The following is a 144179-nucleotide window of genomic DNA, read 5'->3' as shown; positions in this document are numbered from 1 at the left end:
GTGTCCAACTACAACTAAAAGACAAATATTTTAAAAAAGATATCCAGGTGAGCCCAGGGGCAGGGAGTGAGATAGCGTACAGGGGAGGCTCATGGTTGCCGGGTCCTTTCGTTGGCATGAGATAAATGGTCACGTCCCAGAAGTTTGTTTGGATCTGAGTTCGTAACCCAGAAATAAGTGGGAAGAAGTGGTCATGTTCCCAGCAGGTTATGAAAGCCTTCCAATCTCAGGATGAAACCAAACAGAGGCACTAGTGGTATCTCTGAACCTCAAAATAGCAGAATACCCCCTGAGATTCTTTGACTCCAGCCAATTCTCCAGTCACCAGCTGGGTATCCCACAATTCCATTAAATTCTGACTAATGCAAAATTAGCACAGACTCCACAAATGAAGGGTTTAGCCCCATTCACATAAGTCTGACTTCTGATCAGCAATTTGGCTATGAATTTGGAATTTCACACAATCCCCTTTTCATCCTTGAAAATTTGCTAAAATGACTTGCAGAACTTGGGAATAGCATTATTGTAAAATGCATAACTCTGGAAAAGCCAAATGAGAGAAATAAGACAGGATGGAGGCGTGGGGAGGAGCTCCTTGTCCTCTCTGGGCAGCCCTACCTCCACCCCAGCACCACCATAAATTCAGCATCCTGGAAGCTCTCGGTTAGGAATTTTGCTGAAGGTTTATTATGGGGTTGTGATTAAACACTGGCCATTGGCAGTTGAACTCAACCTCCAACCCTGGAACCCAGTGTGGGGCTGGAAATCCCAGGTGACTAAGCTGGTTTGTTCTTTATGGTGACCAGCCCCATCCTGAAGGACTCACGGAGGTAGAAGCCAAGGCGATGAACTCTAATCCTTCCCATCTTTTTTTTTTTTTTTTTTTACATAAATATATACTTATTTAAAATTTAAAAATTTTTTTTTTGCATTTCAATTCTTAATAGACTTTACCACAATTTTTCGTATCTCTGTACACAAAGTATGTTGACACCCAATTCGTGTCTTCATACATGTACTTTTTAAAAAAAATTTATTTATTTTTTTTTGAGAGAGAGAGAGAATTTTTTTTAATATTTATTTTTCAGTTCTCGGCAGACACAACATCCCTGTTTGTATGCTGTGCTGAGGATCGAACCCGGGCCGCACGCATGCCAGGCGAGCGCACTACCACTTGAGCCACATCCCCAGCCCCCTTATATATGTACTTTGGATAATGATGTCCATCACATTCCACCATCCTTGCTAATCCTCTGCCCCCTCCCTTTCCCTGCCACCCCTCTTCCCTATCTAGAATTAATCTAATCCTCCCATGCTTCCCCTCCCTACCCCACTATGAGTCAACCTCCTTATATAAGAGAAAACATTCAACATTTGTTTTTTTGGGGATTGGCTAACTTTACTTCGCATTATCTTCTCCATTGTCTTACCTGCAAATGCCATGATTTTGTTCTTTTTTAATGCTGAGTAAAATTCCATTGTGTATATATGCCACATTTTGTAATCCATTCACCCACTGAAGGACATCTAGGTTGGCTCCACAGTTTAGCTATTGTGAATTGTGCTGCTATAAACATTGATGTGGCTGGGTCCCTGCAATATGCTGTTTTTAAGTCCTTTGGGTATAGTCTTAGGAGAGGAATAGCTGGGTCAAATGGTGGTTCCATTCCCAGATTTCCAAGGAATCTCCATACCATTTTCTATATTGGCTGTACTAATTTGCAGTCCCACCAGCAATGTATGAATGTGCCTTTTCCACCACATCCTTGCCAACACTTGTTGTTCAATCTTTCCCATCTTAAAAAGCAAAACCAGAGCTGGGATTGTGGCTCAGTGGTAGAGCACTCACCTAGCATGTGTGAGGCATTGGGTTCCATCCTCAGCAGCACATAAAAATAAATTTTAAAAAATTTGTGTCCATCTACAACTAAAAAAAAAAAAAGTAAAACCAAAAACTCTCCTTTCATCTTCAAATCTCCCTCTAGCAAAAGGTTTCTTCCCCCCCCCCAAATTAAAAATAAATTAAATTGAATATTTACAACTTAAAAAGATTTATGGGTTTCATGATTGCTTTTTCTGTTTCTATCAGGAATGTCATTGGGATTTTGATTGGGATTGCATTGAATCTGTATAGTACTTTTGGTAGTATGGCCATTTGGACAATATTAATTCTGTCATTCTGTCTATCCAAGAACAAGGTAGATTTTGCCATCTTCTAAGTTTTTCTTTAATTTCTTTTTTTAGCATGCTGTAGTTTTCATTGTAGAGGTCTTTCACCTCTTTGGTTAAGTTTAATTTTTTCTTTTTCTTTTTTTTTTTTTTTGATGGTGCTGGGGATTGAACCCAAGGCCTTTTGCATGCAAGACAAGCACTCTACCAACTGAGCTGTGTCCCCAGCCCTTCATTAAGTTTATTCCCAAGTATTTTATTTTTTTGAGGCTATTGTAAATGGGGTGGTTTTTCTAGTTTCTCTTTCAGAGGATTTTTCACTAATGTACAGAAATGTCTTTGATTTATGGATGTTGATTTTATATCCAGCTACTTTGCTGAATTCATTTATTAGTTCTAAGAGATTTCTGGTGGAATGTTTTGTGTCTTCTAGGTATAAAATCATATCATCTGCAAATAGTGATAATTTGAGTTCTTCTTTTCCTATCCATATCCCTTTAATTTCTTTCATCTGTCTGATTTTTCTGGCTAGGATTTTAAGAATTGTGTTAAATAGAAGTGGTACAAGAGGGTATCCCTGTCTTGTTCCAGTTTTTAGAGGGAATGCTTTTAATTTTTCTCCATTTAGAATGATGTTGACCTGGGGCTTTTACAATGTTGAGGTATATTCCTGATAATCCCTAGTTTTCATCTAGAAAATTAAGAGACCCAGAATAGCCAAAGCAATCCTTAGCCAGAAGAGTGAAGTTGGTGGCATTACTATTCCAGACTTTAAACTATACTACAGAGCAATAGTAACACAAACAACATGGTATGGGCACCAAAATAGCCCTGTAGACCAATGGTACAGAATAGAGGATACAGAGACTAACCCACATAACTACAGTTATCTTATATTAGACAAAGGCTCCAAAAATGTACATTGGAGAAAAGATAGCCTCTTCAACAAATGGTGCTGAGAAAACTAGAAATCCATAAGTAACAAAATGAAATTAAACCCCTATCTCTCACCATGGACAAAACTCTACTCAAAGTGGATCAAGGACTAGGAATTAAACCAGAGACTGTGTACCTAATGGAAGAAAAAGTAGGCCCAAATCATGTGGGATTAAGCCCCAACTTCCTTAATATGACTCCTAAAACATAAGAATTAAAACCAAGAATCAATAAATGGGATGGATTCAAACTAAAAAGCTTCTTAGCAAAAGAAACAATCAGTGAGGTGAATAGGGAGCCTACAGAATGGGAGCAAATCTTAACCCCTCACTCATCAGATAGAGCACTAATCTCTAGGATATTTAAAGCACTCAAAAACCTTAACACCAAAAAATGGGCCAATCAATAAATGGGCCAAGGAACTGAACAGACACTGTTCAGAAATCTCAGAAGAGGATATACAAATGTTGAAAAAATGTTCAACATCTCTGGCAATTAGAGAAATGCAAATCAAAACTACTGTAAGATTTCATCTCACTCCAGTCAGAATGGCAGCTTTCAAGAATACAGACAACAGGGGCTGGGGATGTGGCTCAAGTGGTAGCGCGCTCGCCTGGCATGCGTGCGGCCCGGGTTCGATCCTGAGCACCACATACAAACAAAGATGTTGTGCCTGCCAAAAACTAAAAAAAATAAATGTTAAAATTCTCTCTCTCTCAAAAAAAAAAAAAAAAAAAAAAAAAAAAAGAAGAAGAATACAAACAACAAGTATTGGCGAGGATGTGGGGAAAAAGGCACAGTCATACATTGCTGGTGGGACTGCAAATTGGTGCAGCCAATATGGAAAGAAGTATGGAGATTTCTTGGAAAACTGAGAATGGAACCACTATTTGACCCAGCTGTCCCTCTCCTCGGTTTATACCCAAAGGACTTAAAAACAGCTTAAAAACATATCAATGTTTTATAGCAGCACAATTTACAATAGTGAAATTGTGGAACCAACCTAGATGTCCTTCAGTAGATGGATAAAGAAAATGTGGTATATATACACAGTGGAATATTACTCAGCATTAAAAGAGAATAAAATCATGGCATTTGCAGGTAAATGGATGGAGTTGAAGAATATCATGTTAAGTGAAGTTAGCCAATCCCAAAAAACCAAAGGCTGAGTGTTTTCTTTGATATGAGGATGCTGATCCATAATGGGGATGTTGGGGAGCATGGGAGGAATGGAGGAACTTAAGATAGGGCAAAAGGAATGAAGGGGAAGGGAGGGGGACAGGGGGTAGGAATGATGGTGGAATGAGTTAGACGTCATTACCCTAAGTACACGTATGAAGACACAAATGGTGTGAAAATACATTGTGTACAATCAGTGACTCGAAAAATTGTGTTCTATATGTGTAATATGAAATAAATTGCATTCTGCCAGCATGTATTATAAATTAGAATAAATATATAATTTAATTTAAATAAAAGGGGGAAAAAGATTTATGGGTAAGGTAGAACGAATGATAATAGCATCAGGAGTGGTGGCACATGCCTATAATCCCAATAGCTTGGGAGGCTGAGGCAGGAGGATTGCAAGTTCAAGGCCAGCCTCAGTAATTTAGCAAACCCTAAGCAACCCAGGGGCTGGGGTTGTGGCTCAGTGGTAGAGTGCTCGCCTAGCATGCATGAGGCCCTGGGTTCAATCCTCAGCACCACATAAATGTAAAATAAAGATATTGTGTCCACCTCAAACTAAAAAATAAACATTAAAAAAAAAAACAAACCCAGACCTAGGCCAAGAATTAAAACATGACCACCACCACGCTCTCCCCCCTCCCTGCCCCCACCTGCCTGGCTGAGCCCCCATTGGCCTTGCCCTGAATTTTATCAATTTCAGGATTTTCTTCATAGTTTGATCACACTTGCACATGGCCCTGCATATCTGCCTACAGGGCAAGGCAGAGAAATTGGTAAAGCATAGCTTGGGATGTTGTTGAGCTTTATGTATGTGGAAATATATGGTGTGTATTCTTCCGTTTTGCCCCCAATGAACATTGAAAGATTTATCCTCATTGGGCAGCCTCATTTCCCTCTTTAGATAGTGAGAAACTGTTTCCTCTTTTTTTTTTTTTTAGTGCTGGGGATTGAACTCAGGGCCTCATGCCTGCCAGGCAAGCCCTCTACCACAGAGTCATAGCCCTGTCCTTTGTTTCCCTTTTCTCTGTTGTGTAGTATTCTGTTTTGTGAATACCCTACTATTTGCCCATTGGTAGGCATTTGTTCCCAGGTGTTTGCACCCATGCTTATCATGAGCCTGCTGGTTCCCTTCCCTTGCCTCCCTGGGGGCATTTCCCTAAGTGTGTATGCAGGAGTGGAAGGGCTTGGATAGAAGGTGTGCCCAACCTTTCCAGAAGGGTTGTATGAATGTACACCTCCACCAGCCCCACCCAAGCATCCCGGTTGTGTTATAATTTCATCAACATTTGATGATTTCACACTTGTTAATTATGTGCATCAAACATTTTTTGGGGAAAAATTAGGTCTCCACTTTCTGGCCGCCCCTACTTCATCCCCCAGTCTCTTTATTTCCTAAAGTGGTGATTCTCAAGCACATTAGAATCCTCTGGAAACCTGGTGAAAAGCAGATGTTTTGGGGCCCCACACCTAGAGCACAGTTCCCCAGAAGAGCTGTGTTTCTCTCAAGCCCTGGGAAGTGCCTGGGGCAGGTAAGGACCTGTCCCTCCTTCCCTGCATCTGTGTTCTGAAGACCTGACTCCTCTCCTCTCTGCAGGTGACAATAGTTATTAACTGGTCTCATTTTCCATCTAGATGTGTTCTCCTGGGGCCCTGCAGCCTGGGGGCTCCACGAATGCTTCCCCATGGCCAGCTGCTACTGGACATGCCCACTTAGATGTCCCTGACACATCCAATGTCCCCCATCCTCTCAGTCAGACCACCCTTTCCAGATGGGTTGTATCCAGTCAGACCCCCCACCCCACCCCGTTTGGTCTTCCTCCAAGCTCTCAGCACAAAGTGCACCATTGGTGATGGGCTCCACATCCTTGTCCCCACCCCAGCCATTTACACCGTAGGCTTCATGCTTTCCCACTCCCTGGCCCTTGCACCTGCTGGTCCCTCTTTCTGAAAGCTTCCCCCAGACTTTCTAACTCCTACCTGTCCTTCAGGTCTCAGCGGAGAGTGACAGTGGGGCAGGGAAGAGCAGGGTGCAAAGGGAATTCTTGCTTCCGCTTCAGGGTTCTCATTCCCTCTCCAAGGCTCAGCCTCAGTGTCCGGGGCTACTGCCTTTGGTACTCCCTCTCCATCCAAGCTTCTTGCTTCTCAGAACCCAAGATCTCTCTTCTTCTTTTTTTTTAATTCAACAAATGTCTACGGAGCCCTTACTTTGTGCCAAGGCACTACTACAGGCGCTGGAGATAAAGCAGTGAATAGAACAGGAAAGGTCCCTGTCCTTATATTCTAACAGGCACATCACATACAGAGTGCTTCTTGTGATAAGTGCCGTGGAGGAAAATTAGAGAGAGAGGGAGGGAGGGGATAAGGAAGGATGGGGGTGGTGTTGCAATTTGAAGGGAGGAAATCTTTCAGGTCCTTAGTGGGGTAAAGAATCCATGAGACCAAAAACACCATCTATAAGAGAAAAAATTGGCAAGTCAAGACTTCATTAAAATAAAAAACATTGGTTCTGTGAAAGACCTATTTTTTTAACATTTATTTTTTAGCTGGACACAATAGTTTTATTTCATTTATTTTTATGTGGTGCTGAGGATCAAACCCAGGTCCTCAACGTGCTAGGCGAGTGCTCTACTGCCGAGCCACAACCCCAGCCCCCCCGTGAAAGACCCATTAAATAGATGAAAAGACAAATGGCAGACTGGGAGAAAATATTGGCAAACCACATAGCCAACAAGGACTCATCTCAAAACTCAATCTTAAAAAAAGGACAAGAATCCAGCTAGAAAATGTGCAAAAGATCTGAAGACAGATGTCACTGAAGGGGTTGTATGATTTGCACAAAAGCACATGGAAAGATGTTTTAGTCAGCTTTTTTTGTTTCTGTGACCAAAATACCCAACAAGAACGGCTTAGAGGAGGAGAAGTTTATTTGAGGCTCACAGTTTCAGAGGTCTCAGTCCATAGATGGTGAGTCCATTGTTCTGGGCCAGAGGGGAGGCAGTAGGTCGTGGGGGAAGGGTGTGGAGGATGAAAGCAGCTCGGGACAGAGCAACCAGGAAGCAGGGACAGAAACAGTGCCACCAACCAGGGACAAAATATAAACCCCAGGGGCTGGGGCTGGGGCTGGGGCTCAGTGGTAGAGCACTTGCCTTGCATGTGTGAGACACTGGTTTCGATTCTCAGCACCACGTATAAACAAATAAATAAATAAAGGTCCATCAATAACTAAAAAAACTAAATATATATATATATATAAAAACCCCAAAGGCACAGCCCCAGTGACCCACCTCCTCCGGCCTACACCCCACCTGCCCACAGTTACCGCTCCGTTCAGCCACATTAGGGGTTAAGGCTCTCATAAGCAAATCATTTCACCTCTGAAGTTTCTTACATTGTCTAACACGTGGGCTTTTGGGGACAGACACCTCAGATCTAAACCATAATACTAGTCCATGGGAAATGCAAATTAAGACCATGGTGAGGGCTGGGGTGGGGCTCAGTGGCAGAGCACTTGCCTAGCATGTGTGAGGCACTGGGTTCAATCCTCAGCACCACGTAAAAATAAATAAAGGCATTGTGTCCATCCACAACTAAAAAAAATATTTTTAAAAAAAGACAGTGGTGAGATGTTAATATATTAGAAGACCTAAATCAAAATTAGTGACAATTCCAAATGATGGTAGAAACAAAGAAACTGGATTTCTCGTATATTGCCGATAGGAATGTAAAGTGAAATATGCACCAGGTGTGGTGGCACATGCCTGTAATCCTAGTGACTCAGGAGGCTGAGGCAGGAGGATCTCAAGTTTGAAGCCAGCCTTAGCAACTCAGTGAGACCCTGTCTCAAAAAATAAAAAGGACTGGGGCTGTAGCTTGGGGGTAAAGCCTCTCTGAGATCAGTCTCACTATTAAAAAAGAAAAACAGGGCTGGGGATATGGCTCAGTTGGTAGAGTGCTTGCCTCACATGCACAAGGCCCTGGGTTCAATCCCCAGCAACACACACACACACACTCAAAAAAAAAAAAAAAAAAAAAAAAAAAAAGAAGCTGCATTTTTCCAACCACTGGTTACATTCCTGGGCTTATATCCTAGAGGAATGAAAGCTTATATCTGCAGAAAAGCCTACATACACACAGTTATCCATGGAAGCTTTATTTGGGGTTTTTATTTATTCATATATGACAGCAGAATGCATTATAATTCTTACTACACACATAGAGCACGATTTTTCATATCTCTGGTTGTATGAAAAGTATATTCACAGGAATTCATGTATTCATACATGTACTTTGGAAAATAATGACCATCACATTCCACCATCGTTTATAACCCCCTGCCCCCTCCCTTCCCCTGCAACCCTCTGCCCTATCTAGAGTTTACTGATTCCTCCCATACTCCTGCTCCCTATCCCATTATGAATCAGATTTCTTATATCAAAGAAAACATTTGGCCTTTGGTTTTTTGGAATTGGCTAACTTCATTTGGCATTATCTTCTCTAACTCCATCCATTTACCTGCAAATGCCATGATTTTATTCTCCCCTTTTATTGCTGAGTAATATTCCATTGTATATATATGCCACACTTTTTTTATCTATTCATCTATTGAAGGGCATCTAGGTTGGTTCCACAGTTTAGCTATTGTGAATTGTGCTGCTATAAACATTGATATGGCTATGTCCCTATAGTATGCTGTTTTTAAGTCCTTTGGGTATATACCGAGGAGAGGAATAGCTGGGTCAAATGGTGGTTCCATTCCCAGTTTTCCAAGAAATCTCCATACTGCTTTCCATATTGGCTGCACCAATTTGCAGTCCCACCAGCAGTGCATGAGTGTACCTTTCTCCCACATCCTTGCCAACACTTATTGTTTGTATTCTTGAAAGCTGCCATTCTGACAGGAGTGAGATGAAATCTTACAGTAGTTTTGATTTGCATTTCTCTAATTGCTAGTGATGATGAACATTTTTTCATATATTTGTTGATTTATTGTACATCATCTTCTGAGAAGTGTCTATTGATTGGGTTATTTGTTGTTGTTGTTGTTTTTTGGTGCTTAGCTTTTTGAGTTCTTTATATACCCTAGAGATTAGTGCTCTATCTGTGTGTGAGGGGTAAAGATTTATTCCCATAATGGAGGCTCTTTACCTCACGGATTGGGATTGTTTCTTTTGCTGAAAAGAAACTTTTTAGTTTGAATTGATCCCATTTATTGATTCTTGATTTTAATTCTTGTGCCAGAGGAGTCTTATTAAGAAAGTTGGGGCCTAATCCCACATGATGGAGATTAGGGTCTACTTTTTCTTCTATTAGAAGCAGGGTCTCTGGTTTCATTCCTAAGTCTTTGATCCATTTTGAATTTGTTTGTTTATTTTTGTGCATGGTGAGAGATAGATGTTTAATTTCATTTTGTTGCATATGGATTTCCCATTTTCCCAGCACCAATTTGGTGAAGATGCTATCTTTTTCTCAAATGCATGTTTTTGGCACCTTTGACTCATATAAGATAATTGTAATTTTGTGGGTTAGTCTCTGTGTCCTCTCTTATGTACCATTGGTCTACAAGTCTGTTTTGGTGCCAATACCATGCTGTTTTTGTTACAATTGCTCTGTAGTATAGTTTAAGGTCTGGTATAGTGATGCCTCCTGCTTCACTCTTCCTGCTAAGAATTGCTTTAGCTATTCTGGGTCTCTTATTTTTCCAGATGAATTTTATGACTGCTTTTTCTATTTCTATGAGGAATGTCATTGGGATTTTGATCAGAATTGCATTAAATCTGTATAGTGCTTTTGGAAATATGGTCATTTTGATAATATTAATTCTGCCTATCCAAGAGCAAGGTAGATCTTTCCATTTTCTAAGGTCTTCTTTGATTTCTTTCTTTAGGGTTCTGTAGTTTTCATTATATAGATCTTTCATTAAGTTAATTCCCAAGTTTTTTTTTTTTGAGGCTATTTTAAATGGGGTAGTTTTCCTCATTTTCCTTTCTGAGGATTTGTCACTGATATACAGAAATGCCTTTGATTTATGGGTGTTGATTTTATATCCTGCTACTTTGCTGAATTCATTTACTAGTTCTAGAAGTTTTCTGGTGGAACTTTTAGGGTCTTCTAGGAATAGAATCATATTGTCAGCAAATAGTGCTAATTTAAGTTCATCTTTTCCTATACATATCTCTTTAATTTCTTTCATCTGTCTAATTGCTCTGGCCAGTGTTTCAATAACCATGTTAAATAGAAGTGGTGATAAAGGCCATCCCTGTCTTATTACAGTTTTTAGAGGAATGCTTTCAATTTTTTCTTCATTTAGGTTGATGTTGGCCTGAGACTTGACATAGATAGCCTTTATGATGTTGAGATATGTTCCTGTTGTCCCTAGTTTTTCTAGTTGTTTTGAACATAAAGGGGTGCTATATTTTGTCAAATGCTTTTTCTGCATCTACTGAGATGATCATATGATTCTTATCTTTAAGTCTATTGATGTGATGAATTACATTTATTGATTTCTGTACGTTGAACCAAGCTTGCATCCCTGGGATGAATTCCACCTGATTGTGGTGCACAATATTTTTGATATGTTTTTGTATTCAATTTGCCAGAATATTATTGAGAATTTTTGCATCTATGTTCACTAGAGATATTGGTCTGAAGTTTTCTTTTTTTGATGTGTCTTTGCCTGGTTTTGGAATCAGAGTGATACTGGCCTCACAGGATGAGTTTGGAAGTGCATAGCAGGTTTATTTGTAATAGCCCCAATCTAAAAGCAGATAAATGTGTTGAGTAGTTGAATGGCTAAACAAACCGATTTATCCATACCATGGAATACTACTCAGTAAATGTAAAGGAATGAACTACCACTACACAGAACTTGGGTAGATCTCGGGGCATTATACTGATTGAAAAAGGGTCCATTTCAAAAGGTCACATACAGTAAGATTCCATTTATACAATCTCAAAATAGTTATAGAGATGGAAAACAGATTAGTGTTTGCCAGGGGTTTGGATGGGGAAGTGGGTGACAGTGGGCCCCATGAGGCCCAGCGTTGTGGTGACAGGATGGTTCTGACCAGATAATCTGTGGGCCACAGGTGGCTATCACACAGATGTGTTCATGTGATAAAATGACACAGAGCTAAGCAGGCACATTAGACGGATACCAATTTCCTAGTTCTATGGGGCACTAGCACTGTGTGAGATGTAACCATTGAGAGACCTGGTGAGGAGCACAGGAGGCCTCTCATTATTTTGAAATAGTTCTTAATTATAAATAACTTGGAATTATTTAAGAATAAGAAGTGTATTACATATGATTATGTGATGGAGAAAAATGAAGACGGAGGGTGAGGGAAGGCAGGATGGGGGTGGTCAGTTCATCTCCTTGAGAAGGTGACATTTAAGCAGAGTCTTGAAGGAGGGAGGAGCATGAGTTCTGAGTGGCTAGGGGAAAGCTTTCTAAGCAGAGGGAAGAGTGTCTGCAAATACCCTCAGAAAGGTGTGTGCCTGGCACATCCGAGGAATAGCCAAGAGGCCATTATGGTGGGAACTGCGGGAGCAAAGCAGAAAACGGAAGGTGAAATCAAAGAAATAACGGGGAGAGAAGAGCAGATCGCATGGGACTGCATGTCACTGTGAGGGCTTTAGCTTTTGCCCTGAATGAATGGGGGCTTTTTTTTTTTTTTTTTTGGCACCAGGATTAAATCCAGGAGTGCTTAGCCACTGAGCCACACCCCCAGCCCTTTTTTTTACATTTTATTTAGAGACAGGGTATCACTGAGTTGCTTAGGGCCTCTCTAAGTTGCTGAGGGATCCTCCTGCCTCAGCCTCCCAAACCACTGGGATTATAGGCATGCACAAGAGTGCCCAGTAAAATGGGGACTCTTGAGGAGAGAAGAGACGTGTGTAACATGCCTGCTGCTCTGAAAACAGATGCAGGGGTGCAGGGATGGAAGTAGGGAGAGGAAAAGCTATTGCAGAAATCCAGTGACAGAGGATGGGGGCTTGGGAGGGGGTGGTAGAAGTGGGGGGTGGTAAGTGGCTTGATTTTTGACAGATTCTGATGGTAGATTCCACAGGATTTTCTGAAGGATTGGAAAAGGTGTGTGAGAGAGAAAGGAGTCAAGGGTTGATCTGCTGGAAAACGCAGCCAGGTGTTGACTCAGAGAGGTCTGCTAGTCATGCAGGGAGAAAAGGGAAATTGGCAGCTGGATGTGTGTCTGGACCTCAGGTGAAAGGTCTGAGCTGGAGGTGTGACCTTGACCTAAGTCACTGGCTGCACTGAATACTGAGCCTGGATGATCTCACTAAGCGGGGGACAGAGCTAGAAGAGAGGAGATGGAGCAGAAGAACTAGGAACGAAGAGTGAAATAAAGCCAGATGAAGAGAGAGTTCCAAGGAGGCAAGAGTGTTCAACTAAGTCAACTGAAGTTTGGGGTTGAAGTGGGAGAGAGAATCGACTATTTGGTTTGGCGCAGGGGTCCTGGTTGGGAGCAGTGATAAATGAAGTCGAGCTGGGGTGGCGGTGGGAGGCACCAGGTATAAGCAGATCCATTTCTTCCCTCCCATTTCAGGAACACTCCATCAAAGTGCTAGAACTGGTCTCCACCATCTGGGACTCGGAGCTTCACATTTCTGGCCTCAGACTCCTCAACAACCTTCCGCTGCCTGACTATGTGCATCCCCAGCTGCGGCGGGTGATGCCTGCCCTGATGGAAATCCTGCAGTCAGACTGTAACATGGCACAGGTGCCTGCGGATCATGACTGAGGCCCTGCCCTCTTGACCAGCACCTAGAGGGAAGAGCAGAGCTTTAGGTCTTCACTCCCGAGGCCCAGACTCATCCTCCTTCTCGTGCTTTACTCTTTTCTTTATTCAGGTACAAGCCCTGCGACTGATGAGCTACCTGGCACAGAAGAATGACCTTCTCTATGACATTCTCAACTGCCAGGTGAGAAAAGCAACTGAAGAGGGAGGGGCTGATGGATGCCAGCTTAGGTAGAAGGGAGGGAACAATTACACTCTCCAGACAAACAGCCCTGATGAATTGTCTTGTCCCTCTTCCTGCCTCTGCACCAGAGGCACTAAAAACTTGCTCCTTTTGTGTTCCCCCAATAGAATGAGAATCCATCCTATTGAGAAGGGTGTTCTCCTTTGAGGGGTTTTCTTTTCTTTTCTCTTTTTGGAACTGAGGATCAAACCTAGGGCTTTGCAAATGCGAGACAAATGCTTTGTCACTGAGCTACATCCCAGCCCCTTTGAGGGGTTTTCTAAACTCTGTGAGGAACACAGAAAACAAAAATTAATGTAGATATCTTAATATCTACATTAATTATTTATGGAAAAAAGCATCATTAAGGATAGAAAGGGGTTACTACATAATAATCAGTGGTTCAGTTCACCAGAAGGATGAAGTAATTCTAAACGTGTATGCACCTAATAACATAATCTCAAAATATATATGGCAAAACTAGATGGAATTCCAAGGAGAAGTTAATAAGTCTACCATCACAGTGAGAGATTTGGAAGATTTTAACAACTCTATCAGTAATCAGTAGATAAAAAACGAAATCAAGGTGCTGGGATTGTGGCTCAGAGAGAGAGCACTCGCCTAGCATGCGTGAGTCACTGGGTTTGATCCTCATCCCCACATAAAAATAAAATAAAGATTAAAAAAAAAACTAAAGCAAGTAAAGATATACTTATGTAAATAACACAAATAAGTTTAAGCCATTAGACACACCTAGAACTCTACAGTTATTAACTCTACACTCCTCTCAAGCATACAAAAATATTTAGGAAAATTAACCACATACTAAGCCTTAAAATTTTTCTGAACAAATTTCCTAGAATCCATATTATGATCATATCATTCATGTTTTAGGACCACAATATAGTTAAATTAGAAGATGATAATTAAGAAAAACTAAAAAATTCTTCTACAGTTGAGTCTAGGTATATTGGAGAGTTGAGATGATAGGAGGATGGAAGAATAAGAATTTTAGAATTTGCCTGAGATTTCACTCATCCTCTCTCCATTCCCATGTCACAGGTGCACTCTGACTTCCTGAACCTGTTCCAGTCCACACAGCCAGGAAATCTGCTGTTTGAGGTACTGGTGTTCGCTGAGCGGCTGAGTGAGGGCCGGAATGCTTCCCACTACCGAGCTGTGAAATGGCATTACAATGAACAGTCCCTGCATGAAGCCCTCTTTGGGGACGAGTCACGACTGGCAGACCGGCTGCTTTCCCTGGTCATCCACCCTGAGGAAGAGGTTCAGATCCAGGCCTGTAAGGTCATAGTCAGCCTACAGTGTCCCCAGGACGTGGCAGCCCGGCCCTCCTCCTTCCATCCCAGTCATTCTTTCTCTAAAAGTGGGGAATAAAGTTAAGGAGAATCAATAAATGAGTATGGGAGAGAAGCTTGGGGGCTTCTTGGAGCTTGATTTTCTGTCTGTGGACTTCCAGGGCTGGGTGGAGATTTCACTCAGTGTGACCTCTGCTCCAGAGGATGGTACGACATGGGCAAATCTCTCCAAACACAGCTCCGCCATGTTTAGGAGACTGACTCTTGCTGCTTTTCAAATCTGAATATGGAGCCAAGTACTTTCAGGAAGTTGGGAGAAGGTGGGTGCTATGATTTGGGTTCATATGTTGGAGTTGGATCCAGATTGATGGTATTGGGAGATGGTGTGGACCTTAAAGACATAGGATCTCATGGGAGGTTCTCAGGTCATTGAAGGTGTGCCCTCAGAAGGGGTTGGAGGACCCCAGTCTCTGTCTTCTTGTTTGGCAATGTGATACTTCCTTACACATGCGCTTCCGCCATGATGTGACCCCCATCTGTTGTTAGATCCTCCGCAGAGGCTGAATCAGGGGGACCTGACTTGATTTTGGGCTTCGAACCTCTAAAACTGTGAGCTAATAAATCTCTTTTCTTCATAATGGCTACCTTCAGGTATTTTATTTTGATAATGAAAATCTGACTAATACAGCAGGCTGCCGGGCTAAGACCAAAGATAATCAACAGGAGACAATCTATGGAGCTCTAAATTGGTCAAGATGGGTGAGGCTACGCCATAATAACAACCTCCAAATGTTTTTTATTCATCACAGGCTAGCTGGGGATAGAAGGGCAGGGATCTGCTCCACATCACCATTACTTAGGAATACAGGCTGAGGGAGATTCCTTTGTGTACTTCTACAAATGTTAAAGAAGGAAAAAGGAGTGTAGTGGTAGTATCTGACTCAGAAATTCCACTAGAAATGATGCTTAGCACTTCTGCTCATCTGATTGGCCAAAGTGGGCAGGGAAGATCAATCTTACCACATGCCCAAGAAAGAACTGAAAATATTTGGTGACAACATTAATAACAATGAACCTCAGGCATACTGGGTAAATGTGAGTTCTGGAATCAGACTGCTAGGTTTCCATTCGACCCTGTCCCTTACTGTGTGACCTTGGATGGGCTGTTAACCCTATTTGAACCTCATTCCCTCATCGATAAAATGAACAGGAGAACAGTGCCTATCTCATGAGGCTGTCGGGAGGAGATTATGTGAGTTACTGTAAGGCACAGTATTCTGCACACAAGTCCCAAAGACTGACTCTGAGGAGCTATGACATCATCACTGAGAAAATGAAAGATTAGCCCTGAAGCATCCTGGGTAGGTTGAGTTTCTCTCATCTCTCCAGGTTACAGGCACTGGTGGGCAAGGGGATGGGTCTCTTAGAGCTCTTCAGGAACATCCTGAAATGCCCCTGGAACTTTGCCTTGTGAACCAGAGCAGCAGTGTGAATAGTATAAAAACCATCACCAGGAAGCCTCCAGAAACAAGATCGTCCAACCAAATGTCGTCACCCGTCTTCAGGTCGCCCCATTTGTTTGTGTTTCCCACGTCTTCATTCACAGAGTTATCTGTGAGTCCTTGCTGGGTTGCTACTGTTTAAGAAACTGTTACAGGAGAAAAACCTAGAATTGAAGCTCTTCGCTGTTTGTTATTACTCAATTTAGGAAGCAGAACATGGAATCCCCCGATGTTCTGCAGAAGCAGGACTTAAAAACTACAACCTAGTCCAGGAACAACCATGGCATTTTACTGAGAGGAAAACAAATGCAAAGAGAGAGAGAGAGTGACTTGCTCTAGGTCACGTACAGGTCTGGGGCAGAAATAAGGAATGGAACCTTCTATGGGCTTCTTGCCTTCCATATTCTTTGACCTGAACCCCATGAGAGTGGATCATGGATTCTAAACCAGGAGAAGGGGGGACCTTGATATCTCTGATTTTTAGGGGTCAGTTTAAGATTGAACTATGTAAGGAAATTTGTCTCCACTTAACCCCTGACCCAGGCCCACATCCCCTGGGTGGGCGGGCTGAGGTGAGGGAGATGGTGGTGGTTGATGAGAACGGCTGGTCGGAGAGCCAGTTCCTGCAGAAGAGCCAGCCTCGTCACCATCTCCCAAAGTTTGACTTGTCCTGAGTGGAAAGTCACTAAGATCAGAATCAGCATCCCCGCGAGTTCAGGCCTGAGGCTGCAACTTCCTGCTACTAAGACACACTGTGGCCACCCCCGTGGAACTTGTCAAAACCAGCTTCATCCTAGCCACCCCTCAGCCAGCTCCCTATGTGCCCGTGTCACCAGTGAGCAATTGGGCATCATCTGCAAATTCTGCTCCCCATCTCAGCCACCCAGTTTGCTCACATCCACGCTACTGCCCTGTCCCCCACAATGGGCTCTCCTACTTCTGGTCTCTGTTCTCTCCAGCCCTCATCCTCCAGGCTGACCCTAGAATCCCATGTCTCATCCATCCTCCAAAACCTTCAGGGGCTGTTAATAGGCAGTGAATCTTTCCTTAGCCTTAATGTAATGTCACTTGATCTGATGGACATGTACTCTTTTGGGCTGCAGGTACAACTCAGTGGTAAGTGTTTGGCTAGCATGCATGAGGCCCTGGGTTGGACCCCTTTCTTATATGATAGAGTCAAATGAATTAGCTTTGCAGTTAAGGCCCTTCATGATCTGGTCCTTTTTTCCCACCCTGTACTGGGGATTGAGCCCAGGGGTATTTTAGCACTGAGCTACAGCCCCTGTCCTTTAATTTTTTTTAATATTTATTTTGAGACAAGGCGTCCTTAAGTTGCCCAGGTTGGCCTTGAATTTACAATCCTCCTGCCTCAGCCTCCTGAATGGCTGGGATTACAGGTGTGTGCCGCTGTGCCCAGCCAATCTGATCCTCTTGCCTGCCCCAGACTTCTATGTCCAATCTCTGTTCCAGCTAAACTGGAATGAACTAGTCATTGCTGTGCTACTTGTACCATATGTAGTCTTGCCTCCAAACTTCCAATGCAGCCTTCCCCCTGCCTCAAGTGACCTTCCCTCTCCTTTCCACTGGGCAGTGTCTTCTGGTTTCATCAGTTGAACCACATCCTCCTGTGCCTAGATCCTTCTTCCATTACACCAGCCTTTGGTGCTTCCTGCAGTTCTTTTCATCTCATCTCATTTGACATTTGCCAAATTAAAACTTGGACCTTATAAACCATGCTTTTTTTTTAATTTTAATATTTATTTTTTAGTTTTCGGCGGACACAACTTCTTTGTTTGTATGTGGTGCTGAGGATCGAACCCGGGCCGCACGCATGCCAGGCGAGCACGCTACCGCTTGAGCCACATCCCCAGCCCGCTTTTTTTTTAAGAAAGAAAAAGAGAGAGAGAGAGAGAGAATTTCAATATTTATTTTTCAGTTTTCGGCAGACACAACATCTTTGTTTCTATGTGGTGCTGAGGATCGAACCCGGGCCGCACGCATGCCAGGCGAGTGCGCTACCGCTTGAGCCACATCCCCAGCCCCAAAACCATGCTTTTTTCTTTCTTTTCTTTTTTTTTTTTTTTGTGACAGAGCATATGTGACTTCTTATTGAAGTCTCAAAAGAAGGGCCTGCAGTCACAACAAGATAGTAAAAAAGATAGTAAAACAGGTTACACAAGTGTATATGGTAGTGCTGCCGCCTGGGCTGTGGACATGAGGCACATACCATATAAGGTGTGTAATGCTTGATAATGATAATAAACAACTACTTATTGTTATGTATTAACTATACTATTTTTTTTTGTACTAGAGATTAAGCCCAGGGGCACTTTACCACTGAGCCACATCCCCAGATATTTTTTATATTTTAGAGACAGGGTCTCACTAAGTTGCTTAGGGCCTCACTAAGTTGCTGAGGCTGGCTTTGAACTTTCCATCCTCCTGCTTCAGCCTCCCCAAGCCACTGAGATTACAGGTGTACACCACCCCCCACAGCTTATTCTATGGTTTTTATCGTTATTTTAAAGTGTACTCCTTCCAAAGTTAACTATAGAAGAGCCTTGGCAGGTCCTTCAGGAGGGATTCCGGAGGCCTTGTTATCAGAGTTATGTCAGCTCCATGCACATCATTGCCCTGAAGGCCTTCCAGTGGGACAAGATGTGGGGATGGAACAGTGATCCTGGTAATCCTGACCCTGTGTGGGCCTAAGCCAATGTCTGGGTTTGAGACTGTTTTTAACAAAAAATGTTAAAAAAGAAAATTTAATTATAAAACATAGAAAAGTTGAAAGAATAAGGATATAAAAAGTAAAATATTTTTATAGCTATACAATGTCTTTGTTTTATGCTAAAAGTTATTATAAAAGTAAAAAAAATTAAAAATATAAACATTTGTAAAGTAAAAAATTTTAGTCAGCTAAGGTGAATTAATTAATGAAGAAAGAAAAAGATACTTTATAAATGTAGTGTAGCCTATGGGTATCAAATCTTTTTGAAGTATATTTTTAAGTTGTTGATGGACCTTGTAATTTATTTATTTGTTTGTTTGTTTGTTTATATGCTGCTGGGAGCCATTAGCCAAGTAGGTATGACAATTTCCTTGCCAGCGTACCCCATGTTGCTGACATGTTGCAGTGACATTGAATGTAGGTGACCTTGCTCAAGGACCAAGGCAGATTAGGGTGTTCCCGGTTTTAAGATAATCGTGTTTAGGGCGTTCCCAGTTTAGGTTCCAGGTTTAAGGTTTAAGATTATTCCTGCTGGGAATAGGGCGTATCCTGCTGCCTGAGTTCCCCTTGAGTTCTCACGGGATTCAGACAGTATATTTTGGAGATAGAAGCCCAGTGGAGGTGAATTTGGGCAGAGAGGTGGATTTGGGCAGAGAACGTGGATTTGGGCAGAGAACGTGGATTTCCCCAGAACGTGATTGTAGACGGCTGGTGTGAGTTCGGGAATAAAGAGTTGCTGTTTGAATCTACAAGCTGTGTGGTGGCTCGTGATTGTGTGCCCAGCCAGACTGCGGCATTTGTGCCCAGCCAGACTGTGGCAATATGCAGTGCTGAGATTTGAACCCAGTGCCTCACACATGCTAGCTAGGCCAAGTACTCTACCACTGAGCCACACCCCTAGCCCCATGTGTACCATATTTATAAAGTCTCTGGTAGTGGGCAGTCATGCCCTAGGCCTGTGCATTCACTCACTGACTCACCCCAAGAAATTTCCAAACCTGCACACTCCATTCCTGGTAAGTGCTTGATTTAGTCAGCTTTTTCATTGCTGTGACTAAAGGACCCAACCAGAACAACTGTAGAGGAGGAAAAGTTTGTTTTGCTATCTTGTTGTGACTGCAGGCCCTTCCTTTGAGACTTCAATAAGCAGTCACATATGCCCTGTCGCAAAAAAAAAAGAGCATGGTTTATAAGATCCAAGCTTTAATTTGTCAGATGTCAAATGAATTATGAATTGAGATGAAAAGAACTGCAGGAAGCACCAAAGGCTGGTGTAATGGAAGAAGGATCTAGGCACAGGAGGACGGGTTCAACTGATGAAACCAGAAGACACTGTCCAGTGGAAAGGAGAGGGGAGGTCACTTGAGGCAGGGGAAAGGCTGCATTGGAAGTTTGGAGGCAAGATTACATATGGTACAAGTAGCAGAGCAATGACTAGTTCATTCCAGTTTAGCTGGAGCAGAGATTGGACATAGATGGCTGGGGCAGGCAAGAGGGGTGGTGATATACACCTGTAATCTAGTGGCTTGGGAGGTGGAGACAGGAGGATCAAAAGTTCAAAGCCAGCCTCAGCAGCTCAGTGAGGCCCTAAATAACTCATGGTTTCAGGGTCTTAGTCCTTGCAATCTTCCTGCCTCAGCCTTCTAAGTCTCTGGTATTATAGGCATGCACCCCATTTCTCTGCATTTTAAGGGTGCCACCAAATACACATGTAAAGAGAATGAGAAAGGTGTTCACTGAATTCATGGTTGGTGGTTAGACGATAAAGAGGACTATTGAGTCAGAAGGAGAAAGGCCACAGGCTGGACCAGGAGGACTTGGTAGGTACTGACAATGCAGTACATGGCCTAGTTCTCCCATGACACAGATCACACCTGGGCTTCCAGATGTGGCTTGGTTTTGCTGATCATCTTCACTGCCTAAGACCTAATCTGAATGGACTTATGGGAGGGCAGAAATATTTGTGGGAGATTTACTTTTTTATTGGCCAGGGATACCAGAGAGAGCAGACACAAGCAATCATTTTGGTGGCAGCTTCCAGATCCCAAGATCACAGCCCAGGTTTATGTTCCTGGAACCAATGGGTACAGTGACAGCTCCTGACTTCACGCCTTCCTGATGGTAGCAGAGATGGTGGCTCCCCTGGCAGCCAGTTTCGGAAGTCATTCCTGGAGGAGTCTGGATTCCACCCCTCTAGCCTTGCTAGTGACGTCATAAGCCCCTGTTATGGACATTGCATCCCTTTCTGCTTAAAATAGGTCTGTACCTGAAAACGAACTTGGATAACATGTCTGACAAAGGGCTGGGGCGCTAAATTTGTTAAGTTAAAGACTGATGAATGAATAGCAGGACTCAATAGTGCAGGACTCAATAGTACAGTACTGATGGACTGTAAAGGGGCAGCAACATCAATTTGGGGGATCCTAACCAGCTTTTGAAAAAGATGAAAGAGGACAGAAGAGGAAATCCCAGGCAGATCACACATGGTAAATCTAAATATTGCTCAGTGAAACTTAAGTTCCACACATCTATGTGCACATTCTATGTGTATCCATGCACACACATGCATGCACGAGTTAACAGTGGCGATAATCAAAATATTCAACTAGTGAGCCACGAGCACCAATGGACTGAAATCAAGGTCAACAATAAGTACTGATACAATATATCTTTTGCTGTTGGTTGTTGTCAAAAAGTGACTGAGTTAACAGCCTTACTATAAACAGAGCTGTTCTAAAGCAGCAAGAAATTGTTACATATTTATATAAACATGAGACACGTCTTTAGAATTGTTTAATCTTATTAATTGCCTCTCCTTAAATTGCACATTAAAAATGTTGTGACTAGAGTAACATTTCTAAGCTTATCAATGTGCTTTTTTTGCTTAATGGTTCTGTTCTTAATTACCTCTGACATTATCTTAATCTGCCTATGAAATCCATCTGTGGTGGCTAAAGGGGAAGGAGGGAGAGCCCATAGAGTGGTGTGGGAGGGGGTCATGTGGGCAGATAGACTTTTTACTGTAAGGATTTAATATTTTACTTCTGGTATCCAAAATAGAGTTTTATAGCATCTCTATCTCTTTCATGAGTTTTATATTTTCTATTATATATTTCTATATTTTCCAAATGTTTCCTATAAAAAGCATATAAACTAAAATTACCTTTTTTATAAAAGCATGCATAGCTTTGAAATAAAAAAAATATATATTTTTTTTAAAAGTGACTGAAGTCCATTGGCCTGCGGAATGCAGCAAGTTTCCAAGGTCGTCCCTAGGACCCCTGGCTAAGGGATCACATCCATGGCATGCTTTTGCCCTAGGAAACTGTTCTGATTAGTTTTTTTTTTTTCTGCTGAGATCAAAAGATCTGACAAGAACAATTTTAGAGGAGGGAAAGTTTATTTGAGACTCATGGTTTCAGAGGTCTCCATGGGACAGCTGGCTCCATTGCTCTGAGCCCAAGGTGAGGCAGGACATCAGGGCAGAGGGTGTGACAGAGGAAAGCAACTCAGAACATGGCAGTCAGGAAATAGAGACTCCACTCACCAGGGACAAAATATAAACCCTGAGGGCATGCCCCCAATGACCCAGCTCTACCAGTCACATCTTACCTGCCTACAGTCACCACCCGGTTAATCCTTCAAATGGATGAATGCATTGATTATGTTAAAGCTTCTATAACCCAGTCATTTCACCTCTAACCTTCCTTGCATTATCTTACACATGAGCTTTTGGGGGACATTTCATTCCTAAACCATAATAGGAACTGTTCCTGAATCCAGGTGCTATTAGACAGAACAATCCTCAGGGTACGATGACTTGGGATGTTATGGACACCTGTAATTCTGCCACTTCTCAGTCCTCAGGAGCCTGTGATCCCTATCTCCTCTACCTTTGGGAACCTGCCCTGTGCAAGCTCCATAAAGTTCTGCCAATAAAAGTCCCAGGACCCCATGTTCTTGTAGGGTTTTCTATAGTGCTGAAGGATAGGGATGCTTGCAGCTCTATGCAACTTTAGCCCCACCTCTGTCCCATTCACAGAAAACCAGTCTCCCTGCCAGAGAGGAAAGGAGGCCTCCAGGAAGGCCAAAGTTGAGGAGAAAGACCCCCCAATGTCAGCGTGTCCGTGTTAGGGTCCCTGGCCTCACATAGCTACTGACACAGTATTGTTCCTTTTAGGGATTTATATATTTATTGTGGTGCTGGGGATTGAACCTAGGGCTTCACTAGGTAAGCCTAGGGCTTGCTAGGTAAGTGCTCTACCACTGACATTCCTGGTCCCTTGGGTTTCAATTTTTTTTTTTTTAAATAAATCAGTTTGGGTTGGTTTCTTTCACTTGCAGCTATAGAAGTAGAGATTATCTCACAGCTCCTTGAGGTGAGCAAGAGGCCTTCATTGCCAAAGTGACTGGGTGCCAATGTGGCTCAGACTCATTGACTGGGAGAAGCTGAGGCTCAGGTCACAGGTACAAGAAAATCTGTGCCTCCACCCTCCAGGTTGATGCTCCAGGTCTAAAGGCCAGCCTGGTCTGGGAAGAGGCTGCCACCAGCACTCTCCTTTCCCTCCAGGCAGGCCTCCTCCTGAACTGAGCTGAGAGCCTCTCACCAGAGCCATCCCACTCTGGGAGGAGGTGAGGTGAGCCTCGTCCCCAGATCAGGTGTCTGTGGGAGGGTGGGTGAGGGTGACTGAAAGTTGGCATGCTCTCCCTAATCAGGACAGTCTTGTCCTCAAGACAGAGCAAGGCAACTCCATCCTCACCCTGGACCCCTGACTCAGCACTGCCACTGCCAGCCTTCCCTTGAGGAGTCATCTCAACTGGGGATCCTCTCATGGCCCCCCAAGTTCCCCAGAGCAATAACTGCCCTGGGTCCCCATTCACCATCCCTGTGAGCAGACACCTCACCTTGCTCTTCTGTCCACATGCTCTGCCCATTTCTACCCCAAGCCTTTGCTCATCCTGCTTTGTGCCCTGCCTGGAAGCCTTGGTCTCTACTTCTCCAGATTCCAGGTCCCTTCAAGGACTGGCAAGAGGGCACCACCACTCCTGCTGGGACCTGAGACTGTAGTGAGCACACTACCCAGAGGATCGGTGCCTCCACCCTTCACCTCCAAGCACTTCCCATCACGGGTCCTTTCCACTAGGTCAGTTTTCCCCAGAAGTTTATTTTGGGTTTTGTAGACTGAGAAAACTTCCCAAACATTTTGAACTGACCAAATTCACATAAAAAAAATACTTACATTGAAACAAAACTGCTGTATTATTTCACAAGAACTCATTATAAATAACACTGAAAAAGTAGGACAGGTGATTTCAGTTAAATACATTTATCTTTAGCAAAATAAAGTATATTAACCCTATATTTTTCATCTTGCCATAGACCATTTGTTATGCTTTGCATGTGAGGTGAGACATGTGTGAGACAATGTAAGAAAGGTTAGAGGTGAATGATTGGCTCATGACAGCCTTAATTCGATCAGCAAATCGACTGCCCGATGGGATTAGCTGGGTGGGGCTGAAGGCAGGTAGGATGTGGCTGGAGGAGGAGGGTCCTTGAGGACACACATTTGAAATATACATTTTGTATCTGGAGAGTAGAGTCTCGCTCTCTGCTTTCTGATCATCATGTGAGCTGCTTCCCTCCCCTACACTCTTCTGCCATGATGTTCAGCCTCACCTTGAGCCCTGGAGCCTGCTGTCTCTGGATTGAGACCTCTGAAACTGTAAGCCCCCAAATAAACTCTTCCTCCCCTAAAAAAGTTCTTGTCCAGGAGCTGGGGATATAGCTCAGTTGGTAGAGTGCTTGCCTTGTATACATAAGGCCCTGGGTTCAATCCCCAGCACCACAAAAAAGAAAGAAAGAAAGAAAGAAAAAGCTTAAATCCTCAGGCTGGGGTTAGACTCAGTGGTAAAGTGCTTGCTTAGCATGCATGAGGCACTGGGTTCGATCCTCAGCACCACATAAAAATAAATAAAGATATTGTGTCCATCTACAACTAAAAAAATGTTTAAAAAAAGATACAAAATAAAGATATTGTGTCCACCCCAAACTAAAAAATATTTTTTTAAGAAAAGTTCTTGTCCAGTCTTTTAGTCTCAGCAGCAAACTAAATACCACCGACTAAACACCACTGATAACACTGTCATGTAAGGTACTGCTTATGCCCCCAGAAAGATGTAGGAAAGCAGAAGAGAGATGCTAGAGGACATCGGAGGAGGGAAGTGAGGGGCAGGGAAGGAGAAGGGGTCGAATGTTGGTGGAGGCTGAGTCAACTGTGGAGTGGTCCTCAGCCCTTGGATGTCATGACTAAGATCTGAGCGATTTCCCCTGTGCAGGAACAGAGGTACAGCAAGACAGGGACGGTAATTATAGCAAGAGAAAGAGAGATACACCTCAGAGAGAGGGGCAAGAAAATCAGCCAGGGGGACAAAATGCTTAGGCTCTACAGCGGCGTTAGGCAGGGGTAGGAGCTTCCAGTGGCAGGTGGCCACACCTCTTCAGGCCTGGAGTTTGAACAGCTGCTGCCTGTTTGGGGAAGTCAGATTCCTCCATAGCCTGAAAACTGAGGGCGTGTGCCTGCATGCTTGGGTCACTTTGTCCTCTCTTGCCTAGTGCCACTCTTGGAAGGTCATATAACAGTAAACTGACCCTCAGAGAAGCTTGTGGGAGTGTGTGAACATAATACGGGCTCATAAATCTATGGGAGAGCATGCTGGGCCTCCCGTGACTGGCGGTGTCATTTGATGGCTCCGAGTAGTGTGTCCACCTTCCTAAGATGGGCAGAGCCCCACCCACACACGGGATGGGGGATTCATGCTCCTATGGTGATGGCTGTGAGTCCTCTGGGACAGTTGCTGGTCAAAGGCCCTTTCACAGCTGCCACCTCCCTTGTTTTCCTCTTCTCCCATTCCTGCTCACCCCTAGCTACCTACCTAACACAAAGATCATCAGCTCGGTGCTCCCCTGCTTGGAACTGACCCCTATCTTCCTTTTGGAAGTCCAAGGGGGCCAATTTTGGGCCTTGGACAAAGAGCAGAACTGTGGTCACATTCATAGGTTAGGTGGTCTGGGATCCCCTGGCCCTGGAGACCCTGGTGATCTAGTTCCCACCCCCCCACCAGACCCTGTACAGACCTCCTCCCAGGGACCTGTGACCAGTGCTGATGGGATTCTGGAGACAGGACACTGGTTCAGGAGAATGAATACAGGACTTGAATTGTGAGTTTGGAGTCTAGGCCTGGCCCTGCTACTGACTGGCTGAGTCACCTGTGGTAGTCCCTTCCCTTTCCTCTCTGGACCTCAGTTCCTCCCCATAAGATGAAGGCTCTGAACTAGTAATTTCTAAGGAAAAGTTCAGCTCTCTGGCTTAGAGAGAGAGAGAGAGAGAGAGAGAGAGAGCTTTGCTGGACTTCCCAGGGTCCCTGGTTCCCACAGCAAGAACTCTAACTGCCAATCCCGCCACACAGCTGCTGGCTCACACTCACATCTGTCACTTTCTAAGCAGCCAATGATTTCCCCAACTCCGTGGCTTGGGCCAGGGAAAGGGGCAAAACAATTTAGAGAATGATGAACCCCAGGGTTCCTCTCCAGTTCACAGGGGAGCAGGGAGACAGGCTGGGCTGCTTAGACAGGAAAGTAGCCAAGAAGGGGACAGGGCACTTACCTAGAGAGTTTAGACCATGACCTCAGGAAGCAGGGACTACAGTAATGATAGCACTCCCTTTACTGGGACAAATGCTTAGGCTTCTGACCGCCCATGGCAGTATAGAACAGTGGTAGGAGCTTGGATTCAGCAGCTAGAATGCTCTGGATTTACATCTGACTACTGTTTAATCACGTTACTTGGGCAAAATACCCTGTGTCTTCAGGTTTCTCATCTGTGGAATGGAGATAAGAGTTACACAGCAGAAACAGTGATACACAATAAATATTCTAAGATTCCCTTGAATTTCCTAGCCTCCCTGGCAGAAGTCTGGGGTCACTTCTGTCCAATGGTCCACGAGTGGACAAGGTAGATGTCACACCTGGCCGCAGAGATAGTAATGTGTCTAGGTGCTTCCTCCATACAGCAATCTCTCTCTCTCTCTCTCTCTCTCTCTCTCTCTCTCTCTCTCTCTCTCACTAGAGATTTACCCCAGGCACTTTACCACAGAGCTATATCCCCAGCCTTTTCCGGGTTTTGCTTTTATTTAGAGACAGGGTCTCACTAAGTTGCTGAGGCTGGCTTTTGAACTTGTGATCCTCCTGCCTCAGCCTCCCAAGTTGCTGGGATGACAGGTGTGCTCCCATCTCCTTTAGTGATCTTCGGCCAGTCCTCCAGGTGTCCTGGCTACAGGGTGGGAGAAGGGTCTACTGCCCCCAAACAGACTTTATACAAGTGGTATATAAATCATTGTTGTGCCAAGTCATTGTGTAATTTTTTTTTTTTAATAAAGTTTTATTTTGCCATTTAAAGTCTTGTTTGGGTACAGTGCGACAGAGGCCCTACTCTGCAGTCCCGCCTGTCCAGGGCTGGCTCCTTCTCCCCTCCATGCCTTCCACCAGCTTCTAGCAGCCAGACAGGACTGAGAGGGGAGGCCAGCGTCGCCTCCGGTGGGACAGCCTGTGACCATTACCGCCCCGCCCCCTCGGCTACGGCGCGCACCCGGCGCCGGTCACGCGGTGGCTTGATCCCCGGGCCCCGGGGTCCCGCCCACTCCGCCGCCACCGGGCCATGGCCGCCGCCGTCGCGCTCCTGGTGGCCCTTCTGCTTTGTTGCTGGGGCAGGTTCCACGGGCATAAAAAGGTGAGCCCAGCGAGCGTCCCCAACCTGCCGCTGTGACGTGGGGAAGTGGGGTCAGTGGACCCGATGACCAGCGTCCCCGAGGCCCCTCGGGCTGTCTCAGCCCTGGTCTCACTTCCCCTCCCCAACAAGCCCCAGTCGAACCCTCCCTACCTGGCTTCTCCCTCTCTCCGATGCTTAGTGGCCCTTCTAGGCACAGTGGCTTTTCCCCCTGCCGCCTCCTCCTCTCCCCTGTGCCTCCCCCTACTAAAATGTCATCTGGGAGTGTCCGTCCCTCCCCAGCACACAGCGCCTTTGGGAGCCACGGAAATGTGGGGGAGGGGTCAGGGAAGGAGAGGAGGGAAACTCCCACCCCCCCTCCATCTCCCCCTCCCCTGAGTTCTGCAGGGGAGCTGGTGCCTTGGGGCGTGAGACCTGGGGGTGACCACCTCATCGCTTCTCCTCATGCATCCCTGGGTTCTTTGACAGTGTGGGGGACTCTCCCTGATTCTTCCACATAGCCAAAGAGCTAGTGGCTAAGGGAGTGTCCCCAGCCTGGCAGACCTCCTGCCTGTCCCCACAGATCAGCGGGGACAGGTGTTCTCATCATTCTGAATGCTTCAGTGACTGCTGCCTGATGGATTTAACCGCTGGAGGAGCCTTCTGTGCTCCCAAGGCCAGAAAAGCCATGGCGTGCCTGCCCCAGGTGAGGCTCTGGGTTGAGGCAGCTCCTTTTGGCAAGTAGGGAAAGGGATGGACCCTCTTCTTGGAGCACCCTTCTTTCTTCTCCACTTGACACACTCCCACTCATCCTGCAAAACAAGGTTCTGAGAAGCTGTCCCTTTTCCGAGCACCCATGCCCTGGACTCATATCCTGGGCACAGCAGGCATCTCCCTGATTTGCCCTGGCTTCAATGGTGAGAGCACATAAGGGCAAAGATTGTGTCATTCTTCTTAGGAGCCATAACTCTGAGCTTAGTGCCTTTCCATAGTAGATGCTCAATAAACATTTGTTGGATGAATGAATATCTCTGCCCTAGCATCTCTGAAGCAAGGTGGGCAGGAAAAGTCCTCCCCTGACCTATCCCCATCTCCCTGCCACAGTGACCTAGTTTCTAGAGACATGCAGGTTGCTACAGGGGCTGGACTTCAGCTTTAGAGTTGAACCCAAATTTAAATTGTAACTTTTCCAGTCTTGTTTTTGTGACCTCAAACAGGTTACCTCTGCTTTCTGAGGCCCAGTGTCTTCTTTTCCGGAATCCCTGAGTTCTTTGATAATTCTGGGACCTCTTCCCAATCCTCACCATAGCCAAAGAGCTAGTGACTAAAGTCCCTTCCCCATGCGGTTGTTGGGAAGAGTCCTGGCTAGAGCAGTGCGTAGTCAAGCATGGTTGTCATTTGCTAGTGGAAACGTAGGCAGCAGAGTGCCTTGTTCCTGGTCATCTGGCCCCAGGCCCAAACCTCTCTAGGGAGGATGGGCCTGGCCTCCATGAAGCCATCTGGGAAGCTACCAGTGCTGACCAGGCCTCTACTGTGGCCTGACCTTAGAGCTGAAGGGGCCAGAGGGTCTTTTTATTAGGGTCACCTGATAGATTTTATGTCCCTTAATTCTTACAATGACCCTATCAGATGGGCTGCTCTTATTTTCCCCACTTGACAGATGAAGAAACTGAGCCACAGGGGCTCCTTAACTTGTCTCGGGTGGCACAGTCATCAGCTGTGCCATCTCAGTCCTGCCATCTCAGTCCTGCCCCCAGGCCCTCTCAGTCCTGCCCTTGTGCCCTTGCTCCTGAGAGTTTAAGCACCTTCCTTCCTGCATCCCAGCGACTGCAGCTCTCCTACCTGCTCCCCACAGACCAAGGGAGCCATGAACATCATCTGCCCCTGCAAAAGGGGCTTGAGTTGCTCATCCAAGGATGTGATGTGTCCCCGCCGGTGCCACTTGATTTAGAGGAGGATACAGGCTGGTCAATTTCTTGGGGCCAGAGGCCCTGGCCACCCCCAACTTGCTCCAAATCCAGCTCCTGAGACATTAAAGTCACTTTCTGGCTCTGGCCTCTGTCTGCACTTTTTGGGGGAGGGCCCCTATGGGGACAGTCCCAGTCTGGGGGAGGCAAAAGGAGACTCTGTGGCCATGAAAGAACATTTACTGGGGCTCGGGGACAGGGAGACTGGGATGGGAGAGGGACTGCATTCAGTAAACGACAAACTCTTGGGATGAAGAGCTTAATGGGGGGGGCAGGTTGAAGGATGTGCCTAGAGAGCATATCCTGGGGTACCTCTGGATGGAGGTGTGTGGGGAGGGATGGAGAGGGAGTGCCTGCATATTCTGTAGAGAGTAGCAACAGGGTGGAGGTCATTGAGAAAATGCCTGTGAGAAATACAAATGCAAAACTGTGCATGCCTGGGAGGCTGAGGAGCCTGGTGCATTGATGTCTCCACGCTGTCAGATATTATCAGTTCCATGGTGTGGAGAAAGAAATTGAGACTGGGGGGGGGGCGCTATATGAATTGCTTGAGGTCACATCATTAGGATGTCAAGGTGGATTTTTTTCTGCTGCAAGTATGTCATTTGAAAAACCAACCCAAATTGGTTCTGATGATGAGGGTTTATTGGTGGTCAGAAATGGAAGTCCCATGTTAATGTAGGCCTCAGGTCAGGCTGAATCCAGCAGCTCCATCCCCAGTAGCCTAGCAATGGCAGAGGTTCCAGGTTTCACCTTACTATGTTCCCAACCACTGTACCTTTTTTTTTTTTTTTTTGTATAGGGGATTGAACCCAGAGGAACTTAAGCACTGAGCCACTTCCCTAGCCCTTTTTAATATTTTATTTATAGACAGGCTGTTGCTAAATTGCTTAGAACCTCGCCAAGTTGCTGAGGCTGGCTGTGAACTTGGTGATCTTCCTGCTTCAGCCTCCTGAGCCACTGGGATTACGGGTGTGCACCACTGCACCCTTGCCTGCTGTACTTTGTTAACTATATTAACTCATCTTATTGTCACAACAAGGTTATATGTAGTAAATACTATAATTATCTCTATTTTATAGATAGGGTATTGAGTCTCCCAAAGTAAAGGGTAGAGCTGGGTCTTGAACCCAGACAGTTTTGCTCTAGAGACCAGGCTCCTAACCCCATTTCCACCTCATACATCCATACCATGCCTTTCAGAGAAAGAAAACATCTGTTTCCCAATTCTTTGCAACTGTCCTAAGATTGATCCTGATTATACTGACTTAGTCCACTTGGACCACTCATTGTCTTGGCATTTGCTGATTGGCTTAGCCTGGGTTATATGCAGGATGGGTGGATGCAGGTTTTACCTGGTGTTTCCATAGCCAGGAAGGCACCAACCTGGTCAGGACTCAGTCCTCCATCTGTTTTCATGGCCAGATCCTGATGAAGAGCCCTTCCCCTAGTGCTCATGTCTGTACTCACTCTCCTGGGCCAGAGAGGTGCCCCTACTTTACCCTAAACTCTGTCTGCTCTGGGAGCACTGTGCTCTGGACCCACTTGCCACCTTGGTCTGTTCTGTTTTTGTATAACAGAATACCACACACTGGGTAATTTACAAGGAAAGAGATTTACCTGGTTTGCCAAGCACAAGGGCACACAACTATAATCCAGCGACTTGGGAGGACTGCAAGTGCAAAGCCAGCTTCAGCAATTTAGTGGGGCCCTAAGCAACTTAGGGAGACCCTGTCTCAAAACAAAAAAATAAAAAGTGCTTGTATGTTGATTAATGGTTAAATACCCCTGGGTTCAATCCTCAGTACCAAAGGGGGAAAAAAAGAAGATGGAGAAAGAAAGAAAGAAAAGAGGTTTACCTGATTCATGGTTCTGGAGCCTGGGAAGTCCAAGAGCATGGTCCTGAAATTTTCCTGGCATCTGGTGAGGCCTCTTTCCTGTGTCATCCCATGGTGGAAGGCAGAAGGGCAAGAGAGTTCCTGTGAGGATGGGAGCAAGAGGGTTGAACCCACTTCACCTGAGTTTCTTCCATACAAGCTAAACAATTCTCAATCTTTACAACAAGCCCACTCTCAATAACTAATCCACTCCCAACACTGTTGCATTAGTATATTAGTCAGGTTTCTCCAGGGGATCAGAATCAATAGGAGGTATGATTATAAAAAGGGGATTTATTAGATTGGCTTACATGATCAGAAGCTGGATAGTCCACAATGGCTGTCTGCAGGCTGGAGAGCTGGAGGAACCAGTAGCTGCATAGTCCAAGAGGCCAAAGCCTCAGAACAAGAGGGATCAATGATACTACCCTAGTCTGAGACCAAAGGCTTCTGGAAACTCCCTGGAGAATCACTGGCATAGTCCGCTTTGGAAGAGTGAAGACTCTAGAGTCTGATATTCACAGGAGCAGCAATCAGGAACTCATTTGAGAAGAGTGGAGATTGCATCTGCTGCTGCTTCCTTGTTCTTCCAACTTTTATTCCATCTAAACTGCCCATGCTTGGGGAGGGTCTCCACTTCAGTTCACTCTCCCACATGCCAGTCATTCCTAGACACACCTTCACTGAACACCCAGAAGCCTCTTTAATCATTGGCATCTCTCTCTCTCTTTTTTTTAAAGACACATTTTTCTATACCTTTATTTTCTTTTTTCATTTTTACGTGGCGCCAAGGATCTAACCTAGTGCCTTGCATATGCTACGGAAGCACTGTACCACTGAGCCACGACCGCAGCCCCTCATTGGCATCTCTTAATCCAATCAAGTCGACAATTCAAGTTAATCATTACAATTAGGGAGTAAGTTTCCAACACACTTTGGGGGTTCCATTCAAAGGCTAGCACCACCCTCATTTGATATAATTGTAGAGTAGCACAAAGATCCTTTGCCTCACAAAGAAATGAGGACTTGCTTTTTCTCCTGTTATTGTATCTTTTTTAATATCTATTTTTTAATTATAATTGGACACAATATCTTTATCTCACTTACTTTTTTATTTATTATGTGGTGCTGAGGATCGAACCCAGGGCCTTGCATGTGCGAGGTGATCGCTCTACCGCTGAGCCATAAACCCAACTCCTATTGTATCTTTTTTTTTTTTTTTTTTAATTGTAGTTCTTTTGTGTGTGTGTGTGTGTGTGTGTGGTGCTGGGGATTAAACCCAGGGTCTTTTTTTTTTTTTTAAAGAGAGAGAGAGAGAATTTTTAATATTTATTTATTTTTTTTAGTTTTGGGTGGACACAACATCTTTGTATGTGGTGCTGAGGATCGAACCCGGGCTGCACGCATGCCAGGCAAGCGCGCTACTGCTTGAGCCACATCCCCAGCCCCAAACCCAGGGTCTTATACATATAAGGCAAGTACTCTACCAACTGAGCTATATCCCTAGCCCTGTAGTCTATTTTTTAATATGTACATATTTTATTTTATTTATTTTTTTAAAGAGAGAGAGACAGAGAGAGAGGGAGAGAGAGAAAGAATTTTTAATATTTATTTTTCTTAGTTTTCGGCGGACACGACATCTTCATTTGTATGTGGTGCTAAGGATCGAATCTGGGCCGCATGCATGCCAGGCGAGCGCGCTACCGCTTGAGCCACATCCCTAGCCCAATATATACATATTTTAGATAGTAGAATGAAACAGACGTTAGTACTTTATGTATGTATGTGACTGTATGATCAATGTGATTCTACAATGTGTATACTTAGAAAAATGAGAAATTATATCCCATCTATGTATGATATATCAAAGTACATAAGTGCATTCTACTGTCATGCATAACTAATTAAAACAAAAAAAAATTTTTAAGTATATATTTTTAGTTGTTGATGGACCTTTATTTCAATTATTTATTTTTATGTGTTGCTGAGAGTCAAACCCAGTGCCTCACATGTGCTAGGCACGTGCTCTGCCACTGAGCTACCACTCCCACCTGCTGTTATATCTTGATCATTTTCCCCATGGTATCAGAGTCTTTTCAAAAACATTAATTACTGCCTTAAATTTTTTTATCCAGATTGACTACATTTTACTTCACTATTTCCCTGTGGATAGACATGAAGATCATTTCCAAACCCAAATCTATGTGTTTCAGGATACAAATTTATAGCTGCAGAAACAAACACACACTCAAATGAGGGCTGAAGTGAGTTCAAGGACTGTCTGGAGGAGGCTCTGCAGAGTCAGCGTGGCTCTTCTTCCACCTCCTTCCATTGTCATGCTTGGCCCCCTGCTGCACCCCCTCCCCACACACATGATGATATAGATGCTCCTTGAGGTATGTTGAGGTCACATCCCAATAAATCCATTGTACATAGAAAATCTCATAAGTTGAAAATTCACTTATTACACTTAACCTAGAGAACATTCTAGCTTATTCTACTTTAAATGTGCTCAGAATACTGGTACTGACCTACAGTTCTGCACAAAATCATCTCCTTTTTTTCCTTTTGTTTTTGTGGTACTGAGTGTAAAATATGGAAAACGACAAACCCCAGAATAGTGTGGCCTGTCTGTTCCTGTTCTCAAGATAACCTCTTCCAGTGACAGGACATTCCCTGGGAAGGTGATACCCATCAAGCCTAGAGTGGCAATTTCTTGGAGGAAGCCAAAGCATTGATCCTTCTCCAGATAGATCTTTATCAGGGGACAGTACAATGGGACCCTGAAAGGAAAGAGATATACACCGAATACTGACCCCCAGACCCCCTGTTCTTTCCCAAGTAAAAACATTGCCCAGTCAAAACAAATTTCAAATTCTCACCTGTTTCCTGAGTGTCCAAACTGACACACTCTTTCAATAATTAAGTCACCTCTCAGTGTAACGTGTATAAGCACAGATTCCTCCTTTGGCCAGTTGCTCATTTTCCAGCAAGAAAGTGTGTCCACCAGATGCATGACTCCACTGCTGAATAAAGGCTTGCTGATCCGTGTAGTCTGCACCCAGCTCAGTCATTTTGTGCTAACCCTGAGGATTGAACCCTGGGCCTAGGCAAGCACTCTACCACTGAGCTATATCTGTGCAAGTTGTCGGTACCAAAATGGAGTAACTTATGTCAAACTCTAACAAAATGGGGCTGGGGGGCCATGAAGGCCTCACACAGGTATGCCTATAATAGGAACTGCCATGAAAGTCTTTCCGAAGACAGAAATTTCTAGTTAAGCCTCTTTTAGCAAAAGATAGTACCACCAATGAACAAAAGCCACCTTCTGTGATAAGCTCCCACAACCAGTGGTTTTTGTTTCAGCTTGTGTCTCATTTCTGCCCGTAAAAACTTCCCACTGTTGCGGCTCACATATCCTGAATTGATTCCTTGTGATTCCTGAATACACTCTTTGGAGAGTTGCTCTGTCATTCATTTTAGATTGACATCCCAAACCCCCTACAAAAAAAAAAAAAAAAAAAGCAAACACACACACACACACACACACACACCCCCCACCCTGAGAGGCAGACTTACTCAGTGGGAGAAGGTCAGAAGCTGGATGAGATGGAACACTGGCAACTCCTGGCCTATGGGGGTGGGAAGGAAGGTATGCTGAGCGACTGCCTCTTCACTGCCTCTTCATCCTCTGCCTGCTCTGCCTTTTTCTTTTTTTTGGTTGGTGATAGTGGGGATCAAACCCAGGGCCATGTCCATGCCCGGTGAGTGCTCTACCACTGCGCTACACCCCAGCCCTTTTTATTTTTTATTTTGAGACGGGATCTGGCTAAGTCACCAAGGCCAGTTTTGAACTTGCTCTCCTCCTGCCCCAGCCTCTCAGTAGCTGGGATTACAGGCTTGTACACACACCGGCTCTCTACTCTGCTCTTTCCCCTCAGGAACTACATTTCCCAGTCTTCTTTGCACCTGGGCTTCTAGGACTGGCTGAGGATCAAAGGCACAAGGGGTGACTGTGGGATAGTTCTCCTCCTCCCTGCCCCCATACTTCAAGTGATGTCACTGGCCTTGAGCTCCTTGGCATAGTCCCTCCTCTATCCACCACCTGACTCCATTCATGTTGCCTACCACAGGGTTCCCCATCACAGGGCCTCTGGTGTCTTCCTGCTGTTGTTCACCTTCAAGTTGCTTCACCATCCTGCTTGGTTTCTCAGTGACTCACTCCATCACCAGTGCGGCCATTTCCTTATGTTAAATTTTCTTTGCTTCAAACACCTAGAGTACTTTCTGTTTTCCTGACTGGACATTGACTGGTAGAAAAGGAAACCTTCAAAGTGTAGGCAAAACTGATTCTAAAACACTGAGCCCTCCTTGAGTGGATAGAATTCATTCAAAACATAGTTGCATTGGAAAGAGAGCTAAAGTAGGTAGTGAATTATAAAAGATCTTACCCATACATTTGTAAAATTTAAAATCAATGAAGATTGAAGCTGGGTGCTGTGGCTCATGCCTGTAATCCCAGTGGCTTGGGAGGCTGAGGCAGGAGGATCGTGAGTTCAAAGCCAGCCTCAGCAACTTGGCAAAGCTCTAAGCAACTCAGTGAGACCCTGTCTCTAAATAAAATACAAAAACAGGCTGAGGATGTGGCTCAGTGGTAGAATGCTTCTGGGTTCAATCCCCAGTACAAAAGAAAAAAGACTGAAAACATGAAGTAGAAGTTGTTCTGTGAACATTTTTCATTGCTTTAAATTAGATACAGTGCTTATTTCCCTATAAATTCCCATTTGCCATATCATCTAATGATTTTGCATCCCCAAGATCCATCATTGCTCCCTTCCTCTTCAGGATACTGATTTTTTTTTTTAAAGGAAACCTCTCTCTCTCTCTTTTTTTTTTTTTAAAGAGAGAGTGAGAGACAGAGAGAGAGAGAGAGAGAGAGAGAGAGAGAATTTTTTAACATTTATTTTTTAGTTCTCGGCGGACACAACATCTTTGTTTGTATGTGGTGCTGAGGATCGAACCCGGGTCACACGCATGCCAGGCGAGCGCGCTACCGCTTGAGCCACATACCCAGCCCCTCTTTTTTTTTTAATTTAGGTAAAAACATTTTTTAAATAAAAACGTAGAGATATTTTGATTTACGTATTCCAGTAAATCAATGTGAAGTCAGAATTCACAATTACACAATCCTAAAAATCCCAAACATCTTCCCCAGAAAAATTGGTTTCTGTACAGATTCAGATTCTGTGCAATGCAGGTAGTTTTCCCTGTGTGTGCTACACAGGTTAGAGGTTAGAGGTTTTGCTGGAATGTTCCCCAAGTCAAGTGCAGAATCTGTCTCTTCATCGATTTCTCCAGTGACTGTAACATTGCACCTCTTACAATGTCAAGCCCGAGTACTGCTTGTTCTACTCCCTGTGAAGAGCTGAACACTCCTTCCTGGCTTTCATCCAGAATCGAATTAATGGTCTGGTCAAAACCTTTCAGTGTTCCCACAATCATTCTCCCATCAGAAGTAATAACAGCGACAGTTGAGTTGATGGAGTTCTCCAAGGTGGAGTCAGGCTCCCTCCCTAGAGGTTCTGGGCAACAAAGCGGTGCAGGTGACTGAAACCACTCTCTTGACTGAGCCGAGCTTCACCCACATCCCAGCACAGAATCCTCTAGACAGAAGTTGGTTCTGTGGGTAGCCATAGGTTCAGTGGGGACACATAGCCCAGTTTGTTCAATCAAAACAAAGCTTAGGACTTTTTTTTTTTTTAAATAAGAGTTACAAAGATAATATACTCTCTCTTCCACTAGACTTGAACGTGGGAGAACATGGGTCTATGGTTATTGGTAGCCATTTTTTTTTCACCATTTGGATTCAGGAGGAAGCTAAAAAAGAGCAGAGGAGAAGCAGGTTCTAGTATCTTTCTCTCAATCTTCTGGAACAAGCCATGCCTTAAACCAGATAGCTTGACCCTTGGACTTTTTAAAGTTACATGAGCCAATAAATTTCATGTTTTTCCTCAACCAGTTTGGGTTGGGGTTCTATGACCTGCAAACAACGAAGTTCTCATTGATTCTCAGTCCCTTGATGGTTGATTTCACCCTCAGCCAGGAACCCAGAAAATTTGTGATTTTCCAATTTTCTCCCCTTACCATGGCCAGGGAACTAGAAGGTGAGAGGCCTGGATTATGGAACAGCTTCCCTGGACTCACAGCAGGCATTTTTTGTGTGCTTAGCCTGTGCAATTTTTGGGTAGTTTGTCACTGCAGCATTATCTCACTTGCCCTGACTAATGTACATCAAATGTCTCTTGTTGTTCCTCCCTTGGAATCATTGATCTGTTCTTGTTCCCAAGACTTAGTGCACTTTGTCCTGATCAGCTGCCAGCACAACCCACTCATTGTGCATTCTGGGTGTATAATTCTTGTGCTGGTCACAAAGACCTACAGAAGTACCTCTGGGCACACTGGATTTTCTGCAGAGAGGGAGTTCCTGAAATTCTTTTTTTTTTTTAATTTTTATTTTTTTCAGTTGTTGATGGACTTTATTGTCTTTATTTTTAAGTGGTGGTGAGAATCAAACCCAGTGCCTCATGCATGCTAGGTGAGCACACTACCACTGAGCCACAACCTCAGCCCCAAGTTCCTGAAATTCTAACTGAGGGATCTAGGGGAAGGGAACAGAAAGATGAAAGATAGAATCTAATCTTCTGTAACTTAATAATAGTTTTGTGGCTTTGATGAATGTCTTGCAACTTTTCTTGAGCAGCTGCACAGCCAGTGAGCAGCTGAGATAGGATTTGAACTCATAACCTGCTAGCGCTAAAGCCCAAGTGCACAGATTAGATGACTCTTTTGGCAGCTAGGCGAGCACAGCAAAAGGTCCAGAAAGCCATTGCCAATCTAGGGGAGCTGCCATCTCATGCCCATTGCTTGTTCCTCATTGGTTTGGGCTGGGGGCCAGAGCTTCTTTCTCTCCCGTTAATCTTAGGACGGGGCATTCACCCCTCAGGCCCTGAGGGCTGTCATACAACAGGTATTTAGCTGGGCTTTAGAAAAACCACTATTACCTCCAGGTTGTGATGCCACTGCCACAGCTGCTATTCTTCCTCTCCTTCCTCCTCCTTGTCAACAGGAGCTCATTTTTCCTGGCACCAAAAAGACTTCTGGTAAGAAAGCTGGAGGGCGCCACTCCTCTGCCATTGTCCTAAGGCCTGGGAGGCTTGTGTTTGAGAAGCGGGGAGGGGTGTCCTGGAGGAAAAAGAAAACACCCCCGTCCTAGGAGCTGAGCTGTGGTGGTGCCTGGGAGCTGCCACCTCAGAGGTAGATGTGATGCAGTGCCCTGCCCCTTGTTCAGGTGACCCAACACATTTTATTGAATACCTACTAGAAGTTAAAAAAAAAAAAATTAGGAGAGAGCTGTGAACAAGACAGATGAACACTTTACTCTTGTGGAGCTGTGCAGGGAATACTTTCCTAATGAAGTGGAATTTAAGCAAAGACGGATAGGAAGTACAGGTTTCCAAGGCAGGAGCAAGGCAGGCGATCTGCAGCATTCCAGGTGGGGGGAATATGCCTCTGCATTCAAGGAATTGCCAAAGGTGGCAGTGGACACCATCAATGAAAGCAGAGAAATAGAAAGACCAAAGAAGCAGTGTCCTCCTGTGTCCTCAGCTATTGTGTGTTCAACACCTGCAGTGTGTGAGGAGTTTAGTCCTAGGGGGGAAGAGCAGAGAACAGGAAGCTAAAAGAGTGGGACCCCTCTCTCCTGGAGCTGAGGTTCTATCAGAAGATGAGAGTTTTGATTTGTTTGTACTAGGGATTTAACCCAGGGGTGTTCTACCACTGGGCCACATCCCCAGCCCTTTTTATATTTTATTTTGAGTCAGGTTCTTGCTGAGTTGCTTAGGACCTTACAAAATTGCTGAAGCTGGCTTCAAACTTTCACTCCTCCTGCCTCAGCCTCCTGAGTTGCTGGGATTACAGGATTACAGGTGTGCATCATGGGTGCCTGGCTTAATTTGCTTTTTTTTTTTTTTTTTTGGTACTGGAGATTGAACCCAGGGGTGTTTGATCACTGAGTCACATCACCACCCCTTTTTATGTTTTTATTTAGAGACAGGGTCTCACTAAGTTGCTGAGGCTGGCTTTGAACTTGTGATCCTCCTCCTCAGCCTCCTGAGCTGCTGGGATGACAGGCGTGCACCACGGTGTCTGACTAATGTTTGCTCTCTGAATGACCACTGAAATTTTCCAACAGAGAGATGAAGGGTGGTGATGATAGATGATGTCATGTGCTAAGCCCCAGCACTGGGGGTCACTAATGTTGGGAGGGGGTGTGAAGGTGACAGTCAAGCTCAGATGGAAGGGTAAGTAGTTCACAGGACAGAAGGCTCCTGCCTCATCAGGGCCTGAGCAGAGGCGGGAAAGTCTGATTCCCATGGTATGTGTGTGTGTGTGTGTGTGTGTGTGTGATAGAGAGAGAGAGAGAGAGAGAGAGAAGCAAACTATTTTGAATATTTAAATATTTTAAAACCTGTGTAGTCCCCTCCAGGGACAGGCCTGGCCTGCAGTGTCCTTCTGTTCCCAGCTAGATAGACATCCCCCTCCCCTCTGACCCAGCGAGACCCCAAGGTGCCTGGCGCAGTGGGCGGTGGGGGAGCCGGGGGAAGCTGGGCTGGGCTGTGGGGAGCAGCTCGTGGGCCGGGACCCAGGCGGGCTGGTCTCCCCGCAGGAGAACGGAAACATCTGCTTTCGGAACCAGGGCTGTAAGAGCGGGTGCTGCCGCAAGGCAGATGACAACTGCGAGTCGCACTGCACCATGATGGGGTCTGAGGGCAGCAAGTGTCAAACGCAGGTGGGTGTCGACCCCTAGAGGGCATGGGGAGGGGTGCCGAGGAGGGAACCCGGGAGGACCAGATTCCTGGGAAGGGGGCAGAAGAGGTGGCAGCAATGACCCGGGCCAGGAATTCTCCTCATGGGCCATAAGTACAAGCTGTCGGGGGGCCTGTGGACCCACCCGAGGTGGAAGCTCACCCCAGAGGCTGGGGTCCTGGATGCGGTAGGGGAAGGCATGCCTTAGTCTCCAGCTGTGTTCCTGTCCCCAAGGGTAGTGCAATAGAGGCGGGCCATTGGTGGGTCTTGTGCCCTGATCCCCTCCCGGGTCCAGGACCTGCTCTGGCCCCAGGTGTTCCTGACTGGAGATGGGCTGAGGCGGCCTCCCAGCTGGGTGTGCAGAGAGGGGTTGATTTGTCCATGAAGGGACTTAAGAAGACATGAGGGCCTCACTTGGGGTTCATGGACTTAGGAAGATGAGTTGACAACAAGGTTGTGCCTGGGTCCAGCTGGTGGGCCCTGGGTGATTCCAGGATCACCCCGGAGAGGACAACTTAGGACTCTGAACAGCGGGGTGAGGAGCCCTAGGGGTCCTTTATCCCCAGGTTTCTTGCCCTGGGCAAGCAGTTGGAGCTGGGAGCAGAGCTGGAGTGGGCTAGGGGATCCCCCTCCCCAGGAATGAGAGGAGAAGCAATGTCAAGGTTAAGGTCAAAATCTTGCTTTTTCCAGATTTTCTTCGGCCTGTATAAGGAGTGTCCCTGCCATTCAAACCTGACTTGTATATTCCCGAAGAATCAGAAAACATGTAAACTCATTTACGACAGTTGTGAGAAATATGTAAATCAGAAGACACTTGAGAAGACATGGTTTTAATGCTGTCCTCCTCTGCGGCCCACCCTCCTGCCTACTTAGAACTCTGTGTTCCTGCCTCCGGCCCTAGAGCCTTGCTGGCAGGGGACAGGAGGGACAATGATGTCCCTCTGCTGAAATAAGGAATGTTCAGTGTTGGCTGTCTGTTGAGCTGGGCAGGGGTGGTACAGGTTGTTGGGGCGTTAGAAGAGGATGAGGAGGCGAAGCAAGAAGAAATACTCTTGGGCTTGGGGTCTTTCTCCAGTTGGAGCATGAATCAAAGTCCCCCAGAGGACAGCTAAGATCTCCTCCAACCCCAACCCCATCCCATAATCTAGCTTCTGAAAACCCAGGTTATACTTGGTCTCTTGGTTCCCTTGACTTGAAATTTCAAAAATGTGAAAGACAGGAATGAAATATACACATGTACAAAGACCTGCCACGGTTTACTGAGTACTTGGGCTGTGGGGCAGGTCTCGGTGCCTTACAACACACGAGCTCTTCTAACCCTACCACACACCTCTGAGGAGGCTGTGCTCCACCACCCCTCTTTGACCTGTGGGGAAACCCACATGCTCAGGGTCACACAATTTGAAACTCATGAATCTGAACCTTCTGGGAGGCAGGATGAGAAAGGAGAGCCAAGAAAAGAGAATGAGAAAAGAAAGATTGGCACACCAACTGCAGAGCATGGGGTGGGACAGAAGGGGCTCAGGAAGTTTTGCTGGGTGTTCAGAGGCTTTTAGAGTCCTGTGAGAGCTTGCTTATTTATGCCAAGTGCATCCTCAGTGGAGATAGGCCTCCAGGCAGCCCCGATATATTGGGGTTACATTTTGGAGATGACAACTTCAGATAAGGTTCCATAGACAGACACACCTGATTAAATATACCCCAGAGCTGAGCCCGGCGTCCTGTCTGGGATGTGGTGCTTAAGATAAGGGCTCAGAAGTTGAAGTACAAGCTGTGGTTGTACCTAGAGCACCCCTTTAAATCGTGCTGTCATCGACTATGAGAGCCTTATGGAATGTACCAGATGGCCTGTGGACTGTCCCAGTGCTATGTGACTCTGCCCTCCGAGGAAGTCTATGAAACAATTTGGAAGGAGAAGTGGCCAGCTAGGTACCTAGCCTCCAAGAACATCCAAAGTCTTAACGAGTAAGAGAACCCACAAAAATGCCCAAGCCTAGAGGGCCCACTTCCATTAAATTCCCACAGGGGACAGACACATAAGATACCAAGGGGCATCATTACTCCATACATGGTGCTGGGAAAACCGGACACTTACATGCAAAAGAATGAAAGTGGAATCTTGTCTCACACCACACACAAAATCAACTACAAGTAAGACCCGAAACCCTAAAGCTGCTGGAGGAAAGCATATGGGGGAGACTACAGAATATGGGTCTTGGCAAGGATTTTTTTGGATAGGACACCAAAAGCATGGGCAACAAAAGCCAAAATAAACAAGTGGGACGTCATCAAACTAAAACATCTGTGCACAACAAAGGAAGCAATCAACAAAGTAACAAAGTAGGCGCCATAGAGATTAGGAGAAAATATGTGGGCACTGTGTGTCTGATAAGGGGTTAACATGCAACTTATAGGAGCTCACCCAACTCAGCAGAAAAAAAATTATATATATATATTGGAGCTCACACAATTCAACAGAAAAAAATGAATTAATGGGCAAAGGATCTGAATAGATATTTCTCCATAGAAGACATAAAAATGACAACAGGTACATAAAGAGGTGCTCGATATCATTAATGATCTGTGAAAGGCAAATTCAAACTATATTGAAGACTAGGGCTGTGGCTTAGCAATAGAGCACTCCTAGAATGTGTGAGGCCCATCCTTAGCACCACATAAGAATAAATAAATAAAGTAAAAGTATTGTGTCCATCTGCAATTTAAAAAATATTTTAAAAAGCTATAGAGATATCACCTCACTTTAGTAAGAATGGCTTTTATCAGAATAACAGGATTTGAGAGGGTGAAGAGAAAAGGGAATATTTGGAAACAGTTGGTGGCATGTAAATTGGTGTAGCCACTATGGAAAACAGTAAGGAGGTCCCTAAAGAAATTAAAAATGAAACTACCATGTGATCCAGCAATTCCACTTCTGGGTATATATCCAAAGGAAAAGCCATTACTTCTATGGGTAGTCATATTCCCAAGGTTCATTGCAGTACTTCTCACAATAGCCAAGCTATAGAAACAACTGATGGACAATGGATAAAGAAACCATGGTATACATATACAATGGAATATTATTCAGCCCTACAAAAAATATTATTCAGCCCTACCATTTGCAACAGTATGGATGAAACTGGAGGATATTATGTTTATGATTATAAGGAGAGTGGTGGTGTGTGAGGGGAAATGGGAAGATGGAGGCCAGAGTGTACAAAGTTGCAGCTACACAGAGTGAATAAATCCAGGAGTACTCGGGTACAACATGAGGACTGCAGTTAATGATATTGTACTATATATGGGTAATTTGCTAAGAAAGCAGGTTTTAGGTACTCTTACTGTAAAATAAAAAAGAAAGGAAGAAAGAAAGAAAAGTAGGTAGGGAGGAAACTATTTAGGATGATGGCTGGGTATGTTAATTTGTTTGGCAGTAGTAATCACATCCGAGTTTGTGTATAGCAGGATAAGTATATCCAATCAACATGTGGTACATCTTAAGTATATACAGCTTTTTAAAAAAATTAACTTGCCCTGGTGCAGCAGTGCACACCTATAATCTCAGTAACTTGGGAGGCTGAGGCAGGAGGATCACAAGTTCAAGGCCAGCCTCAGCAATTTAGGGAGGCCCTAAGCAACTCAAGGAGACCCTGTCTCCAAATAAAATGTATTTTAAAAGGACTGGGGATGTGGCTCAGGTTTAAGTGCCCCTGGGTTTGATCCTGCATACCAAAATAAATAAATACATATAAAAAGGACTACACATGTAGCTCAATGGTTACACTGGGTTTAATCCTCAATAAACCTGCTCCCCCAAAAAATCAATTTGGGGAAATTTTAGATTTTTGCAATATTGAATATTTTCATCCAGGGACATAGTATGCCTTTTAAAAACCCTCAAGTCGTACATGTTCTTTAAAAAACGTTGTTAACTTCAGATGACATTTTTTAAATAGGGAAAAAGGGAAAGGCATGTTTCTGACACAATGAACCCATTTCCATGTGTCGCTAAGAAAAAACTACTCTCAGCTTCAGAGAATGGGGCCTTGACAATTAAAAAAACAGAAGATACACTTGCAAGAGATACGGCAGGTTTTTATTCAGAATGTTCATAGAAAAATGTGGCTTTAGGAGGCGGGTGGGATTTGGCTTATAGACATCTACTCGGTGATGCCCACTTCTCTGTGGTGAGAAGAAAACCTGCCCTGGTTTCCAGGAGGACCTGGGGTGGGATTGATGAGCATCCATTTCTTCGGGAGGCTCTGCTTTAGGTCAATGAGGAAGTTCAGAAAAGAGCCTACTGCCAAAAGCCTTGAGCTCAAAATATTCATGCCACTGTGGTGAATTTGGGACCCCTTCACAAACCGTGGAGATTCTGCTGCCCCCGTGGGAAGAGTGGTCCCTGGGAGAGGCCGAAGTCCAGGGACAGTTGTGGGGGGAGCTCTCTGAGCCGCGGCTGTGCCTCTCCTGGGCTGAGAAGCCGCAGCTCTGGGACTCTCTGCAGCATTGCCCAGTGGAATAAAAAGCAGGCTATAATTTAAATTTTCTAATAGCTACATTCAAAAAATAAAAAGAAGCAAGAGAGGGCTTGGGTGTGGCTCATCTGGTAGCATGCTCGCCTAGCATGTGTGAGGCACTGGGTTCGATCCTCAGCACCACATAAAAATAAAATAGAGGTATTATATCCACCTAAAACTAAAAAATAAATATTAAAAAAAGATTTAGTATTAAAAAAAGCAAGTGGAATCAATTTTGATACTCTATTTTTGTTTCTAAGCTAATATAAAATGTCATAATTTCAACATGATTTGAGATGTTTTACATTCTTCTTCTTTTTTTTTTTTTTTGTAATAAGTCCTCCTCATCAAGTTTGTATCTTATACTTATCTCCATTCAGATGAGCCACATCTCAAGTGCTCAACAGCCACATGTGGCTGGCCCAGTGTGGGACCACAGGATCAGGGATTTTCTTTTCTTTTCTTTTTTTATGAGCTCAAGGCTACACACATCCCTGCTTCCATAGTGAATATCTCATAGATCTAGAAAAAAGGTAACCACAAGATGAGGAGTTCCTGGGGTTAGGATAGGTAGATGGAAAGTGTCAGTGAAAGGCTGTAGCCTGTGTGACATCTTCATGTGAATTAGAAAAGGTGGCACCTCTGGGCTCCAGGCTTGGTGAGAGGCAAGTGTGGTCAGGTGTCAGCCACCATGACAAAATTCTCCCTCTCTGCCAGGCACAGCCACGGCTCAGAGAGCTTCCCCCACAAATGTCTGCTTCAGGGCAGTTAAATAAGAACCACTCCAGGTATTTCAAGTAGAAGGGATTTAACAGAGGGAAACTGGGGGCAGGGTGGCGGGTGGGGGTGGGGCAGCTTGGCCACTTGCTTCTGCAGAGCCCAATTCTCTAGTGACTCCTGGAAATCAGGGACATTTTTCTCATGTCCTCTATAGTCTAATTCACTGCTGGGCCCAGTGGTCACTCTGTAGATCTAGGAAGAAGACATGACTGTGGTTCTCTCCCAGAGCTGAGTCTGCGCACCAAGGAGTGTGACCTGACCTTCCCCTCCTTCTAGGCCTGAGACGACCCGTGGAGTAAGATGGTGGAAGCCCTATTCACTTCTCAGCCTTTGGGGCACCTAGAGGCGGTCAGGTGCCCCAGTTCTAACCTTTGCCCCATGGAGGAAAGTCTGCCTGAGGCTTTGGGGAAAGACAAGAAGAAGGGACACCCTGAGAACCGTCCCACTCCTCAGCCCCCACCGCACCCTCCCTCTGCTGCACGCTTCCTGCCTTTGGCTATGGTGAAGGCGCACTGCCACCAAGTAGTTGGCAACTGTAAAGGGAGGGTCAAGACCTGCCAGCCACCAAACACACACCCACATTGTCACTAGACTTCTTGGTTCGTGAGATATATGTCCTTGTCTATTTAAGTTATAATTACTTGGGTTTTTTACTACTTACAGCTTAATACAGCCCTACCTCATAAATTCACGGTTAATGAAGGAAAATAACAACCCCCAAGGAGAGAGGGAGAATATTGGGCTCTGAACTTGTTGACTTTCCCTATCTACAGCCGTCCTCCTGCCTGCCCAAGGTCTCCCTCCAGCTGTAACCAACACACTTCCTGCCAGGACTCAGCCCCTCTAAACCCTGTGAAACTCAGACCCTTATTATTGCCTGTCACCATTTTCCCTCTTGAAAATGTGTCCCTCTGCTGCTTTTAATAAGGCATCGCTGATCCGTTGAAGTCTGTCTCCATTTCTTTTTCTTTCTGTATTCCTTTTCATTTGCTTTCAGTTACTAGGAGATTCACTGATCACAGAACTACAGAATCCTGGGACTGTGGGGGCATCTAAACTTTATTTTGTCCCTTATCCACTATTCGTTGTGTGAATCTCCTCTCCAGTGTCCCCACCACCCGCCGATCCTTGAACTTCTGCTTGCACACTGTGGTGATGGCAACTCATTTTTGATGGCTCTGGGGGGGCTACAATTTGTGGTGTGTGTGTGTGTGTGTGTGTGTGTGTGGTGCTGGTGATTGAACCCAGGGCCTTGTGCCTGTTAGGCAAGGACTCTACCCCTGAGCCACATCCCCAGCCCTACTATTTTTGAATTGACCAAAAATTAAATCTGCTACAATTTCTGTTCATTTTTCTCATTTTGTGTGTTGAGAAAGAATGGGGAGGGCTGGGGTTGTGGCTCAGTGGTAGAGCGCTTGCCTAGCATGTGTGAGGCACTGGGATCGATCTTCAGCACCACATAAAAATAAAATAAAGGTTATTGTGTCCATCTACAACTAAAACAAAATATTTTTTTTTTAAAAAGAATAGGGAATCATAGAAAGGGTCGGGGTGGAGCTGGGTGGGTAGAGTGCACCTTTGTCTAGTTATGTTATATTGGGCAATATCCTTAACCTCTCTGAAACTCAGTCTCTTCATCTGTGAAATAGAGATGGTAAAACCTCCCTCCCAGGATCATTGTGAGGACTTTCTAGGACAGAGAGTGAGCCCAGAGCAATTGGGATCTGACCCCTGTGCTGGAGGTCTGATACGTGGTTGTGTCAGCTGTCACATCGGAAAGCCGGGCCTGTAGGAGGCGAGAACCAGGACAGGGACTGGAGAGTTCTGATGTAGGGAGGAAATATGGGCCATGGGAACTCCACGCCCAAGGGGGTGTGTGTGCGCACATGTTCTTGCTGCCTATCTCTCTGGGAATTGCAGGGACATCCAGGTGCATCCCAGAGCGGAGTAATTGCTCCCAGAAATGAATAAGTTCCTGGCCCGCCGGGGCCTTGTCTCTAGTCCCCAATCTGTTCAAGCACATCCTTCCTGGTCCTGGACCCATTCCTCCATCTTTGGCCTGCTGGACACCTGCCCTGGTGGGCAAAGGCTTGATGCAGTATCAAGGGAGACCCTGACCCAGCAAGGACACACAGGAGCAGGGAAGGTTTGCAGGCAGGTTTTATTGCCAAGAACCCAATCAGGTGACAGAGGTGCTGGTCAAGGAGGTGGCCAGCCAAAGATAAGAGATGGAAGACAAGAGAAGGGTCCTGCGCAGCCTGCCGGGCTAGGTGCAGGAGTCAGGGGTGGTCTTACTCCTTGGAGCGTCCAGCATCAAGGCAGATACCATAGTTGGTGTTGGTGATGGCGCCAATAATGGTCCTGTCCGACTCACAGGTCAGGCCCCGCTCGCAGGGACACTTGTAGTAAATCCCATAGACTGTCTGCAGAGCCAGAGCCAGTGGAGTCACAGACTGTGGGGGGCTGCTTTGGGCATCATTTGCCCCCTGCCTGGAGGGAGAACCAGCAGCCCCCTCCCTTTTCAGAGGGTGTTTCTCCCAATGGCTTCCCTAGGGAGTGCTGTGGGCCCGAGAGGTTCAGGTCTGGTCTCCACTGTGACTCACTTACTCTTACTTTTTTTTTTTTTTTTTGATTCTGGGGATTGAACTCAGGGGCACTTGACCACCGAGCCACATCCCCAGCCCTATTTTGTATTTTATTTAGAGACAGGGTCTCACTGAGTTGCTTAGTACCTTGCTTTTGCTGAGGCTGGCTTTGAACTCATATCCTCCTGTCTCAGCCTCCCAAACCGCTGGGATTACAGGCGTGGGCCACCACACCTGGCATTCTTACTAACTTGATTTCTCTGGGGAGTCTTTATTTACCCACCCATGAAATGGGAATAACGATTCCCTGCCCCACCCATCTCCGTGGCCAGTTAGGAGGGTTGAGGTGTGGCAGATGGGACTGTGTTTTGACACCTGTTGACCTCTCTCTGCTCACACCCTCAGTATTCAAGGTCCTTGACCCCATTCCAAGCCTCAAGGACCATCCTCCGTCCTCTCTTCCCAACTCCCCAGTCCCCACCTTGGGTGAGCACTCGCTGTTCTCGCTGGCCATGTGTGTGCAGCGGGCCACGCCCAGGGGGCTGAAGTGTTGGCAGCAGCTGCTCTTGCACTGGGCACTGTTCATGCAGATCTCGCCATCTTCCTGCAGTGACAGACAGTGAGCCCAGCGCCCTTCCCCATGCCCTTCGCCACCAGCCCCATCCCACTCACCCCTGACACTACCTCCCTCAGTAAGAGTGTGTGTGAAGGAGTTCAGCCCTGGGTCCGGTGGCCTCTCTGCACTCCACCCACGTGAGGAGTGGGCAGTGTGGTGGCAGAGAGGCAGCCCTGGGCTGGGTCGGAATCCAAGGCTTCTAGTATTGGCTGTAACTACCAACTCCCTGGGCCTCAGTGATCCCCTCTGGAGATTGCACAGATGACTCCAAGACAGGGTTTCCCAGTGGCTCCAGCTCCCACATTCCTTTGAGGAGTCTGAAAATTGAAGTCCATCACCCCTTAAGACTCCCCCTCCCCCCACAGTTTTTTGCCTAGCATCACAGGGGTATCCTGGACCCTCCAAGCCTATCCCTGCCAGGAGCGAAAGAACCTTGGCACTGAGTGGCTGCCATGCGGGACTTGCCCTGTGTGACCTGTGGAGGTGAGGCAACCTGGGGCTCGCCCGCCCTAGCGCCAATTCCAATGCCACCCCTTTCCAGCTGTGTGACTCAGGCTGGTGCTTAACTTCTCTCCATGTGAGGGTGGTGGATAAGAATAGTCTCCTGGTGTTATTGTGAGGCATTCAGAACTGTATTTGGCGCATAGGAGTGAGCCACTGTAAGTCAGAAGCCAGGATTGCGGGTGAAGCTTCCTCTCTGTTTCTCTCTCTCTCTCTCTCTCTCTTGTTTTCTCTCTCTCTCTTCTTTTTGGTACCCGGAGTTGAACCTAGGGTGCTTAACCACTGAGCCACATCCCAACCATTTTTATGTTTTATTTAGAGAAAGGGTCTCACTAAGTTGCTTACAGCCTCCCTAGATTGCTGAGGCTGGCTTTGAACTTGTGATCTTCCTGCCTCAGCCTCTAGTGCCACTGGGACTACAGGCATGTGCCACCATGCCGTGCATAGGTCAAGCTTTCTAGAGCATGGGACCCTCTGAGCCAGGGTTCCAGGCTCTGATTTTATAGAATGCTTCCTCACAGCCAGGTACAGCAGCCACCCAGTGCCACACTTCTTCCCTCTGGACGGGATGGGCATGGAGGATCCTGGATGCCCATTATGCTATGCAAAAGCCTGTGGGGGGAGGGGAGCCTTGCAGGGTAATGTGCCTCAGCTTTTACAGGCACCTCGGGGTGTGGGAGCTGGAGCAACAGGGAGTCCCTGTTTGGGGCCAACTGGGCACATTACAGATGGGAACACCGGGCCAGGGAGTGGGCTACAGTCAGTACTAGAATCCATAGGGTTGGATCTGGCTCAAGCCATTACTTCCTCACACCAGACTTTCCATCTGTCTGGACCCCATGGGTCCCAACCCCAGCCCAGGGCCACTTCTCTGCCACCACCCTGCTCTGAGCATATCCCAGCCTGAGTCTGAACTATCAATGAATCTTTTGGGGGCACCCTGGGAAGAGGTGCAGGAGGGGGCTGAGCAATCAAGGAAAAGAGCCCCTGAGCAGCTCCAGCTGAGGACATCAGAGGCCAAGATCCAAACTCACAAAATCCCCGCCTGGAGGCTCAGATGTGCCTTCCCTACACACCCCCTTACCAGGTTGATTAGGATTCCCCGGGGGTCAGGAGCTGCATAGGCCACGGCAAGGGTGACAAGCAGAAGGACAAGAACCTTCATGGTGAGTGGTACAGTTGGTGTGGGTAGCAGCCGGCAGGTCAGGTGGCAGAAGACGAGTTAGCTGGGGTGGTGGGGCCTTAAAAGGGGCCCTGTCCACATGTGACCCACCTTCTTCTGCATGCCCCAGGGCCTGCCGTGAGCAGAAGCACAGCTGTGGCCAATCTGCTGGGGGTGGGGAGGTCCTGATAAGGTGGCTAGACAGCATCTGGGGTGTGTGTGTGTGTGTGTGTGTGTGTGTGTGTGTGAGAGAGAGAGAGAGAGAGAGGGAGGGAATGCATACATGTGATGTTGCATTATGTTTAAAAGCGTGTACTCTGGGTGTGGTTCAGTGGTACAGGAGTGTCCAAGGCCCTGATTCAATCCTCAGTACTGAAAAAATAAATAAATAGAGAAAGAAAAATAATGGACTTTGAATACTTAGGTGCACAAGTTGTTAGCGGACAAGTTACCTAACTGTTCTGGCTCAGTCTTCTTATCCGTCCATGGGGATAATTTCAAGAACTGTGAGGGTCAACCTAACACACAGGTATGTGTTGAATGAAGTAACAGAATTATAGAATTAGCAAACTCTACCTATGTTACATATGACCATATGCACAGTGCTTGGAACAGGTCTGGTTTGCAAGGAGGTAGAGTCCTAGCTGCCCTCTGACCCTAAGCTCCTGGGCAGGGCAGGGACTAGGGTGGGGCACGAGAGGTACCTGGGAGCGAGGGCCCGATGGCATTCTGTGTCCTAGGTGCCTCTCCTCCTCCACTCTAGTCCCAGCCCTGCCTTTGGCCCCACTTAAACCCAGTGTTTGGCAGTGCCCGGCTCAGGTAAGGAGTAGACACAGCCTCCTCGTTCTCCCAGGCCTCTAATGCAGGCAGAGGTCCCTGGGGTCAGCCAGCTCCTCAGCCCTGGCCAGGGTCTCTGTCCTCCGTCTGGCCCACCGCCTCTGCCCTCGTTCCAGAGGGCTGCCCACAGGAGCAGTTCGGGCCCCCAGGAGGGGCTTCTCCAGCAACCTCTCCTCTTCCCTTCCCACCTCACTCGCCACCTGCAATTGCAACATCCCTCTAGTTAAGTCTCCAGTCCTCCCACCCCAAGGCCACACGTTGGCACGAGCAGTCACAAGTCTTGGATGGGAATGAGGAGGTCTCCGGAACCTCAGGGGGAGCAGGGCTGGAGGCTGGGAAGGGCGCAGCTGCCCGCGTGGACTCAGGTGTACAAACAGAGCAGCTTCCCTGCAGGTCAAGGCGCTGCGGCCAGAGCACACACCACCCGGCCCCCTCCTTCCTGCCCCATCCTCGGGTGGAAAGCAGCCCCTCTGGGAGGCCCCAGATTGGGCTGCCTGGAGCACGGCTTCCATTCTGTGCTTCGGAACTCAACACTCACCAGCTCCTTGACCTTGGATGAGTGATTTAAACTTTGCAAGCTCCTCGAGCCTCTTTCCCTTACCTACCTCAAGGTGATGATGACTCCTACTTCTTAAGGCCAGGATCAAGTAAATCAAAGTATATGGAACCCCTGTGGAGGCTCCCACTACATGTCAGGGGCTCAGCTCCTGGAACACCACCAGTTTCCCTCACCCCCGCATCCCTGCGACATGGAACACGGAGGAATGAGCCAGGAGACTCTCCAAATAAGAGAAGCCCACCTGCTTGCAGAGAGGCAGAAAGGAACACTGTCCTCTCACTTTAGGGGAGTCAGTGTTTGAAATCACTTTGCCCTGAGCCCAGCCTGGCCCCTCTTTCCTCTACCTGCTGCCCCCCATCTGCACCCCCTGCCGGTGGGAGGGGAGCCACAGGGAGATAATCATGGTGCCTTCTCCCAAGTCAAGGCAGGAGGCTGCAGAAGAAACCAGAGGAGCTGTGAACATGCACCAGTCTTTTCCCCAACTGGCCACCGCCAACTTCCCAGAGGATCGAGATTGGAGGTTTTGCCATTACAAATGCAGAGAACAGCAAAGAGAGCTCTGACAGATCTATGTGCTTTCAAAACATAAGCAAAAATTAGATATTTTTTGTATCCAAACCTCATAAGGTTAGCCAGCCTTCTAATCTAATCTAAGAGAGATTGGGGGCTGGGGGTGTGGATTGGTGGTAGAACACTAGCCTCGCATGCCCAAGGCCCTGGCTTTGATCCATAGTACTGCTAGATAAATGAATAGAGTTTCTTTCTGGGGTTCTCCCTCTCAAGAAACCAAAACAAAAGACAAACAACCCCAAAAACGAACTGGGTGCAGTAACATATTTGTAGTCCCAGTTACTCAGAGCTGAGGTGGGAGGATCACCTGAACCCAGGATTTTTTTTTTTTAAATATTTACTTTTACAAAAGATGTTGTGTCCACCGAAAACTAAAAAAAAATAAATAAATATTTTAAAAAAATATTTACTTTTAGTTGTAGTTGGACACAATGCCTTTATTTTATTTATTTATTTTTGCGTGGTGCTGAGGATGGAACCCAGGGCCTCGTACGTGCTAGGCGAGCACGCTACTGCTGAGCCACAACCCCAGCACGAGCCCAGGATTTTGAGTCCAGCCTGGTCCACATAGTGAGACTGTCTTTAAACAGATAGTTAATTTAATTTAAAAAAATTTTAAATTTAAAACTGAGCTCATTTCAATCATATGGGACAATTTTTCTGGCATAATGTTGAACATGAAAAGTCAGAGAACCCGAGAAAAGTTGTGCTGCAGCTATATACAATGAATCGAAATGTATTCTGCTGTCATATATACCTAATCAGAATAAATAAATTATAAATAAATAAATAAGATGAAAACAAGAAAAGTCAGAGACAAAGAACACAGACTGCAAGATCCATCTACCTGAAGGTCAAGAAGAGGCAAAACTCACTGATAGTGAGGAAAGTTGAGAAATTGGGACACTTTTCATCCCCCTTCTGGGGGACATTAATGAGAAGGAGGCCCTGAGAGAGCCCTCTAGAGTGCTGGAGTTGTTCTCAGCCTTGAAATTGAAAACAGATGTAAAATCCATCTGGTTGTGTGCTTAAGATTCAAATCTATATAATGTAGCTGCTGTATCTTAAAAAGAAAAAAAAAAAGCAGGGTAGGGGTGTAGCTCAGTGGTAGAGCACTCGCCTAGCACATGTGAGTTCCTGGACCACAAAAAAGAAAGAGTAAAAAGTAAGATTTCTCCTGGTCAGTTTCCATTCATGGGGTGGTGTCATGCCTCCTGTTGAGGGAGGCTGAGGCACAGTGGCCTTGGAGTTCCTCTGGGGTGACTGCCGTTTACCTTCTCTATGATCTACTCCAGACCTACAGGGTGAGCCTCTGGCAGCCATTCTAGTAAATAAGCCATCTCTGCTCCTCACCACAAAGGACAGGGGAAGGGATGGCATCTGAGCCAAGGTGCCTCCTGGGATATAGATCTGTGTCTGACAGCCCCTCTCAAGCTTGTCTGTTACATGGAAGTGGGGAAGCCCTGGAGGGCAGTTTTCTGTGTGCTGATGAAGAAACTGAATGAGTTGACTGAGAGATGGAAGGACAGATCAGTCAGTCACAGAGAAGTATTGGCAGCCATGCGTTGACTTCCCAATGGATTTTCAGATCTGGGTATACACACACACACACACACACACACACTTACTCACTCCCCACAACTGGCTGTACTCTTGCCCCTGAAGGCCTGAAAATCTCCTGTATCTCTATAATGTATTACTTTTGTCCAAGTCACAAAGATAGACATCTCGATTCTGCAAAAGGGCTCACAGTCCTGGATCAGGGTCAGACGAGCCACAACCATGGAGCCAGAGCAGAGAGCAGGCAGGGATCCACTCAAGATTCAAACTCCCCAGAGAGAGGCCAGGGCAGTGGTACGTGCCTACAGTCCCAGCACTGGGAGGCCCAGGCAGGAGAAACTCCTAAGCCCAGCAGGAGAGGGAGACTCAGTCTCAAAACCAAAAACAACAAACAACAACAACAACAACCCCCCTAAACCCAAACAAACAAACAAACAAACCCCAAACCCAAACCAATCCCCCATACACAGACTCAGGATGACAGAGCTTGTATCCTCCAGTCGCCTGCCCAGGATGGGTACTGGGTGGAACTCTGGGGTGAACAGCCCCACCTGGGTCTCATGAAATGGGAAGTAATCCCTTTCTGAACAGAGTGGGTTTTATTACCAAAGAAGCGCACAAGATTCTGGGCAAACAGCTATAGTAGAGAGCCCCATCCATTCCATTGGTTACCTAGCCCACAAATTCCCTTCCCCAAGAAGATTCAAGTGACAAATTGGGGTTTGTAACAATTGCAGCTTGTAAATTTTTTCTGACTGTCCAGCCTCTGTCTTATTTAGGTGGGGACAGGAAGTGAAGCATGTGTGATTTTAAGATTGCCATTCTCCTTCTAGGCCCCCTCCCCTCCATTCTCCTGACCAAGATTAGATCAAGCATGGTGTGGAGCCTCCGAGGCTTCAAGGCAGCAAGGGAGGGGTCTTTATGATCTCCTGGGTTCCCAGGGGCTGCTATGACGTCGCTTATCTCACCTCATCCTCTGGTCCTGTTGAAGTTATGGGTACTGAGTGTGCTCTCTGTTCTCTTATGACAGTTCATATCTCTGGCTGGTCACATCCTCTGAACTCTTTTTTCCCTTTATTTTATAGTTTCCATTCCTTGCCAGTATTCCCTTCAAACACATCGCAGTTCTGAGTAGGGCTCGAGCCACTAGGTTGTGAGCCGGTCAGGTGCAGGAGACAGCTTGAGGTCTCACAGTCACGGCTCACCTCTAAGTCCAGGATCTCCGTGTGATGCCTTCTTCTAGTTTGGTCTTGATCATATCTCACTATTGTGCATCTTAGGGGCCAAACTGTAAAGTTATCCACGTCGAAAGAGAATGAAAAAAGAGGAAGATACATAAATGTATACACGTCACAGCGAAGAAGAAAATCCCGGTAGATGCTGGAGTCGCGTCTGCAGGCGCCACCTGGTGGCAGAAGTGGTGCTTACAACTTGGATCCCTTTTGCTCTCAATCAGCACCTCTGCCCGTTAATGTTCTTTATGCTGTTCATTGACTCAGACCTACTCGCCCCTCATCGTCCTGATTACTGTGTTGGGCTACTGAATTATTTTCTTCCTTTCATTAATTTTACTCTGGCAGTTATGGGAGTCAGGACAGGCATTTCTTAAATTCCGCACATACTCCAGCTGCCTCCGTACATTGGCATCCTCTCCCCTCTTAAGAGTCAGGATTGAAGACCCCGTCAACAAAACCAATCCCACTTTTTAATATTGAGGAATAATTAATATCATAAAATTCACCGATTTTAGTATGAAGATCTATGAGTTTTGACAAATGCAGTCATGTAACTACAGAGCCCTTCCATCACCCTAAAATATCCCCTCACACCACCTCTTTGTACTAATCTATGCCCACCAGATCCTAGAAACTACAAATTCGTTTTCTTTTTTGGGGGAGAAGGTGGGGTTCTGGGGGATTGAACTCAAGGGCACTTGACCACTGAGCCACATTCCCAGCCCTAGTTTGTATGTATTTATTTAGAGACAGGGTCTCTCTGAGTTGCTTAGCACCTTGCTTTTCCTGAGGCTGGCTTTGAATTTGTGATCCTCCTGCCTCAGCCTCCTGAGCTGCTGGGATTACAGGCCTGCCCCACCACACCTAGCCTTGTTTTCATTCCTTACAGTTTAATGTTCTTCCTATTTAATTACATGGCATGTACTTTTTTTGGATTTGACTTCTCTTTTACTCAGCATAATGTTTTTTGTGGTTCATGCATGTTGATGTGGGTATCAACAATTTTTTTTCTTGAAAAAAAAAAAAAAAACAATTGTGGTTTTTTGTTTTTGTTTTTTGGTGCTGGGGATTAAATCAAGGCAAAGCACCTGTTAAGCATGTGCTCAACCTTTGAGTACATGCCCAGCCCAAATAAATATAATTTATTTATTTTTGTGTGGTGCTGAGTATTGAACCCAGGCCCTCACACGTGCTAGGCAAGCGCTCTCCCGCTGAGCCACCACCCCAGCCCCCCAAGTTTGTTTCTTCATATCACCCAGTCATAGTCCACTGTATGGATGGAAACACAGTGTGTTTATGCACGTGCTAGTTGAAGAAGCTTCATGTTATTTCTCAGAAGATTTGGGCAATCATGAAGAAAGCTGTTGCACATATTGTGTGTGCACACTTTCAGGTTTTTGTGTGAACACAAGTTTTCATTTTTCTGGGACAAGTATCTAATAGTGAGATGTTGGGTCATATGGCAAAAGTTTGTTTTGGTTTCTAGGAGAGTCTTTTAAGAGCTTTCCAAAGTGGCTGAACCAATATACATTCCCATAAGCAATATATTTGTTCTAGTTGCTTCACATCCTCACTGTCTTGGAGTTACCAGGTTGTTGCTGTTTTGTAACTTAGCCTTTCTAACAGGTGTATATCACTGTGTCATTGTTTAATTTGCACCTTTCTACTAACTACTGATGTCAAACATTTTTTCATATTTGCCACCCGTATATCTTCTTTGATGTGTTTGTTCAAATCTTCTATCCATTAGTAAAACTGGGTTGTTTGTTTTCTTATTATTGAGTTTTGAGAGCTGTGGATGTCATACCAGGGGACACAAGGTTTGTTGGTATTGTTGTGAGCCACGTGAAAGCCTCCTCTGCAGGGCCAATCTCCTGGAGAATATTCCCATAAGACCCACGTACTCTAGTTCTGCCCTATTCCCAGGGTTCCAACCACACGCTCCCCCTCAACCTAATTTTTCAAACTTACCCCTCCTAGATGCTGATCATCTAGCTGGTCCATCAGTCACTGCCCACAAAACGGTGTCATGGGTGCCTCAGGCCCTTTCTCCTTACTGAGTAAGTGTTGTTTTAGTTTCCTGAGGCTGCCATAACAAACATGGTGGCTTGGAACAGCAGAAGTTTATTCTCTCACAATTTTTTTATTTTTTTAGTTGTAAGTGGATACAATACCTTTTTTTTTATTTGTTGATTTTTATGTGGTGCTGAGGATCAAACCCAGAGCCTCACACATTCTAGGCAAGCGATTTTACTCCAGCCCCCTCTCTCATAATTTTGGAGGCCAACGGTAGAATAACGGTGTTGGCAGGTCTTCATTCCCTGCAGTGGATTTGGGGAACAATCCACTTGGTCACTCTCGTCCTTCTCTTTCTTCTCTTCCTCCTGCTCCTTCCATCTTTTTGGGCTGGGGACTGAACCCAGCTCTGGCACATGCTATGTGTGAGCTCGGCACTGAGCTACACGCCCCACCCCGCCCCGCTCATGCCTCTTCTTGTTTCAGGTGGTTGCCGCCTTCCTTGGCTGCGGCCACAACTCCCCCATCTAACTCTGTGGTCCTGTCACCTTTTTTTTTCTGTTATATCCTTTAATATATGTCTGTTTCTCTGTCTCTGTCTTTTGGCAGCAAGCATCATTGTTGTTAATTTCATTTTGAGGTAGGATCTTGCTAAAGTGCTGAGGCTGGCCTTGAACTTGTAATTCTCTTGCCTCAGCCTTGCAGGTTGCTGAAGTGTGCTTCACTGTGCCACTTGTCATTAAAAGGGGAATGAAGGGAAGGTTAGGGGGAGAGGAATAGGAAGGACAGTAGAATTAGTCAGACATAACTTTCCTAGCCTTGTATTTGAATACAAGACCAGAGTAATGCCACATCATGTACAACCACAAGAATGGGATCCCAAATAGACTAAATTATAATCTATCTATGTATAATTTGCCAAAATACACTCTACTGTCACGTATAATTTAAAAGAACAGGGCTGGGGTTGTGGCTTAGCGGTAGAGCTCTCACCTAGCATGTGTGAGGCCCTGGGTTCGGTCCTCAGCACCACATACAAACAAAGATCTTGTGTCTGCCGAAAACTAAAAAAAAAAAATAAAATAAATATTAAAAAATTCTCTCTCTCTCCTCACTCTAAAAAAAATTTTAAAAAATTAAAAGAACAAATTAAAAAAATACTTATCATTGAATTTAGGGCCCACCTAGATCATCTTGTTGGATCTCCATTTTGAAAATTCCTTTATTTACTTACATCTGCAAAGCATATTTTCCAAAAAAAAGATAATGTTCACAGGTTCTTGGAAATACATGTGGATCTTTCAGGGGCTGTACTAGCACTTAGAATTCTGTGCTCCATGGAGCTTTCCTTTCCCTGAAGTCCCAAGGGCCTTCCTGAGTGAGGATGTCATGCTGCGGTGGCCCTCTTCTACCAGCCAGCATGCCAGCAGAGCTCTCTCGAGCAGGTAGGGGAAGTGGGACCTGCCCATTCAGCTTCCACAGTGAAAGCAGAGGTACACCAGAGCTCTCCTCCAGCAGAGTATCACCCCAAAATAAGAAGGGGGTTGAGATGCAGGTCAGCCCCAAACAGGACCAAACGATGTGGCAAACATTCATTACAAATAGAGTCACCACCCCTCATCTTTCAAGTCATTGCTAGTAACTAATTTCTGCAGGTCTCCTTGAGACATAATACTGTTTGGGATTTATTCTTTTGAGCACCAGAGGCTTTGGACTAGATCTTCTTAGTCCATTAACTTTTAGCCAAGTCAGGGGACAGGGAAAGATCCACATTCTGTTCCCAAGAACTCATGAACGTTATCTTTTATAGAGAAAATATTCTTGGGCTGGGTTTGTGGCTCAGTCGTAGAGTGCTTGCCTTGCATGTGTGAGGCACTGAGTTTGATTCTCAGCATCATATGTAAACAAATAAATAAAGGTCCATCAATAATATAATAGTGAAATATTTAAAAAAAAGAAAGAAAAAACATTCTTTGCAGATGTAAGTAAATTAAGAATTTTTCAAAATGGAGATCCAACAAGATGATCTAGGTGGGCCCTCAATCCAATGAAAAGTGTTATTATAAGAGACACACGAAGCTGGGCACAGTGGAGCATACTTGTGACCCCAGATCTTCTTAATACATTACTTTTTAGCCCAAGGGTCTACCCATTCCTGAGGTGACCTGGTCTACTGACCCAGGAACATGGGGTGGGTTTGAGGCTATGCAGTTCAGCACCCTCATATCCCTGGATCTTACTTTAATGATCCTATATTTTGTAGCAACGAGTCCTAGATGATTCTTTGAGCCACACTACATAAAGGTTTTGAATTTCATTTTATCTCTTAAATCAATGATCTAGACATCTGAGCTTATCTTGCATGACATTATTCAATGCCATTGTAAGTAGTCACTTCATTCAGTGTTCTTGATGTTTCCATTCCCTTTCTACCTCTCTATGGCCCAAGTCATTCAGTTCTCAGAACTTGACCCTAGAAGGCACATGGCCCTGGTGTTCACAGCTGATATTTGAGTAGCTGTTTCTCCTCTGTGCACGGCGGCCTGCTGTTTTCCCAGTTTGAACATAAACAGGCGTCTCAGAGCCTGTTGCCTAGGCAGGAAACTCCCTTTCTGGTGCCAATATTTGGATCATATAGGGCTCTTTGGTGACAACAGTCAAAACCTACTCTGGCTAATTAAAGCAAAATGGAAGAAAATAGATTGAAATTAGTTGGTTCACAGAGCTGAAGAAGGAACAGGGCAACCTGTTCCTTAGGTGGCATAGGAATCAGAGTGGTGCTGAGGCCCAGTAGTAAGAGCTCATGGATTGTTTCTTGGGGATGTTGCCAAGATCCAACAAAGCAACAGTGTTGTTCCCCTCATGCCCATCCACCAGCAATTCAGGTTTCCCAGTGAAAGACTGATGGCCACTTGATCCAGCTTGGATGAGCCACTCAGATCAGTACTCAAGGGTCTGCATGCCTTGGGCTTGGCTGACTAACCAGAACCTCAGGAAGCTGGGGAGGCAGGGGAAGGGTGTACGTGGTGGCCAAATGAGGGGTATCCACCAACTCCTAAGAGTTTGGCTGTAGTTAGCCTAAGGCCTTTTCGGATTGAGGAAACACTCAGCCCCTGCTCTAGGGAAGCTTCCAGTCTGATGGTGGAGATGCGAGTGGTGACCTTGATGAACTTTCAGTCTGATACTGAAGATGGTCACAAAACCCAAAAAGAGATTTAAGAGAAAGAGGGAAATAGCACAAATATGTTCAAGGCAGAATTGTTTTGAACAGAGCAAAAGTAGAAATTGCCAAACATGCCAACGGGTAAATGATTAAATAATTATGGTACGTACAACAAATGTTACATCATCGCACAAGTATTAAAATAATGTTTTGGGGAAAAGTACTATGCCAAAATGTTATATGGTATAATGCTAAGAGAAAAAATTGTATATAAAATTGTATATACATTATTATCTGTATGAAGCAGTATGTGCAGGAGGGAAATGCACCATGTTAACAGAGGCAATACTCATCAACATTTTTTTAATATTTATTTTTTAGTTGTAGTTGGACACGATACCTTTATTTTATTTATTTATTTTTATGTGGTGCTGAGGATGGAACCCAGGGCCTGCACATGCGAGGCAAGCGCTGTACCGCTGAGCCATCACCCCAGCCCCCTCATCAGCATTTTTGAATACTTCATATGTGATACTCTGGGCTAAACATTTTACAGTTACCTAAGCCTTACATGATGGATAAAATCATCACCCCTGTTTTAAAGGTGAAAAAACTGAGGCTCAGGAAGTTTCAACCTATGGATGGTTACTTAGCTAGTAAGTGGCTGACTCAAATCCAGGTTGATCTAAAGCCAAAGTTTGTGTTTTAAAGATGGTCTTATCTTTCCTGAGCTCTTGATGGAGGATAGGAAGGATTTTTATTCTTTCACATATACTTTCCTAAATTTTCCTACTTCTCTACAGTAGCCATGTAGTTACCCATAAAATTAAGAGAAATATGTTTTTAAAAGGGAAATATATAAAATATATCAAATTTTGTGTGTATGTATGTATATATATATATATATATATATATATATATATATATATACCAAAAAAAATACATAAACAAGGGAGAAAGGCATTGCACTGAACATATGTTAAGGTCTGAGAAGGCTCATGAAGAATGCTCTTTGCTGCGCTTTCTAGTCCCTTCTGTCCTCGGTCTGCGTGTGGTATTTTCATACACACTACATACATTATCAGCGTACGTGTCTCACTGCCGTTGAGGGCAGGGTTCCTGCCTTTTTATCTCTGTGGCTTTTGCTTGGAAGTTATCCTCCAACACAAGCTTAATGCATACTAACTAGGCTCTTTGCAATTGTTGACTGAACGAAAGGGACCAGAAAACATAACCAGGAAAGATTTTGCTGACCTCTGGCGGTGGGGGTTGGGGACTCCGGGAGGGCGACGGGGAGCCAGACCCGGGTGGGTAGTGTGTGGTCGGGGCTTTTTGTGGGAGAAGCCGTTTTGCGATTGGAACTGAGCAGAGAAACGTGGCAGCCACAGCCCAGCCCTCCCAATTCCTGTTGGCTGCAGGAGGGTGAGAGGGGTCTTAGGTCCCCGCAGGGGGCGCGCGGGGTCGGGTGGCTCCCGGCTCCACCCCGCCGGGTCAGCCCCGCCCCCGACTCGGCCGTCCGGCTCCACCCCCTCCCGGAGCCCCGGGGCGCTGGCCGCGGTGCTGAAACGACGCTCTCTGCCAGAGGGAGGAGGGCAGGGCCCGGCCCGGCGAAGGGGGCGGTACTCTCTGGAGCTCTGAACTGGAAAAACGGGAGGGGACAGGGTGGCGCCAGCAGGACCTTGAGAGGAGGCAGAACACCGGAGATAGGCGGGTTAGAGCAGAGACAGGCACCTGGCAAACCTCACCTGAGGACGCCAAGGCCACCCTTGTCCAGTTAAGCCTCTTCCCCGCCTGCGCTGGAAGGATTCTCACCTTGTGCCCCGACCTCAGCCTCCTTTCCAAGCCCCACTGAGGAGTGACTCACTTCTGGGCCTCCATCCACATAGCCTCCGCCTGGCAGCCCACAGGCGCCTGGTCCAAGGCCTGCTGCCTTCACCATGGTGAAGCTGCTGCCCGCCCAGGAGGCAGCCAAGATCTACCACACCAACTATGTGCGGAACTCGCGGGCGGTGGGTGTGATGTGGGGCACGCTCACCATCTGCTTTTCCGTGCTGGTCATGGCCCTCTTCATCCAGCCCTACTGGATCGGTGACAGCGTCAATACGCCCCAGGCGGGCTACTTCGGCCTTTTCTCCTACTGCGTGGGCAACGTGCTCTCTTCCGAGCTCATCTGCAAGGGCGGCCCTCTGGACTTCTCCTCCATCCCTTCCAGAGCCTTCAAGACAGCCATGTTCTTCGTGGCCTTGGCCATGTTCCTCATCATTGGCTCCATCATCTGTTTCAGTCTGTTCTTCATCTGCAACTCGGCCACTGTCTACAAGATCTGTGCGTGGATGCAGCTGGCTGCAGGTGAGCGAGCGGGGTTGATGGGAGGGCAGGCCACAGCCATGGCTACATCATCCCACCTTGTGTGGAGGCTCCGGGTCTTCTACTTAACTATCTGTTTAGATTCTGAACAGGGAATCTTAATGATTGAAGCATAAAGGACTTCAGAGACCAAACTTTTCAAACTTCATATATTACAAAGATGGTCTTATCTTTCCTGACAGCAGTGACTTGAGCAGGAGCACACAGCTCCTGGTAAGAGAACTCAGGTGTCCTGACTCCCAGGACACCATACTTTGAGAGGTTGTTGCAGCTCCAGGAAGAAGAAAGAAGGAAGCGTCCACTGTCAGCCCTGTGGGAATAGGACTCAGCCCTGGCGCAAAATTGTGATGTGGGTCACCATTCTAGATGCCCTCATCTCCCACTTCTGGGCATTTGTTCTATCTCACTTATCAGTACTCACATTCCTGCCCTCTCTCCAACCCTAAATAGTACTGATTGGCATTTCTAAGGTCAGCCATGTATTTTGGAGTGTAACTATTACACCATGTGTGATCTCTCCCTTAGAAACTTTCATCAAAACTCCCCTTTCTCATTGTAGAGTGAATCATTGTTCCCTCAGTGTAGGATTTCATACTTGAGGCAGCAAATGGAGCAATATTTTGTGAGGTGGAGGGAGGCTGTCCAGGGTCCTTTAAAACTATATGAGATAGGCAGCCATTTGTGGTGACCCGAGGCAAGGATTTTCCTCCCCTTTTTCCTGCTCCTGGTCCACGCAGGCTTATTGGTGTTTTTCTCCTCTGGGTCACCTGTTTTTTTGTTTTGTTTTGTTTTCTCCTCTAGAGCCCAGGAAGAGATGGACCAAGATCTTTTCTGTGGCCTTTGGTCCCTTCATCCCTGTCTATCCCAAGGCACAGACTGTCCATGCTGGGATGTTCAGGAACAGTGCTGGGGACTGCAGACTAGAGCGGAACTCCCAACATCTTTGGTTAGAACGGGATGAGGTGTTATCTCAGGAGAAAATGAAACAGGAATCTGAATCCCAGACCACCAAACACATAGTGCAGAGTTGGAGGGGTCCCCAGAGAGCTATATCCCACCAGCAACTGCAGATGAGGAATCTAGGTCTGAGAGAGAGGGTCAGACTTGGCAATCAGCTGGCAACTGAGAAGTAGGAGAGATAAAGCATCAGGTCCCCCAAAACTAGACATACTCCAAAAGACATTCTTTTTTTTTTTTTAGTTTGTAGATGGACACAATATCTTTATTCTTATTTATTTATTTTAATGTGGTGCTGAAAATTAAACCCAGGGCCTCAAGCATGCTAGGCAATCACTCTACCACTGAGCCACAACCCTAGCCCTCAACGACACTCTTTTTGAGACTCATATTTATATAAGTAAAATGATTTACAAGATACTTTCACATATTTCATCTGGAGAGCCTCATCACAACCCAGGAAGTGAATATTTTTACATTTAACAGTTAAGACTGCTGGTGGGTAACTTGTCTTTGGGGGTAGATTCTTGATTCCCAGTCTTATACCCAGGCCACTAACCTGACTTCAGAACCTCTTCTAGATATCCCCACTCTCTCCCTCTCCTCTGTAGTCTCTTTATATGATGAGGGAGAGACCAGGACAGGAGTGAGGCAAAATTTGGTGGGTAATGGAGACAAGAATAGAGGGTGGCCATATCAAGAAAGAAGGGGAGCCAGGTATGATGGCATACACATGAAGTCCCAGGGTCTTAGAAGACTGAGGCAGGAGGATCACAAGTTTGAGACCAGATTCAGCAACTTAATGAGACCCTATCTCAAAATAAAAAAGGGTTGCGGATGAAGAGAAAATAAAGATGGAAAGAAAGAAAACATAAAAGAGAGGACTGAAGATATAGATAGCAGTTCTGTGCCAAAGAGGAATAGCACGGACTCTGATGTGCCTGCCAGCTGGTTCTCCATCAGGGTGATGGAATGCTGGAGACACACCATTCCTCTTTTATTCCCAGTGCTGCCCACCCCTCACCCCAATGTCTGCAACAGGTGCCATTTGCTGAGCAGTACCAGGAAGGCCTGGGTGGGGGAGGTGTCAGCAGGCTATTTGAGTCAGACCCTATCTGGGTCACAGAACTAGTGACACTGATAGCAGAGGTAGCCAGGTGCAATCGTATGAAACATTTACCTTTGGAGAAGGCAAAGGTGGTATCGTGTTCCATTCCGCTGTGTTGGAGAAGGAAGGATGAGCCAAAGAGAGGAGAATAAGGAGGGAGTGCACCCCACAGCAAGCAGCTGGGAGACACATTAATTTACAGAAACCTAAACAAGTTCGCTTAACTTTGCCCACTAGGCTGGGAGCAGGGAAGTGTTAGAGCAGGGATAAAAGATCTGATTAACGAGGCAATGTGGGGTTGTAGCTTAATAATATTAGTTGAGCATCTGGAGGCCAGGTATAGGCTGAATATGGTCCTAGCTCCTAAAGCCATAGGCAAGTCAAGTTGCTTGTCTTCTCTGGGTCTTGGTAAGCTCATGTCTTAGTCAATTTGGGCTGCTACAACAAATCATCTGAGCCCAGGGGGCTTAAACAACAGAAATTTATTTATCACAGTTTAGGAAGCTAGATGCCTGAGATCAGGGTGCCAACCCAGCCTGGTTCTGGTGAGAGCCCTCTTCCATTGCAAACTGCTAACTTTGTCCTTGTCCTCAAAAATGGAAAGAGGGCAAGAAGGTTCTTTAGATCTTTTTTTGTAAGGGCACTAATCCCATTCATGAGAGTTCCATCTTCATGATCTAATTAGTTCCGAAAAGCCCCATCTTGTAATAACTGCTACATTTGGAGTTAGAATTTTAATATATGGATTTTTGGAACATAAACATTCAGTCTATTGTACTAATCCATAGAATGTAGCAACAGGAATGGGGTTCTTTTTTTTAATTTGTTCTAACTAGTTATACATGACAGCAGAATGCATTTCGATTCATTGTACACAAATGGAGCACAACTTTTCATTTCTCTGGTTGTACACGATGTAGACATACATATGTGCACACAGACCTAGGGTAATGATGCTCGTCTCATTCCACCATCTTTTCTGCCCCCATGCCTTAATGGGGTTCTTGTGCAGGTGAGATGATATTATGCATGCAAAACACCTAGCACAGTACCTAGTACATGGTAGGTACTCAGTAAATGTGCAAAATAGAAAACAACCTCTTCAGTAAGATAGGAAATGTTGTTACAGTAATAATTCCTAAGTCTTAGTGGCTTGAAACAGAGGTTTATTTCTTGCTTATATTACCTGCCCACGGAGGATCAGTTGGGGGCACTACGCTTATTGTTCTTCTCTCCTTTTGAACCCCAGGCTGAAAAAGCATCACTTGTCATTGACATGTGCAGAGGGAAAGAGAGCTCTGGAAAGTCTCCCACCAGCAGTTAAATTCTCTAGCTTAGCAGTGCACACATTTCTGCTCATTTATTGATCAAAGGAGTTCATGTGGCCTTGCATAACCTCAAGAGAGTGGGGCAAGGAAGTACAATCCTACCTTGTACTGGAAATATGTGTGAATATCTTATGATGCCCACATCCTGCAACATGGCTTCCATCAGAAGGAATTGCCAATAACAATAGCAAGAATTAACATCATTGGCCTTTCACCATGTACCAGACACTGGTGTTTTCTTTACATGACTATACTTATTCCTCACAACCCTGCTTTGAGTCAGGTATTAGTCTCTTTAGAGCTCTGAGACACACAAATGGGATAGTCCCCCAACTATGCACAGAACCAGGGGTGGATAGATGGGGTGCAACCCACCCATCCACAGTAACAACAACCTGTTTCCAAGCCAGAAGCTTTGGATTCTTTTACAGAACCCCTATAGGAAATTTTATAGACAGGGAAGGGGATTGTGGGGAGAGTTTTGGGGAGAAAGAGAAGTCTAAAAGAGCAGTTTCTTTCCACTTTCACCTGTGCCTTCAGCATTTGTAGGATGCTGCTTAAACTAGAGGCCATGCCAACCAGCCAAGGGTGGGCTATACATTTTACCAAATTGCTGTGGAAAGATTCCCTCTCCCTTACCCTAAGTGTCTTCCTGAACACTTTTCAGTTTGTCAAGAAGTCTGAAATGTCACCACTAAATACATTCAGCCCTTTGGATAAATGTCACAATCTAGTGTGGAAGGAATTAATTTTGAAGTCAGGCCAGGTGTGGTGACACACGCCTGTAATCCCAGTGGCTCTGGAGGCTGAGGCAGGAGGATCACAAGTCCAAAGCCAGCCACTCTAGGTAATGTAGCAAGGCCCTGTCTCAAATTTATTTAAAAATAAATAAATAAAAGGGCTGAGATGTGGCTCAGTAGTTGAGTCCCCCTGGGTTTAATCCCCAGTACCAAAAAGAAAAAAGAAGTCAGGAAAATCAGAAGGAAGTACTACAGCTGGATGACTGAGAAAGCTGCCTGATTTCTCTGAGACCTCAATTTTCAAATCTGTAAAAGGGGGGATATTAATATTTGGCTTACTTTATGCAATTTTTGTCATGATCAAGATAGTACATGAATTTTTTTGTGATTCCTTTAAGAGCTGTATAAATTATTTTTAAAATCTTATAAAAAATCAAAGGAAGGTTAATATATTTAGGTGAGGAGGGGGGACCCTGGTCTTTACATCATATGTTTGATCCACTTACTTTCCTTGTAAGAACAAGCTGGATCCAAGGAATGTAACTTTTGCTTGCATGAGATACTTCTTTGAACATCTTCTGGGTAGGGTATGGTTTTGGGACTAGGGGGCCCCTGAGCTTGTGGAAAGAGGGTCAAGGGTGGGAAAGTGGCACAGATAAAGGCCCTGCCTGCACGGCAATTGTGGTTGGGATCACCCTGGTCACATTCTAGGATTATGTCACCTGTCTATGCTTCACCCTATTGAAGCTAATGTGGGAAAAGTGGTTTCATGGAAGGTATGGAAGAAATTGGGGGAAGAAGGGGAAAATAAAATTTAATGATAGGCTGCCTTGTCAATGCCAAGTCAGTAGGACACTGAGTAGCTGTGCCCAGTAGCTAACCCTCATGGAATGCCTCATGTTGTGCCTGGCCCAAGTTCCTTTCCATTATTAACTAAATTTAAGCTTGCTATAACCCCAACACATAGGCGATATTATCTCCATTTTACAGATAAGGAAACTCAGGCAAAACAAAACAAAACAAAACAAAACAAAAAAAAACGTTTAAGCAGCTTGCTTCAAGTCACACAGCTAATTAGCAAAAAACAGTGGGCTTGAAATCCAGGCAGCCTGGTCTAGTGTTTTCCACCTCTCCTATGGAAAGAATTGCCTGGAACAGTGCTTCTAACAACAAGGATTCTTGAGCCCAACCTTGGCCTGAGTTCCAGCACTTAAAATGAATATTCCAGGGGATTTTTAAATTCAGGCAAGTGTGAGCAGCTGCACTGTGCAGTACTAGGTATGGGGGAGGAGGAACCTGTTTGCTCACATGGAAGGTTCATGAAGAAAGCATGCATTGGGGCTTGGAAAGCCTTCTTGTAGTCACTGAATCTAATATCTCTGAGTTACAGGACACATTATTATGCTGTATACTGTAAAAAGGGAAAATACTGCTAATCAAAACTATGGACTAATGTTTTCTTATTATACTAATTTCCGAGATGTTGAGATGTTGAAATATGAACAATATATATTTTCAGAGAGATAAGTTCTCTGGGCTGGATCCCCCACCCCCATCCTCCCAGGGATTGAACCCAGGGGTCCTTAGCCACTGAGCTACATCCCAAGCCCATTTTTATTTTTTTTTTTAATTTTGAGACAGGGCCTCGCTAAGTTGCTGAGGCTGGCTTTAAACTTGTGATCTGACTGACTCAAGCTCCCTAAGCCACTGGGACTAGATTTGAGAGGGTTTTGGAGCCAGGGCAAGCAGTGCCTCCTTGAATCCAAGATGAAGAGATAAGCTGAGGGGCTAGTAGGACTACCTAATGCAGTGACAGATGTCACCCTGGCCAAAGAGCTCAGTTCTTTGCCTCTGCCTCTGACTGCTGGGTCTCAGGGACCAGCTGCTTTTAGATTTTGGAGCCCATTTTTTTCACTTGTGTTTTACAAGAAGAATGGTAGAAGCTGCCTAATGTTCCTCTCAAGGCTAATGCAAAGACCAGGGAGGTGACAAAATAAGAGTAATTCAAAGTGGGAGGTAGGGAGCTGACACCCCTAGCATGACATCATCTTTACCCTTTTTTCCCCCTTAGCCACAGGTTTAATGATAGGCTGCTTGGTCTACCCAGACGGCTGGGACTCAAGTGAGGTGCGACGCATGTGTGGGGAGCAGACAGGCAAGTACACTCTGGGCCACTGTACCATCCGCTGGGCCTTCATGCTGGCCATCCTCAGCATCGGCGATGCCCTCATCCTCTCCTTCTTGGCTTTTGTTTTGGGCTACCGGCAGGACAAGCTCCTCCCTGATGACTACAAGGCAGATGGAAAAGGTAAATTACCCTCCTCCACAGTGTGTCACCTGCCTGGGGATCCTAGGTGGGCAGACAGACATAGCCCTAGTCCCCCTAAGCATGTGCTCTATGACTGAGCCAGACCCTCAGCCCTTACTTACTCAATTTTAAAAACAGGCAATTTGAATAGACATCTCTGCAAAGAAGATATGTATATGGCAATTAGCATATAAAAATACTCACCATCATTAATTATTAAGAAAATGCCAATCAAAATCCACTTACTAGCAGGGTTACAATAAAAAGATGAACAATTAAACGTGTTGGTTTGGGGGCTGGGATTGTGGCTTAGCAGTAGAGCGCTTGCCTAGCATGCGTGGGGCCCTGGGCTCCATCCTTAGCACCATAAAAATAAATGAATGGAATAAAGGTATTGTGTCCAACTACAACTAAAAAAATAAATATTAAAAAAACCCAAAAAACAAAAAAAAGTGTTGGTTAGCATGTGAAGAAATTGGAACACTTAGACAATGGAAACAGTCTAGCAGTTCCATATAGTTAATCATAGTTATCATATGATCCAGTAATTCTACCCCTAGGTATATATATACACAGTAAAATTGAGAACATGGGTTGGGGTTGTGGCTCAGTGTTAAGGATCTTGCCTCACATGGGTGAGGCATTGGGTTTGATCTTCAGCATCATATAAAAATAAGTTAATAAAATAAAGGTATAAAAATTCATTAAAAAAACCCTGAAAATATACATATGTTCATAAAAACTTTGCACACAAATGTTCAAAGCTGCATAATAGCCAAAAAGCAAAAACAACCCAAATGACCACCATCTGATGAGTGGATAAACAAAATGTGTTTATCCATACAATGAATATTAAGAAGGAATGAAGGATAATAGGATGAACCTCGAAAACAATGAAAGAAGCCAGACACAAAAGACTGGCTTCCATTTGGATATGTTTGATTCTATTTATATAAAATGTCAGAATAGGCAAATCCATACAGACAGAAAGCAAATTAGTAGTTTCCTGTGGGGGGGAAGAGGGAGGAATTGACAGTGACTGCTAAGGGACATAGCATTCTTTCTGGGGTGATGAAAACATCTTAGGATTAGACAGTGATAATGGTTGCACCAACTAGTAAATATACTAAAAACCACTGAGTTTTATACTTTAAATGAGTGGATTTTGTTACTGAATTATATTAATAAAAAGGATTATTCTTAGGATTCAATAATACACATAAAGCACTAACAAAGCCTGCATATTATAAATAATTAATAAATATTAGTTCTCTTCCCTCTGGTCTTTCCAGCATCTCTACTTTTCATCACACTTCCATCCAATAATAACAACTATTGTGCTCCAGTTACCTACCAACATCTTTAGGCACTGGGGGTAAAGTGGTGACTGGAGAAGTCTAAATTGGAGCTTACAGTCTGGTAAGGGAGACAATGATTAAGTACAGAATTACAAACTGATAAATATTATGTACAGAAAAGTGCAAGCTTTCTTGAGAGTGAATGAGAGGGATCTGATTTAGTTTGGAGATGGGATAATGTGCAGGAATTAGGGTAAAAACAAGGCTTGGCTGTAAACACATACTGTTCTTTCATTACAGAGGAAGTCTAAAGCAGCTGAAGGGCCGGTGAGTAACTTTATTGGAAGGTGGTCTGCATGCCTTTGAAGAGCTGGGGCCTTTCAGCTTTCTTGTTGAATTCTTAGGCAGAATGACTCCTGGGGTTGGAGTGTAGGGGCTACTGTGATGCAGCCTGGGACAGAGGAGGAGCAGACCACCAGTGTGGGAGCTAACTGGCACCTGAGACCTTCCCTGGTGTCGGGTGGGGTCAGACAGGAAGCCTTTGGTTTTACCCGTCTTGAGATATGGAAAAGAACAAGAAAAGGAATACTTCAAAATAGATATGGGGTTAGCTTCCTAAACTTATTTATTTTTGGAGCCTGGCAAACAAGAACAGATTGTTTTTAGAAGTTGTCATTATCATTTGGACCCTTCTTTTCAGAAAAAAATTTTTTAAATGATTTGTAAGAAACATAGTAGAAAACCTAATAAAATAGGAAATAAAAGTCATAGAGAGAAAAACAAATATTCAAGAAAGCTAGTCTAATAAAATTACTATATTGAGTATTAAGTTTAGCTGCATGCTTCCTGATAGCTGAGGCAAAAAGAAAAACAATGAATTAACCAGTTTTAATGTCTGACTCAAAAGGAAGCACAACAAAATAATTTTTTAATTTTTTTTAGTTCACAAAATGTGACATAAGAAGACTGTTGAGTAAAACCAATAACAAAAAACCTACAACACTGTCATCTAAAAGTGCCATTTATTAAGGTCCTATAGCAGGCCAGGTGCTTTGTGTGGGTAGGAGGAATTATCTCCTTTTACATTATTATTATTGTTATTATTTTGGCACAGGGGATTGAACTCAGGGGCACTCGATCACTGAGCCACATCCCCAGCCCTTTTTTATATTTTATTTAGAGACAGGGTTTTACTGAGTTGCCTAGTGCCTCATTTTGCTGAGGCTGGCTTTGAACTCGTGATCCTCCTATCTCAGCCTCCCAAGCCTGTGGGATTACCGCCCCTGGCTCCATTTACATTATTTTTATGTTGCAAAGTACCTTCTAATCCTTGACTACCTATACTCTTATGAATAATTATAACACCTCTCTACCTATTAGAGCATAATCAAACTTCAGTGTGCATTTAGTTACCTGGAAACTTTTTAAAATGCAGATTTTTGGGGACTGGGGTTGTAGCTCAGTGGTAGTGCACTTGCCTAGCATGTGTGAAGCACTGGGTTCGATTCTCAGCACCGCATATAAATAAATAAAATAAAATGTAGATTTTGATTCAGTTAGTAGAGGGGCTGCAGACACTGCATTTCTAACCAGAATCGTGAATTGGGATCATACTTTGAGTAGCAAAGTATTAGAGAATCAAACACTTTTTCCCATGTTTTTGAAATGTTCATTATTAAAATTTTTTAAAGCCATGAGTTCCATAGCATTGATGTACCATTATTTTCTAAACCACACCTTGGTTATTAGACATTTAGGGTTGCTATCATAGCTAATAACTTTTTGCTTTTGTTGATAAATTTCCAAATGAAATCACTAAATCAAAGAGCAACTATATCGCTTTGCCTCCCTTTCCCCCACTATATTTTCAAAGACCACACAAGGGGCCATGAATACTATCTTACACATGAATGAGGAAATTCCTACATCTGGGTAGAACTGAAGTTGTAATGCAAGAATAAATGATATTATTATTTTTTTTACTTAAAAAATGTCAAATCTAGGGGCTGGGGTTATGGCTCAGTGGTAGAGTGCTCACCTAGCATGTGCAAGGCACTGGGCTCGATCCTCTCAGCACTAAAATAAATAAATAAATAAATAAAATAAATAAAGGTATTGTGTGTGTCCAACTAACTAAAAAAAAAAAATTAAAAAAATGTCAAATATTATAATACTGAAATCTTTTGTTGTCTTGTTTTTCTTACATTACAGGTCATTTATTTCCCAGACAATGGAAAATTAGGGCATCTAATTCTTCAGATATAACTCTTTCCTCCAGCTTCCTTGTCCCTGGCCCAAGTCGTGCATCGTGGTTGGAAGCTGACCATCTCTTAAGACAAGACTCCTGCAGCACAGAGACCTCTTCCAGGTGAAGCAGAACTGCAGTGACCCTTATCAAAGCTGTTCAGAGGCAGAGTGGCATGGGAGTTGCTCAGCCATGGAGGAGTCCGAATTTCATTCCTATCTTTTAACACCAGCTTTTCTGTAAAATGAGAGGCCTGGCAAGTCCTCTCTAGGGGTCTCTCCTCAGTCTCTGGCAACTACTTCACGCAGGGTACAATCATTTCAAGGCACACACAGAAACAAATGCTAACAGCTCTAAAAAGGTCACTGAAGAAGAGGTGGCTGAAAGTATGTTGGATTAATTCAAGCTGATTGTGGGGGAAGGGGGGTCTCTTGCTTCTCCCCGCTTTTTGCTTACTTACTGATGTTCAGAGAGGCAAGGAACGGTGGAACCACCAGAATCTGAATCCTTTAACATCCATCAGTTAGTCTAATTGGGTAAATATACGTAGGACCTAAAAACTCCTGAGGTGGTGGAGGTATAGTTCAGTGGTACAAAGCTTATCTAGCATGCACAAGACCTCAGGTTCATCCCTGGTACAGTGAACCAAAAACCCTTTGAGACTAATTTCACACTTATCTCCTCAACATTTCCTCACTGACCCAACCAGAACCAGATACCAGCTTCAGAAATTTGTTACCTGTATCCAAGTCATTTGTTACAGGAATAGAAGGCACTTCTTGTCAAAAACTTTTGAGCGATACTGAAATAGGATCTGGTCTTTGTCCATTTTGAGTGACTCAGTAAAGAAACTACCTGGGTATGCTATTCTCACAGGGGGAGAGGGGATAAATGCTGAATAAAACTAAGAATCTTGTTGCTTGATCAAATGATATGGAAATTTTGTTATTCTGGGCCATCAGTTGTTTCTTGTACAGTACTACTTGCTCACTCTGCTGTCTGCACTGGTTCAGCTAGGCTGAGAATGAATATCCTAGTGTGAATCCAGTTAAACAGCTGGTGATAAAAACTACTATAACAGAGTTTACCTCATCACTTGGTCTTTTTATAATAATCACATTCATATTTTTTGCTGATAAAATTATTTAATTCACAGGCACTCCCTTTTTGATTAAAAACCATTTAACAAATCCTGTAGCTTAGGGACTTTTTCTCATAAAAGAGGTACAAGAGAAGTTTCTAAAAGTTCTCCACTGTCAAGTTATTTTTCTTCTCATGTGGTGGTCCACAGAAGCTCCTGGGAGGCTTACAATGCAGCTGCCTACAGGCCATCCTCTGCTCTTGCCAACACTGAATTTCACCAAAACAGGAATCATGTTTGGCTTATGGCCAATGTTGGGAAAGGACCTGCAAATCTGTTTATGATCATACAACACATGTACCACCTTTTATCTTCCAAGGGAACTAAAAATTCTATTTTACTAATAACATTAATGATTTTCAGTTCTCTAAGTGGGTTTATCTTTAAATAAATTCTTAAAGGTAATTCAAACCTTATTTATCTATATTAGAATAAAAATCAGTGAAATCTGTACTTCTTTCCAAATTATCTTGTTCCTTTCTCACTTATGGTTTGCCTGTTTGAGGCGGGTGTATAGATGGTTGTGGTGCCTGTTTCACAGTGAGTAGCTCTAACAGTCAAAAAGCCAAGCCCACACTCCAGGAAAGCCCACTGAAACAGGGTATGTGAACCAGAAGGTAGGATTCACTGGAGCTCTTTGAAAAGTTGTTTTTCAATAATTTCTGCCTACATAGGCATTTATCAGAATGCTTTACTGGAACAAAGGTTACCTTCTGGTAGCCTTACATGGTAATGTTTGACATGCCTTTATGTATTTGTTTGGTAATAAGCTGATAAAGATGAAAAGCATAAGAGCTCAAATTCTGAAAATTTACTATTATTCACCTTCAGTAGGATCTACTAGATTTCCAACATTCACTACTCTCCTCAATACCTAGTAAATCCAAAGCAACTTATGTAATGTCATCTTTGTGACACAATTATGAACACAAGTCAAATTGCTGGCTGTTAATGCACTCACCTCTATAAATGTCCAATTCTGCCATTTGGAGGGCAAAACTTTTCACTATATTAAAATGAGCAAAGACCAGATTTGAATTAAAGACAAAAGGGAGATAATGATGAAGACTGAATTTGGGAAGATAAACTGGACATTTACAAGGAATGGTGCAGTTTATAGACAGCACCAGATACTAAACTTACTTAATTCCTTGGCTAACATTTCTAAATACAACATGATCTCAAACTTTCTGCTTTTAAACTGGAATGTCTGAATTAATATTGCTCCAAGAATTTAGAAATAAATGCATATCATATCAACTTTCAACATCTTCAGCGACACAAAAATCAAACTTGATTCCTATCTTTTTCTTTTGCCTGTGGTGCTGAGGATTGGGCCTTGTGCACTATACCAACTGAACTATATCCCCAGCCTCCTACTGAGATTTAGTTACCTTCCTATATCAACATTCTAGATTGTTACCAATGCTTTGCCAACTCCCAAGACATTGATTATTCGAGCTCTCATGTCTAAGGCTTTATTTTAAAGTGAATAGAAATATAGATGCATTTTCAGTAAATCACCACTTTAGCACTTTCTTCATAAGGCTGGCCTTGAAGATTCTACATGGTTCATAAGTTTAAAAAACAAACAAAAAAAATCCCATATGCCTGTAATTCCAAAGGCTTGTGAGGCTGAGGCAGGAGGATTGCAAGTTCAAAGCCAGCTTCAGCAATTTAGCAAGACCCTTTGTCTGAAAATACAAAAAAGGGCTGGGGATGTGGCTCAGTGGTTAATTCCCCTTGGGTTCAATCCCTAGTAGAGGGGAAAAAAGGACAATAATGAAGCCAGCTCTGGAGAACTACACGACTTCCTGTGAACCCTTGGTTTGCTGTTTTTTTTTTTTTTTGGACAGCTATAGGTTCTTGTAAAACAGCACAAAGGGTTTCCCTAAATCTAGAGGTTCATACATTTAACCCAGGATTAGAGTCACTGCCTTGGTATGTCAGTCTGGTAAACATCTTGGTACGATTAAGCTCAAATAGGTTATTTTCTGGTCAACATTACAAACACACTATGTCTTAAGTATTGCATAATTAAAACAAATTAACCAGAACAGTTTATGCAGTTCAGGGGTAGGTGGGAAAGGGCTTTCTACAATAACACTTAAAAAAGGCCATAAAAAATGGTGTACACCTCTAATCTCAGTGACTTGGGAGGCTGAGGCTCTAAGCAACTTAGTAAGGCATGGACTCAAAAAAAAAAAAAAAAAAAAAAAAACCACCTCGGGGTTCAATCCCCAGTACCAACAATAGTAAGGCTACAAATAAAAACATAAGGCAAATTAAAACCTCAGTAAATATGTAAGGGAAAAATGACAAAAAATCCCTACCAAGTCATCAAATTGGGAAGCACTCCAAAGTAAAGCTAGAAAATATATGCAGATACACAAAAAATGTAAAAGGGCCAGTAAAACCATGAAACAAGTGTTTCACCTCATCAATAATCAAGTGTGCATAAAACAACATATTCCTTCTTTGGGGGCAAACTATCAGGAATAAGTGAGACTATAACAGGCCCATTCAAAAAACTGTTAGTACACAGAAAAAGTCTTAAGAATTTTCGTGATAAGGCTTTTTATTAGACTTTTAAAAATGTGCCTACTCAGCTAAGTGAAGTGGCATATGCCTGTAATTCCACTGACTCAGTAGGCTGAGGCAAGGAGTTCAAGTTTGAGGCTAGCCGGGGCAATTTAGGAAGATCTTGTCTTAAAATAAGCAGTGGGCATATAACTCAGAGGTAGAGCACCTTTGGTTTGATCCCCCAGTGGGGGCTGGGGATGCAACGTGTTCATTCTCTGGCCCAGACATTCCATTTCTAAGAATTTTAATCCTAAAGAGTGAATCAGACAAATGTATTAAAACCTATGCATAACAATAATGTACATCATGACAATGACTAGAGTTTACCAAATTTTGCACATACTGAATTTTTAATTTGAGGGAAAACCCTGCAAATGTTATGGGAAAACACTACTGGATGAAGGAACTAATTTTCTTAAAAATCCTCCTAGGGCTGGGGATGTGGCTCAAGCGGTAGTGCGCTTGCCTGGCATGCGTGCAGCCCAGGTTTGATCCTCAGCACCACATACAAAGATGTTGTGTCCACCGAAAACTGAAAAATAAATATTAAAAAAAAAATCCTCCTAAATGTGCTTTAATTCCACAACTAAAAGCTAGAAGCAAAACTACAAACCCCACAAATGGCAAGTCTTCAAGTTGGAGTTTCAGTGCAAATTTAAACTCAATAAGCACATTTAAGCAATCTTTTCCTCCAACTGTTTGGTCAGACTAACTTGGGAAACAAACAGAAATTTCTGGAAACATGTAGGTTATTAAATAATTTGTTTATTGTACTGTATTTATTAAGAAAACAGACAATGCACTCAGTAGAAAGAATAAAAATGTATCAGAGCTTTATTTTTAACAGCAAATAGAAATCCTTTCCTGGGATCATAGTAATTTGACAGTATTATGATTAAGCTCAATAAAAGTTCGTGAAGTACTTAGAAGATCAAGTTCTACAGCTGCCACTTTCCAGATCTTCTAATTTATCTGGCTCTTTAAATAGTAGGGGGGGGAAAAGCCCTTATTTGCTGGGAAACATTTACAAAGTTACATGTTCTTTCTCCTATTAAAATTTCCCATCAATTGTTAAAAAGGGGCCTTCTGTTCGCTTACGTGTTTTTTGGTTATTTCACCAGAATTCCTGAATTCCACAATTGATTTTACAACGTAGAAGAGATTTCAGGTAAGTCTGCTATTGCTTTAGATGTAAATATAGCTGAAAACCGAAAGTGGATTAGAACTGCTGAAGGATTTCCCTGCCGTTGTTTGATACAAGTTCTTTATTCTTGATATGTGCATAGACATGACTTAAATTCTTTCTACAGGAACATGTCTGATTTCAGGAGTAACCAATCAAGGATCCGATGAGTAGCTGGATAGTTCCTCAGAGTAATATGGTTATGGGTTAAATGGATTGCATAATGACATTTTTTCCTTTGTCATTGTTGGTGAGTAAATGACTGAAACAATCTTCCATATAAAAAGGTGGATGTCCGACATTTTCATAGGTTGCTTGCTAGTAGAGCCTTGAGTTGCACCTCCTTGACTTTCTGCAAATTAGAGTTCTAAAGCCACTTCTGGAGAATGCTGTAATCCCCAAGGCCTACTTGGTCCATGCTGAGTAAGTGGCTTGACCCCAATCCTCCCTCTTTTGCTGCTCATATTACCCAAGGAATATGTGATGTTTAGGGCATGTCTAGGAGAGGTCAATCCTAAAATAAAATTCACAAAGCCTTTTCAAATTTAGGGGAGGAAAAAAAAAGCCTCAAGTACATTTCAATCATCTCAAAATCGCAGTTAAAAACTTACATTATGCAAGGAAATAGCAGCAGAGAATGGTTAATCTTAAAAAACCAACAGGGGGAAAAAAAAAGCCATTGAAAAAGTGTCATCCCACCCTTCCCCTTGGTTCCTTCCTCCAGGGTTTCATTAGAGACCCCAAGCATCTGAGAAACGAGAACAGCAAAGACACAGGGAAACTGCTCAAAGCCAGAACTTTGGACAAGGTAAAGAAAAAGCTATAAATAAAAGCAGAGAACTATTTGGTAAAGAATCAGAACTCTAAGGCATTTTCTCTTTAAATGGGAAAGCTCTGAAACTCAGATCTTGTTTCTAGAGTCACCCTGACTCTAGAAACAATAAACTCAAGTACAATGAGTCAGGTGCCAGATAGGAATTAAAAGAAAAAAAAAAAAAAACAAACACACCAACCAAACCCAAAAATGTTAACTGCCAATCAAAGTAAATTCTGCTCTTAGGGTAACAGAAGACACATAGGAAAGGGCTACTTGCAGAACATCTGAGGTTTTCAAGAAATTGTTAACACAATGGTTCCATTTCTGTTTACATTTAAAAATCAGAAGATTTGAGGATCTTGGAGTTATTAAAGGATGAAAGGAATATGACAGTGCTTTGAATCGTGATAATATGGTACCCAAATTTGGTGTTTATACAGCTCATTTAAAAAGGTAGTAGATTAAAAGTCGCAGGAAAAATAAAATGGAAAACAACAGAAACAATCCAGGTAGATGATGCAGCCTAGATACAGCAAGTTTAATGTCTCTGCTGTACACAGAATGAACACCCTTTCCCTCCTCATCCTTATGCTGACAATAGGATATTCACTAGAAAATTTGACTCGTAGAGTCCATGAATAAAGAGATGGGCTCATATATCTTAAAGGCTCTTTTTAAAAAGGGTTATTAGGCTGGGGATGTGGCTCAAGTGGTAGCGCGCTTGCCTGGCATGCGTGCAGCCCGGGTTCAAGCCTCAGCACCACATACAAACAAAGATGTTGTGTCCACTGAAAACTAAATAATAAAAAATATTAAAAAGGGTTATTATAATTTGAAGGATGCTCTAATGGAAAGGCAAAGGTATAGGCCAAGAGGCTGTTTCACATTTTTAGTCCATTAGTCTTTGGCAGAGCCCTACCAAGGCCAAATTCACCTAGGATGCGGAATGGCTGTGGGGACCTCCACAGGTTCAAGTGAGCAAACCCAAATGAACATGTTGGATTAAAGAATAAAAAAAGACGAAGAAAAATCTAGAAACCCTTGAAGAAAGAGCTTTGCCCTGAAAAGAGAAGAGGGAAATGCTTGGAAGGGAGTGGGTGGGGGGTGGTCAGTGTGGTGATCTCTGCTGCAGTGCTGGGCAGGGACTTAGGAGTTGAGCCAAGGATGCCGGAGACACTCGGCAGCAGTGGCTCTCTTCTCAGGGATGAGCTCCAACATGGGCAGTAAGAAATCTGTGAAGCCAGCTGCCTCTTCCTGAGACCACTCATACTTCTCCACTAGAACTTCAAAAAGGCCCCAGGGTTTCAGCTTCGTGATGTGTTTCAGGTCACCTGTGGTGAAGACAGTACAAAAGAAACTGACCAACATTGACAAGTGACAATGTGACAATCCAGGAACCAATCCAAGTAGTCTACAAAGAATCAAATTTTGCAATCAGAATCTAATGTTCCATTCAAAAAGCACTTCTCTAATCTTGAAATGAAGTGCTTCTATTTTTCATAAGGTACTAAAAATTTAAGACGATTTGCTTTCTCCCTCAAGTTTGTTTTGGTCCCAGTCAAACTGCATACATCTCAACAGAAACTAGTGATTCACTAAATGTCTGTATACTCATATATCCAGGTCTACACATTAAGAACAATTTGCTTATACTCTTTCTTTTGGCAGTACTGGGAATCAGACTGAGGGCCTCAAACATGCTAAGGCAAGTACTCTACCGCTAAGCCACGCCCCTACTTCTTTTTAATTTTTCTTATTTTGAGATAGGGTCTCCCTAAGTCACCCAGGCTGGCCTTGAACTCATGATCCTCCTGCCTCAGCCTCCTCAGTAGCTGGCATGATGGATGTGTGCCACTATACCCAATTTGAGCTAAGAAAAAGTACAAACAAGTCTAGAAAATATTGATGTAAAACAAATGTGATTTTAAAATAAGGAGCTAATACCATGGCAACATGTATAAAAAGCAGCAAAACTAAAAGAACATACCTGACATAGATTTCACATATAGCAGCACCATACTAAAACTTCAATCTAATTAATTGCTTCTTTGAAGTGACACTTTCTTTGCAATGCTGGAGATAAAACCCTGGGCCTCGTGTGTGATAGGCAAGCATTCACCAATGAGCTACACATGCATCCTTGAAGTGGCAATTTTTTAAAAGATATTTTTCTATTTGGGAGATGGAGGCCTTACTATGTGGTACCCAAGCTGGCCTCAAAATCCTGGGTTCAAGTGATCCTCCTACTTTAGCCTCCTGTGAAGCTGGGATTATAGGCATGTACCAATGCACCCAGCTGAATTGACAATTTAGAAAGTATAGTCAATTATTAATGACTTATTAAAGTAAGTGCTACTAAACACTTTTTCATATATGACACTTACTTGGAGTCTTTTCTGTGGGCAGAGAGTTGCCTGTTCAATTACATTTGCATACCTTAATCTTACTTTGCATACAAGGAAGAACCCTTACAAGCATTTCCCCATTTTCATGCCCAAAAAGTTGTGTAAGAAAGAATGATGAGGGGCTGGGGATGTGGCTCAAGCGGTAGCGCGCTTGCCTGGCATGCGTGCGTCCCAGGTTCGATCCTCAGCACCACATACAAACAAAGATGTTGTGTCCACCGAAAACTAAAAAATAAATATTAAAAATTTAAAAAAAAAAAAAAAAGAATGATGATTTTGAGAATGCTTCCTGTCAAGGGTTGAGAAAAATAATTTTTCTCAGCATTTGAGTAGCAGTTGTGATGAAAAGGAGAACCACGACACGATGTAGAAAAACAGGCCAGACAGTTTTCTAGATCCTTCTAGATTAGCTTTTCATATTTCAGTTTTATTAGGAATGCATAAGAGATACATGATCAAGTCAAAAGTTTAAAGTGAGAGTCTTATCTGTTTCTTTCATTAATATGTAATAACAAATTATGAAACTAAAGTACTAAATCAGTTTGTACGGCTAACCCACAAGGTGTCTGGGTGATTGTGTTAGGCATCATTGGGATACAAAGATGACTGAGATGTAGTTCCGACTCCTAAGAAGCTTAAACCAAACCACTTGGCCTTTGGTAGAGGCAGTTTGTAAACAGAACACCAGCAAAAATTTGTCCATTTCCCAGTAGTGCTGCAGTAGAAGTAATCATATATTAACTAATTTAACAGAAAGAATAAATTATTATCTTCCCTAAGTAGAAATCAGCTAGTGGAAAAGCTGGGATTGGATACTCAGCTTTATCTCTCCTTTTGACTATTTCACCCCTCTGCTAAATCACAGATTAGCATTCAAGGTAGGCTAACCATTTTGTAGGATAGTGGAAATATGTAACCAGCTGTACTTACCTTTTCGTTTTTAAGTACTTTTGCCCCCTTAATGTCTGGGAACAAACACATTTGTTTTACCTTTTTTGGTGAAAAATTCCTTGGAATATTTTCCTGCCACAATGAGCTTGCGAGGCACCTTCCCCAGGAGTTCTATGATCAATGCAATGTGATCTGTATGTTTCAAACATTTCAAGAGGGGGGAAAAAAAGACATACATAACAGGAGTAACAAATGCAGCTCTATACACTGGCAGAAAGAGTAGCATGCACACCTCTTTGTAAAGCATTTCAGCTTGCTTTCTGTCCTAAATGGGAAGAGGTGGACTCTATCCATCTAATGGAGAATCCAGAATATCATAAAAACATTGGGTACCCACTCCAGTGGGACCTGAGTGGTAACTAAAAACAGTCTTGGTGTGAATGCTCTGTTTCCTGAAGTTGTATCCCTGGGGCCTAGATGGAAACTCATTTTAGCAATACTACCTCTGCGATTGAAGAAGTCCTGTGAATATTTCCCACTGAGGGCAAAGCGTCTTGGAATTCTGCCTATCAGCTCTATAATGTGCGCAATGTGGTCTAAAATAGAAGGGTAAGAAGAACAGGATGAAGGACAAGTTGTTAAAGAGATTTTTTTCTATGAATAGCTTTTTCAAGGACTACGTGTTTAAAAGTAACTACAAGTAAAACCAATGATATTCAAGGCAAGACTGGGAAGGCCAGGCATTTTTTCAGGTGGCTGGTTACTTAATCATAGCTGGCAAGTCTCATTCTGGATCTCACAGACTATCTATAACTTTATACTTTTTAGTTTGTCTCTATCTAGGTTTAGGTAGGTTCTTCAGGTAAGGTTAAAACAAAATGCCAATTTGCTTTAGGTATTTAGAACTGTTATTTATTTGTAACACTATTCTGGGCTTTAAGGACTAAAACATCACCTTATCTAAGAATGTTCACGACAAAGCCCTCACATGACTCGAGTATTTATAGTCACCCTGAAAAAACAGGCTAAGTTAATGCCACATTTTAAAGGTGGAACTTCAGAGAGACTAAATGGCCTACTTAAAGTTTGAGAGCTAAAAGAGCTAAAACTACAATGACAACTCATATCTTGTCTTATCTAACCCAGAGCTTTTCTCCCCCCACTCCCACCCAAAATCACTTTTAAATTAGCACAAAAGTTTAAAGAATACAGCTACTTGACTGCAGTCTACTAATGTCCTGGAGTGAGCACTGCCAGGAGGTGGGCAGATTGCTAGCAGGGATGGTAAGCTGGTACTAGCCAGTAATTAACTCATCTAGTTATTTGGATGTCACCATAATGGAAAAAAAAAATCAGCTATCCTACTGTTCTCATTCTTCAAGTGACAGAAACTAAGAATATGAAGAGATTTAATAGACCAATGGCTCATAACTAGAAAAACACTTTTATCTCTTTCTCCTACAAAAGATCTACTGGTGTCATTTAAAAAGGACTTTACATTGATCAATTCACTACAACGTTTGAGCAGTTTTGACTGATATCAAGTATTATCCCAGGAGTTAGGTCTGTGGAATGTAATAATAATAGGATATTCTATTTTAGGCCCCAGTATAGCATGACTATTAACAAACTATACATACATAGTCGGGATTAAGTTTTTTTTTTTTTTTTTTCTGCTCTTATGGGGCAAACTGCAGTAGAATAGAACAGAAAGGCAAGGCTTTGACCTAACATTTATCAGTATTGACTTGTAGAGGAGGAAATAAGTTACAATCTAAATATTTAGGCAAGATGGTTCTCTCTCATCAGATTTTTCTCACATACATATTTCAATTTTTCAGGTTAATAACTTAAGGTACTACTCAATATGATGTTAGCCAGTATGTGTGCTCTGTACTAAACACTAGTATTAATAAAGACTCTAGGAAAGTAAAGAGAAAAAAAAATTACTCCCCTAGAAATAGATAATAAGGCTTTTTAAAAACATTTTGTTAACGTATAACTCTAAACTTACAACTCAGAGAAGGAAAAAAAAAAAAAAAAGACAAAGAAAGAACAGGGGAGAAAATCAAGTGGGTACATGGGCAATTGTTGTAGTATTTTCTTACAAAGGACACACATTTTAAGAAAGAATCCAAACTACACCAATCAAAACAGGTAGCTGGCTATGGGAATTAACACATCTTTTCCTAATTGGGCTTTGTTAGGAATATCAGCAAGCTGTACTAACACTACTTATTAAAACCTGAGGGGACCATACTGAGGAACAGAGAACATTCTTGGTTTCATAGAACATAAAATGTGATTTCCCAAAACCTGGAGGAAAGCATAGCCAGTGAAGCACATGTTCTTCCCACTGGGCTGTGCTAAGTAAGTACTCCCTTAAACTAACCCTCATTAAACCTGCAAACAAAACAAACATTAATTGAATAGTATAAAAACAAAGCAAAACATTAATCATTTTTTTCTCTTTAGTGCTGGGAACTGAACTCAGAGTATAGGGCATGCTAGTAAGTGCTCCACCACTGAGCCATATCCCTAGTCCCTCCACCCCTACCACCTTTTTTTTTGGTACCAGAGATTGAACCCAGGGGCACTAGCCACTAGGTCACATATCCAGCTCTTTTTATTATATTTTACTTAGAGACAGGGTCTTGCTAAGTTGTATGGGGGCCTCACTAAACTGCTGGGGCTGGCTTTGAACTCACAATCCTCCTGTCTTAGCTTCCTGAGCCACTGGGATTATAGGTGTGTGCCACTGTGCCCAACTTCTAACCATTTTTTCACTCAGCTTATTAACTCATCTAGTTATTTGGATGTCACCACAATGGAAAAAAATCAGACTCGTACAATGTCTGCTTCCATAGCCTCATGGATGAAGCAAACAAGTGGGGGCTTTCCTTACAGGGTACTGAAAAATTTACAATCATTTTGTTTTGTTTTTAAGTGGCATTCTAAACATGAATATCATTTAAAAAGAAAAATTAAAGCTTTAGATTTCAGAAAAGTGAAAAGTATCATAGAATTTGTGTAAATAGGATGGTATCTGTAGTCAAGTAGTGTTTCTAGATGAAGATCATTGACTTCCAAATAAAGTTGAAGGCACAGCTGAGAACAGGTTTATGAACAGGTATATTTAAACTGGGTAAAGAACAAGTCACAGACCTACAAAGAAAGGTAATTGGATGTTGAATAAAAAACTACTTGTCAAATAAAGTTTTCATTTTACCAGTTGTGGCCTTATGCCAACCATCTGTTACAGCTTTTTAGTATCTTTTATAAAATACCTAGTATATCTGGTATCTAATATGAAATATTTCTTAAATTTCTATCTTTTGTGGTACTTATACATACTTGGCACACTAACAAGATTACTAGGGCTCTTTGGAGTGAACAAATGATATTAGCCACATGTGGAAAGTAAACTGCCATGCACAGACAAATTTGGCTTAGGGGACTCACCTTCATCTCGAGTGTACTCTTCCCCTGAATGAGGTTCAAACAAATAGTCACCTGTGGCCAGTTCAAAGGCCTAAGAAAAAGAGGATAGCATACAAAGCATCAAAGAGGGCTTTTGGTAAATGCTTATTGCTATTTGACTCAAGAAATTTTATTCTTGGAAAAAATCTATAGATGACCATTTTTAAAAAAATGTCTTAAAATTACTCCTAAAGAACTTTTCTTCCACACCTGTATCTTAATAAAATGGAAAAAAAAGGAGAAAATTATTTGGACTGATGTTCCACAGGGAAAAAATAAGCAACAACAACAAAAAAAAAACCAAACAAGAAAAAACAAAAAATAATCAAGCAGGGAATGAGGGAGGTTGGGAATCTTGAAGGTCTCAGGTACAAAGTCACATATAAGACAAATTCTACTATTCTACTGCCCAGTAGGGTAACTATAACTAACAATAACACATTGTTACATAGTACATTTCAAAACAGCTATCGGAGATGAGTCTAAATATTCTTTTGTAGTGCTGAAGATTGAACCCAAGGCCTCGTACATGCAAGGCAAGCACTCTACCAACTGAGCCCCAGACCACTCTGAATATTCTTAACACAAAGAAATTATAAATGAAGTGAGGGATATGCCAGTAACTCAAATTTGATTATTATACACTGTATATAGAAACAACACACTGTACCCCATAAAAATGCACGATTGACACCTAATAATTGTGCATTTTATGGGGTACAGTGTGTGTTTCTATATATACACACACACATACATATTTGTTGCTTCAATTATTATGTGTCAGGGGAAAAAAAAAAACAGCAATTCAGTCCTCCTGAGTTTCACTTTTGGTTAGGAAAGGGCATACCTGAATATTAAGGTAATTCTAAGTTACTAAATTGTTCATAAGAGCAGGTGTTTTTTACATTATAATTTCACATAGCTAGAAACTGAATTCTGTACCCTAAATCGAAATCAAGTACTCACATATTTCTACCAATGACTCTTTAGTCACTGATAAGAAGTTTATTCTTAACTTTTGTGTGGAAAATACTCCCTAAATAGTCCCAGATGGAGTTTCCAATTTCTAGGTCTATGGAAACTCAAAAAAATTAAAATGTCAAGGGTATAGGGAGTCACTCTGTTTTATGTAACCAGTAGAGGTCAGCATTCACAAGTAGGAAAAGAAAGGCACATATCTCCTGTGAACTGAAAACCTTTTGGAAAACATTGAGAGGTTTTTAAGAGATGAATTCTTTTGGAATGTCAAGCAGTACGTGAAGGACAGCACATCTGAATAATGAGGTTACGTGAACTTTTCACTGATTACAAATGGATTTTTCAAAAAATAACTAACACAATAGCAGTTTCTTAAAAAGTACAGTTATAAACTAACAGCAGACATAGGTCAATTTTGATTGAGTCAATGGTACTAAGATAATCCCAACTGAGGGGCAAGCCAGGTGTATGGTGGTGCACATATGGTGGGTACTGTAATCCCAGCAACTTGGGAAGCTGAGGCAGAAGGATCATAAGTTTGAGGTCAGCATGGGCAACTCAGAGACCCTATTTCAAAATAAAAGGGGCTGGTGATGTAGTGTTAGAGGAACCATGGGTTCAATCCCCAGAAAAAGAAAAAGGACTGAGGGGTGGATTTATTCACATTCTCAAATTAGACCCAATTTAGGTCTTGATGGTTCACCAGTATCAGTTTCATGACAGTATCAATTTCAAGACAGACTTTCTCAAAATTATTTGAGTGAGGTTAACTACAAGTTTCAAGACAGTTCTAGGAATCAACTACTTGTCTCCATAATGTCAGGAATGCAATGGTGTCTTGTTAGGCATTACTTGTTTTAGCAGTTCATTATAAAACTAAGTCACACCAACAGAACAGATACCTGTTCTACCTTGTATAACCTAAGGGTTACAGTCTAAAATTGGCACAGAAACAAAAATTTTTGAAACCAGTACTTTTGTAAAATCTCAAGTCTCATACAGTAAATATAGTGGAATTAAAGTTAAAAAAAAATAGATATGATGTTATTTAGAGTGCTTAAAGAGGTCTGGGGGTATAGCTCAGTGGTTGACTACATACTTAGCAGCTGAAAGGCCCAAAGTTCAATGCCCAGGATAAAATAAACAGAAATAAAATTTAAAAATAAAAAATGATATATACTAAAACTTATGGCATACAGCAAAAGCAGTCCTAAGAAAAAGTTTATAGCAATAAATGCCTACATTAAATAAGATCTCAAATAATAATATATTTACTCAGAAAGCTAGAAAAAGAACAAAATATTATGCTCAAAGTTAGCAGAGGTAAGGAAATAATAAACACTAAAGCAGAAATAAATGAAAAAGACTATAAAAAATAATATAAAAAATGAACAAAACTAAAAGCTGGCTTTAAAAAAATAGCTTATAAAATTGACAAATCTTTAGCTAGACTAAGGGGAAAAAAGAGAAGGCTCTTGGGCTGGGGACTCAGTTAGTAGAGTGCTTGCCTTGCATGCACAAGGCCCTGGGTTCAATGCCAACCCCCCCCCCCCTAAAAATGAGAAGGCTCAAAACAAGGGAAAGAAGAAACATTTAACAACTGATACCACAGAAATACAAAGGGTCATAAGTGACTACTATGAATAATTTATATACCAATAAACTGGATAACTCAGAAGTGGGTGAATTCTTAGATACATAAAACCTACAAAGACTGAATCATCAAGAAATACAAAACCTGAAACAGACCAGTAACAAGTAAGGACAATGAATCAGTAACAAAAGAGTTTTTCTCATCAAAGAAAAGCCCAAAACCTGATGGCTTTATTGCTGAAGTCTAGAAAACATTAAAAGAAACAATACTAGTCTTCCTTAAACTCTTCTAAAAAGACTGAAGCAGAGGGAATATATTCAAACTTCTTTTATGAGGCCAGCATTGTCCTGATACCAAACCCAGAACAGGGACATTACAAGAAAGAAAATTATAGACCAATATCCTTGGGGAACATATAGGTATATGCAAAATTGGTATATGCAAAATTCTTCAACAGGTTCGATCCTCAGCACAACATAAAAATAAAGAAATTGTGATGTGTCCATCTACACCTAAAAAAAAAACAAACAAAGATCATCACCATATCCCTGGGATGCATGGATGGTTCAACAAAGACAAATAAATGTGAATCAACACATTAATAGAACAAAGGACAAAAACCAATTAGATGAAGAAAAAAATGTGACATCCATTCATGATAAAAAAGTATCATCAAATTAGGTACAAGAGGAATGTAACTCAAGAGAATAAAGGCCACATATGAGAAACCACAGTTAAAATTGTGTGTGTGTGTGTGTGTGTGTGTATCTCCATCCCTAAAGACTTCAAATTCAGTAAAATTACAGGATATAAAATCAATACACAAAAATCAGTAGTATTTCTATACAACAACAACAGTGAACTATCTGAGAAGGAAATCCATGAGAGGGGCTGGGGCTGTAGTTGAGTGGCAGAGTGCTTGCCTAGCATGTGTGAGGCACTGGGTTTGATCCTTAGCACCACATAAAAATAAACAAATAAAATAAAGGCATGCTGTTCATCTACAACTACCAACAAATAAATAGACAGATAGATAAATAAATCATGAGAACAATTCCACTTAAAAAAGAAACACTGTACACTAAAAACTTTAAAAAAATATTGATAGTTACAATAATTAAAACAACACAGACCACTGGATCATAATGGTCAGGAGGTTATGTTGAGCCAAGACCTATATAGGTAGAAGCAGAAAGAGTGAGGTAAGAGGGAGCTTAATGTGACTAAAGAAAAAAAAAATTGACTAAAATAGATGCAATTCAAGAATTGAAAACAGGAAAATAACATGATTTGATTAATACTGAAGATCACTCAGACTGGGCACAGTGGCACATTACCTGTAATCCCATGGGAGGCTGAGATGGGAGAATCATGAGTTCAAAGCCAGCCCCAGCAACAGTGTGGCACTGTTTTATTTAGAGATGCTGTCTCTAAATAAAATACAAAATAGGGCTGGGGATGTGGCTCAGTGGTTGAAGGTCCCTGAGTTCAATCCCCAGTACCGCCTCCCCCCAAAAGATCACTCAGGCTATTATGAGAGAATGTACCTCAAAGAGAGAAAAACAGAAGCTAATAAAGAAGAGGCCACTGTAGTGGTCTATGTATTTAACAATGATGACTTGGGATATAATGGGTTAATGGAAAAGGTAAGAAGTGACTGGTACTGGATATGTATTAGAGGTAGAACTTGCAGATGAACTAGGTGTACAGAGCAAAAGGAGAAAAGAATTAAGAATTAACCTAAAAGTTTTGGATTTGAGCTTTTTAAGTGGGTGAACAAAGGGTCATTTACAAAAACTGAATATGTGGATCAAACCTTTTGAGGTTTGATCAAACCTTTTGATCTAAAAATTTAAATTTGAGCTGTTTATTAGATATTCAAATGGAGTTGCCCAAGATATGGTTAGAGACAGAAAAAGCCAGATGAAATGTAGAGGTAAGTGAGACTGGAGATGCCATGGGATCTCCCAGGAAAAAAGAAAAAGGCCAAGAACCAAGTCTTTTTTTTTTTCTCCTCTTAGTAGTGAAAGTCAATAGACTTAAGTCTGACATTAATTGGTACAAACAAAAACTAAACAATAAGGATAAGATACTGCTATAGATTTGGAATTAAACTTTTGATAACTTTGGTAATCAAAGTATTCCTAAAATAAATATTCTAACATACAACTATGTGAACTGACTTGTTGAAGCTATGCATGATCAAAACAGAAGACTACCTTGCCCCAGGGATCTAGGGCCCTCCTTCTTACTTGTGTGCTATTTACAGGATCTACAATGAAAATGCAGGACCTATAATCAACCAACTACGACTCTATCATCCTTGGAGAGCAAATGTTTGCTTCTCTCAATTCCCCTGGCTTCCTTCCCTATTAAAAAATGCCATGTTCTTCCCCTTCACTGATAGCAATGTCTGGGAATCCAAATACCCCTGCTTACATTAGCTACAAAGATCTTCTCTCTACCTGTGAGAGAAGCAAGAACAAGATTTCTTTTTTTTTTTGGCACTAGGGATTGAACTCAGGGGCACTCGACCACTAAGCCACATCCCTAGCCCAATTTTGAATTTTATTTAGAGACAGGGTCTCACTGAGTTGTTTACCATCTTAGATTATTAGGCTGGCTTTGAACTTGTGATTCTCCTGTCTCAGCCTCCCGAGCTGCTGGGATTACAAGTGTGTGCCACTACGCCCAGTTGAGATATTCTATTTTTTTTTTTTTAAATATATATTTTAGTTGTAGATGGACACAATATCTTTATGTATGTATGTATGTATGTATGTATGTATGTATGTATGTATGTAGTGCTGAGGATTCAACCCAATGCCTCATGCATGCAAGACAAGTGCTCAACCACTGAACTGCATGCAACCTCAGCCCCAAGGTATTCTATTTTTTAAACATGTTATAATATCTGTTTATCAGAAAACTGGCAATGGCAGCAATAGTAACAACAGAAATAGCAAACCCATGGCTTCACTGTATAAGATATGAAATTACATGAAAATAACTCAAAATATTACTCATTAAAATGGTATTCTATCCCTACCACCATGACTTATTGCTGCTGAATAAAGGTGACCATCATTGGTGAAATATAAATAGCTATTGAGCAATGTGGTCATTTTTTTGCATTTTCATTCAGGCAGCTCAGGTTAGGAATGGGGATGACAGGAAAAACTTTATGGGTCAAATACATCACTTTTGGATTCTGATAGCTTAGGGACTTTTAGCAGCCTTAGAGTTCAAAACATAAAATAGGATGAAACCCTTTTTCCATTTCCGAGAGCCATTCCCTTGCTTAATAAAACATCTAGGGGAAATAAAGTTATATTCTCTAGTTTTTCCCCCCCTAAACATACCACTAGTTAGTCAGATGTCACTTCAGGGACAGATAAAAATACGCAATTTTCCTTACTATATATAGGCACATTCAGTTTCCCACCAATTCTGTCCCGAATTTCAGAGATAAAAAGATTTGAAAAACAAGACAAAACAAAAAACAAAAATAACAACAATAAAAAAAAAAAAGCTACAAGAAAAGATCTAACCGGAAACTATAAACTTATTTCCCCATAGCTGAAGGGGAAAGGATGTTCAAAAGACAGCAAGGAAGAATTTCATCCTGCCAGTGATCTTCCTCTATGCCCTGAGAGATTGTTAATTCTTAATGTTTTTCACAGATATTTTGTCCTGACCCTTTATATAACTGCTCTTCTAACTTTATCTCCATCAATAATGTGGAAGGCAACTTCTGGACTTGTTTCTTAGCCTCTCAGAAAGGGTCAGAACCTTTCTATCAACTAATTGCATTTGATGCAGGATGATCCATCTTTCCAGCACTTCTGAAATTATGAGATTTATATTTATTTAGTATATGACAAATTTAAAGCAACATTTCCTATATTTATTGGCAGAATGAGAGAAATTTAGGAAAAAAAAAAAGTAGGGCTAAAGTTTTCATGATATTGATTCATAAGTGCTTTCCATCCCTTGGTCAAGAAAATTGTAGCATTTAAGTGCATCCTTTACCTTACTACTACTACTATTACTACTATTACTTCTTCTTTTTAACATTTTAATGGTTTTAACTCTACCATTTTGGGTATTGGGGACTGAACCCAGGGGTGTTTTACCTGAGCTACACACCCAGACTTTTAAAATTTATTTTTGAGATAGGAGCTTCCTAAGTTATTGAGGCTGGCCTCAAATTGCAATCCTCCTGCCTTAGCCTCCTGAGTTGCTGGAATTAAAAGTGTACATATCACACCTGGCAACTTTTACTACTTTTTTTTTTTTTTTTTTTTAATTTTTTTGTAGTTGTAGAAGGACAGAATGGCTTTATTTATTTTTATGTGGTGCTGAGGATCGAACCCAGTGCCTCACGCATGCTAAGCAAGCATGAACAGCCCTAGCCCCAACTTTTACTATTTTTGAAAACCAAGTTTTTCATGGATGAAAGTAATCTGACTTGAAAGAAGTTGAAGCTTCCAATCTATTCTTCCTGAAGTGAGTTTAGTATGTTTCTGTTCATTCATTTGATGGTTTACAAATATTAAGCCCTGTGATATAAAATACATTGGTCTTTGTCCTAGTTTCCTGGAAGGGGACCTTTAGCTTTGGAATTCCCAAATGGGCCTCCTGGACCTTACCTAAGTTTATGGTATGGCAGACCCCTAGATAGAACTCCAGGTAGTTATCATCAGAACTGTACTGCAAGTACCCACAGAAAACATGCCAGCCACATATAACCAACATTATTCTCTCCAGCATGGGGTTTATAACTTTGTGGAAGAGAAGTAAATAAATAAACAGGACAAACAGTGATAAAAGATCTCAAAGAGTATACTCCATTTCAGGAAATGATAAAATACCTTTTAATGTAAGTCTATTTGTGGGAAATTTTTAATATCAATTAAATCTGACTACTTGAGTAGTTGCTTGTTAGGGACAAAGAAGCAACTTATGAATCTATGTCTGATTTGGCTTCATATTTTGAGTTCCAAAGATGAAAAAAATGTCTGAGGAGTTGCTGAGTTGTAAAGAATAAAATAGTTTCCAGGTGTGCCTTACCTGCAAACAGATCAATGCTATAAGGGTGAGGGTACTTGTAACTTAATCCAAATCAACCTCACAGCAGTTGTTTTTAATTTAGACCCTCCAGACACAGGATTTATAATTCCCATGACAAGTCACCTATGATAAGTTCTTTTTCTGTTTGTTAATTTGCTGGTCTGCTGAAACAGGGCAAGGTATGAAACAAGGTCAAAGGATACAAAACATTACCATGCATGCTGTGCTCCAAATATCAGCAGGAGTATTATAGCCAGATCCTATCAGAACTTCCAGGGAGCGATATTGCCTTGTTTGAATGTCTTCAGTAAAATGTTTGTGCTGAGCAAATAGAAAGGAAACAGTATTTTAAAATTCATTTATTCTAAAAAGCAACAAGTCAGGATTACTTAATAATGAAGATGAAAATAAATTCTCTTAAGTTTTTCCCCAAAGTTTCCATTTAGCTAACTTTTCAAGTATCACTTTGAAGCTATTACCCCCAAACAATCCTTAGCCTTACCACATGCTATTCCAAATTATTTTTGTAACAGATGACAATAAATTTAATATAGATAAACAGATTTAGGAAATAATAATAGCTTTATAAGAAATGAAAAATTGTTATTCCAAATAAAAATTATGTTGCTCATTTGTCTAGAATTAACAGACTACTTCAACAAATGAAACTCAGATTCAACTCAAACTGTCTTAGCTATGTTTTCATTATGAAAACTAAAATTTGGGCTGGGGTTGTGGCTCAGCAGTAGAGCACTGGCCTAGCAAGTGCGAGGCCCTGGGTTTGATCCTCAACACCACATATAAATAAATAAATGAAAAGGTATTTAAAAAAAAACCAACAACAACTCAAAGTTGTAGGTTTTAAGACATTTATAACCACTTATACCACCTATAAAGAATTCTTCCTTCCCCTGTACACCTTTAATCCCTCAAAATAACATCAAATATGGCTGGGCACAATGGCACATGTCTGTAATGCTAGCTACTCGGAAGTTTGGGGCAGGAGGAGACAAGTTCAGGGCTAGGCGGAGCAACTTATTAAGACCCTGTCTCAAAAACCAAAAAGGGCTGGAAATGTGGGTCAGGTACAGAGTAGAGTGATCCCTTCATGTGCATAAGGCCCGGGGTTTGATACATTATTTGAGATATTAAAAAACCCCACCTTTCAATAAGTCATGTATGAATGAAAATATATATATAGGACTATACTTCAAAATAATCTGGTCAAGGTTGAGATACAGAAGAAAAATGATTGGCCTGAGTGTTCATTATTCTATTTTATTTCTGTCTATGTTTGAAAATTTTCATAATTAAAAATTAAATGAATAACAAGAAAACAGAAGCTTAGTTTCACCTATATAAAGGAAAAAAATTCAAATAATATTAAAATAAGAACAGGATGTTATTTTTAAAAATGAGAAAATTAAGCTGGTGCACACCTATAATTCCAGCAATCCTATTGACTGGGGAGGCTAAGGCAGGAGGATTGCAAGTTCTAAGCCAGTTTGGGCAACTTAGCAAGAACCTGTCCCCAAATAAAAAATGGCTAGGGATATAACTCAGTGGTAGAACGTGTCCCAGTAAGCACCCTACACAGAACAAATGAAACAAGAGAACCAAATAACTCTAAAATGTTTTAACAATATTCTAGAATAAAGACTGGAAATGGGATCCTCTTGGATTCTGGATCATTTCCTCTTTTTTCTTTTGAGTAGTCTTCATTTACATGCAAACCATTCTGTAAGTAATATGGCACTATATATCTAAAAGCCTTAAAAAAAAAAAAAAAAAAAAAAATCACCTAACTTTTGACTTAGCAATTCTACCTTTAGGACATGTCCTAAAGATAACTATAAACAGATTCATGCAAAAAGAGTATCAATCACAAAGAGCTGTCAAAAATGCTTAAAGACATAGGGAATACTATGTAACCATCTGATTTAATATAAAAAGTATATTGAGTGAATTAAAAGATCACAATTTTTAAGTTAGATTGCAGTTTTGAAAAAAGAAGTTGGGTGGAGGGAGGTTATGAACACAGCCATTAAAAGTATGAAAAGAGAATAATAGTGATAATACAAGATTGCCCAGGAGTTCATCTTACTGAATCTGGGTGATGGGTGAACAGGTGGAGGTTGGGGGTGGATTGTTCATTATTTTATCATTTTTCCTATTTTCATAGATATATCTGAACTTTCCAAAAAAAAGGTTTTAAAAAAAAGTGAAACTACATTTGTCACTTCAAAACATAGCACAAAGACAAGTTTAACTTACCACCCAACAGGCGTTTCCAAGATCAGCAATCTTCACTTTGAGTTTTTCTGCATTTTTTGGCTCAAGGGGATTAACGAGGAAATTTCCAGCAGTGGATTTTCCTACAGACAACAGGCACTGTCAATAAAACTATTTAATGAACAAAAAAAACCCCAAAGGGCTCTAATAATTCTCTCCAAGGTAAGAGTTAAACAGGCCCTCAACTGGCAACCTATAATAAGTTTTCTAAGACAAAAAGAACACAGCAATAACTTCTATTTCTAGAATTAAAACCTCTGTGATCAGAGCACCAAGTGAAATATTCTGAAGCCCATACACAATCAATAAAATTCAAAGTTAGCTATTGCTTTACATACTAAAAGGAACTTGGACACCTGCTGTAAAACTGTAGTTACAAAAACAATGGTACTTTTTAGTCTAGAAATCATGAATGTGTTGCGCAGGGGAGAAGTGTTGGTGTATCTGCATGGATACCTTTATTGTCCAGTGGTCCATTATGTTCCTGCTCTTGCTCATCTTCACAAGGTATCTCCGCCCGAATGCTTTCTTGAAGTTGGCTGATGTCCTGTTCACCAAATGACTGGTCTACATTAGAGGAAGACTGGCACACCATGGTATCTGACACCTCAGAAGTTACAGGTGTACAAGAGTCTGTTTCTTCATTTGTGCTGCTGTCTCCATTTTGGGAGCTTAGGAGACTAGGTTCCTGCTTCAAATTTTGGACACCACAGTCATTAGCATTATGCAGATCCTCTTTAAGCCTCAATGTTTCTTTATTACTGTTCTCAGTATAATTTATGATTTCAATTATTCCATTGCAATTAATTTCTGCTGCACCACCCTCTACACCAGGTTCCATAAGTGTCTGATCCTGGCCAATGGAACTTGACTCTTCTAAGGAACAAACAAACAAAACAGGACGCATGTGTATGTATGTGAGTGAAACAACAATTTCTCACAAGATTAAACATTTCTAGAACTTATACTGAGTGACATAAAAACATGATTAAATATCTAAAACCTATTTATGGAAGAGCAAAGATCTTTTTATCCTTACCCAATGACTAAACAAAGTTTATGCTCTAATTCCTGAGAAAAATTAGAAATTACATTTGTATGTCACCTGCCTAACGTTTATGAAAAGATCTAAATCCTTACAAGGATACTCCCAGAGATGTACTTATATATGAAACCACTATATTATATAACAATGATATATTAATGTTAAATTGTGCCATAAAGTAATTTTTGTGATGCTCTATTTATACCAAGTTTTTCTTGGGTCATTTTATTAGATGGGTTCTCTTTCAAGGGTCTTTCAACAGGACTCTCTGAATCTTCTTGCTTGTTAGGTCTTTTTTGCCCAGGGCCCGACTCTTTCTCCATTTCCTCAATTTCCTGCATTCGCTTCTCTAGTAATTCTGCCTGGCGCTTCTGCTTCTTCTTCAATTTCTTCTTCTTATTCTTTGACATTTTGTCAGCCTGGGCGGAGATTACAAACAGATAAAGCCTTCAGGTGGCTAATCCATTATCCCTAGTTGGAGAAACTTTAAATACTTCCTAATTATATTTCATTCTTTCCCTAAGATTTTCCAATAACTTAAAAGCTGCAGTTAGGAGTGGTGGTGCAAGTCTGTAATCTCAGCAGCTCGGGAGGCTGAGGCAAGAGGATTTCGAATTCAAAGCCAGCCTCAGCAACTTAGTGAGACCCTATTTCTAAATAAAATATAAAAAGGGCTGCAGATGTCATTTAGTGGTTAAGCACCCCTGAGCTCAATCCTTGGACCAAAAAAAAAAAAAAAAAAAGAAAGAAAAGAAAACCACCAGCAGATATTCTTACGAAACCAAATGAGAATAAAATTAACAACAAATCTTGGTCTTTTGAGTGGTCTGTGGGGCTAGTTTACTCTCGGACACTCAAATTTACAGAAGCATCACCAGTACAGATTTGCTGAAGATGCATGGGAATTTGCTGAAGAAAATTACAGAAGCGCAGGAATATGTTCTCCCTTGGTTTCCAAACTCTGTTTAAACAGAGACTATCCATAAGAGAAGAATGCATGCCTACAGCCCATTGATCAGAATTAAATATAGAAACCCCTTATACTTACTGGTTTAGGTTGGGGAGCAGTACTGACTGAAAAGAAAAGAAAACCAAATAAGAATTCTAGTAGTATTTAGCAGGCAAGATACCCAACCAAAATGAAAAGTTTTTCTTGAACAGCCTATTGTTTTTAAGGACTTCAGTAGAAACCACATTATCATTATTTTTAAAGAAAACAAATAATGCATACAAAAGTTGCCAAACCTTAAAAAAGTTAAAATGAATCCTTCCCCAGGTAGCATTAATACACGCAAAGGGCCAAGTCCTAATTTCTGGTTTCCACTATTAATGCTGCTAAAATAATCAATTTTCCCATTCCCACACACTATTTAAAATAGAAAGTAACAAGCAACAAGCACCTCATCCCCAACCTGCACTTCCACCTCCAAATTCTTCCCCCTTGGAACTTGTCAATTTTAAGAGTGGGGCAGGGGGGCCTAGGTGACACCAAGAACTATAGTAATTTGCTATAGAATATATTATAAATAACAGTTTAATTTAGGTAGGATATTTAGTCTTTCCTTTAAAAAACATTTATAAACACGGTAAAAAACACACAATGAAAAATGTATCCTCAATCATTTTTAAATATACAGTTCAGTAGTGCTCACTATACCCACATTGTTGTACAAAAGAACTCTAGAACTTGTTCACTGTGTAAAACTAAACTCTTGTTTCAACTTCTTGTTTCCTTCTTTTTTGCTCTTCCTTTAAAGAAACTTTATGATAACTGTTGTTTGAACCTGCATATCAAGAAAGTTCCTCAAATATGACCGAGCTACTAAAATGGAAAAAAATGTTCACAACCATAATTTATTCAACATATACTATTATGTGGCATGCTCATAACTGTATCAATGTGAAATTTAATCATGGTAACTCTTTAAATCAAGTCAGCCAGCCAAAGCCTCCCAGTCAATGGTGAAGCTAAGATCAAAGTCTCATCCTAGTGTGTAAACCCAAGCTCTTAGCTGGGTGCAATGGTGCACACCTGTAATCCCAGTGGCCCGGGAGGCTGAGGCAGGAGGATTACAAATTCAAAGCCAGTTCAGCAAAGGTGAGGTGCTAAGCAACTGAGACCTTGTCTCTAAATAAAATACAAAATAGGGCTGGGGATGTGGCTCGGAGGTCAAGCACCCCTGAATTTAATTCCCGGTACCACCCCTCTACCAAACCACCCCGCCCAAGTTCTTAATGTTATCTTGTTCCTCTGCAGATAACTAACCCACAAGTGATCATGTAGGATCATGGTAAGCAGTAGCACAGCAAAAATGGCCATGAAATAACACCTTTATACAACAATACAAATTAGCTATTTTAATATATAACATGTCTGTAAGAATCTCAGAGGAATAATGAGAAAAAAGTCTCCTGAAGGTTGATCTATTTTCTTAAATATTTTACAGTTAAATGATCAAACAGTGTCTTATTAACACCTTGGCAATAAACAATGGTAGAAATTTATCTAAACTTCCAATGAGAGCAAAGCCCCTCTTTGCCCAATATACCTGCAGATCCTGAAGGTGGAGGAGCTCCAGATCGCTGCCATTCCGTTGCTTCTGCGGCCAGCCTCCGAATGTACTGCTCATTCACTGACAACAAGATGTTTTCCGGTTTAATGTCAGTGTGGATGATTCGGCACTTTGTATGTAAATAATCCAGACCCTGTAACACCTGAATGAGAATACAGCAAATTTGTAAACACAATATAGAAGATTGGTCTAGACTTCCAAGTTTTATAAAGCTAATTCTATTTGGACATAATCTTTAATTAGGTACATTATAAAGACTGACAACAACAGAGAATCATGTACACATAATAGAATCATGTAGCAGGAACTTAACCTAACTTTAGCTTTCTATTTAACACAAAAATTTGAAAAAGGAAAAAAAAAGAGAGATGATCATGCTCGCATCTGCAGGACTCCGGCAATAGGGTTTTTCGAAGATGTAATTTTAAAATGTGTTTGTATGAACTGTTTACATTTCTTTAATAAAAACACACACTGTTTTGTGTTTGCTTGTAGAACCTTAATCAGCATTTTGACCCAGGTAGCTTCTTGCTGTGTACCTCAGGTTCTGGTACTGACACTTCACAGCGTGGAGGATGACGTCTGTGCACAGTCGCATGGGCTGAGCTGTGCGCGCCAGTGCTGCGGGCCTCACCTGTCATGTATATGGCATGATGTATTTTTATCTTACAGAATAAATCAATTGTATATATTTTTCTCTTGATAAAAAAAATAAATAAATAAATAAAGACTGACAACAAATATTCAGCATACCCTTTAACTGTTTAAATGTAGGTAAAGGAGATTTAGATATTTTCAATAATTACAAACAGGATAGACACAATACACCCCACGGGCTGGAAAAAAAAAAACAACTTAATTTTAGCAATTAAAAAACCCTGATTTTGACAATAACTATTTTGGGGGAGTTATTTTTACCTAAATGGATTATTCTTCACATATCTTCCCAAATATTGTGGGAAAGCAGAGTAGTAAGAAGTTATATTTAAGAGAATAAAATGTGCAAATAATAATACTCATTTTTTAACATTGGCTTTACCAACTAACAAGACATTATATAATGTACATTGGGGTAAATTTTAACCAAAGTTACTCAATTCCCAGTCCTAGAAAAGTAATCAATGAAATAGCTATCTTTTGTTAACATCTTCATATAAAATATTCTATATAAATATTTGCAATTTATATCCAACCAAAGGTACTGATAGTTTAAATTTCTGTATAAACATGGAGTTGTCTTAACAAAATGTGGTATTTCAAACCTAATTTTATGTAGCCAATAAGTTAGAAGATCATTATTATTACAAAGGAGTCCTCGTACTTTCCCTAATGATGTAACCTCTTGTTTTAAAAAAGTTTAACTTTTAGAAACAGTATTATATATCATTTGCTCTTAATATTTTTCATTAACAAGGCTAATTATAGGGCAAACTGAAGGATACATTGTTACCTGTGTATTGTAGTACAATGTACCCAATAGGTAGAAAATAAACTTTTTGTTTTTAAACTTCAAAAAAAAACAAAACAAAAAAAAAAAAAACCCTGATTTTTAAAATAGACCACATAGCAAAGAGAAAGAGACATACTTGCTGAATGATTTTTTTGACACAAGGCAGTGGAAGCCCCTGATAATTGGACTTGATGATCCACTTGAGCAGATGATGTCCCAAAACTTCAAACACCATGCAGATATCTAGGAGTTCATTAAGGAATAAAAAGGAGGCACAAAAGAAAAGAGCAAAACAAAAGATGTAGATTCCACCACAATGAAAATGTTACATATTGTTTTCTTTTGATACAAAAAGTTATAGAGCTTGATTGTCAATATTCTGAAATTCCAAGGTCTACTGCTAAAAAAAATCCATGAAAAGAGAAAGAGCTAGTTTCTTGATAAAAACTATACATATTAATAAACTCAGTGGTAAAAAGAAATAAAACCCACACACATAGCGCAAGCACTAAGCTAAAGCTATTGAGGAGATTTAGGCAAAGCAGTTTTTTCCCTAACATAGAGGGTTAATAGTTCCTACTATCAGAGTCTCAAAGTAAAACAAACAAAACCTGAATGATTCCAAGGCATTATAAGATATCAAAACTAGAAAAAAAAAGTCAACCTTTTTTTCTTTTTCTTTTTTTACAATGCTGGGGATTGAACCCAGTGCAGGCAAGCACTTCCATTGAGCTATAGATCTTTAGCCCTCGATATTTTTTTAAAAAAATAGAAAACTGACTTGATTTATGCTTTAAAGTTTATAAACTAACCTTCATCCTAGTGCCACCATGTGTACTCTTTATATTCAAACATTCTTATCACACCACAGAGCAGGAATACTCTTTTGAGTGTGCATGGCATCACAGAGATTTTGACAGTTTCAGTTGTCATCTTTTTTTTTTTTTGGTGGGTGAGGGGTACTAGGGGTTGAACCTAGGGGCACTAAACCACTGAGCCACAACCCCAACCTGTTTTATTTCAGGACAGGGTCTTTCTAAGTTGCCCAGGCTGACTTCAAACTTGTGATCCTCCTGAGCCACTGGGATTACAGGTGTGTGCCACTGCACTCGGCTTATGTTGATGTCTTCTATCCTCATAAGTTTCAACATACATTAAATAGTCAAGACATAAACACAACATAGTAATAACCCACTGTCCAGGTATTAAAAAAAATTTTTTTTTAGTTGTAGAAGGACACAATGCCTTTATTTTTTAAAAACTGTAGATGGATAAAATACCTTTATTTTATTTATTTTTATATAGTGCTGAGGATTGAACCCAGCATCTCATGTGTATAAGGCAAACACTTCACCACTAAGCTACAACCCCAGCCCAGATTTTTGTTTTAAATAATATTTGCCACTAAAAGAAAGCCTGGACTGATTAGAAAAATGGCTAGATGCAAGGCTACGGGACAGGAAAAATACAGGATAAGCTTAGGACACCTTGCTGTGCCAAACAAGGGAATTAAAAAAAAAAGGGAAATATTTTGAAGAGAATGCAGTTGCCAAAGAGATGACTATTTTAAAGAGTAAAGTTATGAGTAACAGACTAGCTAAAAATAGCCAGGTGCAGTGGCATAAGCCTATAGTAGTCCCAAAAAACTGGGAGGCTGAGTCAGGAGGATCACAAATTTAAGACCAGCCTGGGCAACTCTGCGAGAATCTGACTTACAATTAAGATAAAAAGATGTGAGCTGCAGTTGTGGCTAAGTGGTAGAGTGCTTGCCTACCACGGGTGGGGCACTGGGCTCGATCCTTAGCACCACATAAAAGTAAATAAGTAAAATAAAGGTATTGTGTACATCTACAACTAAACAACAAAAAAAGGATGTAGAGTTCAGTGGTAGAGCACCTAGTTCAATCCCCAGGACTGCCTGCCCCTCCCACAAAAGAGTACATACTCTAATGTTATTTTAGTGTGAGAGGGGCAGAAAGGAAATGTCTTCTTTAAAGACAGTCAAATGATAAATATACAAAATATGATGGAAACAGAAAAATCATCATTTTTATAATCACTATAATAATAATAGGTTCAGGTAAAAATCAATGAAACTACATGTAAAAGACTATTGGGAAAATGATTATCACAGTATCAAAATACCACTTCACAGATTAATTATAAAAGGAACAAGGTATTTTTTTTTACAACAGTGAATTCAAAGAGATAATCAAACTTAGCACTACCAATGATAAACACAAATTTGCACTGTTTGCCCTCTGATACAATACACTTGAGAATAAGACATTATCTATCATACTTAACAAAATTGATTAACTGAACTAATAATCAGACAAATCTGAATTAAGAAACAAACTAATAACTAGCCTAAATTCTTAACCAAATAAGAAAAAAAAAAGGTTAATGACACGAAAGGATGGTTAATGGGACATGACAAATCAAAACAACAGGATCACATCTCAAGCTACTGTAATGAACCAAAAAAAAAAAAAAAGACAAAATATAAAAAAAACTCTGTGGACACTGGGGAACAAGAGCAACAATCCCTGAAAGAAGGAAACAAATGAGTTAAATTCTAAGATTGCCCCCACTATACTGCCTTGACACTTTCTAGTCACCCTATGAGTTGAGTAGATCGAGCTGAAAGTCTGGGGAGACAAGGAAGCTATACAAGGCATCAAAGAGGAGAAAGCTATAGAAGAGAACTTGGGAATTTTTTTTTTAATATTTATTTTTTAGTTATTGGCGGACACATCATCTTTATTTGTATGTGGTGCTGGGGATTGAACCTGGGCCGCACGCATGCCAGGCGAGCGCGCTACCGCTTGAGCCACATCCCCAGCCCCGAGAACTTGGGAATTTACAGAGGGTTCCCTTCAAGTATTGTGCAGAGTACTAACAAGTGCATGTATGTGAGGAAACTAACAGAGGCAGAGAGGAAAAATAAAAAAGAATAAAGGCCTTGTGTCCACCTACAACTAAAAAATATTAGAAAAGAAAAAAAAAAAAAAAAGAGAGAGAGAGAGAGAACTGTCCCAGGGCATTGGGTAGAGTATTCAGGAAGGTCCTGACTCAGTAAAGAGGAATGTTTAGCTCTAAATCAAGCACTGTGCACCCAAGAATGAAGGTCAAGATTTATAGGAATGCAAGCTTTCCAGCAGTCAACAACATGTTTGGCATTATCTTTAAACATGTTTTACATTATCTTATTATCATTATTCTAGAATTGCAGCAAAAATGCAGGAAAACATATCCAAAATTACTATAACTCATTAAAGTACAATGTAAGAAATGAAAATACACTGAATGGGATAAATGGCAGATAAGAATAAAAATAAAATTAGTGAAAAGCTACAGCAATTGAAAACATTCAAAATGAGATACATGGAGAAAAAACAATCCAAACAACCAAATTTACTCAGCCACAAGAGTAAGCTGTGAGAGGAATCTCAAGCAACCCCCCAAAAAAGGGAGGGGAAGAAAGGCAGGCACTACTTTTTGCAACAAATCAAGACATCATAAAAAATAATGGCAATGTTTAATTCAGTAGCAAAGCGTAGTGCTTAAGATTCTGGATGCCATTTCTCACAAAATAGAACTAGAGAAATATTTGATTCTAGAGGAAATGTACAAAAAAAGCCTGGAACATCCTGATGAGCCAGATAATAAAGCCAGGCTGGGGTTGTAGCTCAGAGGTAGAACACTCACCTAGCATGTGAGGCACTAGGTTCAATCCTCAGCACCACATAAAATAAAGATATTATGTCTACCTATAATTAAAAAATAAATTTAAAAAAAAAACTGCCAAAGAGCTCATGTGGATCCTAACTTAAAACAAACAAACAAAGAAACAGAGAGGGTTCTGGTGGAACAGGAATCCACCCCAGTAACCTATTTCTCTCCTAGGTGTTGCACTGGCAGATCCTTCTGATGTAATTATTTGAAATTCTGGAAGTATACTGGAAGCTTTCAACTTCCAAGGGAAGACTTGGATGGTAAATGGTGGCTGATTTTGGTCAATTTCAGCACAGTAGCAGCTACCATTTGCCTACTTTCAGACCTGTGGAGGTAGCCCTGCACATAGCTTGCAGGAGGAGCCAGGGTGCACAAAAAGGATACTGAACTAAACATCAAGGATCTGTTCTCTGACCACAGCTTCTAATCAGAGAAATGAGGTATAAAAAGATACACTTTTACACCTTTAACTGCTTCAAGCCCCTGCCATACCAAGTGACTTACAGAGATTTAAAGGGTCATTGCCCTTTTCTTCATCTTCATTTTTCTGATTCCCCTTTAGAAGCCAGACTTAAAGACTGGAATGTTTGAGAGCAATTGCATACATTGACAAATTGACTATGCATGCCCAGAGAAAGATACAGGCTCTCCAAAAAAACCTGAGAAGACCATTAATTTACGTCTTAGGCTGATCCTTCACAGAGATTTTTGTGATAGTAAAATCCAAACAAAAGCACAGCAAACCCTGAAGAAGGGGCAGAATCTGATTTCTAGAGTTACCATGCAAGAGTTAATGTCCAGTTTTCAACAAATTGTGGCTTATCTGAAAGAAACAAAAACTGCTCCTAAAAAAGACCTGATGGCAAATCTATTAAAGTCTTTGAAACAACTAATGTGGAAAAAGTCAAGAAAGTGATGTATGAACAAAACAAGTTATCAATAAAGAGAAAGAAATAAAGTAACCGAAAAGAAATTTGGAGGTCAAAAGTACAAATGAAACGAAAAATTCACTAGAGGAACTCCAAGGCAGACTTGAGCAGGCAGAAAAAAGAATAGGCAAACTTGAAGACAGAACAATGTTAATGATATATTGAGTCTGAGGAACAGAAAGAAAAGATAAGAGTACAATGAAGTGGCCCATTTATGGCAGTCTTAGAAGAAAATCAGAAAGGGACAGAGAGAATATTTGAAGAAATAATGACTGAAAAGTCCCAAATTTACTGAAAGACACAAATATAAACATCCAAGGAGCTCAGAGAATTAAAAATAGGATAAACTCAAAAAATCCACATCATAGGACAAGCAAAAATAAGATTCACACCAAGGTATATTATACTCAAACTAGAGAAAGAATCTTGAAAATTGCGAGAAGAGATCTGTCAGATGTAAGATTATCAGCAAAATTTTCATAAGAAACTTTGGAGGCTAGAAGGCAGTGGGCCAATATAGTCAAAGTGGTGAAAGAAAGACTGTCCCTCTTCTAGCAAAACCATCTTTCAAAACTGAGGGAGAAAGAAGATGGGTGCGGTGACTCACACCTGTAATCCAAGTGGCTGGGGAGGCTGAGGCAGGAGGATGGTGAGTTCAAAGGCAGCCTCAGCAAGATCCTATCTCTAAGTATCTAGTATCTCTGAATAAAATACAAAAAGGACTGGATATGAGGCTCCTGGGTTCAATCCCAGGTACAAAAAAAAAAAAGTGAGGGAGAAATTAAGACACTCACATATCAACAGTGAATAGTGGAATTTATACCACTAGATGTACCTTGCAAGGAACCCTCAACAGAGTCCTACAAAGTAAAATGAAAGGACAGAAACTCAAAAGCCGTATGAAAAAATAATGATCTCAAGGTAAATACACAGGCAATTATGAAAGCTAGTATTACTGTACCTTTGGTTTATAACTCCACATTTTGTTTTCTACATAATTTAAGGACCCTTTTTTCTTTTGGTGGTGCTTGGGATCAAATCCAGGGCTTCCTGCATACTAGACAAGTGCTCTCCAACTACATTAAAAACCACTATTCTTCTGAAGGAATTACTAGTTTTTATTTGGGGGAACATAATATATAAAGATAATTCTGTAACAACAATAACCAAGGAGTGAGCATGGAGCAAATTAAAGTAGTTTTTGTATGATAGTGAAGTTAAGCTCGTATAAATTCAAATCTGTTCAAAATGTTCAAAGATTTTAGGTCAGTAAATCTAATCCCTGTGGTAACCACATAGTATAGTCTACACAAAAGGAAATACAAAAGGAATTGAGATATTTTGTTACAAAAAATCAACTCACACAAAAGACACTGCAAGAAAGTTATAATGATGGATGCTGGAATGGTTGTACAAGGTTAAAATATATTTAATACATTAGGGAAAAAATGAGAAAAGAAAGCATGAAGCATTTGGAGAAACTGAAACACTGACTCTCTGACTAGAGAAACTTGATGACAAGAAACTAGTCTTCTTTTTTGTTGTTCAGGTTATAATTTTTGAGATCCCTTGTCTTTTAGAGATACACTCTAATAAGATTGGTTAGGAGATAAATGCTGTAATGGGTAATGGATCTGTGAGGATTTATAAAACTATTCTACTTATTTTGTTTGAAATTTACCAAAACAAGTTTTTAAAAAATGCAAACTGCTTAAAACAAAACAAAAAAGATAAAAAAATTTTAAGACCACCCCCACCCCCAGCAGTACTGGGGTTTGAACCCAAGGATGCTCTACCACTGAGCTACAGCTACAATCCTCTTAATTGTTGAGAAAAAACAAATTACAATTTGACATGTTTTAATTTTTAGCAATAAAAATCGTGTGACATATTTAGTAGCTTTAAAAAAAACGGATAGAAGAATGTCATAACTGGTTATAGATCAAAATGGATGAGTCAGATAACTTGGGTGAAAGAAGTTTGACATGACAAGTCAGAAGAAACAGTAATAACTAAACTCAAAAATAATACATTAAAAAATATATTGAGGGAGCTGGGGTTATAGCTCAGTGGTAGAGTGCTTGCCTCGCACATGTGAGGCACTGGGTTTGATCCTCAGCACCACATAAAATAAATAAATAAAAATAAAGATGTTGTCCATCTTTAAAAATATATAATATATATTGAGGAGCTGGGAGCAGTGTCACACCTGTAATCCCAGTAGCTCAGGAGGCAAAGGAAGGAGGATCTCTGAGTTCAAAGCCAGTCTCAGCAAAAGCAAGGTGCTAAGCAATTCTGAGAGACTTTGTCTCTAAATAAAATACAAAATAGGGCTAGGGATGTGCCTCAGTGGTTGACTACCCCTGAGTTCAATCCCCGGTACTCCCCACCCCAAATTGAGGAGAAGGTGTGAAAAAAACATCAAAAGGCTAATAACATCACTGAGTAACAGCCATGGTTAGGATCATGAAAATCAAAGGAAGAAGTAATGCCAGGGGGAGAGAGAGAGATAAAAACCGGAAATACTAGGGAATGATATTGGCCAAATTATACTGTTACACTGTGTGCATGTATAAATATATAACAACAAATACCATCATTATATCCAACAATTTGCACCAATAAGAAATACTGGGGAAAAAGAGCCATGTTTAGGGTACACTAAGAATAAGAGGAGTTAGCAATAGAGACTAAGTACATAGTTTTTTTTTTTTTTTTAAAAAGGCATCTTGAAGACTTAGATGTATAGGTAGCCAATAATGACTCACTGGCTTAATGTCATTATATAGATACCAGCTATTATTCCTTATTAATTCTTCTTAAAAGCCATGGAAATAGAATTAACTTATTTAATACTGAAGTCGATACTAAGTATCTAGTTCAGGATCTTTTATATTTTAATATGAGAAAGAAGAATGATCTAGAAAAAAAGCAGTTTTCAGACACAAAGAAAAATGCAGTTATACAGCTTCATCTGTAGGTGTGCTATGCTGTGAAAAGGGATAAAGATAGGTGAATGACATAATCAGTTAACCCTTAACACAGCTCTGAGTAATATCTTTTTAAATTTCTAATAGTAGCAAATAATGCAGAAGCAAAGACAGCTGGGAGATACGCAGGAGGAAGAACAGAGAGAAATGGCTAAGTACAGGGGAGAAAATAATTAAAAAGTGAACAGAAATCACATAGTAATATTTCAAAAATACCTTAAACTTGAAATTCAGATCTATTGATAATTTTTTAAAAAGCCTTCTTCTTGGGGCTGGGGCTGTAGGTCAGTGGTAAAGCGCTTGCCTTGCATATATGAGGCACTGAGTTCAATCCTCAGCACCACATAAAGATACTGTGTGTCCATCTACAACTAAATAAATATTTTTTTAAAAAAGACTTTTTCCTTATAGTTCAACAAAGGTACTCAATATTATTAAGGAGAATATGTAGAATATTTCTATAGTTTTACTTGTAATTTTACCAAATCAGTAAAGAAATCTGGCGCAATTTGACAAACATTATAAAACTGAATAACAAGACAGAATCTAATGGCTATCATGACACCCTGCATAGATTTTATATAACCTTTTTATTACTTTGAAACAACACACAGGCACGCACGCACACACACAGAACCATCTACACACTCTCACGCACACACATGGAACCACCTACAAAGTGTCCACAATAGGTAAAATACTGTTTTAAGATGAATGTCAGCGATTTCACTTAGCAATCGTGGGTTTCTGATTTGTACTTCTCTAAGGGAATGATTCAAAACTTCAGAATGATAAGCCTTTTCACGATAATACCTCTTTTTCCTCATCCTTTCTTCCTGCTTATCTGTCCAAACCTCTTCCCACAGGCACATGAAACTACACAGCCATTTGTATCCCATCTCAATAACAAAAACAAAACCCTCACCAGTTAAGAATGTGTGTCCAGAAAAGCTAAACAGACATGAAAAACAGAATGATATATGACATGTCTTTCCTTAAGCTTCGCTTGTGTGCGTATTACTATGAATTGAACTTGGGACCTGAGGCATGCCAGGAAAAGCACTCTACCACCAAGTTATAGCCCCAAATCTTTTAAAATGTTATTTTTGAGACACTGTGTCATTAAGTTGCCCAGGCTGGCCTCAAATTTGTTATCCTTCTACCTTAGTCTCCCTAGTAGCCACCACTCCTGGCTTCCTTATCCATTTTTAGGTTAGCTACTTAACAAATAATTTTAGATTCTCCAATCTGAATTTTTCAGATTTTGAAAAATCTGACAGGCTTTCTTAACCAATAACCTTTCAAGTAGCTCACTGCACATCAGATTGATCAGTTAACTTATGAAGAAAATCAGGGGCCTGGGGCTATAGCTCAGTGACAGAGCGCTTGCCTAGCATGTGTGAGGCACTGGGTTCAATCCTTAGCACCACATAAAAAATAAACAAACAAAATAAAGGCATGTTGTCCATCTAAAATTAAAAACAAACAAACGAAAAACACATAAAGAAAGAAAATCAGTTAAGGTTCCCTCCAACACTAAAATTCTAAAAATCTATATAAAACCATTTAATAAGTCAGTTTTTCCATTACAACAGAATGCAAACAATCAAATTCAAAACAAAAGCTACATCTGCAGCCTCTTCAATATTAAGATCTGGTGAAAAAATAAAATCATGACTTAAAATCTTATTTATCTATTAGTTTTCACACACAAAAAAATTACTTCCCCTAAAATTTCTGTGATAGTTGGTAAAGATCATAGAATATTTATTTAGTAACACAAAGCTTTTTTTTTTTTTTTTAAATGGTTCCTTTGGATTTGCTTTGATTTTTCTAAGATGGAAACCCAAAAGAATATCCTGAAAAAGCATGCCACACAAAAATAGACATAAATCAGAAAAGTTCAATAAAAGAAGGTAATTTTATATTTTATTTACTAAGAAATCACATAAGCGCAATTTGTACAAATCCAGCTCCTTTCTCTGGGATAAAGTCAATTCCTGATTTATTTAAGAATAAGTTCTTAAAAGGATACGCGTTCCATTAACTCCTGATATTTTAAAGTCATCCAGTAGTTGAACAACCATTTCTCTATTTGGATCATTAGGATCTGAATTGCGAACCTGTACAAAGGGAAGAGATAATATTCATCAAGAGGGAAAAAGCACAGAAATAAGCCAAATGGTAGAGGAAGAATACCTGTAGCAACCCAACTCCAAGAATGGGCTCCTATAAATATATACACTAATTTTCTAATTCAACTATTTTGTAACTTGAAGTGCTGCCTCCAAATCAATTGCTGGTTACCAAGTTATGAGGAATTAAGGAGCTTTCACAGGATTCAAATCCAAAAACTTTCTTAAATAAACAGTACAGTGGGGCTGGGGATATAGCTCAGTTGGTAGAATGCTTGCCCTGCATGCACAAGGCCCTGGGTTTGATCCCCAGCACAAAAAAAAAAAAAAAAAAAGAAAACAAACTAAACAGTACACTGAATTGCTTTTGGGCACATGCTCCTTATTCTCATCATAAACTGGCACACTGCCTTAGAGATTTCCTGGTCCAACATTCATAAAATGAATGAAACACTGAGGGGCAGAAAGAGAAAAAAAAAAAAGAAGAAGAAGAAGAAGAAGTGATAAAGAAGATACCAGGATAAAGATGAAACAAAATCCAGGTTCTCTAATTTTTATCACACTGATTTCCTCTTAATTTGTAACAAAGTGATAATTTTTTTGGATAAAATCTGCTCAAGTTTCCAGGTTAAGATGGAATTAATGAATGCAGTATTTATTTTTTATGTTACATATTTTTAAACATAAAATAGATGTTCCAAATGTAATCACATAACTTTCCTTTTAACCACAGTAGAAGACATAAATATTTATGGCATATAAACCATGCTCAATAAAGTTTTATTTGTTTGAAAAAATTTTTGGGTGTCTGTGTGTATAGGAGTATTCTTACCATGATCTGGCATACAAAACATGCTCAATAAAGATCTGTTTGAAAAATTTTGGGGGTCTCTCTCTGCGTAGGGAGAATTCTTACAACAGCATGTCATAACAATTCCCAACTACATGACTAGAATGTGCAAATATTGTCCTCTTCCTCAATTTCCTTAGGCTATTAGAAGTATACTAAAAATTTTGCCATGTTAAAGAGTCTACCACTTAGTATCTTATAAAACTTTATAATGCTTTTTGCAGTTCATAAATATAATACTCACTGATTTCAGCAACCGGATTTCATCTAGAGCTGTTTCAGTATAATGTTCAGCACTTTTAACTACTTTCATTGCCACAAACTTCTTCCCTCTAAGAAACAAACATAAGCAATTAAGACTAAACATGCTGCCCTCAATTTTTTCTTTTGGTACGGAGGATTGAATTCAGGGGCACTTCAGTCTCACTGAGTTGCTTAGCACCTCATCATTGCTGAGGCTGGCTTTGAACTCTGAAACCCTCCTGCCAAAGCCTCCTGAGCTACTGGGATTACAGACAGGTGCCACTGAACCCAGCCTACTCTCACTTTTGGAAGCTAAGATTTTATTATAACTGAGACACAGTGAACAAATACAAATACTGATTTCATATTTCCCTGTAGACAAAAGTAGAGGATTGCTTATAACTATTAAAGGCACTGCCCAGATTTTATTTACAGGAAGAAAACAATCTATCCTCAGATAACCTGTCACTGAATCTTTTCTCTAAGCTAAATCTACCTTCTTAATAACCCCCTGAATTCCAAGTAAAACCAAGAAACTAGAACAAATAAGAGGAAAAACCTCATCAAATCAGAAGTACTGCGTACACATCTATATGGCAAAAGTTAAAAGGATAAAAGCTATACCACACTTTACTACAAGAAGCCAGAAGAGGGCTGGGGGTGTAGCTCAGTTGGTCAAGTGCTTGCCTTGCATGCACAAAGCTCAGGGTTTGATCCCCAGCACAAGAGAGAGAGAGAGAGAGAGAGCGCGAGAGCAAGCGAGCACCAAAAGGAATACTTGGATGAAAACAAAATGACACAAGCTATGCGCAGTAACTCATGCCTATAATCCCAGCGGCCTGGAAGCCTGGGGCAGGAGGATTACAAGTTTAAGGTCAGCCTCAGCAACTTACCTAGACCCTAAGCAATTTAGCAAGATCCTGTCTCCAAATAAAATATGCAAAAGGGCTGGAGATGTGGCCCAGAAATGACAAAAACACAAACACACACACACAAACACAAATATATATATATATATGTATATATATATATATATATATGTATATATATATATATATATATATATATACATATATATATACATACATATATATATATATATAGTGAGGTACACAGATAGCAATTACTGTCTCATCAAAGATAGGGCCTCAGCCAGGCGTAGTCACACTGAGGGTTTTTTTTTTTTTGCCCCAGTGATGTTTTGTCTAAGTATTGAAAATGTGACAAAAAAGATTCAGTTAAAAGAAAAATTGGTTTTGGTCTACAGGATGTAAAACACTTTATTTTATAAAATAAAATCTTGTAAGTCATAAAAGTAAATAAAAGATGATATATGCTTAGCTAAATATTCAATGTTACAGAGGTATTTTTATTGTCTATAATTTTTATATAAAGAAAAATTTTAAGTGCATAATTGACCAAATCTGTTACAAAAATAATTTCACAAAGGTTGGTCTAACATTATCCAAAAATTTAACAATACTTGAGTGAGAAGACAATTATTAATTTACACACAATTGAATATTTGGCAAGGCTTTGAATTTGGGAGCTCCAAGTATTTTGCTGATAGTAATTTAATCAATCTCCTGTGCCCAAGGTGGGGAAGAATATATATTACTGATTCTTGATGACCAGAAAAGTGATTTGTCCAAGAACATAAAGATTACTTTTCACCAGACATGGTGGCACACGCCTATAATCCCAGTGGCTTGAGAAGCTAAGGCAGGAGGATCACAAGTTCAAAGCCAGCCTTAGCAAAAACGAGGAACTAATCAACTCAGTGACTCCCTCCCCCTAAATAAAATACAAAATACAGCTGGGGGATGTGGCTCAGTGGTGAGTGCCTCCGAGTTCGATCCCTGGTACCTCCCTGCCCCCCAAAACGATTACTTTCAACAACAAAATTCTGTTCAAGAAATCAGTCTTTAAAAAAAAAAAAAAAAAAAGCCCCTAAACTCTCCCACATATATATGGAAAAGAAATCAACCAACCAATCTAGAGATAGACAGACTGAAGCCCAGACCATCTCTGGGAAATCAGACAAAAACATGGAGGTATCATTTAACTAAAATTTTTTTTAAGGACCAGTAAAACTTACTGAATATCCCATGATAACCACACTGTTGAGAAATGTCCCCAGCCTAACTTTCGGATTACATGATATCTCCCATTGAACAGATCTCCGATTTTCACAAGATGATAACCTCCTGGAAGGAAAAAGAGAAAGAATATAAGAAGAACCAGGATGAGAATAAAATAGTAAGAAAAGGTATCTTATATCCCATTTTTGAACATTTATATGCCTTTTATCAAAAGTTTCTCCTATAAAATCAATTCAATAGATTATATGTCAAACCTTATATGTCAAATTAGCCACACAGTATTATTGAGTTTATGTTACAAACAAATCTTAAGATTTTAAAATTTGTTTTAATTATACAATCATCAAATATATGGAAAAATGCTCATCATCTCTAGCAATCAGAGAAATGCAAATCAAAACTACTCTAAGATATCATCTCACTCCAGTCAGAATGGCAGCTATTATGAAGACAGACGGCGAGGATGTGGGGAAAAAAGTACTCATACATGGCTGGTGGGACTGCAAATTGGTGCAGCCAATATGGAAAGTAGTATAGAGATTCCATGGAAACCTGACATAGAATGCATTATGATACATCACACATAAATGGAGTACAATTTCTCATTTTTCTGATTGTACATGATGTAGAATCTCACCAGTTGTTTTATCATATATATACATAGGTTAATAATGTCTGATTCATTCTACTATCTTTCCTAGCCCCATAAAATCTTAGTAAGATTTTAAATTGAGCAAGTGATGCTCTTCAAAAGAACCCCATCCCCAAAAATAAGGTTTTGTATAAGGTTACTTTTGCCACTCAAAACCCAACAGATTGGGGTTGGGGTTGTGGCTTGTCAGTAGAGCACTCACCTAGCACATGGGAGACACTGGGTTCGATCCCCAGCACCACATAAAATAAATAAATAAATAAATAAAATAAAGGTATTATGTCCAACTATAACTAAAATAAATAAATATATGAACTCAGCAAGCAACTTCTTATCCTAGATAGTACAATATATTCGATTATAAGTTCCTACCTCAAGGATCCTGAGAAATCTCACCAAGAAACAGAAAAGATAGAAGCAATCTGATGACATAGTTTATGTACCTGTGATTCCAGTTTAACTTATCTAAGCAGTTATCATGAGATGAGAAAAAAGTAATAAGGTATTTAAAAAAGTATATACACACACCAAAATATTATACTTGTTTACAGCACTGAAAACAGCTTTTCTTTTTTTTTTTTTTTTAGTTTTAGATGGACACAATATCTTTATTTATTTTTACTTGGTGCTGAGAATCAAACCCAGTGCCTCACACATGCTAGGTGAGTGCGCTACACTTAAGCCACATCCCCAGCCCACAGCTTTTCTTTTCTATTTAATATATGTCTGAAAATTTCTAAGGTAATATGTACTAACATTTTAAAAAAGAAATAAACATTTAATATAAAATTTGGCTTTGATGCCTTATATCAAATCAAGAGCAAACACTATTCCTGTATCTTCAAGAAAAGCATTAAAACTGTGCTTATTCTGATAGACAAAATATCCAAATGAGTAATGGGAAATCTTACTGTGTATCCCCTAACAAACTTACCTTTACAATAATCATTAGGGTCTTCCTGCTCATCATCATCAGATCCTAGAATCTCCTCTTCCTGCTCTGGTATATCACTCTCAGAATGGGGAGCAGAGCCTCGGTGTTGAGTTTCAGATCTAAGAAATGACACAAATACATTTATTCCATATAAACCAAAGAAAAGAGGGCTTGAAGAAAACATCATTAGCAACCCCCCCCCCCCAATTTTGAGACACATATAAAAAAAATCTTATCAAGTAGGAGCCTAAAAACCATAGCTATAGCTTTACTTTGTGTTAGGGAAAAAACTAGTTTTTAAAGTTAGTTCATACCTGATAACTAAATAAAATTTGGAAACTATACAAGAGTACAAAGGGGAAAAATTACCTGAATCTTAATGTCTAAATATAGTCACTGAGAAATTACTGATTTTCCTCTAGTATTGTTGTAAATTTATAAAAATATTTATCTGTAATCATATATTGCATAAACATTTTGTTTCCTGCTTTTTCTATTCTATCTTTCGTTATTTTTAGGTAATCTTTTAAATCTTAACACAGTTCATTCAGAAATACCACCATTTACTTTGGCACATTCTAGTTACCTGAACATTTAACTTTTATATGATTTTTCATTACTAAAAATAAAGGTGTTGAATATTTCTGGATAATGTTTATTCTGTATCTATAATTATTTTCCTAAAGTTAGACTACCAGATAGGGGTCAAAATATTCCCTAATTTGTAAAAATAACAAATAAAATGTAGAACTGCTGGAAAACACTTGTTTAAAGGCACCCCTAGTCTGAACAACTATTAACATTTTGGGGCTTTTCCGTCTAAGTCTTGGCCATGAATACTTTTTCTTATTTTTATTTTTTTTAGTTGTTGATGGTCCTTTATTTTATTTGCTTATGCCACCATGCCGAGCTCTCCTTTTAATTTTTTATTTCCTGTATTTCTAAATTGCTGAGGCTTGCCTTGAATTTGGCATCCTCTTGCCTCAGACTATGGAGTTGCTGAGATTACAGGCATGCAACAGCACGCCTGGCTTAGCATTCCTTTTGAAAGTTTTGTGAAAAGAAAATTTAATCCCCATTTAAAAATATTTATTTACATTTTCAAAAACTCAATTTAGCAGAAAAAAATACAAAACCAGTTATATGGACTATTGAGAAATAAGAAACATGTAGGCAAGCATGATTAATGATTTAGATTTTGGTGGTCAGTCTAACCATCCTCTATTTGTGGTATGTGTTAAATCTTGAAGGGCAGGAGGCTGGAGTTGTGGCTCAGTGGTAGAGCACTTGCCTAACACGTGAGGTGCTGGGTTCCATCCTCAGCACCTCATAAAAATAAATAAATAAAATAAAGGCATGATATCCAACTACAACTAAAAAAAATAATACTTAAAAAAAAAAGGTATTAAGTTCTTTTACAACTAAAAAAAATTTTAAAGTTACCACTGTCCTGTATTTTGGATTTTCCAATCCTGGATCCCACAGTTCTCTCTTAATTTACTCGTTTGTAACATATATATTTGTCGGTAACTTTGCGGAATAGGTGCATGGGAGGTAAATTTATTAGGATGTATCAAATCTTTATTTTATCCTCATCCTTAATTTTTAGTTCAAGTATAAAAATACATCTCTGTTGACCTTTAGCTTCTTGAGTCCTGGAAAGAGGGCTTGTTTTTCTCTCTGAAAAGTTATTTTTTAAAGATCTTCTCTTTTATCTTTACGGTCTAAAGTTTTCTGAAATTAAAATTTTTTTTTAAATTTGTTGATGAACCTTTATTTTATTTATTTATACACAGTGCCAAGAATCAAACCCAGTGCTTCACACATGCTAGGCAAGTGCTGTACACTGAGCTACAACTCTAGCCCTTCTGAATGGTTTTTTAAAAAGTCTATCCTGCAGGATTGGGGCTGTAGCTGAGTGGTAAAATGCTTGCCTTGCATTTGTGAGGCACTGGGTTTGATCCTCAGCACCACATAAAAATAAAGATATTATGTGTCCGTCTACAACTTTAAAAAAGTGGGGAGTCTATCTTGCTAAGTACCTTGTGTTCCCTTGCAAATTAGACTCATATTCAATTTGGGGAAATTTCCTGTATTTCACTGAAAATTTAATCCTCTTGTTTATTTCTATTCTCTTTAGAACTATCTTTGCAGCTACTGAACCCTCTGGCATGCTCCATTAATTTTTTTCTTTACCTCTTTAGTTTTTGTTCTACTCTTCAGATTTATCTTCCTAACTTGTCTTTTAAATTTCTAACTTTTTAAATTATCATTTTTTCCTCTTGAACATTTTTTTAAGATTTCTATTTTGTTTCAATGATGTATTGCCTCCTTTTTTTTCAATCTTAAGGATATTATTTGTAGTTTTAAATTTCCTCTGACCCTTGCATAGTCTTAGCTTTTTCAAGTTATCCAGGTTTTTAAGCAATGCCTCCTTTTACATGATGTCCATTAAGAAAATCAAACAATTGAAAGAAGCCTGTCATAAAAAAAAAAAAAAAAATCAAAACAAAAACAAAAAGAAAATTTCAGGAAACAGAGACAGTTACCATTAGATCTTCAAAGAAAAATAAAATGACAACATTAAAGAATTCAAGACCACTCTTAACTCTGATGAGCATTAAAAGACTGTATAAAAATCTGAAAAAAATGCTATTGGAAATCCAAGTTAATTAACATTAGAAACTAAAGATTATTCTTCCTAGAATAAAAAAGGAGAATTCCAAAACAGTCTATGCTTTTAAACCCTTCATTATCTATTTCATGCCTCAAGAATTTGCTATTCCTGTTCAAAAGGGAGAGGGGGGAAAAAAGTAATGGGCACAGTAGTGCACAACAGCAATACCAGCTACTCAGGAGGCAGGAGGACGGCAAGTTTGAGGTCAGCCTGGGCAACATTGAGAGAGCTGACACAGAAAAGTTTAAAATGTTTCTTGTATTTATGGATTCTTTCAACTTTATGGTTTCCATTTCTGGTATAATCCTCATTCCTAACTACCCTTCTTTCACCTTAATCACTAGTCACCCAAATAAATAGTAACACCTAAGTATCAAAATTTTATTGAGGACCTCTTGTGTGCAAATACTATGCATTCGTAATCATCAAGAGCATGGTATTTAAGCTTGGCACCTTACAGGTATACAACCTATAATCCCAGCTATGAGAGGCTGAGGCAAGAGGATCACAAGATGGAAGTCAGTCTTGGCAACTAAGTGAGACCTCTGTCTCAAAATACAAAGGGAACATCTAGCTTAGTGTGTAGAGTGGTCCTAGATTCAATCCCCAGAACTAACCCTCTCCCAAACTATTTTTATTTGATTATATGTTTCATGAAATTGATACACCTAAATAAGATCTGTGAGCTACCCTTTTGCTCCCATTTTTTTAAAAAAATAAATTCTATTAGTGACCCTCCAAAATGGCTTACAATCTACTAGTGGATTGATTTTGAAAAAAAGACTGTAAATTATTCTTAACTTCTATAGTTCAAACAACATAAACTCATACATCTAAGATGTATAGCCCAATGTTTTTATTAATATATTCAGTTGCACACTCTTATCATGATCTGTCTTTAGAACATTTCATCATTCCCTAACGAACCCCAAAACCACTAACAGCCACTATTATCCACATCTAAGACTCTAGCAACCACTCATCTACCTTCTGTCTCAATGAACTTGTCTCTTCTGGATATTCATATAAATAGAATCATACACTATGTGGTATTATATGACTGACTTCTTTCACTTACATAATGTTTTTAAGGTTCATCCATTTTAGAACATGTATCAGTACTTTATTCCTTTTTATAGCTGAATAATATTCCATTATTTTATCTAACCATTCATCAATTTATGAACTTTTATGTTGTTTTCACTTTTGTTATTATTTATCAACCAAGTAGTAGTTTGTATGATCATATTCATAGCAGCATTATTTTTACTAACCAAAAGCTGGAAATAACTAAATGTCCATCAACAGGAGAATGGATAAGTACAGTCTGCATTCTGAAACAAGGAAATATTATTCCCAACAGTAAAAATAAATTATCTATATGCATCAGCATGAATAAATTACATAAACATTAAGAAATCAACTGAAAACAAGAAGATAAAGAATATTTAAATCAAAGTTTAAAAACATAAAAATTATCTTTTAGGGATGGCCATAGAAACACAGGAAGAGGAGGAAAAAACAACTCAGGATTTATTAATTCTATAGGGGAACTATAATATAGGCTATGTGGAAGAGGAGAGATACACATGGATATCAGTTTTGTGGTAATTTATTTTTTAAGCTGGGTGATGAGTTAAAGTGTTTATATTATATTAATTGTTTGGGGGGTACATCTCAAGTATGTTATTTAAAACATAAGCTATGATTGTTTTCAGGTTCAACAAAACCCAACACTAAGACTTCACATGTGGGAATCTTATTGCCATTACCCATCAAGTTATTACAAAGAGTTACTTTGTATGGCCTCTCTTACTATAAAATGGATATGGGAGGGAATACAACTACCTGTTTTAATGCTTGAACAAACTTGTATATGCATGAAAGTATAGTTAACTTACTTCTCTACTTTATGGGAAATAAACAGTTCAAATAAATGAAAAGTATATATAGACATTTTGGATAACAAGCAATCATGTTCTAAATATATATATTTATTTATATTTATTTTTGGATTTTGTTTCTTTTATTTATTCTAATTATTTATACAAGACACTAGAATGCATTTTGACACATCATACATAAATGGAGTGTAACTTCTCATTCTTCTGATTGTACATGATGTAGAGTTATACAGGTTGTATAATCATATATGCTAAATTTTGTATCTATTCTTTCAAACAGAAAAAAATAACCCAAAAATTCTATGCAGAAACTTTTTTTTTTTTTTTTGGGGGGGTAGTTGTAGATGAACAAAATACCTTTATTTATTTTTATGTGGTGCTAAGGATTGAACCCAGTGCCTCACACATGTTAGGCCAAGTGCTCTGCCACTGAGCTACAACCCCAGCCCTACGCAGGAACTTTTTAACAGTGCCTTGGAAAGATGCTGTGATGTCATACAACATCTAAATTCCATTTTTTTTTTATTAAGCAGGAAATATGAATATAATTTGTAAAACACAGAAGTAAATTATGGCATATCCTAATGGAAAGGTACTACCATTAAAAAAAAAAAAGGCTCTCTAAGACACACTAGTAAAATGAAAAAGACAAGAAGCTGAATAATATTGTAGTTAATTTATCACCCTTCCCTTTATATGTACCTATGTACTTTAATATATATATATAAAAATAAAATGCAAGGGAATTTCAAGGATATGAACAACTGTTGACAGGATTCTCCTTTGGAAAAAGTAATGTATAAGGGATATGGGGGAACATAACGTGAGTTTCTTTATTGTCCTGTATGCTATAATTCTGAACTGCTGGAATCTTTTCCAATGAGAATGGCTCACAAAACTCACATCATTTAAAAAATTGGGAAATTTTTTGTTGCAGAAGAGACCAGGCTGATACTTTTTGCCTGACATTATTTCCTCTCAGGAATTGCCACCTTCCAATCTAGGAAGGCAGCCAACCACGTGGCCCTACCCAACTTACTCCCACCATGAGTCAACAAGATCAACTAGAATCCCTCCAAAGGTAAAGATGAATGCTGGAAAAAGCTCTATTTTTGAATTTTTAATCAGTAAGGACCACAGAGTTGTCAGAGACAATGACAGCTGTCAAATAAGGAAAGATAATGTCTGAGAATGAAGTAAAAAAAATACAAGAAAATAATGTTAGGGCGGAGGATGTGGCTCAAGCGGTAGCGCACTCGCCCGGCATGCGTGCGGCCCAGGTTCGATCCTCAGCACCACATACAAACAAAGATGTTGTGTCCGCCGAAAACTAAAAAATAAATATTAAAAAAATTCTGTCTCTGTCTCTCTCTCTTTAAAAAATAAAAGAAAGAAAAGAAAAGAATGTTAAAACATTTACTGGCTAGGGGTAGAAAAAGGCAAATCTATGGAGATACATTCGAAGCCCAGCATCATGGACAGCTCCCTATCTATTAATCCCAGAATATAGACTGAGATTGAATTTGATTACTTATAACAAGTGTTCTAAATAAGACATATACATAATCTGGCAATAATCACAAGTTTGAACTATTTCACTTCTAAATATTTACCCTAAGATAAATATTTAAATAAACTATTTCACTTCTAAATATTTACCCTAATATACACATGCACTTTATACCAATGTCAGTTTCCTGATTTTGATACTGTAGTCCTATATCAATACATTAAGAAGTACCAGTGGGAGCAATCAGCTGAAGGATATGGGTAGGTACCTCTTTGTACTAACTTTGCAACTTCCTATGAATCTTGATTATTTCAAAATAATCTTTTTAATTAGGGAGAAAACTTAAGATGTGCACAAAGATTTGGACACAGTGATAGTCACCACAGCAAAAAGCTAGAAACAAGTTAGATAATGGACTGAACAAGTGCATTTACATCATTTCCCTGTTCAAAGCCAATAAAATGGAAAGAAAGGAGTAAAGGTATAAGTCCACAAAAATAGAGGGAAAAAAAAACCAGCAAGTGCTGGCAACCTAGAAAAAGAGACACATCTGTAATACCAACTATTCAGGTGGCAAAAGCAGGAGTTTCACAAGTTTAAGTCCAGCAACTGGGGCACACAGCAAGACCCAGTCTCCAAAACAGAAAAGTATAGACTGTAGTAGAGGAGACCACCAACTTATGTTGCCTGATAAAACTCAAAGTATAGGCATGATGGCATTAGAGTTTAAGAAGAGGAACGGTTAAAAGAGAGATTAACCGAAGGACTGTATAAATGAAGTTGATACCTTATCCTGCACAGTAGACAGGCTGGTATTTATCTTGTAGTGGGGAAAAAAGGTTGTCTTTTCTCTAAAGTGAACAAAACTGGAGAAAACAAAGGCTTTTAGTGTGGATGATGGTATTGCAGAGTGAACTGTTTAGTTTTTGGCATTTAGTTGGAATCAGCATCATGATCAGCTCCATACCTATTCAACCTAAACAAAAAGTGTGCATAGGCCTTTCATTCAGGTCTGATACCTCTCTTCCATAAATAAGAAAAATGATGCTGATTTCCAAATAGAATAAAATGCTATAAAGTAATGAGTAATTAAGGTGAGAAAGGAATTTTAGAAAGTAAGGTAAAGAGTTCCCTAAATGTAGAGTGGTAGGAGAGGAGGAATTTTCTTATGGAGTAAGAAAGCAGCAATAATAGCAACAGACTAGGAGAAAAGCCCTTAAATTTCCAAGAAGCCCCTACCTAAGGACAACAGGTGGAACTCTTTAAAAGATCAGTGAGAACAAAAATAGGAGTCGGCTTAAGATCCTGCAAAACCTCTACTTCAGGAGGACACTTCACAGAACAATTTTTCATAAACTAGTTTGGAAAATTTCTTAAGTTTCAAATTTTTCTGCGTTTCTATGGTCTTAGGGAGTCCTTTTAATAAAACCTACCTGAAAATTTTTATACATCGCTTTTTAAATCTAAAATTTAGTGTCCTTTAACCACTTTGAAATCCTCTTGTATGATCTCAGGTAAATTCAAAGTAGCAACATTTCTAAGAAACTGATGTATGTCTGAGTTTTTAAGGTACAGTAAGCTTTATTACCTTAGGGAACTAAAATGTGTTTGCCATTTACTTTAATCTTCAAATCATAGAGATTATTAGAACATTTTAGTTCTTTAGATTGCTTATTCATTCTCCCCCTTTTCCACAGTAATCAACTTTTTAAGCTGGGCACATGGATACCGTACCAGAGAGAACCTACTTTCCAAACTCTTTAAGCTATTTATGCCCACATGATTAGCAAGAGGAAAACTCTAAAGAAGCAATTGGAACCCTAGCAATTGGTCTTTTTCTTTTCATGCTGGGAACACAAAGGCTACCTTGGTCCTTAAGGATAAGAACCACAATCTAGGATGGCAGAAGCAAGCTAGAAAGAGGCTTGGTCCTTGATACTTCAGGGAGCAGAGTCATGTAACAGCTAAGGTCATATCCCAGAATTTTACATTAGGAAGAAATAAACTACTACTTTGAGTTATAAATAAAATTGATTGATTGATTGATTGTTGCTCACTCTAAAAAATTAAGTCTTTTTCTCACCTCAGTTTACCAATCCCTCATTTTCCCTTTCTGAAAGGGACCAGAAGCCAATTTATTCACTATTGTATATAAGAGTGTGCATGTGTACATGCATACATAATTTCTTTTTTAAAAAAAATATTTTCTTAGTTGTTGATTAGACCTTTATTTTTATTTATTTATTTATATGTGGTGTTGAGAATGGAACCCAGTGCCTCACACATGCTAGGCAAGTATGCTATTGCTGGGTCCTAGCCCCAGCTCCATAATTACTTTTAAACAATGGCTAACAACAAAACAATGTCCAAGGTATGTATTCCTTTTCCACTTAGTAACATTTTAGAAATTATTACTTTAGTAGTGATAAAGTATTCTTAAATATTCTTAAAAATAGCTTGCTCTCCATGCCCATTTTCTTCTAATGTCACAACTACTATGAATAATATTATATATATATATATCAATGTAACAAATTCAGAAAAAAACCGGCCAAGTGGTATGTGCAATTTACTTTTTGATACATATTCACTAAATTCTTTCATATGTTATACCAATTTATACTCTATTAACAATGTAGAACCACTTCCTTTTCAATTTCAAATATTAACTTTTTGAACTTTGCAAACCTGGTAAAGAGAAATGGAATTTCAAAGAATGGTAAAAGTCCTATAAATTCAAGGTGACTATACACTGGTAGTTGTATCAAATAAAAATGTTGGCTAAAGCTCTTCACAGAAAATTATAGAAATCCCACAATATTATATCTTAAATATTTACTGAAAGCTAAAACATGAAGTAAACAGGTCATTTCTTTACATATGGCTGTACTCTCAGTCACTTCTCTTATATCGTTAACACACAAGACATATGTATCAACTACCATTTCCTGTTGGGGTCTCTATTAAAAATAAGAACTTGAAAATAGCTAGAAATCCACAAAAAAAGATCTTTAATAACTCATGAAACCAGGTGCAGGGGTGCATGCATCCCAACAGCTCAGGAGGCTGAGGCAGGAGGACTATAAGTTCAAAGCCAGCTTCAGAAAGGCCCTAAGTAACTTGGGGAGATGCTGTTTCAAATTAAAAAGGGGGGGGGGGGAGAGAAAAGACGAAAAAGGGGCCGAGGATGTGCCTCAGTAGTTACAGTAGTTAAGTGCCTCTGGGTTCAATCCCCAGTACCAAAAACAAAACCAAACCAAACCAACTTATGACAGGATTTCAGGATGTACTGGTATATTGTTAAGGGAAAATACACACATACACAGTGCAAAATAATGTACATATAGTATGCTTCCTACATAATAACTGAAGAAAGATGGAAAAACAACATTTATACTTGCTTATTTTCATGCAAAAATGATATCAGAAATGAATGAAATGGTTACCTTTAGGCACTGTGTAGGATTAGGATGAGGATAAGGAGGACTTATTGAAAAAAATATAAATGTTTTGATTACTAAATAAAGAAAAAAACAATGGGAAAAGCAAACTCTAAAATTAAATGCAGATGAAAAAAATAATTCAATTCATCTTGGACAAAGTACCCTGTTAACCCTTAAGTGGGATATATCCTGAAGACTTGAACTACAAAGAAGCTGCACGCATGTAATCCCAGTGGCTCAGGAGGCTGAGGCAGGAGGATCACAAGTTCAAAGCCAGCCTCAGTAAAAAGTGAGGTGCTAAGCAACTCAGTCAGACTCTATCTCTAAATAAAATACAAAATAGAGCTGGGATGTGCCGCAGTGGTCAAGTGGCCCTGAATTCAATCTTTGGTACAAAGAAAAAAAAAACAACCCTACAAAGAAGTTTTGAACTCAGTAGATTTTCTCTATTCATCTGAATACATAACCTTAATAGCACTAAACTCCCATGCATTGGGTTCTCTTTCTGGATCCTCTATTCTGTTTCACTATTTTGGCTATTCAAGGTTAAAAACCAATCAATTTTAATTATTAGAACTTCATATTTCAATATTTGGTAGGGCAGATTTACACCACCATCTTTATTATTACATTTTTCCAGAATGTTTTGTTTGCCCACCTCTACTCCAGAGACAGGATCTCACTATGTTGTCAGGTTGGCCTTGAACTCAGCCTTCTGAGTAGATGGGATTATAGGCATGAGGCACTGTGCCTGGCTACATTTTAATTTTTTCATACTGTCTGGAATCTGCTTTGGTTCTTTACAAAATATTGTTAGTGTAATGTGAGATTTATAGATTTAGAAACAACTTATTAAACCTGAATCTTCCAAAGCAGTATATATCTTCATGTATTCAACTATTTAGATTACTTACTAATCTCACATTCCACAATAAGATTGTTGTTAAAAATGTAAATATGGAGCTTCACTACAACATTGCTTAGCATTGTTCTTGTAGCCCATTCAGTATAGAACAATACCAAGGAACGAACCTAAGAATAATTATCACAGATTCTGCCTTCTAAGATTTTCATTGGATAAAAAAAAAATCGGATGCACAAAAATCTACTGCTATACCAACATAAAATTCTAACTAAAACCATGCCTGAATCTTGTTTTCTCAATACAAGTCTCCTCTATAAGAAAGCAAGGCTCTTCAAGGAAATGACTGATCCCAGGGTTGAGGCAGGCAAAGTACAAGATGAACCTAGCCTGGGGTTGTGGTTCAGTGTAGAGTGCTTGCCTAGCATGTGAGACACTGGGTTCAGTTGTTAGTACAACATAAAAATAAATAAAAATAGGGCTGGGGATGTGGCTCAAGCGATAGCACGCTCGCCTGGCATGAGTGCGACCCGGGTTCGATCCCCAGCACCACATACAAACAATGATGTTGTGTTCGCCGAGAACTAAAAAATAAATATTAAAATTCTCTCTCTCTCTAAAAATAAATAAATAAATAAAAATAAAGGTTCATCCACAAAAACAACAAAAAAATGAACCTAGACCATCTTGCTGTGCCAGAAAGTATAGAAGTACTCAAAAAATGAAGGAGGCATGACAAAAAGGACAAGGAGTTAACTTGAAGGGATTTTAAATAGCTAAATGAATGAGCATCAAAATGAGTATAATGGATTAAAACTCTTTGAATACAATAACTTCCATAAACTCATACCAATGACGGCGACTATGATGAAAAATAAATTAATGGTGAAAAGCCAAAGTTCCTTCCAATAACTGAATGCTGATCATAATCATGTGGGAAAATGTAAGTATTAAATAATCCCCATTTTGAGGTACTATGTTAACTAAGTGATCAAAGATAACACCACCAATACTAGGTATGTGCTTCTAAGTGGTGTGATGCATCAAGGAAAATGCAATTAATTAGGCAATATCATACATCACAACCTGGATCATACGGAAACACAAAAACCCAAACTGAGGAACATTCTATTAATAGTTTGTATTCTTTAAAAATGACAATGTCAGGAAAAACAAAGGAGGCAGGCTACAAAACTATTCTAGAGCTGGGCATGGTGGCATGTACCTGTAATCCCAGCGGCTCGGGAGGCTGAGGCAGGAGGATCGTGAGTTCAAAGCCTGCCCCAGCAAAAGTGAGGTGCTAAGCAATTCAGTGAGACCCTGTGTCTAAATAAAATACAAAATAGGGCTAGGGATATGGCTCTGTGGTTGAGTGTCCCTGAGTTCAATCCCCACACCAAAAAAAAAAAAAAAAAAAAAACCCTAGACTGTTCTAGATTTAGAGACATACAAACTAAATGAAATATGAGATCTTGGATTGGACACTGGACCAGAAAAAAATTAAAAGGTTTTTTTTTCTATCAATGGCATTGGGACAAAACTGACAAAATATAAATATGACCTGGATTAAATAATAATACTGTATTAATGTAATTATAATGTGGTTATGTAAATGAATGTCTAAGAGAATACATGAAATACATATGGGGGTAAAGGAACATGATGTTTTTAACTTGATCTTGAATATTTCTAAGGTTTTTTTCCAGGCACCCACATTTTCCATTTATAGGACTCAGCTAGCAACTCACTTTGTAGAGCCTGTTTATTTTCTGGAAAGCTTACTATCTACATTTATGATAAGATCCAGTAGAAGGCACTGTTTGTCATCTCCTAATCCCAGAAGCCCTGTTTTCACAGGAAGCAGGCTTTTAGACTCCATTATACTTAAAATAAAAACAAAACTGATAATACTTAATAAAGCACAAATATTAGACAACCACTACCCTCAAAATATATTTTTCCCCCCACAAAGACCCTAATGTCTTACTTGATCTGGACTTTTCTTTTTTTTTTTTTTAATATTTATTGTTTAGTTATTGGCAGACACAACATCTTCGTTTGTATGTGGTGCTGAGGATCGAACTCGGGCCGCACGCATGCCAGTCGAGCGCGCTACCGCTTCAGCCACATCCCCAGCCCTTGATCTGGACTTTTCATTTCCCTCCAACTCCATCTCTTTTATCTCCTCAGGTCTTTGTTAGTGTCACACCTTTTCAGATAATTTGGCTGCTGACCTTCTGTTTAAACATCTCTCTTTGCCACAGGCTCCCTGACATTTCCTTACTCTGCTAATTTTCTCCAACACTTGACATTTTATTGTCTTCTTCCCCACAATCACACAGAATGTAAGCTTCACAAAGCCAACTTTTCTTTGCTCACTACCATACCGAAATGTCTAGAACATACCAGGCATTTTTCTTTCACCTTTAGTTATTACTCATCATTCTTCACTTGAAGCCCATTACACCTTTACCTCCAACTACTTCCCTAATGGAACTAGAATAAATGGTGTCAGAGTGACCCTACAAAAGAAGTGCTTTAGAAAGATTCCTTGGGAAGGTTTGGTAAAATATAGCAGTACTGGAAAGCAAAGATGCAGGAGACAGTGCAGAAGTGGTACTGAAGTTATAGCCAAGGTCTCTGCAATTAGAAGACTTGTGTTTGATCCTGGCTCTGTAGTTTACCAGAAGAGCTCCATGACTTTGGATAAACTACTAGTGAAAGAAGTTCTCAGTGTTTCAGCTGCCTCATGTGTAAAACGAGGGCAGGAATAATACCTACCCTCTCATAAGGATTTGTGAGGATATGCTAATCCTGTGCTTAAATTTGTGCCTGAACACAAATTTTAGCAATGTGTATAGGAAATAAGGGAAAAAGCAAATATTTGTTCATTTACAACCTATTTTTACTGAGTCTGCTAGGTACTTTTCTAATCACTGAAAATACAGGTATAAGTAAAAAATGTTCCTGCCTTCATTTTGTTTATGTTCTAGCATGAGGGGACAAAAAAGGCCTATTTTATCTAAAACTATCTTGAATTTCAGATGGTGAACAGTAAAAGCTGGGATATCAGAATCATAACTCAATATTGTCTCTCCAGGAAATACATGTTCTGTAACAATCAGGCTATGAAAAAGGCTAGAGAAAAATTAATATAAGGGCAGAGTGTGCTCATACTATTTTATTATTTGGTACCAGGGATTGAATTCAGGGGCACTAAATCACTGGGCCACATGCCCAGCCTCTGTCCTTCCCACATCCACTTAAAAAAAAAAAAAAAAAAAAAAAAAAAAAACTTCGAGACAGGGTCTCGCTAAATTGCTGAGGGCCTTGAACTTTTGGACCTCCTGCCTCAGCCTCCCAAGTCACTGGGATTACAGGCATGTGTCACAGAACCCGGCTCACACTATTTTAAATAGGGTTGTGACATTTGGGTAAGAAAATGAAAGATGCTAGAGTTTAATATGGAATGATTCAAAAACGGAGGTTCTAAAAATAAAACTGAAAATCATAAGGAAGAACTGATTTGAAGATATTTTGAATCTTAAAAGTAACTTAGATAAAAGACACACTAAAAGGAGGGGAAAAGGAGGTGTTAGGGAATACAACTGACCAAACTATGTGCATGTACAAATATGTAACAACAAAGCCCACTGTAACATACAATTGAAATGTACCAATAAAAAAAATACAAATGAATAAAAAAAAGATAAACTGAAAACTCACTAGAAAATAACACTTAGAGAATGAACCAGACATGATTTTCCTATGTTCATATATGAACACACAACCAGTGTAACTCTACATCATGTACAACCACATGAATGGAAGCTATTCTCCATGTATGTATAATATGACAAAATACATTCTACTATCATGTATAACTAAAAAGCACAAATAAAAACAAAAAGAAAATAACTTTTTAGAAATTTTAGTTTACTTACATGTAAACTTCAGTCTTTTCTTTTTTCTTTAGGGGATGGGGAACAGTAGGATTTCCTAATACTGAGAAGTATCTTCTAGGGTTGGTTAGTTATGGATTATAAGATGTTGCAATCCTAACCTCCAGTATTTAAAACTGTGATCTTATTTAGATACAGAATCCAAATATGAAATTAAAATTATTAGGATGAGGCCTTATTTACTATGACTGGTATCCTTATAAAAAAATGAAAATTTTGGACCCAAGGAGATGACCAAGTAAAGGAAAGGAAAAGAGGTCAATTCTGGGCTGGGGTTGTGGCTCAGTGGTAGAGCACTCACCTAGCATGGGTGAGGCACTGGGTTCGGTCCTCAGCACTACATAAAGATAAATAAATAAAAGTATTGTGCCCATCTACAACCAAAACATATATATATATTTTTTTTTTTTTTAAAAAGTCAATTCTCCCTCACAGTTCCCAGAAGGAACCTATCTTGCTGACATCTTGATTTTTAGACTTCTAGCCTTCAGAACTGTTAGATAATGAATTTGTTATTTAAGCCATCCAGTTTGTGGTAGCTTGTTATGGCAAACCAAAGAAAATCCTATTTGTATATTTACTTCCTTTAAGAAATCAAAAGCACCTTGAGGAGGGGTTGGCTATATTCTAGTCATCTTTATATCCCATCTAGAGTATCACACTCAAAACTGAGGCAAAGATTTAATGAGATGCTATTTTAGTTCTAGCACCCACACATGATGAAATTCAATAAATGCTAAATTTCTCCCACTACTTTTTCCATATATATTTTCCTGAAAGATACTTTCTTCTGCAAACTGACATAATCCTTTTTGTATCTAAATTTATCTGAACTTAACTTCTGAAACATCTTCAAGTAATCTAAGTTTCTCAACTGAGAAATTCTGGAACTGGCCAGGCTCCTATGGGCACATACCTGAAATCCCAGCTACTCAGGAGGCTGAGGCAGGAAGCTAACAAGCTTGAGGCTAGCCTGTGCAACTTGGCAAGACTCTGTCTCAAAAAATAAAAGGACTGGGAATGTAGCTCAATAGTAGAGTGCTCCTTGGGTTCAATTCCCAATATTGCAAGGAAAAAAAAATCCTGGAACTGAAGCTAGGGTTTGGCAATATCAAAATTAAAATTTATCAAGTATTATATATATAAATAATTAAATATAATCCATATCTGGTTTCAGACCTGATATACATCTGTAGAATACCAACAGATGAGTTTGATACATGAATAGTAATAAGAAACATCACATAAAGCCAGAGGTAGGGGCTGGGTTATGGCTCAACGGTAGAGCGCTCGCTTGCCTCTCACGTGTGAAGTGCTGGGTTCAATCCTCTCAGAACCCCATAAAAATAGATAAACAAAATAAAGGTATCATCTCCACCTACATAAGCATGGGTTACCTAATTTACCCAAAGCCAAAGGTAAACCCATTTAAGTAAGGAACAAAAAGCATGAGGAAGGGAGCATTTTACTTCAGCTCGGCACTTAACATGCATTTCATCCTCAGAACCTTGCCATCAACAACTAAAGGTAACTCATGGCAATAAGATACTGTTCAAGTTCAACTAACAATGGTATTAGAGGCAGGTTGGAACTTGAGACTATGTGTCAAAAGGACAAGCTCTTTTTGGTAAATAGCATAAGAACGTATGTCTTTATTGCCCTTCCACCTAGAAACATAAGCATGGGTTACCTTTCTCCATACTAGTTAAAAAAAAAAAAAAAAAGGCAAAATACAATTCCTGTTAACTCTACTCTCAAAGCCATAAGAACTCACAAAAGAAAGATTACCACCAAATTCATATGCAGCCAGAGGGAGAGAACCTGGCATTTTGATCAAATTTTGACATTCGAAAACTGCCATAGCTGAAGAGCAACACCACAATTAAAAGCAAAGTACACAAGGCTGGGCACAATGGTGTACTCCCGTAGTCCCAGGAATTTGGGAGGCTTTTAGTAGAAGGATGGTCAGCTTGAGCTGAGGTTGTGGCTCAGAGGTAAAGTGTTCACCTAGCATACGTGAGGCACTGGGTTCTAAACTCAGCACCACATAAAGCAAAATAAAGACATTGTGTCCACCTATAATTAAAAAATAATATAAAAAAAAAAGGATGGTCAGCTTCAGCATTTTAGCAAGACCCCAACTCAAAAACAAAACAAACATCACTGGTGAAGCTGTAGCTCAGTGATACTCAGTGATAAAGCCCATATGTTCTATTTCCATTACCAAAAAAAATAAAAAAGTAAACAAGATGGTTGTCCATAAGGCACATTTATTATCAGTTATAAAACAAGCCAGCACTACAAAACAAAAAGAATAAGGCTACTCTACTATTCCAGGAAACAAAAGATCACCCCCAAAAGGATTGGCAGACTTCTTTAAAATGCTTTAAAAAAAGGATTCAGAATTTTGAGTAAATTAAATAATAAGGGTTACCAGCATAATATTTTATGGTACTAACACTAATTTTATGGTAAATCATCTCCATGCATTGATGTTTATTCACAACATACATAGCTAAAAATATATATAAAATGTTATCATTTTATATATATGTAATCTTCAACATTATTTAAGCATTTAAATCACCAGGAAATGTTACCTAATAGCAAATTATATGTGAACTTAATCTTCATCTATACAAATGAAGGCACACCATGGAAAAAAATAAACATGATTTCTATTATCTAGCTCCTGCCAATTGACTTTTGTATCCAGTAGGAATATTTTGCTACAATACTTCTCCAAAAATGAACAAAGCATATTTAAATTATTTTGTGGCTTCTTATAACTTTCTGAAATCATTCCTTGTTAAACTGGATACTATGGTCTTTCACAACTGATCTTGTGGGTCTTTATCAAATTTACAAAAATTATCAAGTTAAAGACTCAAAGAACTACAGGGATCCTCCACAACAATGCTTACTACTATCTCTTTGGGAGAGGTTGCTTTAGACAGGTCTATTAATGCCTAACTTTCACCCAAAGACTCTAAGGTTACAAACCATTGGCTATAAACAAATCTTGTCCCCACACTGTTTACAAGGGGTTTTTAAAAAATTGTGAACACTAGCTGGGTGTGGTGGTACATGACTGTAAACCCAATGGCTCAGGAGGCTGAGGCAGGAGGATCACAAGTTCAAAACCAGCATTAGCAATTTAGTGAGACTGTGTAAAATATAAAAATGGTCTGCGATGGGCTCAGTAATTAAGCACTCCTGGGTTCAATCTCTGGTAAACTCCTGCCCCAAAATTGTAAACACTAAACAATCTGGAGAATTACATAAAGATTTTCAGCTTCTCTCAAACAATTTCTCTTAAGAAATGGTAACACTAGACTCATTTTTTTCACAGAATAAGCAGCAGGAGCTAAGACATCTTTCTTCAGATATAAAGGAGGAAGCCCATTCCACACATTCTAACAACCACCATTCCCTTTTGTCTTACAGCATGTTTTATTAGCCATACTCTGAAAAAAACCCAACACAATCATAAAATCATGATATTCATTTTAAGTTATCAATACAGATAAACACAAATAATTCTGTAAGATTTGGAATCTTAAAGAAGCCAAAGATAATGTAAAATGAAAACAAAAATATATGAATCTGGGTAATCAGGTTGTAACATAATTACCCACCAAGGAATGAATCCAGGTAATTATAAAACTCAGCAATATAACTCTACATCATGTTGTTAATGTCAGTGCTGGCATTGTCATTCTAGACTGTTAGGTATATATTGTGGGAAAAAAAATATGTAATCACACTGGTGCTGTTGAGAACTGGGCTTTTAAGCATCGGATAAAGGAAGAAAGAGATGTAAAATCAAAACAGTTAAGAAAAAAAACAACTTATTTCCCAGCTATAATCACAAAAAGCCTAGAAATGATGATAAGCTCAACAGGAATAAACTCCCAGGCTGTGATCTCCAAACGCCCTTCTCACTAAAAGATTATTAGAAAACAGGCTCTTCTATGTTCTGGGGAAGAAAATATACAAAGTAAATCTGAATTTACTTTCATAACAGGCAGCAAAAAAACTATCAAAGATGCCTCCGGTTGAGTCTAAAGGACTCAGGACTCATCCTGAAGATACTCTAAACTGGCTAAATAAAAATAACAGCTACACATGCTGTTATTTTTTTTAAATGCCAAGTAAAAGAAGCCAGTCACAAAAGACCACCTATTATATATGATTCCATTACATGAAATGTCCCAAGTAGGCAAATTCAGAGAGACAGAAAGTAGATTAGTAGTTGCCTAGCGTTGGATGCAGGACAGAATGGGGTGGGGACAGGTATGGAAAATGATTACTAATAGGTACAAGGTTTCTTTTGGGGGCAATGAAAACATTCTAATCTTAAAATTATGATACAAGCCCGGAAATACACTAAAAACCATTAAACTGCATGTTTTATATGGGTTTTGTAATATGTAAATGATACCTCCATAAAACTGTAGGAAAAAACTTAAGTTCAAAGGATTGAGCCATGGTTTACAATCAAATTAATTTTTATTGGTCATTTTGAGGACGCAGGGAAACCAATAACAAATTGTTCTTCTGGGTAACCAAAGGAATGAGGTAAAGTTTCTCTTTATATTAATAAATTAAGGAATAGAATATTATCATTTTGAAACACTAATTAATGAATCTAAGCAATGATCAATGGCCATTAACATCACACAAAAGATAAATTCAGACAGTAGATGCTTCCTGATAGACTATAATATCATATATGAAGCAATCTAGCCAAAACAAATTAGCAAGGAAAAGAACTACAGAGAACCTGTAGATTAAGAGAAACCAATTAGCAAGGAAAAGAACCACAGAGAACACATAGATTAAAAGACAATGGAAACTGGTGGCGCATGTCTGCAATCCCAGCAGCTTGGGAGGTTGAAGTGAGAGGACTGCCAGTTCAAAGCCAGCCTCAGCAACTTGGCAAGGCACTTAGCAATTCAGGGAGACCCTATCTCTAAAAACAACATAAAAAAGGGCTGGGATGGGGCTGAGGTTGTGGCTCAGCAGTAAAGCACTGGCCTCACACATGTGAGGCCCTGGGTTTGATCCTCAGTACCACATAAAAATAAATGAATAAAATAAGAAGTATACAAACAAAATTAGCAGGGGACTCAGCAAGGATTTGTTTTTAAAAATTCTAAGGTGTGATTATTAGTATTAAAGTTGTCTTTAAAAATTAAGAGTCCATATCTTATGGTGTCTGGGATTTGCTTTAAAATAAGAAACAGGAAATTAGGAAGGAAAGAAGATGCAGATGAAACAACACTGACTGTAGCTGGATTACTTCCATTATTTCACATCTCTGAAATTAAAACACATCTTATTATTAATGCTATGTCAGATTAATTGATAGCATTTTTTCTTAGCAGTACATAAAATGCTGTCTTTTAAAACTGAAAGCATCTTAAATTCAATAGAAAAACAATCTCTATAAGATTACAAATATATATACACACTTCTACTTAATAAAAACATTATTACATAGCACCTGGAAGAGAAGAATTCTAAAATCCCCTCTCATGTATCTGAATTTTCTTACTTCCTTAGCATCAACTACATTGAGAGAAGCATTAAAATACTACCATTTTGGTGGATTGAGAAGTGGGGATTAGGTTGCAAAATCACCAGCACCAAAAAATATAAAAATAAATTTAGACAATACAAAAATAAATTTAGGTATTCCAGACAAAAGACCAAGTTTGTAGTCTGAGACAATGAGGCAGACAAGACAGTGTGAAAAGTCTGGGTTCTCATAAACAGACTCAAATGGTGGCTCTAACTCATGCTATGGAGCATTGCTCTACAGCTTTCTCCATGCCTGTTTACTTCTTTGTAAAATGTAGAGAATAACAGTCACAATAAATGATAATTTGTGATAATTCAGTGAAATGTTTGCAGGCTGCCTGACACTTAGTAAGTGTTCTATATGTGTTTGTTTAAAAAAATTAATAGAAATAAATGAATAAACCATGCTAAAAAAATGCATGATAACATTTATTGATTGACTGATTTATGGAATTCTAGTATTTATTAACTTCTGCCAAATTACTCTTCCTACCAATTCTTGTGACAATGTCCCAATTTTTGAAAGAGTATTATTTTTATTATTTTATTATTATGCTTTGTAATATTCACATTATACTCTGTGTAATGATGACTATTCACAATTCTCAGTAATTAATAAGTGAAAGTAAAGTAGTATTTCTCAGTCTTAATAATAATAATAATAATAATAATAATAATAAATTTAGTCCCCAAACCAGCATTAGTGGTAGAGAAAAGTTGGGGAGTTTGGGCAAATAGCTACCTAAGGTCAGGGCAGAGGACTGCCAGTTACTCTATAATGTCTAAATTGATTCTAGTTCATCTCTCTTTTCTTCACTTTTAACAAGGGAATGCCTATGAACTTTAGCACTTTAATAAGTTGTAGGTTTCGAGTAATTTGGCAAGCCTGAACCTCACTGCAGTAGAAACATAAATATAAAATTTGCTAAGATATACATTTACTGAGGAAGAATAAAAGAAAATATATCTGACAAGAGTTCTTGAAATGCAATTTGTAAGTACATATTTAAATACAATAAAAAAATCACACAATTAAAATGCAACTTTTAAAGAAAGATAACAGTTGATATTGGAAATTTTGAAAATAAAAAAACAAAAGAGCTAGGTGTGGTGGTGCACACCTATAATCCCAGTGACTCAGGAGGCTGAGGCAGGAGGATCTCTGAGTTCAAAGCCAGCCTCAGCAAAAAGCAAGGTGTGCTAAGCAATTCAGTCAGACCCTGTCTCTAATTAAAATACAAAATAGGGCTAGGGATGTGGCTCAGTGGTCGAGTGCCCCTGAATTCAAACCCCAGTGGCCTCCCACTAAAAAAAACACTATAAACGAAATCTAAAAAAATCAGTAACAAGATGAGAAATACAACCATGCCATGTAACAAAGGAGATAGTCCTAATAAAGAAACAGGACCAATAACCCAAAATTAAAAAATGAGCCACCAGGCACAGTGGCATATACCTGCAAACCCATGCACTTGGGGGGCTCATGCAGAAAGATCTCAAGTTGAAGGCAAGTCTGGGCAACTGTGTGAGACCCTATCTCAAAATAAAAAGGACTGGGGATATAGATAAGTGGTAGAGCAGTTGCCTGGCAACTGTGAGACCCTGGGATTGATCATCAGCACCAAAAAAAAGAAAAAAGAGATAGGATGAGGGTAGACAAAACAAATTAAAAACAAGATGATTTACAGATTGCCACATTTGGAAAGATTTTTTTCAAGTTCTTTCTGGTTGCGAGTAGTTTCTAAGTAGCAAACCCAAGAACACTTCTACTTCCACTGTTCTGCCTAAAGCAGTCCTTCAAATCTCTCTATGGCCTTCATTTTACTATTTACTTGGGACAAAGGCCTGTAATCCCAATTACTCAGGAGGCTGAGGCAGAATGATAGCATATTCAAGGCCAGCCTAAACAACTTAGTGAGACCCAGTTTCAAAATAAGAATGGCTTGAATTGTAGCTCAACGGTACCACAAAACAAACAAAACCCCCTGCGATTTTGCAACCTAATCCCCCATTTCTCAATCCTCTTTCCCACCACATCACTATGTAATTTACTCAGCACTATGTCTATTGTTATTCTGTCTCCCCTCCCACTAAACTCAGAGGCAGCAGGAATTCTCCTCCATCCTCCATTTTGTATTCCAAGGGTGAAAAATAGTGATTAGGATATGTTAAATATGAACAGGAGTTAAATGAACAGGAGTTAAACTGATTAAACCTTTCTGGAAAAAACTTGCCCTCCCCCCCCCCCACAAAGGGCCCAGGGGTGCTTAACCACTGAGCAACATCCCCAGCTCTTTTTGAGACAAGATCTCTCTAAATTGCTTAGGATCCTGCTAAATTGCTGGGGCTGGCTTTGAATTCACCATCCTCCTGCCTCAGCCTCCTGAGCTTCTGGGATTACAGGCATCAGCCACCACACCGGCTGGAGAAAACTTTTGACAATATGAATTAAAAACCTTTAAAATGTTCATTCTAGTAATTCTTTTTCTTTTTTTTTTTTAAAGAGAGTGAGAGAGAGAGAGAATTTTTTTAATATTTATTTTTTAGTTCTCAGCAGACACAACATCTTTGTTTGTATGTGGTGCTGAGGATCAAACCCAGGCCGCACACATGCCAGGTGAGCGCGCTACTGCTTGAGCCACATCCCCAGTCCCTCATTCTAGTAATTCTAAGAATTTATCCTAAAAAATTATCACTGATGTAAGCAATGACTTATCCAAAAGACTATTCATCTTAGCTGTGAATTAACTGAAAAATGGAAACAGCCCACAGTGGAATATTTAATGCTATATAAACTATTTGGGATAATGTTAACTATGAAAAAGTATACCCAATGATTCCAAAAGTATACCCAATGATTCTTACTAAGACAAAAAGTCTTAGTAAGAATATACATGTTCAGCTGTGCAAGTGGCACATCCATAGTTTCACCTACCCTCAAGAGGCTAAGGCAGGAGAATCACTTGAGCCCCAGGAATTCAAAACCAACCTGGGCAACATAGTGACTCCTGTCTCAGAACAAAAAAAGTATATAGGTTTATTAACAGGAGCCAAAATAAATACTAGTATAACCATTTAATGCAATGCTATCCAAGATTATTTCCTATGTCTCTTTTTTCTAAAACTTAGAAAAAAGATGGAATTAGGGGGAAAAAGGTGGATTTAGGGGCTGGGGTTGTAGCTCAGTGGTAGAACACTTGCCTAGCATGTGTGAGGCACTGGATTTGATCCTCAGCACCACATAAAAATAAATAAAAAAAATAAAGAAGTATTGTGTCCATCTACAACTAAAAAAATTTTTTTAAAAATATGGACTTTAAGGGCTGGGGATGTGGCTCAAGCGGTAGCACGCTCTTCTGGCATGGGTGCGGCCCGGGTTCGATCCTCAGCACCACATACAAAGATGTTGTGTCTGCCGAAAACTAAACTGTAAATAAAATATTTAAAAAAAAAAAATATGGACTTTAGTATAATATAGTAAGGCTGAAGTATTTGGAACTACTACAGAACCAATTTTCAAGGTGCATTATTAAATATAAAGAGCATCTAATACTATTTAATTTTTAAAATTATTTCAAGTGTATGAAGGTTCTACTTCCTATTAGACAAAAGTATTAAGAATTTTTAAGCACTTTTTTCTTCTAAGTTTTCAATATAACAGTTTATATCTTTGGAAAATTAAGAAGTAAAACTACCATCTCCCTCCCAAATCCACACATCCAGTGCTCAAATGAACAAAAGATCTTCTCCAGCTCAAATAATTTTAATACTAAATTTATACTAAACCTGTAACATTATTTTATTTCAAAGAAAGTGAAAAATCACTATTCAAACTAACTTCCTAAGCAATAAAATTACAAGGTAGGAAATCCATTCTGAAATTATGTTCCATCAAAAAATTTCAAAAGCATTTATAAACTGTTAAATCATAAAAGCTTACGATGATTAGATAAAGGCCTATAGCAATTGGTACACATATTGAAAACTGAAAGCTCAAAGGGAGATAGAACATTAGGCTCTTTCAGAGATATTAAACAATGGGTCAAGAAAGAGTGACTACACACCCAGATATCCCAAGGTGTCTTATTCAAAAACTTCTTTTCACTCAGCCTCTACCTTATTTATTCTCAGCCACATCAAAAGGAATTGTCATCTGGAGATATCAAGGTTAGTAACCAGGGCTATAGAACATACAAGAACTGGGTTCAAATCCTAGTTTTACAATTTTCTAGAGGTATAATCTAACAAACTTCATTTTCCTTACCTATAAAGTAAAATGAAGATTATCATCAACAAGTTAATATTAGTAAGTAAAAACTTTATAAAAGTGAAATGAAGAAGGAATTGATCAAGTAAAACAATTCCCAAAATTCAAACCTTTCAAGGCAGTGAAAGAACCCAAAGGAAATGCCCTAAAAAGCACTGGGCTGAAAGGCAGGAGCCCACACTCAACTGCAACCAGCTCCATGACCCCCAGGCATATCATCTCAATAATGTGGGTTCTAGTTTTTAAGATCTACGAAATCAATGGACTGAAATCCTTTCCACCTGTACTCTACCATGACTAAATTACTAGGGATGATAGTTACTGTTATATACTTGCAAAAGCTTCTAAAATTTTACAAATGAATGCTTGGTTTTTTGTAACCTATAGGACCTGACCAGTTTTCATTGTGACTGAGCCACCAATCATAACAGTATATAAGACTGTTTCCTTAACAAACTTGTCCAAGGTCAGATTGCTAAAAAGCAGCAAAATCAGAATTCAAAACCAGATCTTCTAAGTCCAAGTCCAAACTCCATGGCATGTTTCTTCCTCAGAACTTTTTCCTGACTAATCTGCAAGTATTTGTAAACAACTAAAGTTGTCAGGAGTGTAGTCAGGAGTGACTGAACAGAGTCAAGTTACCTGAGTCAGGTGGGGCTTGAACTTCTGACACAATAATCTAACAAACTTTAATTAGAAATTTCAGCTACTTAAAAGAAGGCTGGAGAAACAAGAAGGGAAAGAGAGGTAAAACTATAAAGAAAAACTTACTAATAGAAGACAAAAATAAAGCATTTTTGAGAGTATAAGTAAATGGGGGCAATTCTTATAGTTTCAGAAGTCAAAGTTGTATAAAACATAATATTCAGTAAAATAAATACTGGATTATCTATAATTCATATCTGCAAAAGAGTCCCAGTATGGAAATAATTAAGAACAGAAATAACTCTAGGTTACCCATAACAGTGAAGAGTAACAACATACAAACTAGGCACATGGTTGATACAGATAATCCAAAGTAACAAATATCTGATGTTTTTATAAAGTTATATGGTCAACAATATACACTCACCTCCCAAATACAGTATAATTCAGACCAATTATCAAGATTAAATTCTAAATAGCATGAGTGTTAAAGAGAGAAGGCCTGAGAGACAAGTATTTCTTTAAAAAAAAAAAAAATAAAAGTGAATGATAATCTCCACCTCCTTACACCAATAAAAACTAACATTTTATAACATTCTTATCAGTTTCACATGGAATAACAAAACTAAGGAACAGAAAAAAAGTAACACTTAAATTTCTCCTACATTCTAGAAGTAGGTTAGCTCCTTGCTTTTTCCATCAGTCAATCTGGGATTAAAAACTGGTTTTGAATTTCATGTAGATAGTCAAAAGGTAAACAAACAATTCACATATGCCTTGGTCACCAAGTACTTACAAAAGAAAAAATTTCATAAGACAGATAATACAAATGGAGCAAGAAGTGAGGTCACCTACTATTTTAGCTCTATTGAAAGAGAGAAGTAATTATGCGCTCTCCCCCAAACATTAGCATCCAAAAAAAAGAAAGAAAAAAAATCAAACAAATGGAAATGGTGCAGAAAATAACACATCTATAATTAAGACCTAGAACTTTTTCTCTGCATAGGATCGTCTAAGCTGACTTCCAAAAGCCTTTGCTATTAAACATTAATACAAGATAAAAGTTCTTAAAAGACTAAGCCTCACTTGCGGAAGCCATCCACCGGGAGCGTGTATACCAGGCTGTGACCAACTTTTGTGTTCCCCACAATAGGTCTAATCCACTGTTACGCATCCTGCTAATGAAACTGGACCCGTGGCACTGAAATACACCCGAATCAGAACCACCAACGACGTTAGGTGATTAACTCCAAAAGGACTTCACGAGGACTCAGGTTTAGGAAGAGAGGTAACACACCGACTGTGTGATCCGCCCGCAAACTATAAAAAAGGCGATGCGCCTTGCAGGCTCAGAAAGCTGACTAACCAGGGGCATGCTCCATGCCCTCCTTTAGGAAAGGGAGAGTGTGGTTGGCAGAACCAAAAGTAAATACGAAAAATCCATTCAAGAATTTCCTGATGGCCTACCGTGCGGACGTACGAAGCAAGTTAGACGCTGAGAAGTAAAGGAAAGAGACAGAGTTCACCGACAGACTGATAATGATCTACCAGCTCCAGGAGGGGGCCCCAAACTTGGGGAGCTTCTGACTCCTCTGTGGATTTGGGGAGGAAGTGCCGAGCGGACTCTGGTCCTCCTGCAGCAGCCCTTCCAGCATGCTTGGGGCAGCTAAGGCTCAGGCCTGGCGTTCCGCAACAGAAACTCCCTTCCACATGGTTGCCGGAGAGCGACCCGCCAAGCAGCCCTGAGGCCATGCGGTTGGGGGCCGCGGAGTGCTTAAACCCGGTGCACGTTCAAGACACGAAACTAGAGCAGAGGAGGTGAGCGAGGAAATCCAAAGAACGGGGGCGTTGGGGTACAAGACTCACTTCCTTTGGGCTTTGTCCTTCTTGGCCTTGGTCCTTTTCTTTCGGGCCTGGAGCGCAAGCACTGCAGGAGAGAGGGATGGGTGAAGGGCGAATGTGGAGAAAAAGAGGCGACCAAGGTGAGGGTGGAGACCTAGCAGGGGCGCCAGGCACGGTTGCAGGGCCTGTCTGAGGGGCGGCTGCGGGGCGAGCGCCGCGGCTTTGGCTAGGCGGCCGGCCCGGGGACTGGCGGCCCAAGGGGCGCACCGCAGCGCCCGGGCGGGATGCGCCCGAGGGGGCTCGGGCCGGATCTGGGAGCGGGCGGGCGGGACTCGGCCTCGCCCGCCCAGGGTCGGGCTCAGGAGTGGCCCCAAGGCGCGGGACGGCCTGGCGGGGAACGAGGGGCGGTGACCACCAGCGCCGGAGGACGCCCGGGCTGAGGGGCGCGGACCCGCAGCCCGGAGACTGGGGGTGGGGGTCGGCGCCACCTCAGAGGAAGGGCGCCTCACGCCCGAGGACCAGACCGCGGCGGTTGGGCGAGGCTCCCGGCGCTGACCCGGGCCTCGCCCCGGCGGCCGTTGCCCCTCGTGGCGGAGGCCGCTCCACCGCTCACCTTTCCGCTCCATGGCGAGACCGGTAACCGCCAGGCGCCTGCGCACTGGAGTGGCGGCGAATCGGGCTCCCGCCCCGGCCCAAACCGAGCCCGCGTTCGCCCCGCCCCCAATCCCCGCCTCTCCCCGCCCCACGGCGCCGCGCGCCTGCGCATTAGCCACGGAGCCTACCACCTGCTCTCTATGAGGGTGCTGCTAGGGGCGGGAGGGGCCCGGAGGGGGTGGGGGAGAAGGAGGAACCCGGAGGGCAAGTGCTAAATGGTGTTTTGAGATCCAAGCTTGGAAACCTGGCTTGGTTAGTCTTGTTCTATTTACCGAGACTTAACCCTTAGAAAAAGACGCAGAACGCGTCCTTTAGGGCTGCCTGCTTGTTGAGTCAGAGCAATCAACCGAGATCTTCCTCAGTTTTCTAGCCTGTGAAATGGATTAATCAGGCAGTTCCTTCCCTGAGCTATTGTGAGCGCCAGTTAAGACACTACTCAAGGAAATGGAAAAAAGAAATTACATGGAAGAAAGAAAAGGAAGTGGGAGCAACCTGAGCACTGGAACCTGTTACCTTATCATTTAAAAAATATTTAAAAGTGAATTTTTTAAATTACAAGTTTAAGTGAAAGTTGTAAAAGATGAAGGGAAGGGAGGATAAAAACGCTTTTTTTCTCATTTTACCGCATTATCGTCTTTCTCAGTACATGATAAAGTTTTATTTATAGGATGTTTTTATACTTTTCTAAACGCATTATCTCTTTTTATATTTAAGATAACAAAGGCAAGATGGTTAGAACCTACATTACAGAAAAAATTAAAACTTGGGGGCTGGGGATGTGGCTCAAGCGGTAGCGCGCTCGTCTGGCATGGGTGCGGCCCGGGTTCCATCCTCAGCATCACATACAAACAGAGATGTTGTGTCCGCCGAGAGCTGAAAAATAAACATTAAAAAAAAATCTCCCTCTCTTTAAAAAAAATAAAATAAAACTTAGAATATCTATGCAGAATCTTGATGTCCCTACCCAATGATTCCATCATCAAACCCTCACTGTAAAGCAGTATCTGCAAAGTGTTTCTGAAAAGGATTATAGTCAACATTGAGGCTTTCTGGATCCTAATCTTTCTCCACTCATCAGCTCTGCCACTGGAACTTAAAAGCAGTCATAGAAAATATGGGGTATCTGGGTTCCTACAGAGATTCTTTATGGGAACTGAGAGTGAATTTCATGAACTTTTCGCACATTATGAAATACTTGCCTTTTGATCTTTTGTCAAGCATTTCAACCATTCTTAGTTCAGGCCTTGGTTTGCCAACCCCTGCTGTAAAGTGCATGTTTAAAGACAGAGATGTGTTCTGAGAAATGCACCAAGAGACAATTTTGTCCTGGGAAAATCAGAGAGTTCTCACACAAACTAAGGGGGCTACAAAATCAGTAGGTGGTATAATCTACGGGAATACCCTTATTATGCAGTCTGGTGTTAACTGAAATCTTATGATGTGTCACATGATTGTACTACAACTGGACAAGGTGGAAGCTCTTGCTTTGTAAGAAGTGGGACCTCAGCAGAGAAGACAAACAAGTAATCAATTGACTAGGAAAGGATGATAGGAGTGAAAAGTACAAGTCAAGGATGGTAAATAACTTAAGTCCAGTAAGGGAGGTGGCAATTTTTGAGCTGAGTCTTGGGCAATGTGTATGATTTCCATAGTTGGGGAAGGAGATGTCAGGCATTCCCGAATGACAAAATCAATTGAGCAAAAAGGTAAAGACATGGAAACGTGGGTGGGGGCTGGGACCTGTAATGATTGAAGGGATGAAATAGGTGAGACTGGAAAGGTAGGTTTGCCAAATTTGAAATTTAGATAATTAATATCTGTTGCATGAAACCTGAATGATAATATTTCTAGGCATATTGTGAAACAGGACAGTCTCTTTTGGCCAAGGAAGACTGTAGTCCAGTCTCTTTTCTAAGTTAAATTTGAGAACAGAAGGAGAGCTGGGGCAGAAAAGAAAACCCTGGAGTCTGAGGATTTTTCTAGTTCAGGAACACCCTAGATGGTTTAA

General features: G+C 40.7%; 5 protein-coding genes across 18 annotated transcripts in view; 3 read left to right on the top strand and 2 right to left on the bottom strand.

Moving 5' to 3' along the window:
• Armc12 (armadillo repeat containing 12) overlaps nt 1-15226 on the top strand; it is a 24926-nt gene extending 9700 nt beyond the window's left edge. For 10 of the 11 annotated variants that reach the window (XM_071613465.1, XM_071613464.1, XM_027943657.3 and 7 more), the window contains 3 exons: nt 12858-13031; nt 13162-13233; nt 14335-14703. In XM_071613465.1, the coding sequence (XP_071469566.1) occupies nt 12858-13031; nt 13162-13233; nt 14335-14667 (579 nt within the window). In that variant the 3' untranslated portion in view covers nt 14668-14703. Of the gene's footprint in view, nt 1-12857; nt 13032-13161; nt 13234-14334; nt 14704-14749 lie in introns of those variants that run through there. The other variant, XM_071613466.1, reaches the window with a different exon arrangement.
• Nucleotides 15227-28157: 12931 nt separating this feature from the next.
• Clpsl2 (colipase like 2) lies at nt 28158-29540 on the top strand (the record flags this gene model as incomplete). The annotated part of the gene is made up of 2 exons (XM_027943557.2): nt 28158-28286; nt 29436-29540. Coding segments are annotated over 2 exons (225 nt in total), but the record flags the coding sequence as incomplete, so codon positions are not given.
• Nucleotides 29541-47877: 18337 nt separating this feature from the next.
• Nucleotides 47878-50453, bottom strand: Clps (colipase). Its single transcript, XM_027943522.1, has 3 exons — nt 50373-50453; nt 48653-48775; nt 47878-48009 (listed from the first exon to the last, which is right to left on the bottom strand). Exons 1-3 carry the CDS (start codon nt 50451-50453, stop codon nt 47878-47880), a joined length of 336 nt encoding a protein of 111 aa, XP_027799323.1.
• An 11874-nt stretch (nt 50454-62327) lies between these two features.
• Lhfpl5 (LHFPL tetraspan subfamily member 5) lies at nt 62328-69296 on the top strand. Its single transcript, XM_027943751.2, has 2 exons — nt 62328-62739; nt 68962-69296. The coding sequence occupies exons 1-2, from the start codon at nt 62328-62330 to the stop codon at nt 69294-69296; spliced, it is 747 nt and encodes a 248-aa protein (XP_027799552.2).
• Nucleotides 69297-77275: 7979 nt separating this feature from the next.
• Nucleotides 77276-142200, bottom strand: Srpk1 (SRSF protein kinase 1). Of its 4 annotated transcripts, XM_027943592.2 has the most exons (17): nt 142131-142200; nt 141542-141602; nt 114820-114938; nt 113230-113338; nt 111133-111220; nt 109939-110026; nt 100383-100489; nt 98773-98938; nt 97272-97297; nt 96429-96642; nt 95635-96054; nt 95161-95261; nt 93100-93207; nt 85224-85293; nt 82265-82357; nt 81861-81953; nt 77276-79796 (listed from the first exon to the last, which is right to left on the bottom strand). In XM_027943592.2, exons 1-17 carry the CDS (start codon nt 142141-142143, stop codon nt 79612-79614), a joined length of 2061 nt encoding a protein of 686 aa, XP_027799393.1. In that variant the 5' UTR covers nt 142144-142200; the 3' UTR covers nt 77276-79611. The 4 variants fall into 4 exon arrangements, with proteins under 4 accessions (XP_027799393.1, XP_071469557.1, XP_071469556.1 ...); XM_071613456.1 differs by lacking the exon at nt 141542-141602 and having other exon boundaries at nt 142131-142198; XM_071613455.1 differs by lacking the exons at nt 141542-141602; nt 142131-142200 and adding an exon at nt 141143-141213.
• Between the last annotated feature and the right edge of the window lie 1979 nt (nt 142201-144179).

This window comes from Marmota flaviventris, chromosome 6 (genome assembly GCF_047511675.1).
Source record: "Marmota flaviventris isolate mMarFla1 chromosome 6, mMarFla1.hap1, whole genome shotgun sequence".
Lineage (NCBI taxonomy): Eukaryota > Metazoa > Chordata > Mammalia > Rodentia > Sciuridae > Marmota > Marmota flaviventris.
The sequence above is the reverse complement of the archived record's forward strand: the minus strand, read 5'-3'. Positions and strand labels throughout refer to the sequence as shown.

What these genes read in the sequence shown, in the direction of transcription:
- Clps (XM_027943522.1), bottom strand. Translation starts at nt 50,453, where the DNA reads ATGAAGGTTCTTGTCCTTCTGCTTGTCACCCTTGCCGTGGCCTATGCA. An exon ending in GGGGAATCCTAATCAACCTG is followed by an intron (nt 48,776 to 50,372) that starts GTAAGGGGGTGT and finishes CTGTCACTGCAG; the next exon opens with GAAGATGGCGAGATCTGCAT. An exon ending in ACAGCGAGTGCTCACCCAAG is followed by an intron (nt 48,010 to 48,652) that starts GTGGGGACTGGG and finishes CTGGCTCTGCAG; the next exon opens with ACAGTCTATGGGATTTACTA.
- Lhfpl5 (XM_027943751.2), top strand. Translation starts at nt 62,328, where the DNA reads ATGGTGAAGCTGCTGCCCGCCCAGGAGGCAGCCAAGATCTACCACACC. An exon ending in GTGGATGCAGCTGGCTGCAG is followed by an intron (nt 62,740 to 68,961) that starts GTGAGCGAGCGG and finishes TTTCCCCCTTAG; the next exon opens with CCACAGGTTTAATGATAGGC.
- Srpk1 (XM_027943591.2), bottom strand. Translation starts at nt 142,143, where the DNA reads ATGGAGCGGAAAGGTGAGCGGTGGAGCGGCCTCCGCCACGAGGGGCAA. An exon ending in AATGACCCAAGAAAAACTTG is followed by an intron (nt 96,055 to 96,428) that starts GTATAAATAGAG and finishes TTTGTTCCTTAG; the next exon opens with AAGAGTCAAGTTCCATTGGC. An exon ending in TTGGAAACGCCTGTTGGGTG is followed by an intron (nt 93,208 to 95,160) that starts GTAAGTTAAACT and finishes CTATTTGCTCAG; the next exon opens with CACAAACATTTTACTGAAGA.